The 144,040-nt window shown below is 46.0% G+C and overlaps 2 protein-coding genes across 2 annotated transcripts; one reads left to right on the top strand and one right to left on the bottom strand.

The window, feature by feature from the left end:
* The first annotated feature begins 10,054 nt into the window (after positions 1 to 10,054).
* On the top strand, positions 10,055 to 13,557 carry gphb5 (glycoprotein hormone subunit beta 5). The gene is made up of 3 exons (XM_076748011.1): positions 10,055 to 10,100; positions 11,513 to 11,705; positions 13,366 to 13,557. The coding sequence occupies exons 1-3, from the start codon at positions 10,072 to 10,074 to the stop codon at positions 13,555 to 13,557; spliced, it is 414 nt and encodes a 137-aa protein (XP_076604126.1). The 5' UTR covers positions 10,055 to 10,071.
* Positions 13,558 to 23,277: 9,720 nt separating this feature from the next.
* Positions 23,278 to 139,037, bottom strand: kcnh5b (potassium voltage-gated channel, subfamily H (eag-related), member 5b). The gene is made up of 13 exons (XM_076748010.1): positions 138,821 to 139,037; positions 128,865 to 128,988; positions 125,905 to 126,011; positions 122,597 to 122,725; positions 114,540 to 114,655; positions 108,019 to 108,411; positions 96,018 to 96,175; positions 94,773 to 95,044; positions 69,664 to 69,863; positions 65,874 to 65,933; positions 63,360 to 63,552; positions 50,204 to 50,400; positions 23,278 to 30,379 (listed from the first exon to the last, which is right to left on the bottom strand). The coding sequence occupies exons 1-13, from the start codon at positions 138,891 to 138,893 to the stop codon at positions 29,279 to 29,281; spliced, it is 3,123 nt and encodes a 1,040-aa protein (XP_076604125.1). The 5' UTR covers positions 138,894 to 139,037; the 3' UTR covers positions 23,278 to 29,278.
* Between the last annotated feature and the right edge of the window lie 5,003 nt (positions 139,038 to 144,040).

The raw sequence follows: 144,040 nt of genomic DNA, 5'->3' as shown, positions 1-144,040 counted from the left end.
CAAAGACAAGTATGGAGCACTGTGACAGCTAAAATGCTGAAGATTTCTCTAAATCTGGTTTTATTCTAGTCATCACACAATTTTGATCTGCATCTGGATTCAGAAGTGCATAAAAATAAAGTAAAAGTCATGATAGACAATTTACAGGTGCAGAAGTAAAAATGTTAAAAAATGTTCTGTTTGCAAATTTAGGGCTGAGAGATATGGATTAAAATCATTATTCATATTTATCTTTGTGTAAACTGTGAGCAAGCATTAGGAGATCCTGCTGGCCACAACCTCCTTGGCAGAGGTAATGAGGTACGGCCAGTCTGCACTGTTTAAGACTTACGACACTGCAGGCGTAACGTCAGTCTTTCAGTTTCAGACTCAGTCCTCGTCTATGACACACCTGATGTCTACAGAAAGGCTTCTGCAAAACCTGAGGTTACAACAGCAAAAGCTCAGAGCCTCTTAACCCGGGTTTTGACTGTCTGTAAGATGTCCAGTGATCTTCAGAGTCCTGCCTTCGTAATATGGTGTCAATAGTTCAAAAATAGATGTATATTATAAAGAGCCTGCTGAGTCATCAACAAAACCTTGAATTCTGTTTGAATGAAGAGGAAATGTCACTTAACTCATTAATGAGAACACTCAGGTCAACATACAGAAAGGAGAAAAGCTACTGCATAACTCCCACTACCGTTGTAATTTCAACTATAGACAATTATTCTGGTTGATTATAAGTGCAGTGAGCTACAAGTACAATATATATCACTGTAACTTCCTCAGCATCATTAGATTTCTGAAAGAGTAGTCTGCAACTGTCTGTCTAAATAACTAGAAATTCAATAAGTCAAATTACCAGCAAAAAAATTTAACGACTTACTAATGTTAAATTAAATAATTTGGTGAGCCCACAGGTGAAAATGCACTAAAACAAAACTGTGACGTTGTGGAGTGTTTCCAAACACTGAGGTCAGTCAGTAATTAACACATGCAATGTCTAAAAACACAACTATAGATGTGGACCAATGGGGGGGCAGGATGGGGGCACCACTATAGCACGGCATTTGAGCTATCCCAAGGCTTCATGTCAGCTGCAGAGCGAGTGACCAGGGGGAGGTGAGAGAAAGAGAGGGAGGGAGGTGAAAAGAGGAGGAACAGCAGGCATAAGACAGGAGGAGGAAGAGAGAAAGTGCAATAAATGAAAAGCAAAAAGAGAAAAGGGAGTCCAAGTAAGACTCATACAGACAATAACAAGGACTACAGATTTTATTACTTCATATTTTTCATTGTGTGTAACTAATAAAAACAAACTGTATAAGGGTATTAATATGTCTCATAAGACTGCAGGCCAACAGCAATATAGTGTAACACTGCTGTATGAGTCACAGCAGTTTGATCAACGATATGTCACGTCCTTTTTAGTGAATTTCAGCTGTTGCAAACATGCCAAAGACCTTTTTGGCAAAATGTATGAAAAAAAAACAAAAAGAGGAAGAGGCACAAAAAGAATTAAGGAAGGAGAAATGCAGGAGCCTAAAGGAGAAAAGATAAGAGTCAGTCAGAAAAAGATTATGTGTAAGAGACAGAGGAGAGCCCATGACAGAGTTTCTCTGAGCCAAAGTCACAAGTCGCTCCTGTCAGCTCTAATTCTAGCAACAAGGCAGAAGGCAGTGAAACACATAACAGTGCTGTGGAAAAAGCACAGGGAGGGGGGACGTCATGAGGCCACTACACCAGCTTCAGATGCTTTTTCAGAGTATTTCTGTATGTATTCATCCAGCTGAGGTGCACACGTTACTATTATTTACAGCACTGGGGAGGCTGATGAGGAGAAGGGCAGGGATGCATTCACATCTCAGAGATCCACACGCCAGCTGATTTAACAGTCCACATCACTTAACAGCAGGTATGTTTGACAGGAGTAATTTTAGGTCATTTATTTTTTGTTGTTCTTTACAGCATGACCCAAAGAAACCTTCCAGTCCATCCAATTCATCTACAGCTCATGTACTATAAAAATAAGAAGGATGGAAAAGGTACCTCGATGTAGCTACGCAACCATTTTACCACAGGGTGATAATTCCTTCACTTAGTAAAAACTAGTAACCCTAACCTGTCCACTTTACACTGATGGATCGAGATGCTGCACTGGCCGTCGAGTTCATAACTTTCAATGTTAGAAATTTGTGGAGTGGAGCTGAAGAGGCACCTTCACAACAACAAAACAAAAAACCCTAAAAGATGCAAACATGCCAACAAAAATCGTCCAAATTTTGAGTGTGGTGTCATTTTTTACAGTTAGATTACTGTCACTATACTCTTCAATTGTACAGATGTTGTGACAAAACTACTTCACCGATGTACTACTGTAACATACTTCCAATCCTTCTCCTACAGCTACAGAATAAGGGATCATCCAGCAATGACATGGTTTGATCATTAAGAGAGAAGTGACATACTTAATCCACCATTATTCAACTCATCTTAGACTGGACAAAAACATACAGTCAGGTCAGGGACTAATTTCTCCTTCTACCGTACTTCAGTCACTGTGAAATGAAATGTGAAATCACAATTGTGCAGAATTTGTTTCACTGTTTAAATAAACTGGTTCTTTGGAAATATTGATAGCACACCGTGCAATGTAGAAGACTGATGAACTCTTTTTTTATACACACAGTTTTCCTTTTGGAACAGGAAGGAATTAAATGGAAATAGGCTGAATTGACTGAAGTGGATTGAACAAAACTAAACTAAGTTGAACTGAAGTATCGAAATGAAACCAACACAGACCAGATGTGAACTGAACTGAACTGATCTGACGTCCTGACACAAACCCTCTGACATCCACAGTTTGTACAGTAGTTAAACATAACCACGTCTAATGCATTCTCTTGAGGTCTGACAACAACAACTTCTTTCCTGATTCTTTCTTCTCATCATCAATTCTGTGACGCCTTCCACAACAACACACTCTGATTAGTCCTTTTCCAGCATGTCTTTGTGCTCTTTGTGTAAGCCCGGACAATAAATCAATGGAGTCAGTGTTGCTGAACCTGTCACACAGAACATTCACAGACACACCCTGGATAATATGATAATAAAAGGAGGGAGAGGCAATCTCTGCTTTCATCTGACTGAAAACACAACACAGAGGTAAACTGGGGACAAATGTCCTGCAGGTAGAATCTCAGTGTCATTCCTAACACACAGCTGGACATCTTGGACATGTAAAGGTCACTGCCGTGACTCCTTTATTACTTTGAGTCACTTGCAGTAAGGCAGGTGTAAGTCACAGTCTCTATCCAGCATTTCCTGGATGCTCCAGATTATAACCTTCTGGTCGGCAGCCTGCTGCTCTAATCATCGGGTAACCACCAATCAAAACAGATCATACTATCATGCCTACCATGATGTGCTTTTCTAATCCACTGTGCTTACCAGAATGATTCTCAGTGCACTTAAATTATCGTCTACATCAATGGATTTTGTCACTGTTGTTCATCAGCATTAGCAGCTGGGGAGTGTAGAATTACATGTCAGAAATGTTTTAATATGGTCTCAGGTCAATTTCTCTGTGTTATCAAAAGGGTACAGTCACACATGTGGGGACACAGGCTGAGGAGAAATCTGCATGAAAGTTTACTAAAATTTAACTCCACAAGCAACACAGATGCAAATTCGCTCACGCGCTTTTCTAAATTCGCATGTGTGACCTGAACAAACATCTTATAGCGAGCCTTTGGCAAAACTATTCCACCAGAAAGCAATGGTTACCTAAACACTGACCCTTAAAAATCAAGATAAGAATACAAAGAAGAAAAAACGAGTAAGTGCAGATGTCTGTCAGGCTTACAGTCAAGATGTCGGAAAAGAACTTTAGTGGATCACAACACATTGGCTATTCAATCTGCAGATACAGACACAGAGGTCAAAATAGTATATAGTATAGAAAAAATTACAGCACATATGAAGTTTCAACAAGGACGTTTATCTATTTAAGTATTCTCCACGCACCCCTCTATCTTACACTGTGACAACACTGAACTGAAACGCAGTGAGATGGAGGAGCCACAGCAACACAACTACTAACTCATCCTAATGTGATTATTCTCTCATGAGATGAAGATTAAAAAGCATGCTGCCCCCTACAGAGCCACTGATGTAATGGCCAATAAACTGATGGGTAAACCTCAAGGATCACAGGTGAGACAAGCTATATGCAAATTCATGTTAATCATACATTCTGAAAAGCTATTTTGTCTTTAAGGGACTGAATCACTTGGTAATGTGGTTCTCAATTTCTCAAGCAATAAAACCTTGTTTTTTCCAGTCGTTTTACCCATCACTATATTCCTGTCAAAGAAACCAATTGTGTGTTAAATGAAGGGTTATGCAATAAAATAGATTGATAGATAGATTGAAAGTGTAAATAAAATAGATTAATAATGCTTAAACTTGGTGTTATGCTATGAGGAACACATTTTAAAAGGTGTGCAATCATTCCGTGTGCACTTAAATGTTACACCACAATCACCCATTAATACATCATTCTGAATATGTATGACATTAATTCCTTTTATTTCATTTTCAAACCATTTAGATGAGGATGTTTTTGTATTATTGCTAAATTTGGCCAGTTTTGATATCACTGCTTGTATCTGCGCTCCCCTTTGACTGCAGGAATGTGAGATAGTGTCTCTGTTATGAAGCTGTCAGGGCCTAAAAATAGCAGCAGGGAACACGTGTGTACCTCTGCTCTCAGATCGGTTCATATAATGAGTCCTTGAGGAGGACCAGAGGACTTTTAATAAAGCAGATAACAAGCGGTTTCCCTGCAGCGTTAACAGGACTGTAATGAGAAATCATCCTTTGAAAAACACACATCGCACAGGAAACCCGTGGCATGAAAAACACCGCTGATGATTCCTGGGATCAATTACAGCTGGATTAAGGAAACCTCACCACCAAACAACGCTGTCAAGAGCCAGTGCGTGCTTTACAAGTGCAGACACTATTCCCTATTTAAAGTTTCAAGCATATGAGCACACTGAAAAAGTTTCTTGTACTTACATGCAGCAAAAGAGGTTTTGGTGAAGATGCTGGATGCTGTGCAGATGCAGGTCCAACCACTAATGATCTCCAATGTGGAAGAGCGGATCCTGCTCTGTAGTCCTCGGTGGGGACGAAACCCGAAGCGCAGTGTGACAGAAATGCAGTCCGCAGAGCTCCAGGACGGCCGGACTGACACCGGAGAAGCCAAAGCCATACCGGGCCGAGCAAAAAACTCACTGGGAGACTAAAAATAGAAACCAGTGAGGGTTCAACACACACCCGCTCCAGGAGTTGGCAGTTGGTCGCTGTCACCTGGGTTAAAGGTCCCGCATGTAAGCTTAATGTCAGCTCACTTTGGAACACGTCCAAAACCTGGGAGCCTCCGTGCAACTCTGGTTTCCTCTCCATCATTCATAAAACGGTGGGACGATTACAAACTGGCCTAACGTTACTACAAGAGACAGAATGACTTGGAATAAAAGCGACAGGCAAGCAACTCAATGTTATCCTCCACCGGTACCACGGCCATTTCATAAAATAGCTAAAATCACAAAAATATGCATTCCCATTTACCTGTCAACTACGCCATTTTTATTTTGCCGTAATTTACGTTAGCTACATGCCAAATTATTAGTCCTTAACCTTCACGCTGACACTCAAACGGAAACTTAACGTTAGCCGTTACTGCTGTGGCACATCAGCAGCTAGCTTAACTCGAAATCAAATTTTCCACACAAATGAAAAAAACAAAATGACCATATCATGACCAGTCATTTTATCTGACAGATAAATCACGTCGTCTTAATAGATTATATGGACAATTCTGCGCATTTACGGCCGAAAAGAGGCTAAACGTCGTTTGCTACATTGTTAGCTAGCTAGATTAGCGCACATTCGCTAGCTGACTGAAGTTAGTAGCTCGCTAAAACAGGTTTGCTACCTTGTACCGTCCACATATAACCTACTGAAAGACGTTAACAGACATAGCCAGAACAAAGAAAAGTCATTATATCATGATGAACAACCTTCCGCCAAAATTTGTTTGCTGCATAGATGTTTTCGTTGAAGCGCTAAATTCAAGCGTCACGACCAGTTGGAGGAAGGGCTGCGCATGCGCACTTCTTTCTTAAAATAACTCGGTAATTCAGGCAAGTAGGCTACGGTACAATTTAGAGGTACTTGTACTTTACTTTAGTATTTTATATGATTCCCTACTTTTTACATGTTTTACTTTTCAGATTCTAATTTTTCATACCTTTCCTGTCCAGTGTAAACCATATATTTCTAAATGTGTTTAAGGATGAAGTGTTTCTTTATCGCTTGAGATTTCTCCTCCTTCTTCAGCGAAATAAACTCTCTAAAAAGCCTCTTGGATCAGTTGGAAAATGCATCGTCACAAAGCTGAAAACAGAGAGTTTTTTCTGAGCTCATCAAACTTCTTGGAGATACGTGGTTCTCACAGGACGGCCGTGCTGCAAACATATGATGATCTTATTGAATATGATGCATTGCTGTAGCTTTAAGCAGATCACTGGATATAAAGTAGTTGAAATGAGCTCAGACTGAAACATCTACAGCAGTAAAATGCAGCAAACATATGAATGCAGCAGGAATATTAATCGTCAGATATAAACTTGGCGTGATTTATTATTTTAATTGATCCATTAAAAGCAGCTCCACCCTGATATGAAAAGGCCTTTGTGTTTCAAGGTGACAGGTATGTTTATGTTGGAGCCCATCTGTGAACCACAAAGCAAGTTCAAACATCATGCAGCGCTTGAAGCAGATGCTGTACCTACAGTATAATCCATATGCTTCCTGGGGTGCCCTAGATTGCAGAGGCGCTGACACAGAGGTCAAAGTTCGCACAGGCTGACTCAGCAGTTCAGAGAAGCAGCTAAACTCTGCATGGAGCTCCAGTGTCCTGACAGATTCTGTTTGCAAAATGTCAAACTAGAGATTTTTCCTCAGAGGCTTTTGAGAAATGCAAGAATTGTTAATAAAAACAATTACAGTGAAGAAATGGTGACAAAGAAGAGTACCAGGCCTCTAAAGGAAAGAATAAAGGTAAAAGTTCTGTGGACTTGAATGGATAACCAGCATTCAAAGTATTTGTGACATGAAGTCATCATCAGAGAGAGCAGCACATGTACACATGTTAGTGTAGTAGTCATCTTTCATTTCAGGCAGTAATGTAAACATAAAATTATAGCTGTGTTGTTTAATCTGCCACAAATAAACTATCCACATTAGGTGTTTTCATGGCCTCCACACAGTAAACACTAAACATTTATATGAAATTAGGTGAAAAACAGGAAAGAAAGTTCCAGCAAAACTCAAACACAAAACTCTCATTCAGGAGAACAGTGATAACAAGCACACAAAAAAGCCAAAAAGGCATCAAAAGAAGAGCTGAACCCATGAGAGTCTCACATGGTGCACACTCAGGCCTTTGATACGTGTCAATGCTTCAGCTGAGCAGCAGAGGTCAGCACCACACCGTGTTACTGCTCCGCTGACTCTGCAGGATTATTCGGTATATCACTGTCCTCTGCTGCTGTGCGCCTCTGCCCGGCGGTAGAGAGAGGAGTGCTTTGCTCAAGGGCCCCTGAGTGGCTGTGACTTTTCATTATTTAACTGGAAAAACTTGGTGTTTCAACCTGGTGACCTTCTCCTTCTCCTTGCTGCTTTTAAGAAAGAATCAAAACCAAAACGCTTGCTATTGCATATGAATTTCTCAGAGCTAAACTATACTTTAAAATGAAATAATGACTTTCAGCTTGTTTTGAACTTTACTGTGAGCTCATAATTTGTGTATATAAACAGTTTAGGAAAAAATCCTGGTTGGTCTCTTGTTTTCTTCAGTGCTTGAATCCACCGCATGTGTTTTTAACCTGGAAATGTGTTGAAGACATATTCTGATTTATAGATGTATACAAATTTTTAAAGCAGGTCCATCTAAACATCCACAGAGCAAAAACACCAAGGAAAGTCTATTTTACAGCCTTATGTTGTGGGGTTGGGGTAGCGTCGTGTGACCCCTCCTGCCTTCTTTGATAACTGTGTGTTTTTCCTGGAAATAATATCCTTGAATACAAACAATACGGTTGTTTTAATGTGATTATATTTCTTAACAAAGTTAATAAATTATTTCTGAACCTCCCTTCAGCCTCCAGCATTTTATCTCTGCTTGCTCTGATTTAACTGTGGAGTGTTAATCCTGCTGCTCTGCTCTGCACTAAGTGAAGCCTTTTCAGCTCTTTTATGGCAGCACTTGACCAGATTATTGAGCACTTAAACAATACTATGGCTTGTATTAGCTGCAAGGTGCAATTTGGACTGAGACTTGAGGAGCTTATGACAGTTTTTGCAGCTGCTTTATGTGACTGATTAAGAGACATAATTGATTCTCTCGTCTTCGTGTGTAGCTTGAGCCGAAGACCGTGCTTTTATTCTTTCAATGTAAAATCAAATGCAGTTCATTCAGCGTTTATTAAGATCATCAGCATTAACTGACAATGTGTACACAGCCACTGGTCAACTTGATGTATGTACCATGAATGTAATTGCAACACCTGACCAGAACACTTAATGTTGTTTTTTGCTTTAATTCGCCGCACGTCTGTAGATTGTTCAGGATTAGTTGCTGCTTTGTCGACCTCGTTTCCTCACATCAGCGAGCTCCAGAGGTCAGACTTCAGTTCTCTCCTTGTGGAGCTCTACACACTCACAGTATTTTAAAAGGAACAATAAACACTAAAACACATGCATGAATCCTGTCATTGCTCTTATGAAAGGCCTCAGAGCTGGAGCTGAGTTGAGCCGAGGAATTTCCCCATAGACATTAATGAAGTATGACAAAAAATGAAGCTAAAACTTAAAAAGAATCTTTCATTTTCAATCTGCGAGTAATTGCACAAAAGCCGGATTGTGGAAATCCAGGCTTACTGCCTTTGTACTGAATTACAATTAACCTCGTTGTAATCACCACTGTTATCCAATTACATGCACTCTGTTATTCCACACCCTGCACAGTGTTCAATAATAGCCTCCAGATGGGTAATTCTTCCTGATGGAGAGGAGGACAGGGTGTCTGAGTAGATTGTGAACCTGTCCCTGACTCATCCTCCTCAATATTTTCTCTAATCTAACTTTAATTGCTTGGCCTCAACTTTCAACTTTACTTTTAAAAGATTCATTTCCTGAACTACTTGAGAGCAGTTCTGCTCCACTGGCTCCATGCGCTGCCTGCAGGGCCTCTGACGATGGTAATTTCTTGATGAGGTGCTTACTCACCCAAATCAATTCTTCTTACTTCTTCTCCCCGTCTCCTCCTCCTGTCATTGTCTCATGCGAGGGCTGACGCACCCTCCCTCACGCATCCTCTCGGCCTTAAGAGAGCGATCCACGCGGCACGGCCTGCAAGACACACTGAGTAATGGCCAGCTTTCTCTGCGTGTGAGGGGAAATGTCACTGGCAACCAAAAAAAGTAAAAGAATGAAATGAGACAAAGTGGCAGAACGAGGCGGAGAGCCGTGTTGGAGCTCAGGGGTGAAGTCATCACAGTCGGCATGTGAGAACAGGAGCAGGGTCTGCCTCTGGAGCCAGCTAATTGAGCTCGGATGAGTGAGAGCAGACACAGGTAGGCGCTGTGTTTGACTGTGTTGTTCCCCCTCTTCCGTGTGAATGACTCTGAACAAAAGGGCAGACTCTTTCCCTAATCAAGCTAATGGAGTGGGAACGAGCTGGTGGTTGAACTGGATGGGCAGCGACAGGTAGAAGGGCCTCCGGGGGATTGGGGGAGTCTGAGGTGAGGACTTCAGCCTCTGATTGGCAGGACACAAGGCATAAAAAGCCCCGGCTCGTTCAGGTCTGAGGAGCATATGGTGGCAAGTACTGTGGTTCATGTTAGCTGTCCACAGAGTAACTCCAGAGCTGATAGATGAACCACGAGCCTGCGCGCCTGCTGACAGCAACAACCTGCGTCAGTGTATTTCAGTGCGTATTCAATAGTGAGCACATCTGAGATGACGGCGCGAAGGAAGAAGTCGCAATGGTGAGTGAATTCAGAAAAGACTCTTTCAGCCTGACTAATTTCACCAGGATCATCTCTTTATCATGAGCGCTGCTTTCTATGGAGGCCTGGGCTCAAAGATTAAAAACAAAGAATAAAAGAGCTCAGGTCCAAAGTTCTTACTGACCTCACAAACAGAAGCTGAGAAGAAAATCTCGCCACGAGGTCGGTTTAGTAGTTTTTCTACACTTTTGATCATATCACCTCCTCTTCATCAGCACATGGAGTTTTCCCAGTTGTCGTGAAATCGTACCGTGATGTAAAAATGTGTTTTTCCTGAGAAATGTGGTGTGATGAGAAGCTCCAGAAAGCTACTGAAAGGCATCAAAGTTCACTTATGTGTCATTTTACAGCACAGGGCGGCACAGCGAAGTGTTCAGCTGCATAGAACAAATCCACGAATATTTAAACTACATAATACATCCACGAATACACCCAGAGGGTATGTACAGTATATACAGTACAGTACAGTATAAAGCAACATGGAAAGAAAGTCTCTAAAGTCTTCAGAAAGAAATGGAAATTTGAGCATTTACGAGTCAACGACAATGACAAACTCCATGTGCCGATTGAGATTCATGTGTTGATATGACTGAGAGCTTGCAGTGAGACTGTTTTCTCAAACACAATAAAGAAACCAGCTGATCAGTACTGACAGCAAAGCACTGCAGGCTTCCCTTGAACGCAGCATTTAGGCCTGCAGGATTGCAGAATGTGACGCATGGGTGTGAAGACCACTACGAATACAATTACTTTAATTGTGTCTAATAAGGCGCCAACACCAGCCTTGTTAACATCATGATGGATATTAGAAGCAGGCAAAGTCAGAGTCCTCTTAGCAAACAGCATCAGGTGCAGTCTGGCTTCAGAGGAAGGAACCAAAAAAGATCAGTCGAGTCCAACAATGGAATCTAATTGACAAGATCTACACTTAACATCTTATATTTCACACAAAAGTGGAGTAAATGTGCTGTTCTTGTCATGTGAAGCGTTTAAAATGATTTTTTTAGAAGCTTGAATAATAATTGACAGCCAAGAGAAAAAGTGGTTCAGTAGGACTGTCTGAGCGTGTTGAACAAGACAGTTTCACAGTGACACAACACGCGTCAGAACGCGTTCGCTGAGAACATCTGAATTATGTGTTAAAGGAAGGCATGAAATATGAAATATTACAGATTCCTGCAAGAAAATATTGCTTCTCCTTTATGTCGCAGACGCAGAGCAAAACGGGGAGTTTTGGGGCCCTAAAGCACATCGCTGACACCTTTCCAGCTTCTTCTGCACCTGTTCTTCTAACCTGTAACCTTATATATGTATATATATATCTTTCCTTCAACACACAAGCCGTTAAAAGGTGCTGATGTTTTGTTGAATCTCTTCTTCTCACCCTCCAGGCCTGGACTGCTGCTGATGCTTCTGCTCTGGGTCTCTCTGCAACCAGACTCCCTCCACCAGGTGTCAGCCGTCAACCTACGGCGCTTCATTGGCTGTGCCGTCCGGGAGTTCACCTTCCTGGCCAAGAAGCCTGGCTGCGGGGGCCTGCACATCACCACCGACGCCTGCTGGGGGCGCTGTGAGACCTGGGAGGTGAGCAGCTGGGAGGCAGCCTCTGTACTGTACACACCGAGGAGAGGAGAGGAGTGTAACTATGATCATACAGAGAGGTGACATAAGCAAACGTGACAACTTCACACAAGAGAAACAAGTCGGCTGTTTGCATCATGACGAGAAGAAGAAGGATTAGATGCACATTCAGCCAATCAGACACAGAGACAGACAGGCAGACAGACAGCGAGACAGATACTGTAGATGCACAGATGAGGAGGTGGTGATCCCCATGGAGAACATTTGTTTTCGCTTTCCTCCCTCAGCAGGGAGGTCAGAGCAAGGGCGGCTGCAAGTGCAGGGATTCGGTTGCTCGGCAGATACAGTGGATAGATGGGCGGATGTGGAACTGCCAGAGAGGCTGATATACGTGTCAAAAGTCTGAGAAAAACATATTCTGTGTTTATAATCACCTGCTGAGATCTAATTTGTGTCTCCCAGTAATGAGAGGTTGTCTGAAATGTAAATCCTGCTCAGAATGGAGGAGGACAGGAGGCTTTTGGAGCCGTGTGAAGTGAAATTGAGTTAACGTTCTGCACGAATGGAAAGCAGCGTGGAATCCAGAGATTGAAACGACAGCAGTGGCTTCCTTAACAATGCCTCAAGTGCACAAAAGACACAATTGGATTTCATAAGTCGGCGGGAACCGAATACAAAAAAATGCTGTGAAATCTCAAGTTTCATCTGGTACATCGTATTCAGTGACAGGAGGCATTAGGAAGCTCATGACTCTCCCTGCTTTGTTATTGCAGTGGAGCTGGAGTGTGCGCCGGAGAGCCGAGCTTTGTTTTGTGATACTCTGTGGATCCCCTCAGGGAGGACACTCATCTCACTGTCTGCTCTACCCCACAGGGAGGTCGCAGCTCAGCGGAGGGAGTCCATGTCTTGCTTGAGGGACAGTCTGTAGGACAGACAGTTAAGGGGTCAGGGGTCACATCTGTGGACATCAGGTCATAGGACAGTCTCTATTTACAGTGACCCAGCTTCAGGATTTCCAGTGTTACCTTCAGTGCATTCAGCTGAGGTTATGATAGAGAAATTTTTAATTACTGCAGACCAACAGCAGAATAAGATTAAAATCCTGGAACACCAACACGAGAAGTAATTAATAGAGGCTTTGCAGATGTGGCACAAATCTCCCTTCAGAGGCAGCTTGAGAGCCAAATGGAGGTTCTCTGGCAAATTTGTTGTGTGCTAATAATGACTAGATGAAGCAAAGGATTTACTAAAAATGAAAAGTCTCTTTAGGTGGATTTGTTCCCACATCAGGTTGCTGCGATGAGAGAAACTGTTCCATCTGCAGGTTTTCTGCTTGAGTTGTTAAAGTTACCAACGGTGGCGCCGGAGAGCGATGTTTTGATGAATGGGCCAAATTCATGAACGAGCTTGTTTCATTTGATAATTAGCCACCAAAGAATTATTGACCAAAACTAAGATGTCAGCAGTGACGGCTGGCGAACCAGAGCGAACAAGCTGACGTCACAAAGCTGAAGAGCTGAAATGAGCTCAAAGATGATCACTCAGAAAAAGGACGTGTTGACGCAGCCGGAGGCCTCTAAAGCAAACATCGACAGACATCTTCAATTAACCAGCTTAAAGAAAATAAGGAGAAAAGTCATTAAGATTATGTTTGTGTTTCCAGAAGCCCATCCTGGACCCTCCTTTCATCGAGTCCTACCAGCGGGTTTGTACCTACAACGAGACCCGTCTGGTCACGGTGAAACTGCCCAACTGCCAGCCGAACGTCGACCCGACGTACACCTACCCGGTGGCCCTGAGGTGTGACTGCAGCGTCTGCCTGACCAGCACCACTGAGTGCATAACGTCTGTGTAACACGTCTGAACGGCCATTTTTAAATACATGCTCCTGCTTTTGATCGGCGCACAGATATTTCACGCCTTTGGTTGAGCGAAGCGTTTGTGGACGGAGCCGACGACACAAACAGGACGAGGGTGAAAGAGAAGGTCGCTGCCTGTCCGTCCGCTCTGCTGACAAACTGTGACCAACGCTATGTTATCCAAATTCGCTAGTTAGCACAGCTGTCCTAAAAAAACATGTCGCCTACTTAGACTTCACCAGTTTACCAGTTACCAGTAAAAATCTCGACTTTAACCAGTGAGAGGATCCGCCTTAGAAGAATTAATCAGCACAGATGCAGGAAAGATTTGTTTGTGTTTTTAACTCATAATCACTGACTTTTCTTTGCTTTAACCTCCAAAATGCCTGTTTGTCCTCACTGGTGTGAGCTGGACTCAAACCCACAGCTCATATGAATAAATGGACACATGCTGATCTGCTTTACTTGTTCTACTGATTTTATTTTGATTTGTTCTTTTAACCCAAACTCTTAATTAAGGAGCGCACTCAAAAAAATCACCATGTTCAATGAGACGTCTCCACCTGATTTTAACTGGAGTGGCTAAAATGTTAATGACTAACTTTCAAGTTCGTTGAGACTGAGCCAATGCCGTCACTGTCAGAGGGGCTCAGACCTGCACTCACGCTTCTAAACCTCCTTTGATATGATGCGAAATCAATATTATTCTTGTCACTAGAGGGACTTCATGTGTTCTTTAATCAAAATCAGCGAAAGTGTCGTGATTGCTGTAATTGACATAATTGATCATTTGCTCGTCAAAGATTAATCAGGCCTGACGCGACCGCTCGTTAGCACTTCATGAACTGACCTGAGCTCTGAGGCCAAACTACCTGCTGGTTAGTCATCAGCGGCAGAGCATAAAAACAGGCCTTGCTGAGTGTTGTTATTCATATGATTCCCAAGGAGAACTGGCTTTATGTAATCCCTGAGTGCTGACATGTCGCTGAGGAGCTGCAGGGCTGCGTTCGAGCCCCAGCGCTCCGAGCTAAACAGAACACACCCCGCCCACCACGCTAACCCTCCCTGCTCCTCTGTTTTCATTCGCTCACACCACAAGTCTGTTTCAGGCCCGGACTCAGATCAGATGTTATTCACGGTGAGCGACTGATGAGTCTGTGCTTTCCAGACACATCCGAGCACTTTGGTGCGCGACGAGCAGCTTCTTTGAGTTTCCCCACGTTTCTGTTCGTCTTCTATCATTGGAGTCATTGTCTGAGCTGCTCTCATCACACCCTATTTACTACAGCGTGCTGTGATAAATATCAAAGCAACCTTTGGATAAAAGATGCCATAAAAACCAAAAACCTGAGTGAACCTTCAGTTTTCTGTCTCGTTTCCTCTGTGACTGACTGTCAGGTGAGAGAAAGACATCAAATGTGATTTTCTGTAAGAGCTCGATAAAACAATGAGGATGAGATCTGAAGAAAATAGTTTCCTGAAATATTCATTCTAATAAAATATTAATATTTAATTTCAAATTCATCTCTGCATTAATACATTTATATCATATTTTCAGTCTTTCACAAAGTTAATGGCCTCAAGTTTCACTTTGACTAAACAAATATTATCATAGGACGAAAACAATGACCTTCAAACACCTGATGTCTTCTGACCAATCAGGTCACCTGAGTGACACTGAGTGAGAGGGTTTTATCATCATGACCGACACCGAGTCGATTCTGTGCAGAGATAATCATTAGCTGTTATTGATTCTGCTCCAGCTTTAGAGCCTAAATCGGTGCGATACGCGCGGTCAAGTAAAAGCTGGAGCGCATCAATCAATCAATCAATCAATCAGCAGTGATTGACAGGAAGTGAAACAGAGCCTCCATTGTACAGAACATTGCTGAGTTTCGGCTCTTTTCTACAAGTCAAAAGTTCGCCTAAAGGAACACGTTAATGCTGAAACCTGTCACACAGGGCTGCCTCACACCAAGAAGCTAAAGTCACAGCTTCTGACTGTAGCATCGAGGCAACATGCGGCTGCATGTCTGAGCTGATGAAGGCGCTGCAACGGCTGAGCCTGAGACCCTCCAATCACAGAGCGCTCTGCAGGTATCTAAGTGAAAATGTCCTTTTTCTCCATAATGAATTCAGTCACGACAAAACAGTCCTGAGGCAAATATAAGCCGCTCACAGCTTGATTTTCAGAAGCCCTGCTTGTTCATTTATGGGTTTTACATTTGAATCTTTTATTTTGCAGGTAAATTACTGCTGTTAAGTTTAATTTTTTGACTTAAATGCAGTTTGAATTCTAACAAGCTTAAGATAGAAATTCAATCATGTTAGAATTTTAAATTCAGCAGCTTTGCAGCAGCCTTTAAAGTGGTTAATCGCAGATCAAACAGCTGATCGATATGTTGGATTTTTGAACTTCAGAGGACAAAAAACATGACGTGACTCACACTGGACCATCAGCCATCATGGACGGAAAAACACACACATAAATGATCTTATTACTGATTAACTTTGATTCGTCTGCAGTCGACTGCCGTTTCTACATCTTACTAAGAGAAGCGTCAGTTACGTCGTTCAGTGTGGCTGATCGCTGAACGCTCTATGAAAATACTTTTTGCTCCTTTATAAAACAGGTCGTATTGCTGGATTCTCTTCCACAGTGTGCAGCTGATAAAATGACAGTTACTATGTTACGAAAAGACGCTTCTTTGCAGCCGTCAGCTATGCAGAATCCTGTCTGCAGACGCCCAGAACAGAACCAGCCGTCTGTGAGCGCTGACGAGGCTTTTAAGGCTGAGGAGGAAATGCAGAGGTTAAAGGAGAAACAGAGGAGAAGTTAGCTGTCTGGACTGTTGGCTCTCCTGAGACCACTGATATCTTCAACAGCCCTGACAGGAGAGTCGCTCCAACGACCCCCGCTGTCCTAATCACTCCTGACATTACCACTTCCTCCTTGGGCTGCAGGGAGGAGGGTGGGAGGTGGGGTGGGGCTGAAAAAGCTCTTGGCAGGGGGAGGATAACGCAGAAGCAGAGCGGAAGGAAGAGGAGGAGGAGGCTCTAAGTGAAACCATCGACGGAGGTTCCTAACCTGGGCTCGATGACCTCCTCTGGGAGCTCCGGGGGAGACACAGTGACTCATGTCAGAGACCTTTTATTCAGGGTGAAATGAGCCATCTCTCTTTTAAAGGGGTAATTCTGGGTCGCAGGGAATGTTGAGGAATTCCAGATTTCCAGATTTCCACAACGAGCTGTGACTCTGGTCTTTAAGACCATCCTGATGTTTGAACTCTGTTTCATTATCATGGAAACTGCTTTATTCTTAAATTTGCGTGCTTGTGTACTCGTCTTTTGGTTGCACACTGTGAGGTCAGAGTTGAAAGTGAACTTCGAGCGAAGCGACGAGGCCATGAGATTCAGCATCTTCGCTCTCTCTGCAGGAAAACAATGATTCTGTCGAGGATCACAAATAAAGAGTTCCTCCACTTGAAACCTCTTTCCTGTTGTTGATCATGAGACATGCTTACATACAGCTGAACATGCAGAACTGTCGACAGAGACTGAAATTTGAGTGGACATCAAATACTGTCTGTTATGCTGGAGTAAACACATCTTTCAGGCCAATCAGAAAAGAGTATTCTCCCAGACCACTTGTGTAGGTCCAGGTCACTGAAGCAGGGTCAGCCTCCCTCGGTCCTTCTCTCACTGCAGGTGGAGGTTAAGGGCAGGTGAAGCGATTCTGCAGTCGAGCCTGAAGGGCAGCTTTTCCTCCACTGCCTCTGAAACAGCCTGACAGGGAGCGACCGGGCATGAAGGATACAGTCGCTCCTTCAGGTACGTGGAGACGAGAGGAGGATCTGGAAGTTCGATGAGGCTCAGAGGAGAGAAGGGCAGAGCGGCTCTGCAGGGGGAGATGAACCCTGCCTGAGACCCCTCTCACCTCTGAAGGCTGATTGATGAACTCGCCTCTGCTGGCTGAAGAGTTTGCACACAGCAGTGGAATCATGGGAAGAATCCCGGGAAGCTGATTCGGACAGAAGAGATCACTTTCTTTGTAGGATAACCGTGTTGCGGTGAAGGTCAGAGGAAAATCACTGTTACAGTGAATAAAAAGGCAAAGTAATCTCAGATGTGTGACAGAACACAAACACTGCTCCATATGCATCCACCACGCCGACCCGTCTCACATTTACTTTTCCTCTCATTACAGAAAGGTCACACCAGTTCTGCCAGTGCGGCTGAACGCTGGTCTGAAATTAGCCTGTAAAGAAAATCTGTAATATCTTTTTTTATTCCTTCCTAAAGATGAAAATCAGATCATATGTTGGATGTGACTCTTACGTACGTTTGGTACTCGATAAAAACCCCTCGTGGTTTCTTGGTTTGATCCGTCTGAGCAACCATAAGCAATGAAAAACATGCAGAAGATCACTTCCTGCCCTCCATCTGCGTTTCACGCCACAACAGAACAGTGATGTGACGTCATCTGCAAACAGTTGAGCCCCTGATTTAGTAAGAGACATAAAAGTAGAGAAGAGAAGCTGAATCGATCAGAGACGAAGGGAAAAGGGGAGTTTTAAACATCACTATGAGCCCTTCTCCTCAGTTTTTGCTCACCGTCCTCCTCGCTGTATCACAGCAGATCGCCCGCTGGATACAGTCTGTCAGCCTATCAGCCTTAAATACCACTGACGTATAATATAACCATGAGGGGTGACGGTGGGGTCACAGCATGCCCACTTCCTCTGCAGGAGATAAAACAATAATGCCACTACAACACCGGGAGGTCACACTGCTGCCGCTACACCGCTGTGTCAGGCGTTACACAATCCCATTCAGACAGGAAGCAGCAGCCGAAGCGCTTTCATCTACACAGAGACGCACTTTACATTCACATTTTAGGAAGTTTAGCTCGACTCATCCAGAGGCGCAACAGTAGTCACAGATGCACAAAATTAAGAAATACCAAGCTGACAATGATGCGGTCACCACGGCAGGAAGTCGAAGGAACGCGGTCGAGGAGGGATTAGAAATATTAATCCAGAAAGACATAAAAGGCAAATCTTTTCTCTCAGGTCGATTTGGTCATTGAATTGATTTAATCGTGTGGATTGAGAGGCGCTGCTCTGAATCTGGTGCTCACTAATCATAATTAAACTGAGCTAATGAACCACAGGTTGTTCAGTCCAGATGAGATCACCCTCACGTGACCATGATCGTGTCCCCCTTCTCTAAACAAACATTTTCTTCCTCATAAACATCTGCAAAACTGATTTTCCTCATAAGTTCAAAATTCTGCTTCGCTTAACTTCTTCTTCTCTGCCTTTGTTGTGCATCACCTCCACCTGTAGATCAGCGTCACCTGTGTGCACACAGAGCAGATATCCACATGTGCAGGGAATATTTCACCGTAATTAGCCTAGCTTAGCATAAAGACTGGAAGTGGGGGGAAACGGCTAGCATGCCTCTCTCCAAAGTTTTTCACCTCTAAAGCTTTGTGGTGAATGCACCTTGTTTGTTTGATCTGTGCAAACATACTGAAAACGTCACGTGTCATGTTCATCGGCGTAGAGCAGGCAGGTGTGACTTCCTGGAGTCAACCTGCACAGATCCACAAATTGTCCTTCATTGTTTCTATACTCACATGTGCTGCAGGCCAACAGACTCCCCTCATAGTGTGGTGGGAGTGATGAAGGCTCAGTGGAGTGATGGACTTCAGATCCTGGATCCTGGAGAAACACAGTCCACACACTCAAACGACCATAATGACAACAAGCATTGGAATTAGTGAAAAGGGAAAAGTTTGACTTAAGGAATAAAATGCTGGACGACAAACAAGCACAGGCGTTAGTGAGCCTGTGAGAAGGCTGAATTCATTAGCTTACAACCGCTAATAACCTCATTAACTCACATCCCTCAGAAACAGGAGACGTTCAAGTCAAGATTATCATTACTGTTTATCCAAACCGACATCTTTTCCCAAACCTGACGAACAAGTCGTTCTTGTGCCGAAACCGAACCAAACGTTTTTTGTTTTTTTTTTCAGTTATTTCTTTATTTAACAGTTTGTGAAGGGAAAGAGGAACAAGGTCGACCTGTAGCATCATGCACCTGTTCTGACGGCCCATCACTCCACACTTATTCTGCAGAAACCCACCTGCTCTGCCTCTGATTGGCTCTGTTGGGTTTTGGAGCGATGGACAGCCTCCCTGCACACCTGCAGCATCAGGTAAGACAACAGGAAGTGCTGATCTGGCCCTGTGGTGCATGATGGGTACTGCACGATGAGCTGGCCATCAGCAGGCTCGCTCCCAGCGGTTTGGAGCCTTCAAATGCCTCCTCGACAGATTCTGTGTGTCTGCACCTCGACTGTTTCTCGTTCTGTGGAAAAGAGCGTGAGGATTTACTGTTGACGACACGTAGATCAGATTTACAGACTCACACAGGATTCATTATTTTCTTCTCGACTCTCCACCAGTCTTTTCACAGCTGTGCCAGCACTTCTGAAGCCGCTCGAATCGATGACCAGATTCAATTTCGGATGTTGGGAGGTTCGGTCACTGGGGAACGGTCCAATTTTCCAATTTCTCACAAAGACTTCAAACATCCAGCTGATCTTTCACAGGATAATTAAGAGCTATCAGATAAGCAGTACTCGAGTATTTCCAGTGATATCGACAGCAGCAGGGGATGAGTGGATGTGTGACTGCAGCCTCATGAAGCTCTGAGGGCAAACTGCCGTCTGATACCACAGAAGCTGTTTCAGCGGCTGATAACTGACTTTCAAAGACAAAAAATAAAAAAAATACTGTTTGAAGGCAGACGGCACTAAACCAACGATTTCAAGATCAGATGAGGCATTTCACGCCCACAGATCTCAGTTCAGTTCAGATCAGTTCTGTCAGGTTTTACTGTGATTACAGTTACATCTGGAAACAAAACTTCTTTATATTTCATGAGTGATGTCTGTGTCTTTACTGAGGTCTCGTAAAAAGCTGAGTAACTGTCTCCTTTTACCTGTCAGGTGGCTCCTCTGTGAAAGACGTCCCAGCTCGGCTGTGATGAAGAGGAACATCGACAGCAGCACATCATATTGATGGCTTTGTTTTGTTTTGCATGTTTGATGTTTGGCAGTAAATTTGGTATTTAATATGATTTGAAAACCATCATTTCACCGGCTCACATCAGGTTTTGATGGCTTCATCTCTGCAGTTTTCTCTGGATGTTGTTTGATCTTCATCACATTGGTTTACTGCTGTGGATCAGTGCAAATATCATGATGGATTTCTACACTGATTGAACCACAAAATCTGTGTAAACCTCTGAAGTCCGGCCAGAACTTCTGCCCCAGACACTGATTTTGGTGCTTCGACTGTGTGAGTATCAGGTAAAATGGGGGTTCAAGGTAACACAGAATCCAGCAGGCCTGGTGTTAACCTGAAGAGTCAACTGAGTGCTTTCAATTACTGCTCAAAACCTGCAAATACAAAATGTCTGTTCTGCAAACAGACTATATTTGCCGTCTATGTTTAAATACTGAGAGAAGTTTTCATGCGATGCCGTCATTCAGTAGCTGTGGAAGTGAGAGCGGTTCAAAACACACGACCCTAACGTGACTTTGCTTCCATCAAAATACGAAATGTTTTCCAAAGCTGAGACACTGTAACACCAAAACTTTATTCCTGGCGTCTTCCATCACAGGTGAAAGTCTTCATCAGTGAAGTTTGTTTGCTCAGTTCAGATCAGGAAAAAAGCTCCTGAGCGGTCCTTAAGTTCAGGTTTTCTTTCCCACGATGCATCACTGAAAAGAAAAAACTGGGAGGAAATGAGCCTCAGAGGCAGTGAGAGGAAACCTTTCTCACTTTTCACCAGCAGCAATTAAACCTGTTTTCCAGGAGAATGTGCAGGTACGAGCAGGTCGAGCTGACGGCTGTCAGTGTGAGTGAGTGCGGCTCCTCCTCGCTGTTTGAGGAGACGCTGATGGGGATAATCATGAGCTTCGTCTCGGCACCGAAACGAGGCTCAGCTCTAACTTCTGCAGCCGTTTGAGGCTTCGTGTGTCCGGGCAGGCTGCAGGTGTTCAGGCTGGAGCTGCAGCAGTCCTGACAGGCTCATTTCTCCTCTGTGTTTCCTTCAGCTCGCCGTCAGCTCTCGCCATCCGCAGGGAAACTAAGCGTGATAATTCTGCTGTCTGCTGGTAATTGGCCTGCAGGATTCAGAGCCTTTCACACCACAAATGTGGTGTCAGAGAAATGCCTGATTGGATTAGCTGGACAGATTAATGGATAGAAAGGCAGACGGATAAATAGCTCCAGCGATAAGAAAACAACCTTTTTGAGCGCTGAAACAACACAAACTATGACTGAAACACTCAAAGTCTGTAAACACATCTCAGCTGTCAAAGCAGCTTAATGAGATTCTGCAGCGTTAAACTGAGACTAAAGATTATTTCACATTACACTGATCCTCTTAGAAAGCGGCGGGCAGGAGCCACTAATATAAATTCTGGTCACAAAGACAGAAAGAAACAGAAAAAGTCAGATTGAGGGAGGAAGAGCCTGAGGAGAGAGATGAAGAGGTGGAGCTGCAGGATGGATAAAAACTGAAAGTCTGCGTCCTCCTGTGAAGGAGCAGCAGGTGTAATGAGGAGTGAAACCTGAAAATCAAACTGTTCCACTTCAGAAAGCAGTGAACAAACTGGACCTCTCACCTTGGTTTCTATCTGTTTTACAGGAGCTGAGGTGTCGTGCAGCGTCTGCTCGATGCTCTCCTCTGACCTGAGTGTCAGCTTTTCACAAGCAGCAGCAGCAGCATCATGTTCACAAGCAGCTATTCTGCATTAACCACTAACACGGCTGGATCATGTGACCTATTCCAGGGACTCGTCTGTTGGAGGACTGAAGGTTCACTTCAGCTTCTAAAGGCAGAACCACAGCACTGCTGCAGCAGGCAGAACATCACAGACAGATACGGAAGATTAGTTTAGAAATGTGTTTTGTTTTATATCTTAGCTTGATTGTGATTGGAGGACATGTTGTTCAACGTCTGAAATGCAGATTTCAAAAATTAGCATCATGTGTCAAAAGTTGATGGTTTAAGTTCGAGTTACATAAATTCAGTTTGCTGAGAATAAAAAGCCTCAGTGAATAAATCAAATGCTAAAATCAAACAACAGTTGATTGAGGTATAAACTCAGTGGCCAGTTTATTAGGTACAGCGGGCTAAAACTGATGCAGCCTAATCCAACAGTCAGCAAATCCTCCCTTCATAAAGGTCATAATGGGAAATATCTGAGCTGCTGATTCAACTTAATGGTCATTTTGGAGGCTGGCAGGTGTTTCTATTATTCTGTCCACCGGGGGAGGCTAAATATTAGAAAGCAGCATGAATTAGATCCTCCAAAAGTTGAATCAGAAACCGAACACTCAAACCTTCATGAGGGAGGATTCTTTGTTTTATCAGCCAGGTGTTCCTAATAAAGTGGCCGCTGAGTGTTTGTCCCGACTGTTCTCAGCACAGCGTTTCTCCTCAGCGTTTCTTTTTGTTTGTTTGTGACTTCCAGCAGGACTGCAGCAGAGACACCTCTGTCTGTTGTTTCAGCTCCTGCTGGGTGCCAATACAGATCAATGAAGGCCATCGATCCCTTCATGCCCCTTTTGGAAAGCGAAGAGGAGGAGGACTCTAAAAGGAGACAGACAGACAGGAGGCCCACAGAGAGTATCCCAGACGGCTGTTTATTATTCTCACACTACAGTTCAGGTGTGCGACTGTAAAACAATACATGAGTCAGTGTTGCTGCTCTCCACCGTTCTTTAACAAAACAGTAGAAATTGATCACATTCCAGTAGAAAAGAGAGAAGCTTCTCCTAAAGGGCCTCGTTTATTCAACCATCCAGAGCTTCACGCCGGAGGGAAAACTAATCCTGGTGAGAAAATTCTGCAGGTTGCGTCAATTTTCTGAGATAAGTGAAACCATAAAAAATTCTATCGCGAGCCGGGAAATGACTTCCATTTCTTTTAGCGTCGTCCTCGATGCAATATGCACAATCGAATCAAGGCGGAGGATAATTCTAATAAATGAGGCCCCTCGGTCGCGCCCGCCCGTCCCCAGAGGGGGGGGGGGGTCACGGTGCGCGTCACCGGCATGCGGAGGAGGCCGAAGAGGAGGGAGGGTCAGAGGGTGAAGACCAAAGAGGAGCAAAAACAAGAGGAGCGGGGACAGAGGAGGACAAGACAGGACGGAGGAAAGGAGGGAGAGAGGAGGGAAAGAAAACTCCTCCCAGGGAAAAGCGAGGGGGGGTAACCGAGGGAGGGGGTGTTGTACATTCAAGTGGCAAAGCTGAAAGATCCTGTGCTGAAGGTGTGTGTGTGTGTGTGTGTGTGTGTGTGTGTGTGTGTGTGTGTGTGTGTGTGTGTGTGCGTGCGTGCGTGCAGGGCTCAGATCACAGCAGCTGTCCTTCATTGTCTCGTCAAACAGACAGAGAGGAGGACGAGCTGTCTCCGTCTCCTCCCCGGCTGACTGACGGGGACACCGGACGCCGTGGGAGGAGTCCGGTCCTGCTCCTCATCGCGTCCTTTGACTGCTGAACGAGCGTTTTCCTTCAGGGTTCAACCTCAAAACAGATGAACTGTCTCAAGTCTTCCTCAGCGGTGAGGTTGAGGAAGACGAGCAGCAGGATGAAGAGACAAACATGCTGCAGAGACGCGGAGCCTGGAGTTCACCGCTGGAGCAGATCCAGACTTTGATCAAAGATCCATCAATTCAATCTGCTGTTCAGTAAAAAAGTGTAAACTAAGCAGGAAATGATGTAATGATGTTAATGGATTCGTTAAATCTAACATTTAAAAGCACTAAAATTTAAAACTAATATTAAAATTCAACTTTAATATTCAGATATTGATGTTTTATTGGAATGAAAAGGGGAACAGAATTAATAATCCAATTAAATTATAAAGATTTTTTACTTTGAGTTTTGCATCAACAGAGCAGCTTTAAACTCTATTTACTCTCAATTCTAATGATTTAAATTGAGCTTTAATTAATGAACATGATCAGAAAACCCTGTGAACGTGTGAACTCCAGTGAACTCCAGTGAAGTCCAGTGAACTCCAGTGAAGTCCAGTGAAGTCCAGCCTCCACACGCTGAACGTGCTCAGATGATCTCTCCTCAGGGATTTTTTTTTTTGTGGTCATCTTGTTTAGATATGGAGATGCTTCTCTGCCTGAGCGCCTCGTTCAGCGCTGATCTGAGGTCAGTGCAGGCTGCTGGAGGACATTGTCTGTGCTCTGCTGGAAGCCTCTTTGCTGCTCAGTTTCTGACATTTATTCAGACTCATTTTTGCACCACAGGTGATTTTTCTATCGTTGAGAATAAGCAAATGTGAAAGTTTAATGGCAGGATTTAATAAATTTTACCCAACAGTGGATTCTGAAGTCACTCAGGGTTCCTTCTGAAGGCCTCTGAGACTGAACTCAGGTCAGATTTTGGTGTTTAACTTTCAGAAATACTTATTAGATATGGTGAAATACATATTTAAAATAGTAAAACTGAAGCTGATCCTGTATATTTCCTGGTGCCCTGAGGAGCTGACCAACAGAGTCTCACATGCAGTCTTTTTGGTCCAGCTGTTCGAGATGCAGGAGACATTTTCTGGGACACTTTGCTGTAAGTTAAGGATTTTACTCTAATTTACATTAATTTGAGGGATGTTTTGATGGAGCCACGTGTTGAAAAGACAGTTTCCGTCTTTCTTTTTCTAACTTTTTCCCCACATAGTAGAAAAATAAATCACAGGCTGAGAATCGGAGCCTACTGCAGCACTGCGAGAGCCTGATTTTAAGGTAGGACTTTCATGTCCTCTGTCTTTCTGGCGAGAGTCCCAGAATAAAGGTTCTGGTCCTGGCTTCAACCCGAGTCTTATATAATACAGAAGAATAATATATGTACATAACTGTATTGATCGCACTGATCTCGGAGAAACATCAACAAAGGTTTCAGGAAAGATTGAAGGGAAACTTTGACATGTGATATGTTCAAGAGCAGGACTCCCACACGGGCTGAAAATGATAAAATCAATTTTCTTTTTTGAGCTGAAGCTGTTGTAGAATCACAGAAAGAAGAAGAAGAAAAGTGTTCCAGCAGATGGAGAACAAACTGGGATCAGCTCTGTCATGATGTGATCTCAGCGGCAGCTCTGCTGTCAGGCGACATGAAGCCGACTGAAGGAAACATCCGTCTCAGACCTTCCTGATCCGCATACGATAAATCTGTTTGCTGCTTTCTGGGAGTTTTTCTGTCGTTGCTGCTGCAAACATTATCCCTCCAGTCAGGAAGCGATCTGCTGCTTTCACACAAAGCCTCTAACGTGTCCCAGAGAAGTCAAAAACCTCATCAAACGGGACAAAACCTCACACACTCGAGCCCCGCAGGTCCGTAAAGACACAAGCTGAGACTGCAATGCATTATGGTCCGTTTTCTGGTACTGCGGGCACTCGAGCTGGTCTAAAAAACACAAGGACAAAACCTGATGTTAGATGTAAAAGATGGGAAGGTTTGTTAAACTGTGCTGGAAACACACTCTCCCAGTTTGATATGATGGTGTCCAGTTAAGGAGGCAGCATGTTTGTCCAGCAGTTTGGTCAAAAAGAGCAGCAGTAAATGTCTTTTTTCCTGCCTGAATGTCCCCAGAAACATGCTTGGGTGTTGGACAGATTGACTCACAGCAGCAGAATGGGACGCTCCCCGACCCTGTTACTGAATACAGAAGGTAGACGGGGCCTGACTGAGGTGGGCTTAAGCTATGAGGACCACAGTGGCCCGGTGAAGACCTCCACTGAGGGCCATTCAGGTTCATGCAGGTTAACTGAGACAACTGGGGACCGACTGACGTTTGGAGCCAAACTCAAGAAGCCATTCAAGGAAATGCAGTTTTTGGCAAGTTTACGTAACGTCTGAGTCTACGTTGGCTTCATTTTGCAGCCCCGCTGAGCCGCTTCATGTTATGTTTTAGTCAATTAGCACGTTGGCGTTAACCTAAGATGCTAACGGGAGTCATTTGTTTTAAAGGTTGGACCAGTGGGAGATTTGGGCCTGTTGGTGGCGCTACATGAAAACTCATCAAACTCATTGTGATTGAGCCTCTGAGGAGGAAAGTGTTGAACCGACAACCTCGCTGTCGTTCATTTGGTGAGTTCAGGAGTCACGTTTGGTCGGTGGATTTAAATATCTGGATTTCTTGTTTTCTACACACACAAACAAATCCTCCACCCCTCATACGGATATATCTGCAGTAATTACCCTTCTCCTGCCTTGCCCATTGACACTGTACACTGCAGGACGATAAAGGTCCATCAGAATCAGCCTCTTCACGACTGCAAGAGCATCAAATGTTGCATAGCTTTGCATGATATTCGATAAGTGACGTGTCAGTAAGATAAGCGATATGAAGCATGCTGGAATGTGCTGCTCTACAAGGTGCCGTGATAGCCATCATCGAAATCCTCCAGGTAACTACACCTGCACTCACGCTGGGGGCCTGAACTGCTGCTGAGGAGCCCCTGAGCAAGGCACTTGCCCCCTGACCATTGCAGGGGATCTGCTCAGTGGCCCCCAGCAGAGAGAACGAGGGCGGCGACAGGAAGCGAGCTCCTGCCGACGCCGTGAAGCTCACGCTGAAACGAAGCGTGTGCACAACAGAAGCCGTTAAAACCCGAATCGTCCCAGAGCAAAAGCCGACGAGCGCACCGGGTCCAGGCCTCAAACAAACTCCTCCTCCTCCGTTGACTGACAGGTCTGCAAACACACTTCACCTTCCTTTCTCTTTAAAATACGATGCATGTTCCATCACTGCTTTGCAGCGGCATCGCAAATCTAGAAACCAGGTCCAACAGTGATCTGATCTGCCGCTCTGGTCACATCCCGTCTTTAGAGGTCCAACCAGCAGAAAACCCTCGAGGTTTCAGGTGCAGACCGGGAACCATCAGCTTCACTTTGGGTCTGATCAGGGACCTTTCTGTCATCCGCCTACTGTGGACTAAAGGCAGGAAAAGGCCCCACATGTGGTCCAACCAGTTCTCAGCTCAGTATCACCTCCGGTATGGCCACCAGAAGGTGTGTTAAATGACCTGAACCCTCTGATTGACATCTGTCTGCCACCTGTCCGTCCACTCACACACAGGAGAGACGTCAATCAAGTCATTTAAAACTATGTGAGACTTCCACGATGGCTACCACACATCTATGTTCTGCCTTATTAAATATGACCGTGTGTGTGTGTGTGTGTGTGTGTGTGTGTGTGTGTCGTGGTTGGGTGCTGTGGCACTGCGGGGTGAGGGAGTGGGGGTGGGGGGTCGGGGGGGGGCGGCGTCGGAATCTCACAAGACCTGAAAAACCTCGACTTCTGACAAAAATCGGCCGATCTGCCTCCCGTGAAGAAAAAGCTTCTCGGCCGTCAGAGTTCACATCAAGAGACGCCGCCACACCGTGCATGTGTGTGTGTGTGTGTGTCAGCTCTCACACACTCACACACACACACACACACACACGCACACACATATATATATATGTACAGTATGTACGCACTCTGGAGCATAAAACTACTCCTTTGCATGCAGATTTAGAAAACTGATATCATAAAAAGTAGAGTATTCCATTTTTTATTACTCGAGCTTTTTGCGGCGAAGCTGCTGCCGTTAATGGAATTCAGAGCGAGCTGCAGCGAGACGCTCGCCCGTTAAGACTGCCGTGTGTGGCGCTGGGCCCGTGGGATTACATGTCACTGTGCTGAGTGGACTTTTATGTGAACTAAACTCTGTGTTATTTCCCCAAAGCCTTCTTGTCATCCCAGCTTTACCCAAAGTGCATTCTGCCATCCCTGATTCATGCAGAGGAATGGAACAAAAAAAACCTCCCTTCATTCACCGACATGATAACAAAAGTATAACACTCAGAATATTCTAGCGGCGTACCCGAGCGATGCATAGACACGAGGAGGATCCTAACAAAATAACCATTTGAGGGTTTACTGGACGTCAAACAGAGGCCAAGGACGTTTCTGTAATCAAAAATAGAAATTATTATAAGAAGCAAAATCAATAATCGATATAAAAACACACCAGAAAACCCTCCCTGTGTTAAGGAATGCTGCTTCATCACGTCTGTGTTCTCTTCATCTCACAGGCAAAGAAAAAACCCTCCATCCCTTAACGTTTCTCTGTCTCTGAACGATCCATGCACGTCCCTCAGCCAGTAAACCCTTTGTTTCTCAGTGTTGATAGTGCTACCAGTATGCAAACCCTGAATGTCCACATAGTAAATCATCAATGAAAAATAGTCATATGTACAGTGTAGCTCAATAAAATGTCAGTCCTCTTTAAATTCGGTTTGCATGCAGTCAACTGCATAATATACAGGCAATAAGTACGCTCAGTTGTTTCTTTGGCAGGCCAGAATCCAGCTGGACATGCATAGAGAGGTATGTACAATCAAAAACCAGGACCCGGGTCGGCGCGGGGCGAGGCCTCCGCCGTGACCCGGGGGGAAAAGTCAGTGTGCAAACGTTAAAGAAGAAGCCAGAGTTTATCTCGGAGGGTCGAGACCAGTGGCGCAGCTGGATCTGAAAAGCGAGTGTAGCCGTGAACTGATGACGGCGATCGCAGCGTTGTGTCATGTGATCAGAGCACAGCCCGGTACACTCTCTACACCACTGGCTGAGCTCGCTTCAGAGCCCCTCGTCCTTCTCCGAGTCTGGAGAAACAGGCCTGGAAACGGTGAAAATGTCCTGACGTTGTATTTTGGTTTTGGGCGTGGTGGAGGCGGACGGCGCCCCCGCGGGCGGCGGCTTCTTGTCCGACAGCAGTTTGATAATTTCGGCTACCTGACTCTCCAGGGCGCCCAGACGGCCTCCCAGAGTCTGGATGTCCCCCCGGAGCTCCAGCCGGGTCTCGTGCAGCGCGGCCTGCAGGGCCTGCTCAGGGATGGGGCAGAAGGGGTGAGGGGACCCCGCTCCTCCGGGGAGAGGGCTGTGGAGGAGGGGGGTGACCGCGGCGGGGGTCCGCGCCTCCCCCGCCCGGTCGATGCGCAGCTCGCTCTTGGTGATGCCGCTGTCGCAGGAGTCTGTCTTGCGTAGCGGATTGTTGCTGGACACCCCCCCCTCCTCCACATCCCCGCTCCTTCCTGCTTCCTGACCTTTGCCCTCCTGAGAGAGCATCTCCACGGACACAGCCTTGACGTTGTTGTTCAGCCCCTCCTTCCTGGCCTCCACCGGAGCCATGTTGTTTTTCAGCCGCATCCAGCCGCTGGCCTTGGCGGCCGGCTTCCCCAGCGCGGGGCTGGTGCTGACTTTGAGCCTGACAGTCTGCTCGGCCCCCCCTCCGGCGGAGCTGGGCTGCAGCTCCATGATATCACAGTTGTTCTGCTTGGCGGGAGGCTCGCCGGGATGGCTGTAGGCCAGCGAGCTGTGCATGGGCGTGACCTGAGACACGGTCAGCACGCTGCTGCTGGGCGGAGCCCCGTTCTGCATGGAGCAGGGGGGGCGCTGCAGGCTGAGCGGCAGGGAGTGCTGCAGGCTGGAGTGGCCCAGCTGCAGGCTGTGGGGGTGCAGGTGCTGGTGGTGGTGCTGCTCCACCTGCAGCTGGTTCTTCTCCAGGTCCAGCTGGGAGGCGGCCGCGGCCCCCTGGTTGCGGAGCTCCTTCTGCTGCTTGAACTTCTGGAAAAGCTTCCGAACAGGATGGTCCTGCGGGATGGTGAGCTGCACCTCGTTCTTCGCTCGCTGCCTCTCTTCTTCCTCCTTCTTCACCTCACTGATCTTGCGGAAAATTATCTGAAGGGGAAACACACACAGAAAAGAACACATGGTGCTTATCAGGACACTCATCATTTCATATGAATACCATGAATAATAATTGTCTCTCTGGCGTTTCGCTGAGTGTTGCACATTAATCATCGGAGACAACAGTGAGAAATAAAAGAGGAAGATTTATTATTATGGAAATCTGTCAGTCTGCCTCAGCTTCTTCACTTCGGCTCATTCACACGTCACGTTCTCCCTGCAGAGCACTCAGGTGCTGCAAAGTGAAGCTGCCTTCTGGAGATCCGTGCTAAATTATCCATCAGCGCTCCTGCACCTCCCCCTGTATTATTCAACCCGAGTCTGGCGCCACTCTCTCCTGGCTCCCCTTACACGCTAATTACATTGGGAATGACAGAAATCCCTGCCAGGCAGGCAGCCAGCCATCCGACCGGCGATTTAAGTGTTATTCTTGGTGAAAATGATAAAGCTCCTGATAGATGTTGAGCTGAGTCAATCTTTGAGTTAAAGATGGGAGGGAGGGGAGGGGAGCGCCCACCAGAATCTACCCAACTGACCACCTTCACCTCCTAAACTCGCTCCTTTCATCCATCTACACCTCCTGCTGAGCCGAACCGAGCAAAGTCTGCTCCGAGCTAAAAGAGGAGACATGAGGAGGGGGAGATGAGCCGGAGACGCCTGCCAGTCATTTCAAGTCTCCAGCCACCTCCAGGCACAACCTGGAAGATCAACACTTTTAATTAAATTACCGATGACAAGGAGAGTTTGATTAAAAGCAATCTGAAAAGTGAGCACCGGTGGGTTTTGTGTTTTTACTCGTTTCTTTCTGAGAGGAACAATGAGTCCACTGTCTCTGTGAGACATCGAGACAAGAATCTGCCAAAACTGAGCAGATGATGCTGATGTGACGGGACCAAACACGATGAACCTCCATTAACTCACAATCACTTCGTATTAACTTCAGCGACCACAGTCTCTTCCTGTTATCATGTTAAGACCCAAAATACATCAGAAATGTTGCACAAAGTGCTTCCAGCAGAGCGAAAAGTACTTCAGCGCATGAATCTGAAAACTTGAACAATTACTAATGAATATCAGTCCAAGTTTGAGGCCTTCTGCAGATCATTCAGTGAATAAAGTTCAGCACTAAATCAATCTGATATGACTGAAAATGCTGAAAGGGGCTGAAGTGTTGAGAGTCCGCTGAGGTGAAAGCGATGAAAGGAGTTGAAGTATCAGCTGAATTAAAGCTGCTAAAAGGAGCTGAAGTGTCAGATGAAGTAAAAAAGGTTTTTTTCCATCAAAGCTCTTTTATGTTTAAACCAACTGAACTGATCGTTTATTCGACTTGAACGTATTATCGACGCCTCGCATCTGTTCAGTCACTGTATAGGTGGAGGTTAGCAGGTCGGACTCTGGGCTCCATTGATACGCCTGTTACATCACAGCGTCCTGAAGCTTTGTCACATGTCAATCAAACGAATCCTCAGCCGAGCAGGAGCAGCGATTCTGTCCCTTTTACAAGCAATCAGGGCAGCGACTGGCCGGTGGACAGCACATCATCCTGCACATCTGGTTTCAACATGCGAGCAGCTGGGCAGCACTTTCATCACTTTCATGAGCTTCTTCCCAAAACTTCTCCCTCATCTCGGCTTAAAACATGAACTTGACAGGTTATTCTTCTGCTTCGAAACAGCGGTTGACAAAATATTCTCCATTCAAGCTGGGACTTGTTAGCTTACGAGCTAACAACTCAAGATAAAAAAGCACGTTTAGTGTTGAGCACATTATTTACATCCTCAGCTCTGATTGGACAATCAGTGCTAAACACCAGGTTGTATTCTGGATGAAAGTGGATACAGACCTGCAAGACCAGGCCAGCGTAGAGGTTAATCCAGACTGAGTGAAAATGATTAGCCAGACATGAACAGACGCTAGCAGATGTAGGTGAGTTAGCTAAGCTTCATCTATGTAGCACTTTTTAAAATGCACACGAAGGCAGTTGTTTTGCACTCATACTGGATGAAGGCCTGTGCAGCTTTAGAAGGTTGAGTTTTGTCTGGACTGAGGCGGGTGGTGCCACGCCAAACATCCCACAAAACTTCAATCCCAGAAAAAACACATTAGCATCACAGTGGAAGCAGCAGTTATATAAGAGACGCTTCCCAGCAGCTCATACACACCTGCGTCCTCTGAGGTTTGTTTATGAAATACAGCCAATGAACAGCGACGCGCTCGTGCCTTTTATAAAGGCTGGTTTGTCTAAAAGATACCAGACAGCATGTGACAGCAGGCCAGACGGTCACACGAGGTCACAGGCAGGAACCCGCCAACAGTTTCTGTTGTTTAACGAAATAATTAAGGACGTCCAGATACTGATACCAGTATCAGGCCAATACTCAGAATCATTGGCTGTTGTGTATCAGTACAGCCGATCGACTTCCCATAATCCTCCAGTTTGAGCTCTGCTGTGGTGGTTTTCTAGGAGCTCGTGTATGAAGTCAGTGCAGTCCTTTCATACTTCACCCCTCAGTCCCCTGAGAGCCCTGCAGTGTCCTCCTGAGAGCTCCATATGCAGATTTGAGCATGCGTATGCTAATAGAAGGGAAATCAGCAGGCAGAGCCTGCGGGGGATTGGCTACCCCCTGACAGGAAGATCACCACAAATAACACAAACACCAAATGAACCATCGTAGAGTTCAATTCAAAACGTTTAAGAGAGCGACGTCTTCGTCTTACAGTAAACGCCGTCACACTTCACACACTGTCGTCGTGTGTGTGCATCAGTAGAATAACTCTGTGCCTCGTTATGGATCATCAACGTGTCCTTTAAGTTAATTAGATTTGGACCTGCCCTTTAGAAGGAGACAGAGGCGTTTTCTGATCTGACGCTGCTGTAAGCCGCTCGACATGATGGTCTGTGCCCGTCAAAGCATCACAAATCCCCGGTGAAAAGTCCGTTTTATCATGTTTGTGTGTTTGGTTTGGATTAGAAACAAACAACGAAGCTTCAGGAAAGTTCATTTTTGGGTTGAAATGAGCATTTCTTAAAGGTTTGGGGACCTTTGTCATCGTGGCAGCCGTCAGCTCAGAAGACTCAGGTCGTCTTGTGGATGAGGTGCGAGAGTTTCAGACAGTCTCCATTGTTTCCACTGACACTCCTGATACCAGTAACCACTGGTGACCAGTTTCAAGCTGCTTCCTGTGCAGTGATGAAGGAGGTCACGCTGGAGGTGAGCAGCATTGCTCCTCTAACATAATATCCAGCAACGAGTAAACAATTAATTACTTGTGCTTGTGTGTGAACTTCACGTCCACGTTCAAAGCTGCTCATGACCTTTTCATCATTTATTGACAAACATCACTGGTACGACGAAGGTTTTCCCCGCCGCCATCGCTCAGCCGCTGGGTCTCTGTGGATTATGGACTTGACCTGTTCTACATGGAAAGTATTATGAGATGTGGCAAGAAACTGAATATAGCAGTTAAACACGTCACACACTCGAGCTGCTGGCATATGTTCATCATTTCTTTATGCCTGGGAGAGACATAACAACACGACTAACGGCCAAACATATGAGAGAAGAGGCAGAATGATTCCACATCAAAGTCACTTTGATCTCTTCCTTTAAAGACTTCGAGTGTTTCTGCGTCTGCTGACCTGAGAGCCTCAACACTAATACATCTGAACCGCAGCACTTCGACATCATTGGTGTTAAATTTATTAATTTAATTAACATCTAATCAGATTAGCATAAAATTTCCATGAACATCACCACAAAAGGCAAAGAAACCAAAACCCCAAACGTCTAATTAAGGGCTGATTTACATTTGAGATCGCAGGAGAAATGAACGAATCGCTGAAAGGACTCAAACCTGTGGCTCTCTGGGTGCGTGAGCAGTTTGGGCTGCTGAAATTATTCCTGGACTTGTCGGTTTGTGTGATTGCAGCAGGAGCAGGTGTGATCTGGAGGCAGTAAAGGGACTCGGTTCCCTCCTGCTGAGCCAGCTGCAGACCAACTGCTTCCTTCCCAACAGCTGTTGCACCATTTTGCAATTTTTAGAAATTTGCTTACAACTTGGAAAACTCTGGATGCATCTGACTGTATGTAGTTTGTTCTGTTAAATGAACTTTAGGACGGCACATCCACCTTCAGCACGTGTGACGAATAAATGAACTTTTATGTGAGTGCGGAGGTGAGACAGATTATTCAGGCACAGATCCAGAGTGTCCTCCTCCTCACATCTGGAGCCAAATCCACACTTGAACCTAATAAAACATTTCAGGACAGACGTCTGTTCGAATCATCATCAGTAAGAAGTGATTCTACTCTTGTGACTCTTGAAATGCTCGGCTGGTGTCGTCCATTAACGTCAGAGGAGCCATTTTAACGTACAACATTTTGATGTTTCAGCCATGATCTGATTTCACGCTGCACAGGGCCGAGCCTGCAGACAGCAGCGCTCGGTGTCAGCAGCTGGTTCGGAGTTTCAGGTGCGCAGCCTCTCGCCTGCAGCTCTTCCTCCAACAGCTCAGAGTAGCTGCTCCTTCCTGATCCATTAACGCTGAAATATTTCAACCTGATCTGTGGTCAGTAATACTTAAAGTGACTGCTGTCTTGTCCTCTTGATGCATTTCCAATGAATGACAGCAGGAAGCTCACTAACAAACACAGAGCACTTCCTCATAACTGAAGCCGATTCATGACGACTTTATTGGGAAAATGAGTCAAAAACATTTTCTGAACGAGCGTTCAGCACTGAAATCCACTGGCTCCCGTCACAGCACGCCTCTGTAGGACAGCCGTCACAGTACGTTACTGAGTATCTCCAAATCACTTCCATCAGTGCCAACGTTTGCTCCATCGCTCACAAAAACAGCAATATCAAAGACATCCGACCAATCAAATCACTTCAACTGCACTGACCAATAGGGGTGAATATGCAGTAACATCATCACCACACCAGCGTCATTTATGATAACAAAGCAGAATAAGTGTCGAGTCAGCAGCTTTCAGGCCTTTCCTTCTGCCTCACGGTGAGAAATATTCGTCCTCACTAACGATCTAATGAGACAACTGGTTCAATCACTCCCCTTAAACAGAACTAAAGCCAGCAGGTTTTAGTGGAACAGACGCAGCAGACGCTTGTGTTTCTGCTCGCTCAGCTTCAGACAGCTGTGAGCGCAGAGGCCGAACAACGAGGCACCAAAAGTCTATTTTTATCCCAGACTTCAAAGCTCTGCTGATGAAGATAGCTCCAACATGAACCGGATTTCAGCGTCGATAAACGCCCGAACGGGAGACAGAGCGAACGCAGCATTATGTTTACGAGCGGCTGAACGAACGTCAGACCTGTTCGAACGCCGACGAGCAGAAGAGGAGCGTCAGACGCTGGTCGGCCTCGGCAGCCTCTTCATTTCAGCCAGGCTGTGATGCTCTGACTGGAGGGGAGGAATAAATTAGAAAAGACTACACGCTGTAATCTGAGCAGAGAGGAAGAAGAGGAGGAGGAGGAGGAGGAAACATTATGTAATATTAAACACAAGACAGGCAGACAGTACATGCATGTATGCAGAGTGTAGTATCTGCTGACAGTGATTTGTTTTGTCTGCTGAACGCGTACCTGTGCGCTGCTTCAGCAATATTTGAATTATATTAATGCTAATAAAGCAAAGCTGATTAAAGAGAAAGACAATACAGACAGTAAAAAAGGTAAAAGACGGGGGACAGACGAGGAGAAGAGGGAGAAAAACTGCAGCAGAGGAGCGAAAGACTGGAGACAGAAAGACAGGAAGTCTGAAACGCTGAAAGAGGAAGTGCTGTGATTAATAAGAGCAGAACAAGAGAGAAGAGTGAAGTGGAGACGAGCTGGATGAGGAAGAAAAAGACAAAAACAAGAAGAAGAACCTGGTCCAGCTCCAGGTCCAGGTCCAGCTCCAGGTCCAGCTCCAGGTCCAGCTCCACCCTCTGACCTGCAGGTCCAGAGAGGAGCAGACCGACCACCTCTTCAGACAAAGAGCCGTCTTTGGACGAGTTAATTTAAAAGCTTCAGTGTTTCCAAACAGAGGAAACGTGTTGGCCTGAAGAAACAGAGCAGCATGACGGATGGAAGAGAGAAACCAGAGAACCACAGAGGAAGAGTTCTGCCTCCTCATCCACCAAACTCAGCATGCAAAGCATCATGGGTCCTGATCACCCCCAGCCTCTTTCTCGTCGAGCGCTGTCACTCTCCTCCATCACTCCCGCCGAGCCGTCGAGGAGCAAATCAGCCTCTTCTTTACTGCCGACGGTTTGTGTTCCACGCTGAGCCGCCGGCGGGCGCGCGGCGCTCCGCCTCGCTCGTTCATCACCGTAATCGTCGGGCAGGAAGCGGCTGTGCGCGGATGTGGAGAGAGAGCGGCGTGGAGGAATGACGGAGGAGCCCATTAGAGAGGAGCGTGACTTGTTTGTGTAACAGGTCGTGTTCAGATAAAGCGGCAGACACGACGCAGAGCGGCGAGGCAGAGGAAACCAGACGTGACGAAGCTGCTGAGGAAACTTTCTTCAAAGCAACATGAAGGACACGTTTAAGATCGGCGGCGGTCAACACAAAGACGCCATTTTAACTCTGAGCTGAGGCTGAAGCTGCCACTGTGTGCTGAACGACGACCATGTGCTCAACCTACGGCGTCCTCCCTCAGAGAGGAATCCAATAACATTTGACTGAAGTTCAGGTCTGAAGAAATGAATCAGCAGAAAGAAACGACGCGATGGCAGAAAGCCGAGAGCGTCGTGGAGACGGAGGCCGTGACTGGAGGGTCACGAAGCTTTAGATCGGAGGCAGATGAGGGAGTAAACCGTCTCTCACAGTCAGGAGTCATTACACGCTTCTGAGTACAGAAAATCGATAAGCAGAAACTTTAAATGGACTCGTTTGATGAATTTAATACTCACTGCAGTTTCTCACTTTTCATTTGCACTTTAGTGTCACGTTAAATGAGTTATTGAGCTAAAAGTCTGAGTCGACTCACCGTGTTTGTGGGTTTAAACACAGTAAATTACATTAAGCAACACAGAATCTAATGTTCAGCTTTAATCAAATGCTAAGTAATGACTGCAGGAGAAAGGAGGAAAAGCTCACTTCTCCCTCTGAGCTGATGTTAGAGCGAGTGGAGGAGGAAGAACGGGGGCGCTGAGGAGGTCCACACCTCATGAACTGAGGTCTGAGTGCTGAGGACAACAAGGAACTGACTGAGGTGGGATTAAAGGAGACGTCTGCAGGTCTGAAGTTCGATTCATTTAAAATGAGAAACCTGAAGATGAAATCAAACCTCTGTTTTAGATGTTCTGCCGTTTGTCAGCTACGGCCGTTCAGAGTCTTTACATCCAGTAAATACCGCTCGGTACGATGGTAGCGGCTTTTAAACTGCGCTTGCTTAAAACCAGAAGCCACAGGTGCAACCAGACCAACCAGGACGAAACTCAAGGATTCTGACTTTAAAGCAGCTGAAATCAGTATTTCTATAACATGTGGAAAGAACTCGTCTGCAGTGATGAACCTACAGAGAATCTGGAATCCGGTTCGGCCACAACTTTGGCCCTTTGGTTCACTCTCTCCTCTCTCCAAGCATCGTTTCTTGGGCCCCAGCAGGCAGCTGTTTTCAATGAAAACGCCATAAAAAGCCACAGCACACGACCTGCTCAGCAGCAAACAGCAGACAGACGCAGCTCGAGGCTAGCTGCTGAGCATTTAGAGGAGACCAGAGACAGAGCTAACACAGAGGATTCTGGACATTCAGCATGTGGACACAAACACTTCATAACCAAAACGAGGATCACATGGCGATGTTGTGTTCACGACTTGTTTCTGCTGCCAAAAGATCAGTTGAAAACAGGTGAAACAGGTGCTGTCAGACCTCCACATGCTCGTCTAGCAGATGCATTTCCCCTCCAGTTATGTAAATGAGATGTCGCTGCAGTGCATGCTGGGTGTAATGAAGGCCAGGTGTGTGTTCGTCTTGTCCCATTCAGGCTCCTTATGGCAAAGATGAGAATGCAGAGCTGTGTTAACCCACGCACTCCGCAGGCTGATGGAAAAAGGAGTCAAAGCCAGCTCAGCACATGAAACACATCCAGACGCTCCATCTGCAGCCGGCAGTCGGTCAAACTCTGGAAATTACACAAAGTACTCAGAGTAATAAAACATGATCCCACTGCAGTGGAGGCATTTTTGCTTTTAGCCCACATTAGCTGCAGCAACACAATAATAAAGTAAAAAAAGGTTTGCAGCAGCAGCAGGAGCTTTAAAAAAGGATCCAAACGCAGACACAGCTGGTTGAGTTACACGTCTGTGTGATTCACAAATCAATGAACGGGCTCACAGGTTCGCCAGAGGAGGCTGGGGGGGGGGGGGGGGGGCAGTTACAGGGCTGATTCTGGGTCTGATCTGAGCGTCACAGCTGGTTGGAGGAGGGTAACAGGTGGTGTAGGTGGATGGTAATGGACTTCTCTAGACTGAGCACTCAGAGCACTTCACAACAGGAGCCGGCATTCACCTGTTCATTCGCCTGTTCATTCGCCTGTTCATTCACCTGTTCATTCGCCTGTTCATTCACCTGTTCATTCACCCGTTCACACACACTCTCACACACCGACGGCACTGCTACCAGGAGGATTTTAGGGTTCGGTCTCACAGCTGAGGATCTGTCCACACGCAGACTGCAGACAGACGTTTGAACAGTCTGCTGAAGGAGTCTGACTGCTTCAGCTCGTGTTCACCTGTCAGGTGACACCATGAATGTTTACTGTCGTCTGTGACAAACAAAAGCAGGAGGAGCTTCAGCAGGAGGAGGAGGTGAGCAGAGCAAGTGACCGACCAGGACTGGAACATGAAACCAGAATCAGTCAGTGTCTCTGAGTTCATGTGTTCATCTCCTTCATCCATTCATGTGTTCACAAAGTGGTGAACTCGCTCCATCCTCTGTGATCAACTGAGCCTTTCCAGGACGCCCCTTTCATACCCAATCATGATCCTCTCACCTGTCACCAATCAGCCTGTTCACCTGTGGAGCGTTCCACATCTTTCAGTCTGTGAAACGTGTTGCTGCTTCAGATTCACATCAAGAGATATTTACAGAAATCCAAGCAGCAGCAGCGCCGGTCTGTCCGTGACGGGAGGAAGGTGAGTGAAACCTCAGAGTCGAGTTGGTGTGGAGGTTTAATCCTGAATGCTGAGGGGAAAGAGTGTGTGTGTGTGTGTGTGTGTGTGTGGGGGGGGGGGGGCTTGCTCAAACCTGCATTTCATTAAATTCCTTTTGTCGAGTTGTAGTTCTTTTTCTCTCTCTCACACACACACACACACACACACACACACACACACACACACAGTCAGAGTGATGGATGGGTGCTCAGTTGGCTCACACAACAATAGCTGGACTGAATAAAAGGATCTAAACTGGACCGCAGGCTCGCGTTGGATCCGACTACTGACTGCGATCCCACATGAGCGAGAAAATGAAATTACAATAAGAGCAAGCGAGCGGCGGGAAGCGGCGGCGAGGGAGGACCGTTGTGGCTCCGTTCTGGCAGACGTCGAAGGAGCTCGTATCATAAAGCTCCTAAAAATAGAAACGGCGAGAGAGAGAGAGAGAGAGAGAGACTGCTGGGCAGGAAACGAGTGTGAGGAGAGATAAAGTACAGAGAGTAAAGAGAGACTTCATGAGCTTATTCTGAGACACTGCCAGCCTCTAATGAACGAGAAGGACACACACACACACACACACACACACACACACACACACACACAGTCACATGACTGAAGCTACTTGCAGCATCCTTAAATATCCTGAAACAACATTAAGTGAGGGGTGTTTAAAGTGATCTCAGGCTCAGAGTTTGATGCTGCTGAACACGAGCAGAGCTTTGAGAAGATTCAGGTCCAGGTTTTAAATAAAACTGCACATCAGCTCTCACTGATAAATAATGGGACCACGTACGTGAAGCTCCGTCTACTGGAAATTAAATGCAAACACAATCAATACATGGTCATATTCAGTGTCCGGGCTTCACTCTGCCAAAGCACATCTGCTGACCCATTTCAGCACTTTTTATTTTTTCATCCATCAGGGAGAGCGACGCCTCGCACGATCGATGGAGCCGAGCACAATCTCCCCTCGCCCCCCCGCCATCAGACAGAAAGTGAGAGGAGACACAGCCGGAGTGAACGCAGGTGAAGGTGTGCACGAAGACCTGGACCTGCTGGAAACAGGCTTCACTCATTTCAATGGACAAACATCCAGAAAACATCACATGTGCTGCTGAATGGTTACATATGATCTGCTTCAATACTGAGAGAATCTGCATATTGGAGACACACACACACACACACACACACACACACACACACACACACACACTGTGCATGAACTGTGTGTACTTGTAGCTTGTTTTCACAGATCTTTGCCTCTCAGCCTCAAAGCATCACAAATGGGCCTGAGGGACCGAGGCCTCCCCAGGAGACCCCGCCTGTCATCTCCCACACACATGGAGAAACCCAGGCAGGCAGGCAGGCAGGCAGGCACGCACGCACGCATGCATGCATGCACACACAGTGACTACGAATGACATCCAAATGCAAACACACACGTGAGAGCAAACACGTGTGTTAGTGATGTGTTTACTGTGTGTGAGGACGTGCAGAAGCAGTAAAATCATTATCAGGACTTTAAAAATATTTTCCTGACACTGATGACTATAAACTGTTAATATGTATATTATGAAATCTGTAAATGATGAGAAATTGCTGAATCAGTGACCAGATGCTGAAGCGAAGTCGTAAAAATGCTAAAAATTCAACTAAATGAACTGAAAGGAAGGAATTGCTCCTATTTCAGAGGCTGCACTCTGAATTTTTCACGTTTTACTGGATCGATGGACGAATTCGTTAATCGGCTGATCATCCTGACATCTGACAGCAGCTCGCGGTCCTGCTGCAGCCTCGTGAACACACCGTGGACTCGGCTCCATGTCGGCTCCTCTTTTCTGGCCGCCGGTCCGCAGAGAAAATCCTCCCTCGTCTTTCTTTAACGTCGTCTTCTCCACGGAGACGAACTCACGAGGAAGATCTGGGTTAGTCTTCCTCTGAACGTCGGACATTCATTATTCACCAGACGTGCAGACAGGAGGAGAAAATGAGCCGTGTGCACGGATGACTCCTCTCTGCTGCACCTCCTCGTGCTCCTGCTGACTCCCTGCAGTGTTCCTGTACGTACTGTGTGTACAGTGAGAGTACGACACGAAGTATCGAAAAGTACTTTTACATTTTGTTCTTAATTTAAAGTATGTTTGGAATGAACTTTTAAAAAGTGTACTTCTACTTCTGGAATACTTACAGTGGTATTTCAAAGTACTGATAAAAAGTGTACTTTATTATGAGTGAACTATAAAATGTACTTTTAAAAAGTGCACTAAATTTCAAATACTTTAATAGTAATAAAGTGTACTTCAGAAAGGTAAACATGTTCGAGTCCTTTGTAGCAAGTGGTAAGTCTGTGACAAGTGGTACTCAGGGCCCACTTGAGTACACTGAAGTATACTCGAACAAAAATAGAGCAAAGTGTACTTAGTGTATTCTTCAAAAAGTAGAAGTACAGTGTTTTTCATGTACCTTTCAGCTACTCACCGTCCTCTGTGTAACACTGCTGCACTGAGACACACCCACCATGACCTCATCCTTCATCCTTCAAAGATTCTCACACACACACACACACACACACACACACACAGCGACCCCCCCCTCTCTTCAGCACACACTCCTGTGCACACACACTCGTGTTTCGTTCATTATTAAAACTCCGACCTCGTCGGAGACACTCAGCATCGACGCTGCTCCGCGGGCTGAAACGTGCTGAGCTCTCTTCACATTCAGTCGTGTTAATCTCACGGTTTGTTCTCGTCTTTTAGGGTTTAAAGGGCTGAAAATGAAGAAGCAGAACAAACAGTCGGTTTGCTCGTTTGACGGCGCGCTCTGATCAGGTCACGACTCATCTGACGCCTGCTGCTTCTCTGTCTGCGCTCTGCAGAGGCTGCAGGTGATCGCAGAGCTTCAGTTTGGACTCAAAGGAAAGTTCCTCGTGCCTCTGAGGTGGAGAGATGAGAGAAACATGAAACTCAGAGCTCGTTTGCCTTTACAGGATCAGGACCAGTTTTTCTTTCCTTTCAAGTCTGCAGGTGACGACAAAACTCCACCTCGTGACGAAGCAGCTGAACATCTGCTGTCGCTGCATGTTCTTTGTGCTGTTAGAAGAAAATCTGATGTGTTTGTCTGCATGTAAATAAAGAAACAGCTCAAGATTTCAACAGCTGGCTGAGTTGTCATCAGCGCGCTAACTGTGCTCATGTTTACAAGAGGACATGAGCTGAAACAACAGTATTTCTGAATGCCGAGGTTTAGCACGTAGCATGCTAACACACTGACTTTATTACGCTAACAGGCACAAGTGTGCTAAATGATGAATATGTTAGCAGGCTAACATTAAGCATGCTAACTTTAGAGTCAATAGATAAATCAGCAGGTGAACATTAGCAGATAATATATTAGCTTTTGACAGATATATCGGTATCAGCATATATGCTAGCAGATAAGGTACAGAAATGCTAATATGTGATTACTTTTCCATTGTAAAATATAAAAACAATTCATTGAAGGGATGTTCTCAAACATGTTTACATTCTGTGCTAATGTCACAAAAACTGATCTTATTTCAGATATCTTCATTTCTGGCTTTAGTTTGCAAACTTTAACTAGCATGTCTGTTAGCATGCTATGTTAGCATTTGACTCTTAACAGAAAGTCCAGCTTCGACTGATGGAAGTTAAGGTCAAAGCCTTTTCATTGACTTTTGTTTGTTAGGACAAACTGGTGCAGATGTGAGGAGAGTGAAATTATCTCCACATCTTCAACCATCCAACGGTTTTGTCCTCCGGTGTGTAATCAGATTTACCTCCTCGTGAGGCTACGAGCGCGGCGTTGAGCATTTAGTGAAATCATTTGCAAAGGTCACGTTTGACTGCAGTGGACAAACAGGAGAAGGTGACGGCGGATGAGGTTTAACCTCCAATGACTGTGATCATGTGAACAGTTTCCACGGCCTGTGGACGTCCTGCTCCGCGAGCAAAGATCTGGCCTGCGGCTTTAGTTCAACCTTCTTTTACGATAAGCCAGCTAGCCCGAGGTGATGTTTTACATGTCTATTTTTAGCGTTGGAAAGTTGGGACTAACCCCGCTGCCAAGCAAGGCTTTAGCCTACTTTAGATTGTATCACAGGGAAGTGATAGCCGCAGACTACACGGCCCTCAGGCCTTGGATTAATGTAATGTCCCAGAATGCTTTTAGCCCGGGGTTAAATGTAAGAGATACAAATATAGAAACAAGAGCTGAGAGAGTCAAGACGACTGTGAGCCTTCATTATCTGTCTGTTAGCACATCGTGACGGTCAGGACGGACACTCGTTAAATGTTCTGAATGAGAGCACACCTGTGTGCAGGTGAGAGGTCATGAAACAGACTTAAACTTGAACGGAGACAGCTCGTGTGTTTTTGGTGTGTGATGCTTATTTAAGAGCACACATCAGCAGCTCTGATGACCCAAAGACCTCAACTGCTCTCTGTGTTGTTTCAATCCCAGATGTGAACAAACAGAAAGTGAAGAATCCACCAAAACCTCGCTGGACTCGGTGCTTCACAGCGACTCGTTCAGCAGCAGAGCTTCCATCACGCTGCCTCGCTGTCAATAGTTACTGAATATCCAGAAAGTCCAAAATAGAAATCTCCAGCAGAAAGCCTCTGGCCTGCTGGAGCGTGACCAGGTGCAGAGGCTGCAGCAGATCTGACCTCTGACCCTGAAAAATAACTGGGTTCCGGGCTCGACTGGCTTTTTGCAAACATGCTGAAAAAAGCGGTGAAATCCAGAGCGGAGAAAGATCCTCTGCACACATCGACTGTGGAAAAAGAACTATCAATAGATCGATGAAGGCCATGAAGACCCACAGACCTAAACCTGGGCCGAATAAATGTGAACAGCCCAGATCAGAGGAGCTTTTCTACAGGACGGGGCGAAAGCAGAAGCAGCTTCCTCTCAGCGATCCATTAATTATCACGTCCCCTTTGTTCCGCTGTGAGTGAGCAGAGCGAGGCCGAAGCTTTGGGGATGCTTCGCCCTGAGTGAGCTGCTGGTCCACCGCCTGTTATGAAGAGCTTCTGACAACTCTGCTGGCTGCTCGCTGATTACAGCATCATCATCATCATCATCATCATCATCAGCTGCTGTGAGAGAGACGTGCACACAGACGAAGCAGCTGTGAATCCTCATGTTTAAAATGTGAGCAGAGAGAAAGCAGCCTGGTCCCAGACCTCTGAACCCACAGCTAGCACTCTGTCAGCCGGGTCATGTGACCACCGAGCCAATCAGAGCTTTGCAGCTGGTGTTTAGAGACGTCACGTGCGAGTGAGGTTGATGCAGCTGATGCGTATGTTGTTCCAAGTTGACTGAGACGTTTAACATCTGCAATTTTGTGGATTTTCCTGCACTCAGATCAGTTTTAATTAACGCATTTTCCTTAAAACCGGATGTGTCCTCCAGCTGAAACGAGCTTGCACATAAAAAATTTCCACCTGGCAGCCGAATTTTCTGATCTCGTCTCTTGTTTTGAGTGTAAATCTGCAAAGTAACCAACAAAAACAGAGTGTTTCTCTCGCTGTGAGAGCTCCGCACACCCAAAATACGACCTCCTTCCTGTCGGCTTGCTTTTAAAAAATATGCCCTGAACAGTCACTGTACACACATTTTCACTGAGACAACACACACACACACACACACACACACACACACACACACACACACACACACACACACACATGCGCCTTTACCGTCCGTCACATGAATAATCCAACAGGGGGCTGGTAAAAGCCTCCTGGTCTGCAGGCTTTAGCCCTGAAGTCTGTCCCCCGGCACACAAGCTGTGCTGAGAGAGCCGGTGCAGCATGTGACGCCTCTAACGGCCGAACCTCATCCAAAAGGCACAGTTACGAGCCCCGTTTGCTCGTTTATTTAGGTTTCTGAAACTCTGCAGAACAAGGACGGACGCTCCACAGACGACGGTCAGCCAGTGAAGTGAGGCCAGGATCGCCCCGGTGTGGATCCAGATCTGTTCAGGTCTGCAGTCCTCTCTGCTGGCTCTGCAGGTTGGCTCGCATCAGGAAATCAATTAAGTCGCCAAGCAGAAAAATATTCAGCGTTTCATCAGGGTGACAGTGAGGCAGAGGTTCGCTGACGACTGAGGGCAAGAAAACAGGAGGTTTGAACTCTTCCTCATTAGTTTAGTTCCTTTTTTTACATTTCTAATATTAAACAGGCTTCAGTCTGCATGAAAACCAATGGATATGAATGCAAACTGAGGGAGGAACATGAGAAACGCTGATTCTTGATGGTGCCTGAGGTGAACTCTCACCTGATCTTCAGAACACGCTGCGTCGGGCTCGTCGGCGGTTCAGTAAATCCTCTCGAGCCTCCGTCATGTCAGAAAATGCAGCGATTGTGTAAAAGCAGATTTGTTTTCACGGATTCTGTCGCTCCTTTTGTCTCTCTTTGTCTTGTGGGATGAATGACTTCTCGAGAGCTTTGCCTCAGGGCTCCCATCGCGTTTGGGTTGATCAGACTGTAACTGCATCGCTCTGATACTGAAGGAACAGCAAATATGATGATTATGAGCAGCTTTTTTTTCTGTTTCTAATCAGATTTATGGACGGTTATCCAAAATGTCCACATTGGCAGCATGTGCATGACGTCCACATCCACAGAGTCCCCTGAGAAACGTCTCTGAGAAGACGGAGACTGAGTGGACCCGGTTCAAAGGGCGTCCATGAGAGAAAGAGTCTTTTAATAACACGAGCACAGGAAGCCAGCTCTGATGACGTTTTTAAAAATGTTCACGTCCTTCAGTTTGATCTCTTTTCTAATTCTCTGCCTCTCTATTTGATCTTTTATTGTATTTTTGTTTTAGTATTCCTGTCAGATGAACAGTCGTCAGCGTTTCTCCAGCGGTGAGAGGGAAGTTTCCACCAACAAAGACAAAGCTGCAGCGTCTGAGGCAACATGTCCCGCAGACACCTTTAAGAGACAAGAGGTCGTTTTAATTTAAAATAACTGTGGCACCAAAATGCAAAAAGGAAGCTGTTCTGTAATTCAGGACGCATTTGGTTTCAGCACTGATACTTCCTGTTCATGGCGCCCGGACAGAAGAGCCTGGCGTCACGGCCAATGACTACGAGGCGTGGAGGACCTGTAAATATCAGCAAATATTTACTATCTGGCTTTGCTTCCCCGCCGTTCTGCATCCAAACGCGTCCTCTGAGAGCTGAAGTGCAGACTTGGCTGCAGTCGCTCAGCAGTATCGAGCTGCTGGCTGAATGTCTAGACCGAACTGCTGTGAGTGACATAAACAACCACGGCGAGCTGCTGCAGTTTCATCTGTGAGAGCAACTGAAGCAGAAACCTGCAGCAGTCACACATCTGAACATGTCAGAGCACTGCGCTGCTCTGCTCCCCCACGGAGGCTTTTATTTTGAAAGGGAGGAAGAGAGAGTCTTCATCAACATGTGCACACTTTGTATGCTCTGGTAATTTTTCACTATGAGCTCGACGGTGAAGGAAAGCTGAGCTGGTACAAAGAATACATTAAAAACATTGTGCAGCCGCTCTGGACGACCGTTCGGTACTTTTCTTCACGTCAGTGTGAGAAATGTTTGCCCTTTAATGAAGTCATTCATTAAAAAATCCAGGGAAACCAGTTTTACCTCTTTGATCTGGATGACGAATCACAAATAGAGTTGGGATCTGACATTTACAGATTTGGTGATCATTTGTATACCTGTAAGACTCAGCGAACAGCTTAAAGCTCGCATCTACCGCTGATTTGGGCATTAAAGTCAAAGTTAATGTTTGAGTTATTGTCAAGTTAACGTCAGAGCTACTGCAGATCTTTTCATGGGTTCACTCCTAAATAACTGGACTGTTTCCCATCAACAGCAGCAACAATCCCAGTCTGAATTGGCTTTATTGTCCGAGCATGTGAGCACACACAAAGAGTTTGACTCTGGTTTGAACACTGCACTCAATGCACGTCTGTTGAAAACGATGAAGAGGAGCGTGAGCCTTTGAACACTGCACGCAGAGGTTAGGAACCAGCAGCCAGCCGGCCGCCTGATAGGCCTGATCAGTGAACGCTCTTCCTCCAACACAAGCAGGCGTTTTACCACAGAGTCAGAGCAGGATGCAGAGGAAGAGGCTCCTGAGGAGGAAGAGGCACCGACGGCGAGCTGGACGACAGAAAGCAAAGTGCTGATGAGGCGGATCGCCGGCCAACGTGAGTGACGGGCCGAGTTAGCGCTGACACACATTCTGGCGTCCTCAGAGTCCCACAGGCCACGTCGGAGCTCCCGCTACAAGTTGTTTATCTTCATCATGGCGGCGCTCTAGCAGCTGTCACGCATCCTGGGAACGAAAGAGCTCACAGAGGAGAGAGCGCTCTGCCCACGTCTCAGCGTCTGTGCTGTGTTTACACGAGGCGACCGCCGGGTCACGTTCCTGCTGCGCGCAGCCAAAAAAGCCTCCGTCTCAACAATTAACTCCGTTCAGAGGCTGTTTCTCGTTCCCCGCACGGCGAAGCTTGTTTGGAGGCGCGCTCGTGAATCCAGACGCAGGTGGAAGCTGTGAACTCATGATGGAGGAAGACACAGGAGCCGTCGCCTCATCCAAACGGCGGCTTCACTTTTTAACTCATTTTGAAGCTTCGCTCGGCAGATTTGTATGCAAACTGCAGCAGTGTAATCAGTCTGAGGGAGCGTCCTGTGACCTCACTGAACCTCACCTCAGCTGGTGATGAGGCCGAACAGTCGAACCGTACCTCAGCCAGGCAGAGGAAGAACCATCCACCTGCTCTAAAGAGCAGAAATGAAGCCAGATGTGTCAAAACTGTTTCTCCCTTCTTCACTAAACTGTAATAATTAGACAGGAAGTATGATTCAGAAGCTGCTGATGCTTTATTCTATGTGACATGTGACTGTAAACTCACAGGAAGGTGAGCAGCAGGTTGGTCAGTGCAAAGCAGGTCAGCTGCAGCGAAGAATAAAGTTTCCTGGAATTGAAGCAACGCTCAGAGACTCTTTGAAACATGACTAAACCCACACAGAGAGCCTTTCAGGAGCTTTTTGGACGTCCATCAGTCGCCTGACTCATGGAACGGATCCACTTCTATTTTATCAAAGGCATCGATCCACGCCGACTCGGATCCTCTGTTTCTGGCCTCTTCACAGAAACATCTCCTGTGTATGAGTCCGTCCGTCCGTCTGTCCGTCTGTCCGTCTGTCCGTCCGCTGTCCTCTCACCTCTCTGCTCACAGACGCCTGAATGGAGCGCACAGCTGATCAGGTGTGGACTGAACAAACTGAAGCTTTGACAGCTGCGTCCTGGTCCGGCAGTGAGGCTCAAACTGCAGCGTCATTGTGCTTCTTTAGCGTCTTAACATGTAAAACATTTAATTGATGACAAACCATCAAACAGCTGCTGGAACACATCAATGAAAACCTCAGAAATCTATAAAGAAATCCAGTTTCCGGCAGTGACAAACAGCAACAAGGGCAGAAGTCTGGACTAAAGCAGATGAAGAGCATGAAAAGCAGACGGCCGGATCGATGTGCAGCCATCACCTCCTTCAGGTGTGGACAGATACCTGCAGCCTGCGTGTGGATAACGTCCTCCAGTGATCAATGTGTTTTATTTAAATGAATATCCTCTGTTTTCAGGGGGGAGCCAGGGTCAAATCAATGTCCACGCTGAAGCTCACACAAGCCTGAAGCACCTCTGATACTCTGCAGGTGTGCAGACGCCTCACATCACGGTCACACACAGGGCCAGGTAGATAACACACACACACACACACACACACACACACACACACACACACACACACACACACACACCCCCACCCACCCACCCACCCACACACACACACACACACACACACACACACACACACACACACACACACACACACACAAACAGCCATCCATAAATCATAATGCATAAACTACCAACTTAAAACACACAAACAAGCACAGAGAGTGAAAACAGCCGCTCGGAGTGAAGCGACGTCAGTGAGAGGCGGTTAAAGGGCGCAGGACGTAATGAGGCCGCCGGCGTCGTATGTATAATTTATTGTGTTTGAGGCACGCTGAGAAAGACAAAGACCTCCTGAGCTGAGGGAAGATGAAGTATGAAAAACAAGTTAAGGACAAGTAAACAACAACAGACTTATTAAGAGAGGAAGAAGAAGAAGAAGAGAGGATGTGTGAAGGACAGAAAACAGGAGGGAGTGTCGGGTCAGAAGGCCTGGACGTGAGCTCCAGTCTCTGCTTCACTCCAAACCCTCGATAAAGGAGAGAACGAGCTTCTCCTCAGTCCCTGATTCCCCGTCAAACGTCTCCGTCCTGTCTCATAAATCTGGTTCATTTTCTCATGAACACTGACAGCTGGAGCACTTCAAGGTTTGGACGGACGTGAATCAGCGGGACAAAAGACGACATCAGAGATAACACGTCAAGAAGGCCGTGGACATGAAAACTGAAGGATCCGACAGCGAACTGCATCAACGAGGCGCTCTGAACGCACCACAGCTCGGATTTACCGCTCTGAGCGGGGATGTTGTCCCACAGAGAGCCGAGCCAAACCAAACCAGGAGAAAACACCTGAAAACAAAGCTGAAATAATCAAACTGACTGATGGAACAGAAATATTTCTTACCCGCTTGCGCAGGTTGCAGGTGAGGATGAGGTTTCGGGAGAAGGAGTTGGCGAAGGCGGTGTAAAACTCGAGCACTTTGAGCAGAGCCTCCCTCTTGATGACGTGCAGGTCGCAGTATGTCAGCGCTCGGACGTTAGCGCACGCGTGCGCCAGCGTGGTTTCCTTCCAGAAGACGTCGCCGAACACGTCGCCTTTACCTGAGGACGAACGGGAGGAGGACGCAGAGTTAGAGAAGAGTTTTAATAACTGATACGTCGAATGACTGATGAAGGCGACGCCTCAGCTGAGTCTGAAAGAATTCAGCAGTAATGACACATTTCCACAGATGTGACCAGGTTTCAGCCTCTGGGCCGGCGTCCAATCATGACCTGAGCTGCTTTAAACTGACCTGAGGTGCACAACATTCATTTCAGGTATAATCTCAGGTATGTAAAGCTGACATGAACACTCCATTAACAAACAGAAAATGACACAGCAACTTTATGATAGTTGATAAACTGTAATTTTTTCAGTAGAAATGTTGAACATTACCCACTTTCATCCCTTCAGCAGTGAGGATTTGCTGCTTTTCTTTGTCTTATACAACAGTAAACTGAACATATCTGAGTTTTGGACTGTCGGTCGGACAAAACTGGACATTTGAGGATGTCGTTTGTGGTTTTTGATGGATATTTTCAGCGTTTTCTGACATTTCATTGACCAAACTGTCAATGGATTAATCGTTAAAACAACAGACAGATTAATCAATGGTGAAAACTGCAGTTGTAGCTCCACAGATATAAGACACAGTTTAAAATATCAACCACCTGACCGTGCCCTCTGAAGCGGGCTTGATTCTGCCATCAGGAGGTGCGTTTAGGTGCTGTGAGACGACACGTTGAGCAGAACACTGAGGCTCCAACACAAACTGGTCCTCTGCAGTCTGACAGGAGGCGTCATAAAAGTATATCAAGTCAACACAGAGAGCTGTCTTGGACATCAGGGCTGTCTGTGTGCACTGCACAGCCAATCTCTCGGCGTCAGCTCGCGACGGATGTGTTTTTAATATTATCTCCATAAAGCCATATTTTCATACCTTAATAACATGTTTGTTCTCATCTACTGTGACAGCAACAAGACGACAGGAGGAGTGGAGCTAACTGAGACAGGAAGTCTGAGAAAAAAGGCTGAAAATTAAATCATTTTTAGAAGCTGTGATGGCAGAAGAAAAAAGGATCACTTCATACTGACAGCTGAGAACACGAGAGGCTGAGAGCAGGCAGCTCATTAATGAATTACAGGACGGTGCTGATGAGCTGCGCAGACATACGTTCACTGTAAATCATTAAAAATAAACCACCTGCATCTCCGCATAAGCCGCGCACTTTTTCTCCCCTTAGCAACAGCTTTACCTGGCCAAGTCCTTAGCAACCAGAGCTGCTGATTTCACCGTGTGCACCGCGAGCCGCTGCAGCCATTTCATCAGATTCAGATCCAACGTGATCCGAGTGGAACGAAAGGGAGGAAACACGCAGAGACACCGAAAAATACCCAAACAGATCTGACTCACAGCGGAGAGACGTCTCACTCTCCTCTGTCAATCAGTCACTGCTGGAAGTCTGGCTCACCGCTGTGAGGTAGAAACTACAGAGCACCAAAGATAAGATAAGATACGATAAGATAAGATACGATAAGATACGATAAGATACGATAAGATACGATAAGATACGATAAGATACGATAAGATAAGATAAGATAAGATAAGATAAGATAAGATAAGATAAGATAAGAGTCCATTTTTCTCTCATGAGCATAATCCATTATGTCATAAATACAGGTGTGCTCACACCTTCACCTGGTCCAGTCCATGTAGAACATAGAAGCAATAGTGTGTGCGTGTGCGTGTGTGTGTGTGCGTGTGTGTGTGTGTGTGTGTGTGTGTGTTACAGGGACACGGTCTAAAGAAAGCACAGTTTAAATAAAATACAGTTTTTACATGAGGATGTTTATTTTCTTGCAAAAACAGACAAAGTGAGGCGGTGCAGAGCTGAAAGCGCTGACCCCCCTCCTGCTGACCCCCTCCTGCTGACCCCCTCCTGCTAACCCCCTCCTGCTGACCCCCCTCCTGCTGACCCCCTCCTGCTGACCCCCCTCCTGCTGACCCCCTCCTGCTGACCCCCCTCCTGCTGACCCTCTCTCTCCTTCTGCAGCTTCAAACCCGCTGCAGCCACCTGGACACTTGACTTATCAACTGCCAGCATAAATTGTTGTTGTTAATGTTAATCGTGCGAGCAGATGAATGCATGTTTACAATGTGAGCGTCAGCAACAGTTGTTCTGATAATAATGAGAGGACGAACACTCATCATGAGAGTCAGATGTGTCCTGTGCCGTGAGAAGCTGCAGGAGGAGGTGATTTGAACAGGAAATAAAGGATTAACAGACTCCAAAAAGGCTTCATGAGCAGCGTGTCAGGCGGTGGTTCTGGACCACTCCTCCCTGCAGAGACCCAGTCGCACTCTGGCTGTGAGAGACACAAAAAGCCAAATCTGGGCTAATCAGGACTCGAATCTGTGTCAAACCTGCCACAAACATCAGCTCAGCATTTTTGTGACAGCTGACCCCGATAAGACGTGACGAAAAGCAGCGCACGCCGTCCACAGGCTGTCACAACACCCTGAGTAATGGACGGATGACGCTGCCAGCGCTCCGGCACAAAGTGCCCACAGAGAGCGTGAGCGAGTGGAGCTCGTCTCCACAGTCCCTCCTCTGCGCCCCGAGGGCCCCTTCCTCTCCGAACGCCCGACAGCGACTCAGGCAGCGGGACTCGCCTGGAATGAGCTCCCCAGAGATCCGCAGCTTCTCGCCAATTAGCCGAGTGAATGTGGACACGGTCACGCGGGCCAGGGGTTGGTGGAGGTGGCGGTTGAGTGCGACACTTACGGTGGGGTTAAAAACGACGGCGAGGACTGATTCGATTGGGTGGGTGGAGACGGACACATTAGCGCCGTGGCCCCTGTCGCCCGGCTTTGCGACGCTGCTGATTATTCACCCACAGCCGAAACCATGGCTGCTATTATTCTGCCCGACTGCTCGCAGGGACGAAGCGTTTGATGTCACACCACCACCGTCAGGAACACAACCCATCCTCCCACCCAAAAAACACGGATCAACAAACTGATTTCTAATCCTCTCACTAAACCTTTGGAGGGCACTGCAATGAGACACTCGTGAGGAATTAAAGTCCTATTGAAGAGATATTGAGGAAACCGCTCCAGCTCAGCCACGGATCCACTTTGAACATGATGAAAGGTCCATGTACTCACATGACACGCATGTACGAGCAGGTCCTGCTCTACTGTGTGGAGGCGGTTTGGTAGTGTAAAGATGAATTTCTCCTGAGGAAGATTAATAAAGGAATAATTCTTCTTCCAGAGCCCAGCTTCAACATATTCATAAACAGGTTATCAATAAGGTCCGATCAGTCCGAGCGCTCATGATCGGCCTGTTTGACCTTCAGTGTGTCGCCACGTTCTGCAGCCATGAACACGGTTGATGTATTATGCAGACATCAGGCCTCGTATTGCTCATTATTTGGCTTCGTCTTCCACTTTTCTTTCCATGTTTTGTATCCTGAATTCTCATATTTCCCACTGTTTTCATGTTAAAACACCGTCAGTGCTGCATTCAGCAGCAGGTCTGCTAAAGGTCTGATGACTGAAACATCGTCCGTGGACTTCTGACCTGACGTGTGAGGGAACGGATTCTTCATGTGTGTGCAGTTGAATGTGCACACATGTGAGTGTCTTTGTCTTTTTTCTGTGGATGTTTAGATCATCTTCACTCTTTAACGCACATTTATCCATCAGATTTACCATTTCATACTTGAAGCACGACGGCGTAACGCACCCTGGAGAGCATCGTGTGCACCAGAGCTTTGTGTCACCTCTGGGTTGGCGGTGGAAATGTCAGCGCCCATGCAGCGAATGTGGAAATAAATGTCGTGTCAACTCACAGGTGGGACCAGACGGAAGCGGTCAATATTTCTCAACTGCAAGCAATGACACTACTTAAAGCTCATTGTGTTCCATTTGTAATATACCTGCAGATGAAATGAATATTAATGGAGAGATGGAAGTGGTCCGTGGTGACAGCAGAGCACAGAGAGGCCGGAGAGACGCCCTGAGGAGGTGCATCAGTCGGGTTCGGGTACAGGTTTCAGCTCACGCTCCCACGCTCGTCTTCTCTAACAGAACCTGGTCTAGTTGTCTCACCACGTCGCGCCCTGCGTCCCTTTCAGTCCTCATGTGGACTACAGCGTGAAGGGCCGAGCTTTAAGTGTGTTTTTCTCATCTTTCAGTGTTTATCGTGACCTTGTGCTAACAGCTGCTGCAGATACAACAACAGATGTAAATTCCTCTTTACTTCATTTACTGCAGAGGTTTGTTTTTCCCATAATGCCCCGGTCCCCGGTGACACGATGCCACGCTCCTCTGATCCCACTGGAATCACACTGTGGTGCCATGTGGAGTCTTCGCAGCACACGAGCCGTTTAATGGGATGTTCGATGCCCGGAGAGACCCCTGTTTAAATCGATGGGTGTTATTCATACGTGCGTCGGTTTGAATGGACTCAGCTGGATGTTTCGTTTGTCGACATGAGGTCGGACTCGCAGTGAACATCCTGACGCATGTGGTGGTGACGCTGAAGGCGCTGCAGCCTGTATCCACCCATCAGCAGGAAAACAAATTGCCCGTGGGCGGCTGCGGACCCTCGCCTTTCTTTATCTCGCTCTGCAGCTCTGCAGACGTCGGCCCAGTCAGAGGCATCTCAGGCTGCTGCTTTCAGCTGCTGTGCTGATGCTGCTGTTACCAGTCAGACCATTATCCTGGGAAACTGGGTGGGTGGAGGTGCACAGCTGCTGTGACACTGCTGTCCACCGACAGCAGCATTAATGGTCCTTACTGTACTGTAAGTGCTCCCACTATTAACATCTGAAGCACCCTTTAGTGCTTTCAGTCTCTAGACAAATGTTGTTCCTGCCACAGATAAATGGTTACGGAGCAATATGCCAGAAACACTTTTAATATTTCCAGTTTTAGACACGATCAATGATTCATGAGTTCTGCTCAATATGTTCACTGAAGAAAAAGCAATAAAGAAGTTTAATGAGGCTCATTCTGTTCTCAACAAGAGGAACTCGATCTGCCGAAAAATCCCAACATGATCGGCGTGATATTAATCAGAAGCACTCGTGCTGATGAGGCCATCAATTAAGGTAATTGACGTATTAATTATGCTGCTCTGTCTAGTCTTCACAACATATGGGCAGTGTTTAGATGAGCTTAGAGCACGGAGGAGTTGTTTCCTAAACGAATGCAGCGCGGTCGGTCAGAACGTGGTCGCAGCACTAATTCGTGTCAATGAAGTGACAAATGACACGAGGACGGCGAGAAAAGAACAAAAGCCCTGAAAAATAACAGGAAGCTGCGTTCTTTCTTTCAAGATAAAATAAATAAAAAATAAAATAAGAAAATAAAACGGACCACAAACGGCTCCCGTCCTCAAACACAACTTCAGTCTTCTACTCATCCAGCCGGCAGACGACGTCTCAGCACATGAAGAGCGCTGAAATCCAGCTGCCTCTGTATCACATGACCCTCTCTGCGTCGACACTGAGTCCAAACAGGACGAAATCTAATTTTCCTTTAAACAACATCGAACAGCCGCCTCCTCCTGTTCAGACCTGAGCTCCGCTTTCAGCACAGCACGTCAGCTTCAACACGCTCCGTCTTCACAAAGTCACGCTCAAATCCATTTCAAGACGTGTTATCATCCATCATAGAGCCACTTATCCTTCAGAGGGGGGGCTGGGGCCAATCCCAGCTCAAACTGGGTGAGAACTGGAGTACACTGTGCGCAGGTCAGCGGTTCATCACAGAGCCAGACGTGTTAATGCCCAGATAATACATCCGCTGGTCATCCACATCCATGGCTTCCTAACAACTCTTGTTTTAACCTCTGAGGCTGTTAAAGGCTCCGGTTTCATTTGCACCCCCCCCCCCCCTCCCCCACAACGCTCATGAAAAGCAGCTCTGCCTTTAGAAATCTGACAAGTTTTAAGTCAGTTTTAATGTATTGTCTTCTAATGTTTTCCACGTGGACACCGGCCGGCCCTGACTCTCGTTGCGGATGTTGTAATGCGTCCCGATCGTCTGTGGTCTGAGGCTCATCTCCTCCTGCTCACTGCTGACGTATTGCTTGCTGGGCCAGAACATATTGCTGTGTGAATAGAAGGCCAGGCTACAATCCCTCCTCATAACCAAGCATGAATAATGGATTAAGAAATTAATCAGCTCATCATTTTGGCAAAACAAAAAAAAAAAGAGGGTGAGTGAATTTTCCCAGAGCTCCGGCAGAAATCATCAATAGATAATTCAGGCTAAAGGGCTGATGGGTAATCTGTTCCTCTCCTGCAAACAGAGCCGCAATTCAGCCACGTTCTGATAGAAGCAGGCGGCGACGTCGAGACAAAAGATATCAACTTTCAACAGATTAGACACGAGTGAAAGTGACTGGACGGTCTTCAGTTAACATGTTCTGGGCACTCAGGATGTTGGAGCTCCATGATCTCTAAACGGGGGTGCACACAGCTGATGTGCATGAGCTGCGCCGGCCTTAATGGAAGAAACCACGATGCCGGCGGGGACGACGGAGCTGTTCACCGTGTGCACGGATGAGGCTGCTGCCACACACCAAAATCTGAATGGAGATCAGACTTTTTTTATAGCTTTGGTACTTTCAATACAATCGAACGTATAATTAACAGAGATTTTATAGTTTTAAACACGGAGTATCGATACTTTTGGAACCTTAACATGTACCAAACGCAGTGCGGCTAAAAATGAACACTGGAAGTAAGTTTGTTCTGAGATTGGTGCTACAGCAAAGATCAAGGAGTCAGCAAAATAATCCCAGGTTTATCCTCTACAGACCATAACGATCTGTACGGAGGCCGTGAAGATGCAGGTCACAGTGTGGGAGAGATGGACTGATTCAGTTCATCTGAGGAAAATCTCTGTGATCAGTTTTTACTGAAGGCAGAGAAACAAATCAGAAGCAGAAGATTCACCTCAATCCACCACAAGCTGAGGAGGCTAACAGCTAAGCTAACGCTGCTCCACAGGCTGGATGAAAGATGCAGCTGTGCTACGTGATGAAGTCGATGTGCTTCGGTCTTACTTGCCGAGGTGGCCCAGGTGGCCCAGGTGGCCCAGGTGGCCGCGTGGTGCACAGCTGCCCACGGCTGGGAAATGTACACTTGAACCATCCCGAGCAGCATTTGGCAGATGGAGCAAACTCCATCCACTTGGTTTTAACTGGAGCTGAAAAACTCCATCTGTTTGTTTCTTCCAGAGATTTCAGCCAAAAAAAAAAAAAAATCCCCAATGATAGGACATTTTCACTGCTTTCCATTTCCAGTTTTAACATTCTCAGCCATTTGGTATCAGCAAAGTTTTGGTTTACAGTCCAGCCCTCAGAAAGTTTCACCAGCTGAGCCTCAAACCACATACTGGTCTGGTCTGCAGTGCGTCTACAGGAGGTCTGTGGTAAACCTGCAGCAGGTCTGCAGACCCGCTGTAGACCTGCAGCAGGTCTGCAGCAGGTCTGCGTTGGGTCTGCAGTGGGTCTGCAGCAGGGCTGTCTTGGTCTGTCGTCCGTCTGTCGTTGGTCTGTCGTTGGTCTGCAGCAGGTCTGCAGCGGGTCTGTCGTCGGTCTGTCGTCGATCTGTCGTTGGTCTGTCGTTGGTCTGTCGTTGGTCTGTCGTCCGTCTGTCGTCCGTCTGTCGTTGGTCTGTCGTCCGTCTGTCGTCCGTCTGTCGTTGGTCTGTCGTCCGTCTGTCGTCGGTCTGTCGTTGGTCTGTCGTCCGTCTGTCTCGCTGCATTAACGGCGTCCTGACTGTTTTCCAGCCTCCAGAATCAGGATCTTTTTAATCAAGCCTCATCTCCTGACATCTACATCACTGACTGAGATCTACTCTCACGGTTAGACCTCAGAGCTGCCGCTGAACGAGTTTGGTTCAGGACACTGTAAGCCTGGTGCATGATGGGAAATGAGAGGGTTATTACTTCTGAGTATTTACTGGAGCTGCCATAGTATTGCCTTGTTACTGTGGGAGAAATATTGTTTTTCTGTGTTCACGTGTATGTGCTCGCTCATCTGCACTTGTATGAGATGTTATGTTTGTGTGTGTGTGTGTGTGTGTGTGTGTGTGTGTGCATTTAGATATATTATTGTCTCCCAAGAGGAAACTCATTTTCACAGCCTGTACATGGAGACATTAAAGAACCATAATAAAAAAAATACACACTGGCATTCGTATATGTGCCTCTGCTGCTCGAGTGTGTGTGTGTGTGTGTGTGTGTGTGTGTGTGTGTGTGTGTGTGTGTGTGTGTGTGTGTGTGTGTGTGTGTGTCCACCTGATGACATTGGACACTAATGAGAGCAGAGTGTGTTACAGCCTCAGGGAGCAGCCTGGGGAAATCAGTGGCTTTCAAACCGCAGCCAGCACGCGCTGCATCCTCCTCCTCCTCCTCCTCCTCCTCCTCCTCTCTTCCTCCATTCTCGGCTTACTTTCCTTCTTTTCTCTCATCTTTGATTCTCTCTGAAATTCTCTCGATGTGTTCCTCCATCAAAGCTCCATCTTTCTAACCTCTCCCTTCTTTGCATCCCTCTTTTTTTCATCCTCCCATCTTGGTCATCACTTCCACTCCTCCTTCCTCTTTGTCCTTCTTCTAATCCTCTGCTCCTTCATCCTCATGTCCTTGTCTCCTTCCCACACTTCACTCCTCTGTCCATTCTCCTCTTCCTCTCTTTCTCCATCTATTCTCTCTCAGACACCAGACTAAGATGAAAATAAAAAATATAACTATAAACCACAGTGTAGAAATCGTCTTCGTCGTCCTGATCGCTGCACGTTCTGATGAAAACCAAGATGAACTGCATGTTCATCTCCAGAAAATCCTCTTCTTTATGGTTTCAATCAGACATGTTCTGGAAACTGCAGCAGCTCTGCTCCATGTCGTTCCTCCAGATCAGTGGTTCTAAAAGGGGTCTTTGGGGGTTCCGAGGGGTCCCCGGCAGAAAGGGGATCATTTATTTGTGACTGCTCCTGCAGGTAAACATCTAAAGCAGAATTCTTACCTGATGGACCCTGGAACAAAACCTGAATCGGCGTCTTTGATGTGAAACAGCAGCTCATCACAAACTCCAGCATGAACCGCGGTGACGTGATCAACGTGGTTCTACCTCTCATCGGTCTTTTTCTGTCTTTTCCTGCTTTCTGTGTCTCAACGTGAGCTCTGCCGCCGGCAGAACTTCCTCTTATTCTCAGCACAGGAGAAAGAGAAGGTGGAAGAAAAGAAAACGTGGCGGCTGTTGCAGGAAAAGGAAAGTTTACAGAGGAGTGATTTTTAGAACGAAGCCTCCTTTTCATGCTGCGAACAGACGAACCTCGAACCTGCCTGCTCCTCACCTCCGTCCCTCTCTCCCTCCCCCCTCTCTCCCTCCGTCCCTCCAAACTGCAGCTGTAAACATTGTTGTTAAGCACTGGAACATGTTTCTGGTTGCTATGCAACATAAAGTTTAACAACAACTCGCCAGCTATCCAATTAGCGTCATCGTCGTTACCGAAAATGGAGCCTGTGGACCCAAAGAGTCCTTGAGAGCTTTTCGAGGGTTCACAGAGAACAAGCGGCCGTGTCGCTGACGACTGCTGGCTCACAGACTTTGCTCTTCGCTCTGTCAGCCGGCCTGTCTCTCAGCCAGCTGAGGAAAAACCTTTTAACTTTCAATGAATTCTCCAATAAGATCTGCAGCGTGAATGACGGATGAACGCCACATCATCCAGAGGTGAGTTTAAACAACACAGAGAGTCTACAGACATGCGAGCGTCGCTGCGAGGCTGCACTCACACACAGCAGCACTTTGAGCTAAATGCTAACATTAGCGTGCTAGCACTCACGGCTCGGTCTCCGTCTTAGTTTAGCTTTTCAGCATGACAACATTTGTTAAATCCCACAGACGAAGCGCAAAGTGCAGCTGAGGCTGATGGGAGTGTGATTGAGTCAGTGTGCCGACGGAGGGATTGATAAGAACTGATGGTGTTTTAATGAAATAAATGAAGCCTGTGCTCTAATACAGACACACTTGAGCAGGTTGATGGTAAAAAAAAAAAAAACAACACTTGGACGTGAAAAAGTGTTTTTGTGAAGCTCAAATTTCCCTCTGAAGACCAGATGTGGCCTCTGGTGCTTTAGCTAAACACTCCTCACCAGGAGCCTCCTCCTCCTCCTCCTCCTGCAGGAGGTGATGAGTTTCTCTGTGGGACACTGACATCGAGCCCTGAACAAGCCCAATGAAGTCAAAGTGGATGAAACACATCAGTTATGTGGCGAAAACGAGCAGAAATGTTGACGAAGCTTTGCTGGTTGCCGTCCTCAGCGTGATGAAGGGATTCATCAAACATCTAATATGCTCTTTATGAACCTCTGACTGCAGCCTCATCTGCCTCAGTGTCCTAATGAAGTTAAGGAAATGAGGAAGCAGCACAAATGGAGAGGCTGCTGAGGCGGCAGAGACGCTCCGTCATGCTTTTGCTCTGCATCACCTCCACTCGTCCGTCCTCTCGTCCACACCGTGTCTCCCACTTCTGCCTCGTCCACCAGCATTTCTTCTGTTCTGACGTGTTTCCTTCCTTCTCTTCCTCTCCACGTTCTCCCATGTTGTGCGTTCTTACTTTGTTCAGCATGAACTGCAGCTGCAACACATTCCCACTATCTGCTGCAGAGGGCACGCAGCTCTAACGTAATGGATCACTATCTGGCATGCCTGCAGCAGGATCACAGATCATAATCTGGCTCCAGTCCGGGGCTGCAGCAGCGTCTGTGCCTGCAAACCTGGATCCCAATCTTCCATAATAATGTAAACTTGATTTATTATTGATGATACTGCCTATCTACAATGAAAAAGAAAGAAAAATCTTTGCAATTTATTTTTTTTTTTTTTACCAGTAATCTACTTCAAAAATAAATGGGTTTGTCATTTTTTTGAAATCAGATGAACTAAAACCTTTATTTCAGTGAAGTGCAGGAGGCAGCAGTGCTGTGATGAAGAGGAGAGGAAGACCACGAGCTCATGGAGACAAAGCACGTCTGTTTGTTCTTCAGCTGCAAACATTTTGGGACCTATGGGGACATTTTTTATTTTATATAAACATTCTAATAACATTGAAATCACTGCCTTCAGTATGATGTCAAAGCGGCTGCTTTGCTGACGGCCTTTTATTGTCTGATCTTTCTTTCATTATGAATTAGGGACTTTTTGGCTCATTGCCGGCAGTTGGTGGACTAATCTACAACCATCCTCAGGACGGACTGGACCTCTTCCACTGCTGAGTGATGTTAGGTGCATGAATTCCTTCATATTCAGAAGTCCGGATGGGAATCTTTGGACGATCGCTGTGTATGATATGATTCACTGAGAGCAAACAGCAGACAGACGCAGCTCAAGACCAGCTGGTGAAGCACTGAGCAGCTAAAGAGCAGACATGTTTCTCAGGAGCTGGTGGAGACCAAACCAGAGCTCACAGGGGAGTGAAGCTGAGCAAACACCAGTGTAAGACAGTACTGCATCAGGGCCAGAAACAGACGAAGGCAGCTCTGAGGAGGCAGAGAAACACTGATGCAAACAAAAGTTTGAACGCTGCCCGTATTTTAGATCCAAGGAAAATGCCAGCTTTCTCCAGATGAGGATCTATTTTTTTCACCTCTCCTCCTGCTTTAAGGGATCCTGTCGTCAGGGGCCGTCAGACTGACTGACTCTGTTGTGGGTAAGTGAAGTGTGTTTGTGTGAGTAACAGTGAAACCTCCACATCAAATGATCTCAACAATTCACTCTGCGTTGGCTTTGCGCTGTAATAATCCTTCCTGCTCGTTATTGGCTGTCAGTGCACGCTCAGCTGGGGTCTGCTGATGGTTATGAGAATGTGTACTCCCCCGGCTGCTGCAGCCATTTCCACCATCAGCCTATCTGTGCTCGTCTCAATGAAAAGCACCTCCCCGACATCATCTCTGTTAGCATCTTACTCTTCGTTTGCGGTCCCCTCTTTCTTCTCCTTCTCATGAATATTACAGTGCGAGGCTGCAGACAGCGATACGCGCAGCAGCGGTTAAGAGTCTGACAGATTGTGTTGAACCCTTGAAAGTCAGAGACGACGTCAGTTTTTAATGCGACGATCGAAGTGACTCAGCCTTCGAGTGTTGGTTCCTTCGCTTTCTGTTTGAACGGCGTTTACGTTTTCAGAGAAACAGAGAGCATAAAAACGTGTGAGTGACTTCACTTCAGGTGAAGCGTTACGTGTCTTTCTGTATGCGCACAAAGTTTTCTGACCTGCTGAAATTATCAAAACACTTCAAAATTGGAAAAGGTCAGAAATGCGTCACCATCAAGCAGAGCCAAAAGCCCATAAACACGGCAGCTTTTCTCGCTTTGTGGAGCTAAAACGCATTAGAGTGTCGGCTGGATGAGCTCCTCTCGGACAGCTGAAACCCAGAGGATGATGGAACCCAAGTCTTTGTTTGACTGTTCGGCTGTTTCTCTGCGGCTTCACTGCGACAGGTTTCATTCGTCCGACGCTCTCCTCTCCTCCCTCTGACATGAAGCTCTTCACCAGCTGCTGCGACACATGTACATCATGTTTTTATGATTCTTTGATTCCAGTATGAATCAGTGATTTATGTGATGTTATTGTGTGCTTTTACAGCAACACTTCAACTTACCAGACTTTATGTTTTTTATCTTTCTCTTATTTTCCACTGTAGATGTTTTGATTCTGCGTATTAACCAGTGATGAAGAGGAGGCTGACTCTTCCTCCACAGCGTGAAATTCACACTAGGGCTGCAGTGAACTAATTTTATCTTTAAAAGGTCAGAAAATGGTGGGAAAAAAAATCCAGCATCAAATGTCTTGTTTTGTCCAACCAGGAGTCAAAAACTCAAAGTTATTAACACATAAAAGGGAGAAAAGGCTGCAAATCCTCACATCTGAGAGGAGTTTTCACGTGAACGAGGACAAACGCTGCTTTGATTGGAAACGGCTCTTTCTCCTGACCACATACCTAAGATGGCGATGACCTCATCGTCCTGGATGACCTCCAGTGACCCCGACACAACGAAACACAGGGTGTCGACGCTTTCCCCGGCGTGGAAGATGAGGTCTCCGGGGGCGCAGTGGGTGGTCTGAAACTCCACCGCCAGCGAGCGCAGGCAGCCGTCACTGGCCAATCGGAACGCAGGATGTTCGTTGAACACCTGAGCAAGAAGGCAGGAAGTCGATGGTGATGATTTGTTGTTTTTTAGTTGTTGTTTTTAAACTTAAAACCATCAACTTTAAAACACAGAGAGCGTCTTTCCAGAAATATATCAGAAGAAGAAAAGCTTGAAAGCTCCTGAACAAGTTAGCAGGTGGAGCTTTAGTGAGACAGTTATGTTGTTGTTTTACCTGTAGAGAGTTCAGTGGTCCGGTTTAGAAGTGATTTTGGTGCACAGATACCTCAACAACTACCAAACCTGTTCGTGCTCTCCAGAGGGTGAAGCCTTTCGGGTTTGGAACAGGACACCTTATTCTTTAGTGCTGCTTGCCTGATAAACTTTTCAGTTGCTCCTGTGAGCCTCTAAATTGTCAGTATGAAATTGTTATTCCGAGTATGAGCTGAAGTATATTGTCTTTTCTTCACACTGCTTCATTTTAAATTTGTGACAGCAGTCCAGATTCTTATTTTCCTCTCTGCAGAAGAAATTATTTGCTGGTATCCATTCATATGTGCAAAATGAAAAACAGCTTCCACACAATGAGATAATCCATCACAGTAACAGTGAAGCCTTTATTTGGTTTGCTCCTTATTTCACTGAGATGAGTTCAGTGTTTTCATATCAGCGTTTTGTGTCAATCAAGTGAAGCTCTCAGGAAATAATCATCAGGAAATAATCCTTCCAAACCATGTTGCCTCACCACGTCACTGTCGCTGTTTTCAGTGTTTGTGTGTGTGTGTGTGTGTGTGTGTGTGTGTTGGGGGGGGGGGGGGGGGGCAGTTGGCTCTCTGTCAGCAGGCCTAAACTGCAGCATGACGTGACTCAAGTCTTTGAAGTTTGGGGTCTGCAAACCCCGAAATCTCCGGTGTGACACTGACTGCCTGTTTGTATTAACAGCATAATGCAGTAACTTTAACAGGAGAGAAGACCAAAACTAGGATTCAGATGTATAATATGAGTAATTATGATTCCTAATATTATTTATCAAAAAGATGGAATTTGAAATACAGACCTGCGTGTGATACAAGCCTGCTTCAAATAAAGGCCTGGTACCTTCTGCTGTTCAGGTAAATAAAGTCTTCCACTCCACAGTATTTGAGGAAATATGATGCTTAAAGGGTGAAAATCGGATTTAGTTTTACCAATTATGGACAAAGTGTCTTTTTTTAATTACATAGGGGAACTATGGTACTTTGTGAACACTGCATTTTCATTTTTTTGCTCCATTTTTCCCTCACCTTTGAATCGTATGCAGTCATTTATGGTAGATTTTGCCTTCTGGCAAAAGATGTACAATCAGAAAAATCAGGTTGCAGAACCAAACCAAATCCCTACAATCTGCTTCTTTTGAAACATCAACTTATTTTAGGGGATATTTTTCAAAACAGGAGAGCCTGGAGCGCCGTCGCCTCGGCCTCGACCCCCTGAAAGGATCTACCTCGACGGTCTTGTTCTAACTTTGAAAACAGGTCCGGTCTAAACGCCCTTGTTGAAATGCACTTTATTTACCTTCTAGAAAGGGAGATACTTGAAGCATCATAAGAGCCACCTGCTCTGAATGACAAGATTAATTCTCATAACTCTGAGAATTTGTCATTGGAGACGGTTGTTAGAGCACAGTTACACAAGCGAAGGTGTCCTTTATTCACTGCCAGTTCAGTCATTAGAGTCTGCCAAAGTTTTGGGACCCGTATCAGTCGTGTCAAGTGATGCCCAGGAGCTTCGCACTGAGCCCACCTAGCCTGCATTTGGTTATGTAATACGTGCACCAAGGACTGGTGCTCAGAGTATTCAGTGCAGAGAAATGAATGTCCTAGTCCTGAAATCTAAAAATCAGTCTGTGTGGGTTTTTTGGCCAATTCAGGTGTTTGGAGAATGTTCTTGCAGCCAAGGGCAGACATTTTTGTCTTCATGAGGACATTGTCGGGTTGAGTGTTATGTTGGTAAGTAAGTACTTACATTCTGCTATTAAAAACACGTTAGAAAGGAGGAATGATGAAAGGTGCAGTTTTTGGATATTTTTCAGATTTTCTTTCAGTTTTTGCTCCATCTTTGTTAAAAGCCGTACAGCAAATCCATTAAAAAAGCCACGGCGAGCTTGTCCTGGTAATGTCCTTTTTACTTTTCTTTTTCTTTCGTCTCATCTTTTGCAGTCAAAAAAAACCTTATGCCATCAGAGGAATGACGTGAAGGTCTACACACAGAGTGTCAGAGTGTGAGCCGACAGCATTATGACTCCAACACACAGAAATCACAGTGTTTCATTTTTATACAGTAAACAATATTTTGCTGCTGCGATACAACAAACCATCAAAACATACCTTCCTGTTGAGGTGGACACAGATGTCGGCTCGCATGTCCTTGGGACAGATTGATAAGACCTGGAAGACACAGAGACACGGTCACGCTGCCGTTTACAGAAAGTTTGGCATCGCGAAGGCAAAAACTGACAACTGCTAAAGAGGAGAGCATTAATTCATTTTCCTCTCCCTGCCCAGGTTTCCCTCTGAGGATTCAACCCAGCAAACACATTCACAAACAGTGTTTGATGGTGGTCTGTTGGCAGGTTTGAGGGAAGGGAATGAGGATGTATTTCACTCTATTCGATTCTCTTTGTCAAGTTGTTTTGGACTTTGGCAATCCTTCACATCCCCCAAAAGTCTCCTTTCTGTGGTTCTGTCTACAGTACAGGGAGGTCAGAGTCGGCCACAGCGCAGCCTTGACCCGTCATAATGCCTATCGAAGTCCTGGAAGGTGAAATATCTCATGGAAGTTTGAGCTTTCAGTCGTTCAAACTCGTTACTGACAGAATGTTGGAAGTACAAGCTGACGGATGGAAAGCCGTCTTTGTGGTGACCTTAAAGGCAGAACAAACTTCACCAGGCTGGTGTACAATGACAAAAAACTGAATGTACTTTGAAAAGGGGAGGGGTGACCTGTACTATAATCAATGCAAACCTTGTAAAATCAAAGCCTTGGAGCATCAACTGGTATGCAGAGATACCAAACATAAGACAGTATCGCCTCCGACCACTGAGTGCCTTTGGCTGAGGAAGATGAGTAAGAAATTGTGTAAAAGGAAATCAAGTTTTTTGTCACTTTACACTGGTCTGACCCACCAATCATCTCCTCTGTCAGCAAACATTCATCCTGTATATACCTGCAGGAGTTGCCGTTGCGCTCCAACACTGTAGTGGGCGCTGTGGAGCGTCCTGCAGCCAGCACAGTGCAGGGTCAGCAGGAAAAGTGTGTTTGTGTTGCTCGTCAGAATTCTGGCTACCTGAATGCTGGTGTTTGGAAGACGAGGCGACGACGCTAACACTTAATTAACGCTTTTATCCAAACACTTTACACGCGTTCGCGCACACGCCCATGCTGGCTGACCATCGGGAACAATTTGGCGTTCAGTGTCTCGCCAAGGACACTTTGGCAATGTGGATGTGGACAAGAGGAGGTGAGGACTGAACCACCCACCATGTGATGAGTGGACGACCTGGTGCAGAGCCAGAGTCCCTCCAACCAACACAACAAGCCTCATCGAGGGTCCAACAACCATCCAATGGGCCTTAGTCACCAAACAACTACCTCCAATTTGTTAAATGTTAAATTTGTAAATTAATTATGGTGGAGTGTCATCACAGGGGAGGGGACGTCTGCCTCCTCAGTTACCCACCCAGCTTTCCCGCATGTTACTATCTGTGTATCACTGCAGTTTACAAATTCAAGCTTATTTAGTTGGTGCATTCGTTAACACCCTCTGGATCCCTCTGGAGTCTGCCGAAAAGCCTAAACTGTGAATTGTAAGCGCTTTGTCCAGCTCATTACACAGATTCTGAAATCGAGCCTAATTAACTGAAGCATTTAGGTAAAACAACATATCTCATCCTCAACAATCGTGCTGTGTTAAATATTAACAACATCGACAGAGGGGAAGACAAATAAACCATCTGAAAGCTCTGCAACATCAAAACACAACAGCCTCTGAAAGCATCTCTGCTCTGTTTAAAGTGGGAGATATTAGTGGTGCTGAGACGCCTTTGGGAGCCTCCGGTCTTTTTTGGGTGTGTGCTCGTATAAACAGCTGACTGTGTACCGTGTAACGGCTCCCAAAGTGACAAAACACATCCACTAATTGGCCCCAGCTCTGACTGTGAGGTATTTATAGTGAGGGCAGACTCGCCTTATGTCTCTTCAGGAGTGTACAATTATCTCAGCAGAAACTTGGACAATGGGATTGATGAGGACGAGGAGGAAGATGATCGGAAGAGATAAAAAGAAAGAGAGCATGAAGGTCAAACAGAAAATGCTGATAAATTAAATTAAGGGAGACAAAGAGGGGCGAGTCCCATCCAAACAGGGAAAATAAGAGGAGATTATATGAAATAATGGATTAACCCGGTGACCTCGCCAGCTCCACGCGGTGCCTTTCTGTTGGAGGACAAAATGAGTAAAACCATCAAACACCTTTCAGCCATCTGAGGTCATGATTTGTCAGTTCAGCAAAGAAAACCTTGACATCTGCACTGAAATTGAAATCACATTACTAATGTTCCTCCAGAGGAAACCGAGCCAGAAATCAAAGAGAATTTAAGGCTGCACGAACCGCCTTTGATTTGGAGGAGTGCGATCAAGTCTGCCTTCGCCAAACTGCGAGAGATGATTTGTGACAGACTCTTAACTTTACGTGGCAGATTAACGTTTGATTACAATAATCAGTGTTTAACACAGTTATTACAGCCCGCCCCATGTCCCCAGGTGATCTCAGACCTGCCTGATAAAGAAGGTCCAAAGGGAGAAAGAAAAGATGCCGAAGCTGTTTTTAATCTGACATAAAAAAGAAAAAAAAACACATTTTGATGCGTTTGCTTCCTTGAATTCTTGACTGCGGCTCAGCCCTGAAGGCTGCTGCTGCTGCAGGTGATGCATGGCTTCATAAGTGGCTCCGCACTTCACACGTGAGGAGTCTGTGGTGTGTTTGGGTGCAGATCAGAGCTCAGGAAACAGATTGTGAAGAGATAAATCCTCTCAGTGGATTGATAAACACACAGCACGGAGGCATAAACTGTGCACGTTGTTCAATATTCATTTTGAGCAATAATTCAACAGTTGAGAAACGGACGTGCTGGGCCGCGCTGCACGGCTTTATCGGCCTCATTAACGCTGCATTAAATCAAACTACATGTTTAAATGATCAGATCCATCCTCTGACAATTCCAATAAAGTTTTAATTCAAACAAGATGGCTTCGACCTCAGTGGGACGGGCGTTGTTTCTGCCAACCTGCTTGATCAGGTTTTAACAGAAGTGAACTTCATTTTCTGAGCTGTGATGTGAACTTGATGTTTTCTTTTACTGGTGACTGATGCAGGCCTGATGCAGAGGGGACGGCGCCTCTCATCTGATTCTGATTTCATTCTAGCCATGGTGGTTCGTCTATGATAAAAAACGACGACTTTTCTGTGGACAGAATGATTAAAATGACCGTAATTAGTTAACTAAATGTAATTTAAAGGCATCAAAGCTGCCCAGTGATACAGCAGCAGCGTTAGAGCTCGGAGCACTTCAGTTCACTCACTCGAAACGCGACCATCAGTCACACTAACCCTTCTTCATCATAACAGAACACAACACAGGAGTCCAAACTGTGCGTGTGAGCGGCTTGATGTGTTCGGGTACAGTGGGTCAGAAGTTCACCACCCAGCATGTGTTTGGCTAAATGAGGCTGTAACAGTGTGTGACTGCTGACTGCCTCTCAGGCATCGTGTGGGTCTCCTTCTTTTTTCTCTTTCTTTTCACTGGTTTTGCTGTGTGTGATGATTTGTTTAAGGCTTCTTTGTGTCTTTGTGACACGGCCGTCTTGTTAAGTGTGCTGAACAGATTTAGTATTTTGTACAGTTGAATGTGTAGCTACAGCGTCCAGAAGTGTCTCCTTTTAGATTCTGTGACTTGATGGTTGTTTGGTCTGTTTTTATTGTTTCACTGCAGCCCAAATTCAGATGAATCAAAGGACATTATGTCCAGAACACTGTGATGGTGAACAAATCCTCAGATATCACGTCAGGCACTGACACCCTACCTCGCCTCGACCTGACCTTTGACCTCTCGGTCTCACCTTCTCCGTGTCGATGCCTTTGGACATGGACCAGGTGGAGACGATGTAGTCCATCACCCGCTCGCTCAGCCCCTTGGGAACCTGGTAGAGCTTCAGGAAGTCCCTGACGTTGTTGAGCATCTCGTGGTAGCGGTTGGTGTTGGCGTACATCTGCTGGAAGATGGTGGTCACGTTTCCAAAGATGGTGGCGTAGAGCAGCGCTAGAGAGGAAGACAGAGGAAGAGGAGAGGGATGAAGTACATCAAACCCAACGCGCACACGCACACACACGCACGCACGCACGCACACACACACACACACACACACACTTGTCCTCATGTCTTTCTTTGTGTGAGGTTCTCAATAACACACAGTTCATTAAAACATGTCATGAAAGCAATTATTTTTGACTGGAGTAGAATATCCACTTACACTCTGTAACACTCTCACACACTCACACACAAACTCTCTCACACACACACACACACACACACACACACACACACACCCTAAAACTGGCAGTCTAACTTTCATTTTTCTCCAGTAAATTTCTTCTTTGTGAAGAGTAAATTTGTGAAGCACTTAACACGAGTCTGCCTCGTGATCAGTCGATAACTGAGCTCCTGAAGACCTTTAATGTGAGTGAGTGAGAAACTAATCACAAGCTGGAGAAACCCTGCAGGCACCAATCACACAGACAGATAGAGCCTGTATTTACACTGCAGAGTGCAGACAGTACACGATGAAGAGGAGCAGAACATCGTAGCTCAACATATCGACCATCTTCAACACCCTCACAATAACCATGCAGCATGTATGTATCAATATCAGTATCAATCACCCAGTACATTGAAGTTTGAAGCTCCACTTTCTGTAAACTTCTCATGAAGGTCACACGATGTGGCTGAAAGCTTCAGTAAATGTCCACTGAGTTGGACCTCATAGTCAAAATCCAAACAGCTGCCTACAAACACCTTCGCGATGATCCCAAACGCCATCACAATCACCTGGAAACACCCGAACAATCACCCGGAAACACCCGAACAATCACCCGGAAACACCCGAACAATCACCCGGAAACACCCGAACAATCACCCGGAAACACCCGAACAATCACCCGGAAACACCCGAACAATCACCCGGTAACCACCAAAGTCCCGTCGGTCTCCAAGAAAACCACCTACGGTCTACACGGACGCCTTGGCAGCACACCCAAAAACAAGACACACCATCAATATATCAGCAAACAACCGACACCTGTTCAGAAAGTCACGTTCATGCAACCAGCTTCAGAAAACTTTTCTCCTTCACTTCAACCAATCACCCAGCAGATCAGGCTCTTTCTTCTCAACATGCGTCATTTCTTTCGCTAAAGGTCCAAGATCTGACGCATTTAAAACGACAAACCTTAGACGAGGAGGAGGAGGGAGGCTGTGAGAGTGGCAGCTGTGATGTAATTAACACCTGATAAGCTGAGGTGAAGCAGGAAAAAGATGGCGGTTATAAAACAAACACGCGTGACGTCTCCCGCTGGATGACAGGCCGTCTTAATGGTGGCTTTTAATCCTGAGGAGGCGTTCGACGCAGGAGTTTTACCGCTTTCCAACTCGAAGCCATTGAGCTGTCGGCCTGCTCTGTACCCTGCTGCTGCCACTCCACTGTTTCCATAGAGACCTCACTCGAAATAGTTCTTCCTCTCCTTTCCCCTTCGCCTCCTCCTCCTCCCAGCCAATAAAAATGACAAAAGAAAGAGAAGAAATGACAAGTTTAAAGACTTTCTGTGTCGAAAATGGGGATGGGTGGGAGGTGAAGGGCTCCGGTGATGGAGAGGCGGGGATAAGAGAAAGTGTTGTACAAGTGGGCTGCGTGAGGAAGAGGAAGAGCCGGAAAGAAAGCAAGACGGGAACGTTGGACGAGCTTTGAAAGTGACTGTGTGTTTGAGATAAGGTGAGTACATGGAAAAAAGGAAGGAAACAAAAGAAAGACGACCAAGACGACACCGAACGCCGACAGACGAGTGTGTTCTCAACCCACAGAAGCAACGAGAGTCAGAAACAAAGACGACCAGGATTCAAAGACACAGAGAAAGAGAGAGTGTTTGGATGAGAGACAAACGGAAAGTGTAGGGTGTCATCGTTCCAGGACCCTCCAGGACCCTCCAGGACCCCGTCAGCTGATAAAGACAGACTCTAGTTCTGAGCTGGGACTGAAAGACCACAGACACAGCTCTCACTTCCACCGAACACAAGAAGCCTAATTGGGCGCCTTTGTGGCTCAGCGGTTGGCCAACGTCACCTCAGCTCAAAGAACGGCCGAGGTTTGACCCCCTGGAAGTTCCAGACCCTTTGACAAATCATCCTCCGGTTTGGTTCATTTATCCAGGTGAGAGGGAGGTGAATGTTGGTGGCAAAAACCACACGGTCCTCTAACGAGGGAAGTCTGGAGTTATCTCAAAACAAAAGGTTTTCTCTCGAATCCGAGCATGCTGGGTTCAAATTAAAGCTGTGGGAAAGAATGGGGAGCAAATTAAGTACAAACTCAGAACTGCAGAGGTGGGCCAGATTAGGTGGAAAGCTAATTAGCAGCATGAGACGAGTGACAGAGCTCACCCACCGTTTCAGAGGCAGCATAAACAGGAGGAATATTTAAGGCAAGCGTCTCCTCTTGTAGTCTCCACTGAGCGCGCGTCACATGTCCAAGGACAGAGCTCACCTGAGGCTCGTTTCACCTCCTCCTTTGCATTTCTAATGCAGCACAACGACAGCTAACTGAGTTTCTGTTGATTCAGCATTGATTTACTTTGCTCACGTGCGCTGGGAGCCTGAATAAATCAAAATCAACGCGTAAAAGTTTCCACAGTCGATGGAGATTGATGATGTTTGTCTTGTATCACGTGTGTTGAAGCCGTGATGCTTCATATTTATGATGAAGACGTGGATGTGAAGTCCAAACAGAGCTATGGAGGAAAGACTACAGCTACTGAGCTCGCATGTAAACACACTGACACGACATACTGTTTACTTATTTATCATTTCTTGTTTTTTCACCTGTGCTTCTCACTGTTAGACTATCCATTATGCTGCTGCAACACTGCGGATTCACTGTGGGACAAATCCAGGATTATCTTATCTTAAATCCATTGGGATTGGGCAACTATAAAAACTTTTAAACCAGATTGATTTTAAGACAAATATCAGATCAAAGCGGTCATATACATAGGAGAACCTACACTAGTCGCAAAACTGACGAATCCGTGAGCCATGAACGCCACACAGCCGAGGCCAAAGCAGCAGAAAGAACATGTCCTGAGGTGTAAATGGAAACCTCATCCAATCACACGTACAGGTGTGATTCTGAGCACGGTGCACATGTTGAACGGTTCTCAAAGGTTATATCTAGAACTGCTGCCACCGATGGGATCCCGATGGTACCGACTTCACTCTGCATCAGTGTACAAACTGTTTCGACGGGTCAATCAAAGAACTCGGGCGACAGTTGATAGCTGTCATTTCAATACTATATCTGAGACGTGATGCGTCCCCCGTGGCTCCATGACTCTACTTATTTAAATCTGTCTCTGTTTTCCCCCTCTGGTGGCCAGAGAGATGGACTGTTGGGAGGTTTTTTTTTTTTTGGACAGGATGGGGAGACGATGAGGAGTTTTATTTCCTCATATTTATTAGCTGATGGAGCAGCCTGGGGGAGCGAAGACCAGACGCTGTCAAACTGAGGCTCTGATCAACTGGAGGGAATCTTTGCACAAAGTTTGCCTCCAAATTGACTGCGACACTGAAAAGGAAGTATATCAAAACGATCATTTGGTGGCATTCGGTGGGTCTATTTCGGCCTCCCGGCGCTGCACTGATCTCATTGTTGCTAAGCACTCATTAGCGCAGTGTTCCTGCGCATCCCAGAGACCACCTGTGAACAGTGTGGGCGGGTCTGTGACGTCTCTGTTTGGATCATTACTGTGTTTCTTTTCTGTGTTCAGCCTCAGAGTTTCCTGCTAACTACCTCAATGTGAGCACAATTTAATCCATGAGCTCGTTCATCATCATAAGACACATAAAGTACGTTCCTGCATGTTGCATTTAAACAAAAGGAACTTAAACTTACACATTCTGCAACACAATCACATGATTTATGTACATCTTCTGTGACTCACTGATTTCTGTGACATCACCTCTGCGGAGGTCTGCAGACCACTGATTGGTCAGAGAATCTGCACTAGAATCATCACTCTCGTCTTTAAAGTCTTTAAATATCAAGCAATTTGAAGGGAAACAGAAAGACATAAATAATCTGATAAGATCCTTTTAAATTAGCCAATTAGGGACGTTTTACCTCAACTCACAGGACTCTTCTCTTGTCATTTCTTTCCCCTGAGGGCGAATTGTCAAAGTGAGACAGTGCTGGATGAAGAAAAACTTATTATTTATCACCTGGTAACACCTGGTAACATATTTACAAAGCAGGGTTTATTTTTCTAAGAAAACGGGAGAGACCAGAGGCCGCCTCCCTTTGTGTCATGTGTGTTTTCCTTTTCCGGATTTTGAACCATCTGCCGGAGGAGTTCAGGATGATTTGTCAGAGAGAATGAGTGTGTGTGATAGAAATCTGTCTGTCCGGGAGGAGATACGGAGACATAATGTCAGCGCCCGAAGCCCAGACACCAAGAAAGTATCCATCACAGCAGTCCTACACGAGGAGACAGCAGCACACACACACACACGCTCTCACCTACAGTACAGCTGTACACACACACACACACACACACACACACACACACACACACACACAGAACACAATGACAAACACAAGTGAACAGTTAGCTTATTTGCCGTCTCATCGACATGCGATCAGCACTCACCCATTCACACACTCATTCATTCACTGAGGCAGAGGCTACGACGCCAGCTTCCACCTGCTCGTCAGGAGCGATAACCACTCACACTGATGCCACAGCATCCAGAGCAATCCATGTTATCTGGACCAAGGACTCGTCAATATGTGGAGCGCAGGAGGCAGCGATCGAACCTTCTGATTAGTGGATCACAGCTCTACCTCCTGATACTGGTCCTGAAGAGAGCCGAAGAGAAGCTCATGAAACCTGTAATGAGCACTTTATCACTATTTTGTTATTTTATTGACTACATTTACTGCAAATAAAATAATCAATAAATGAGTAAATAATGAGAGGAACAGCTGAAGCACCTAACCCTGCACGTGCTGCTTTACATCCACTTCCTTGACCTGAAGCCCCCGATTACAGGTTGTTAGTCAGTGAGTGGAGCTCACAGACCATGGAGAAGGCGTCCTCTGTGTGTGGTGTCTTATGTTTTCCTCATGCTTTAACGAGGAACTCTCATTCTCTTATTCCACCATTCGTCATTTTCTGATGCGTCAGTGACACTCTGCTCCCTCGCAGGCTGACGTGCAGATGTGCGACCACGCAGAATAAGACAGAGCTCAGCTTTTGATGTGGACTCAGCAGATGGATTCAACAGCGGACCCTCCTCGGACTTGTTTTTGAGCTAAGCTAACAGGTGAGCCACGAGCGGCCTGTCCGTCTGCGTCTGTTCAGAAGATGGAGCTGCCCACGTCAAAGCTTTTGTTCCAACATCTGCAGATAAAAACCCGACCAGCCCTCTGAGACTCGGACAAACCGAAATAGCAAACGGAAAACAAAGCAGCCGTGGCCTTTAGAGTAGCCACCTCCATCACGAGCCATTGAGCCCAGTCCATTTGCTGCTCAGTGAGCCGAGCCGGCGTCCAGGCTGCATCACAACACATTACACACTGACAGGACGCTGCACTCCGCCAGCCAAACACAGAGAGAGCCAGTCAGCCGCATCCGAGTCCACGGCCCGAAAAAAAGCTCCTGTATAAATCTGTTTTGACAAGCAGTAATTGTGCATCAAGCGCTTTCTGGGTGAGTAAAACATTCAGCCTGATTGTCTCCAAATAAATATTGACTGAAAAATCTGCAGCGGCATCCAGTGTTAGTCACAGCCCTGCCCCCCCTCAAGCCTCAGCCATCACTCCTGTAATTGTAACTCTCACTCAGTAAATAAGCTGCTTTCGGGCCCTTTTCTCCAGCACTGCATTGTTTACTCCTCATTAGGTCAACCTAATCGTCTACTTATTGCCGTGCAGAAATGAAAGTGGGTTTTGGAGTGAGTGGGCTGGGCTGCAGGTGGGGGTCGATGTGTGGTAAATGTTGGCGTCACCTAAGCCCAGACACCGGTAAGTGATATTACACTGCAGACATTAGGGAGGTTTAAGGCCACGAGGAGAAGATTCTGTGAAACAATCCTTGTTACGGTTCTCAGCAGTGGAGGAAAAAACGCTCAAAGCCTTGATGTACAGCTACACTGCAGCTCCAAAGCAGAAACAAGACCTTCCTCCTCTGAGGAAGTGATTTCTGCAGAGGAAACGCTAACACACACTCAAAATGTAGATGTTTTTGACTCACGAGGAAACTATTAGAGACTCTCATCTTTATGCTAAGCTAAGCTAAAGGGCTACAGATTCATATTTAGCATACATAGTTTATCCACCTCGAAGCATGAAAGAGAATAAGTGTTTATTTTGTCCAAAATGATGAATTATTCCTGTAAAGTAGCACCAGCAGAGAGATGCTTCCAGTTCTGAAAAATGTCAAATATCCATTTTGTGTTTTCAGAAGGAGGAAGTTAAAGGACATGAAGACACTTTTTAACCCAAAGGACCCCAGTTTTACACTGTGGGTCAAGATGTTATTTCACTTCAAATCATCAAATCCACGCTTAGTGAGTGAGAACAAATAAGAGGAAGAAGGAGAAAGGAACAAAGGAAGGAAGAAAAGCTTCACAGCACATAAACTCCTTCAATCAGTCTCTCATATTGAACATCAGCTGCAGAGGAACGGTTAACCTCAGCCGTCACATTCATGTTAAAACGAAGCCGAGGAGAGTTTCCAAAAACTGCCTAAATGAAACACTGAGCCACGTCTCACACCGGGAGAGTAAAGAGACACAGAGAGACATCAGGGACACACTGAACACCTGCTGATGGCAGAGACTCGGCGCTCAGAGACGAATCGCCACCCTCCGTCTTTTAATCACACTCATGAATCTTGATTAAAATAATAAGTTAAGGACGGTCCAGAGCGTGGCGGGGCGACTTCACCGAACATGGAGCTCATTAAGTAGCAAAGTGTACCGTCAGTGTCAGGGACAAAGAAATCTCACGTCTCCGTCCAGATAAATATGTCTTCTGCTGCCCGTTACGTCTCTTGTGTTGAACATTTTGATCTACGAGCATCACGACAGCAGATTGTTTTTATTATTCAATCATAAAAAAGGTCTTTGGCTGCCTTTGGAAGAGTTGATGACACTAGAAAATTCATTTTGTACCTCTGCTTATGTGTACTGTAGTAATTATACACAGTATACTCCACGGTCAATACTTTGAATTGGATTCTGTTGCTGTGCCTCGATATTTATAGTCCAACAGTCTCACTGATGCACCAGCTCTCTGTTCACTGATCAACTCTGCTCTTCTGCATTTGGACCAAATGACCTGCAGACGATTCGTGACACAGTGAAATATAGAAAATAACACATTACAGTCGTGAGCTTCAAGCCTCTTTTTTAAGGAAAATGTTCTATGCAATGAAAATATATCAAATCAGATTTTAGATTTCCATTTGCTCAACATGTTTATCAAACCTTGCTTGTCAATAACTGCTGCACTGAGTAGTCTGCTGTCTGGTCAGTGAGATATAAAGCAGCATTCATAAGAAGAATCTCAAAGCTTGTCCTTAAAGACCTCAGCAGGGCAGCGCTGGATGCACAGATCAATGCCGTGATGAACAGAGACATATCTGTACACTGCAATGAAAGTTCCCCTGTGACATCAACCAATCACGACCTCCTCAGGCGGTTTGTTTGGTCAAAAAGTCATCGATGACGCCCTTTTCTCCAGGGAGCTTTAACTCGTGCGAGCAGATAACCTCCAGCTTTTCACAGCGCTGACACGAAAACTCACCTTGGACCAGATGAAACAGGATAAAACAGAAAGAGTCGAACTGATTGGAGCTCTCTTTCTGAACGCTGAGGCGGCGTCGCAGCTGTTTTTCATACGCTAATAATGAGTGACAGCGAGAGGCTTTTCTGAAGGTACGAATGGAAACTGATTGCTGCAGCTCTGCCAACTGCAGACAAACCAGGAATAATGAGAGCGAGAGGGTAACCTTGATTATTGGCAGACTTGAAAACAGAAGGGATTATCCTTCCTATTATTCTACTGTGTCACTGAGTGTAAATCCCTCTGAATACGAACAAAAATAAGAACCAATGAATTCCTGCCTTGTTTTCACCGTCTGTGCACAAATGTTTTTCATCTGATGTTTTGAAGTCAGGAAGACAGAGAGCTGCAGTTTCTCAAATGGGATCGACACAACACAAATAATCCGGAGCTGAGGATTCACTGCCGAAGGTAACAAGGCCATCGGGGCCGAGCCGGGCTCCCCGTGGACCGGGGCCGGGCCTCAGCAGGAGTAATGAAGTCATGGAGGACCACTCGTATTGAACTGCGAGCGCCTGGTAAACAATGGGATGCTTTTTACGAGGAGGGACGAGCGAGGCGGAGCCGGGCCCGGCTTCACCTCAGCGCTGATTGTTCTCTCCGCTGTACTAATGTCGATTCGTGGGGAAAGCGACGTTGTCATACGGCGGCGGCGTGTGCTGGGTCAGAAGGTCACGCTCACATGTGGACAAATGAGATGAGGACCAGAGCGCAGCGTAGGTTAGCATGCAGCCAGGGATTAAAGGGTCAGCTCACCCAATTTTCAGAAACAAATATCTTCTCCTTCACCTCCGTGGGGATGTAGCTCTGCAGTCGCTTCTGGTGTCATCAGCCCAGATGTTGGTACATCATGAGATCAGTGATGTTCCCATGACACCACGACAGACAGCCGCATGTTTTATAGCGCGACCTGTGCCGACGACGGCGTGTAAAACATCAGTAACACAGAATGTGATCACCTGCTAACCCATCCATTCAAATGACTCTTCCACAGCAGTCAATATAAAAAATGCTCCTGACTGACTTCTTGTAAACCTTCGAGTGCACCTGGATGACTTTCAACTGCTAACGTGCCCTCGATCCTTTCCAGGTGTTCAGCTGAATTCTGATCTCAGGGTCTTTTCACTGGTTTCCTCCTTACTGTGGCCATATGCATGTTGATGTCACATGTTCACTGTGATTCTGATGAAGGTCAAGACGTTGTACGAACGGAGCATACGGGTGCATAGAGATGAATTCTGCTGCAGAGATCACTGACACTTGCTTCTGGTCCTTTGCTCTGTTTTGGAAAACGAGACCACAGGAAGTCGTTCAGTGAAAGTTTACCTTTAAAACAGAGTGCGTGACCTGCTGTCTTGCACTAACAGTGTGTTACTGTGAAGCGCTGCTGCTCTCTGATTAGTCCTTGATGGTTCGTCAGTAGACCCCAGTCTGCCCCGTACAGCGTGTCAGCATCAGGTGACACCTGCGGCAGACATTGATTGACCTTCCAGCTCCTGGTTTCGTCTGACTTTGGCTCAGGCGTTCGGGTTTTTCAGCTCAGGGAGGATCGGAGGGCGCGCTGACACCGGTTAGAGGACTGTATGTCAGGGGATCTAACATCTGAGGGCATTATTCACAGTCTGTGCTCCTTGAAGTGGCTTTTTAACCGCAGCGACTCGGATCAGCAGGTGAGACAGGTACCGAGTGACTATCAAAGCTCACGTGCTCTGGGACTCGTGATGCTCACAGCTTGGCCCAATTTTCCCCACTGTCAGCAATTATACTTGAGGAGGGCCGATCTATCACGCCTGGCACCTGCTTGATTCAATTATCCCCATGCTATCTGCCTGACTGCAGGCTCCACACGTTCGGCTCTGGCATAAATTACAAGAGAAGAAATTAAAAAATTATAATAAAAATGGGAGTGATTGCCTCCTTTAGAGGCTTTTCACTGTGGGAACGATTGGGAGATTGGGTTCATAAATGAATGAGCGGGGAAAAGATTCACCACGAGGACGATTACAACTGGCGATAATTATGGAAATGGTGTGTGAATCACTACACACCCAAGCCCCCGGGTGATTTACACAGCACACATAAAATAGATGAAGCTGATATTAATTATTTATGGCTGAGTGTAATGCTGTGAAATTCATCGCTGGTTATTTTTTTAGTATTTTTTTGTTTTTCAGAGTCTGTGCTAACAGCAAACTGACACCCTCTCAAACACATGCTGATGGATGTGCTTTAAGTATTCACGCATGCTGTACATCCACAAGCACTCAGACACACACACACACACACTCACACACACACATATACAGATACACTAATCCATATATGGACACATACTGTGCACTAATCTGCAATATGCATATGCAGTTAAAAAAAGCACAGCAGCACAAACAAGCAGTGGCACACAAACAGGCAGCATCACATACGACCTGCAGAGCCTCCAGACGACCACTTTCACCGCACTGCTGCACCAGTTCTCCCAATCTCTGGAGCTCTACTGGAGGTAGAGCAAAAGATATTCCTTCATGTGATCCTGTGATGGCGATGGTGGACGGAGCTATTTAACAAGTCAGTCTAACTGAGAACTAACGGTTGAGATCTTGAGGCTGTGAAGGTCAGATCATGTGATTTAGATCATTTTAACGTTTCCCAGTGTTTCGTGGATGGAGGCGTTGTCATTCTGGGGGGTATAACTAACTACAGACCTACCTACGTGTCCAGAGAGACAACAGCGTCACATCAGTAAACAACTCATTCATTTCAATGAGATCACTGTTTGGCCAGTCAGATGTATGCAAGCATACGTTCCTGGTAGATTAAACCCAATCTCATGAATCAAAATGTATCCCTCAAACTGGACTTCCTAGACCACATTTGACTGTTTCATGCTGACTTCACGCTGCAGCACTGCAGCCCTGATTTTCAATCATCAGATGATCCAGATCAAAGCAAACCGGCGCTGTGCTCGATGACTGTGTGTGAACTGTGCAGAGACGTGAATCTGAGAGCAGGCTAAACATGTGGTCGTGTCAGGGACGGGTCGGGGAGCCATGCAACGAGCTGCAGCCAATGAAAGAAGACAAGGGCTGGAGGAGGGGAGGAGTCAGGAGGAGGAACAGCCAGAAACCACATGCAACACAACAACAACAACAACAACAACAACACGGCTGCAACTCTGCATCCAACCAGCTTCGACCACTCGTTTAAAGAAACCTTGTGTCTCGCTCGTGGTGTTGCATCATTTCCTGCGTCAGTTCTTGTGTGTTTTCACAACAAAACACAGTTTGGAAACCAGACAGACCCATCAGGGACTCCTCTAATTTACAGCTTTGCTTTCATTCACTTCATTTTCAGCTGACAGAGAAGCTTTGATGTGTGGATGCAGTTAACATTTTGACATATGGATCAAAGAAACATACCACTTCTTGATCCCACCTACAAAGCTCTGATTGGCTCGGCCGTTCAGCTCAGAGGAACACCTTTCATTTGTCACCTGTCACCTGCCTCCACGCAGCCCACTTTTCAGCCTTGTTTTGATGAGTGTTCCACTCCACAAAGGTGTGATGATGTTCCAAAAGGCCAACAGGTGTAAAGAAGCACATGCTCTTTCAACAGAAGTAATAACGAACTCCTCAAAATAGGAGTCATGAGGTTTTCAGGGGGGCAATAAACTCACAGCGGGCGCTCTCGCTCTTTCCTCGGCTGCCATGTCAACAAGTTAAATGAGGCAGGTCAGGGTGAAAGAGGACCTGGTTTCCCTTCTCTCTGCTGTTAAACGTCTGGAGAACAGACGATGCTGACAGCCTTTACTCTGTCTGAGGAGGCTGAGCAGACATCCATGAGTCCATCCATCCATCCACCTGATAGCTGATATCTTTCCTCCTGTCTGATCACAGTATTTGACAGGTAAAAGAGTGAAAGCAGAGTTTGATCTGTGGCCAGTGGGTGTAAGGGTTCAGATCAGCCTGTCACGGTTAAAGAGAGCTGTGGGTGCAGCTGGAGAGGTTTATTAATGGCCGAGTCAGTCGATCCCTCCAGGTAATGCTTTTTGAGAAACAAAAAGGGTCTTACATGTTGTCTGAAGCCAACAACAAGAACATCTATTCACCAATGATCGTCTTCAGTTGGGCTTTAAATGCCTTCACAAACCCACTTTAGAGGCAACTGAAGCTGTTATGCAGGTTTTAGTGGTCTTAAAGGATCTTCACTGATGGTACATGTCAAAGTCAATTGTTGAGCAGGTGAAAATAGCTGTATTTATTATGTACAGCAGCTTTTATGGCTCTGGTGGAGCTCTGTGAAGCAATTACTTTGGAGACATCACGAGAATCTGTTAGAGTTTGAAAGGTGTGGACTTTTACCAGGCAGGGAATCTAACAAAGACTAGCAATTGCATAATGGGAAGTGTAGGACCCAGGGTTTCTGAAGCTTGACCCGTGTTAGGGATTAAAGTTGGGGAAGTTGTGCTCTGATCCACTGATTTTTAACAGAGAACATGAATAAATCGAACCAAGATTTCATGCTTTAACTTAACAATTGAGGCAACCACACATCAAGGATAAACAAGGGCTGATCGGCATCGTCAAACGAGAAAGTCCAACTCACAGAGATCCCTCTAAACCCATTTAATCCAAAATCTTTAAGTTTATGGTAAGGAAGTCGCCCTGGGACAAATTTCATGATAACCAGCAGTTATCACAGCATGTAGTGACATCATGATGGATTAGCCAGTGACTGATGACCACCTGAACAGAAATACGTTATAAATGCGATGTGGGAACGTACCATATCCTGCCTTTCCAAGTCAACCAGCATGGCCTGAACGCTCCGTTGAACAGCTGCTCATTATACAGTGGACTGTTGGATACTGAGTGCTGAGAGCCAGAGCACTGGCTGTGTCCCCTGAACTCAAGCAAAACACATTTAAAGGAGCTTTTAAAAACAGGAACAGGCCTTGTTAGCCTGCTTCCACACATTCGGCCTTCAGATATTGGAACAAGTCATTATATGCTTCCAAATGCACAGCTTTCACACAGTACGGAGGCAAATGAACACGACAACAAGACACCCAAAAAGGTTTTTTCTACGAATCTCTCAGTTTCAAGCGATCGATGCCTTGGAAGCATTCACACAGACATAATGAGCCACATCGGCTTATATCCAGACACAACCAGAGCCCGCTGGCTTGTCAGGGTGTCTAACCTTTCTGACACATAAGCACGTCATTAGACTGGTTCGATTTGATTTCTAAGGTTTTTCTCGAGGCGATACGAATGCCACTTCTTTTCCACAATTGCGTCAGCCGCACATGTAGCAGGACAGAAAAGCAGATTTTCAGGGTGAATAAATATCCAAACACCTCAGAGGGTGTCCTTTGCTTTGCTTGCAGCATCTCAGTGACAAAATCCATGTTTGGCGAGCCACTTTGCTCGAAGACCTTGTGGTGAAAACACTGCAAGGAAAGCAAGAAAATTATACTCCTCCCTTTGCATTTATTATTCAGTGTCCCAAGGTGCCCAGTGTGCCCTCACCGCCATGTTTAGCATTCTGTTACAAGTCACACCGTGACTTTCTAAAGCTGCTGAGGAGAGGATGGCATTGTGATCAAACACAATAAGACCACGAGAGTGGGAATGGTAACGCAACCTCCAGAGGACAGAGGAATGAAAGCTCGCACAGGGAAGAGACTCACAACCAAACACGCGCTTCCAGTATCAAGGCACAAAGGAGACCGACAAAGTCCAAAGAGTACCAACGGTAACAGAAGGTCGCTGCAGCTAATCCCAAGATGGAGACATGTGGGTGGATGAAGTGAACAAGCAACACTCTGCTCAACCTCTGAAGCTCGTGCTGGGCTGTCCAAGGTAAGCAACCGTACAGTACTTAAAGCCAGAGGAGCTGCCAAGTGTCCAACAACAGAAGACTGCAGTTGTAGCTCCCAGGAGTAAAAGTGAGGAGCTGCATGAATATAAAGCAGGGAACTGCTGAAACCCTGAAAACACACTCAGAACATTTCTGATAGAAAGTTTGAGGAGAGACTCGCTCCATGCAGACGAGATATGCTGGAACGAAACTCTGAGCTGGAAAGAACACAAGTTACTAAAGTTTTGCAGGCACATATGTCCGAATGCATCACGCAGGGTAATTTCACATCTGCTCTGAATGGCGCTCTGCTACCGTCAAGAAGGAAATCACAAGCACCAAGTGAGCGCCTCACAGAGCAAATTATGAACGTGAAGTAAGACTGAGGTAAGAATGAAGATAAAGCATCAAAAATGGTTCACATAGATTACAAAGAACGCATAAAAACAAGCACAACACAACGTTTTGATGTTTTGACACCACGATGTGTCCGTCTTCACCTCAACTCACGACTGAACCTTCCACTGAAATCTGTCTGATTGGTCGTTCATCCTGCAAACTGACAAACCACCAACGGGACAGAAAACCTGACCTCCTCGGAGGAGATGTGGAAGTAATGGATCTGATTTCAGGGGCAGACTGGCTCCAGAATTGGGCTACTTGATGTCCACAGACTAATCCTGACCCTGGTGAGTCAGAGGAGAGAGAGGCCGGGCGGATATAATGAGGAAATGCCTCGGAAAAAGGGCGGGAGGAGCAGCGAGAGAGCATCAGAAAGTGAGAGGAGGGAGAAGATAATGAGACAGAGAGGAAGAGGAGACAAAAAGAGAAAGAGCAAGATGGCTCTTTATGGATTAGTGGACTAATCGCCTCTCTATTGCTGCTGTCGGAGAGCGAGAGAGGCCACACACAGAACAGCCTCCCACAGGATCAGCCAACACATTGTGGAGCTCGCTCATCCTCCCTCTCTCTCTTTCCACTATGTGAGATATGTCTCTCTCTCTCTCTCTCTCTCTCTCTCTCTCTCTCTCTCTCTTTCCAAACTAATCAGGGCATCTCAGCTGAGAAGCTAGAGGGGAGGCCGACACTCCGAGCTGCTTCCTCCTCTCTCTGTCTCTCCATCCTTTTCCTTCCTCCTCCTCCTGCTCCTCTTCTTCTTTTCCTGTCTCCTTTTTTCATCCTCTCAAACCCCATTTCTGTTGTCCTTTCTTTATATCTTCGCCCACTTCTCCTTCCCTGCAGCTCCATCATCTTCTCCCCTTCCTCCTCCATCTCCCGGCATCATTTTCATCAACCCGCCTTCTCCCCTCCAAGCCTCCGTGTCCTCCACCTCCCCCTTCCCTTCCCTCCCCCTCAGGCCTCCGTGGAGAGTTGGATAAGTGGGCTGGAGTGGATGGGTGGGGGTGGGGGGGTCAGGAGGACTTCCAATCCACTCAGTGAAACCCAAACTCGTCTTGGGATTGTGTGAGAGTCCTCGTTGGAGCGCTTTTCGCGTCAGGTGGGGTTTTAAGTCGGATAAATACTTGGCCAAGGGCGAGAGCGTCAAAGAGGAGATCTCTCCTCCGTGCTTTCCTTCCCCGCTCGCCTCCTTCTTTCCTTTCATCTCCTCTTTCCTCTCCTGCTGAGGCTGGTAAGTCTCTTCCGTTTAGGATGCACAGCCATCAAGCCGGGTTCCTCGGGCCAAATCGGGCGCATCCTTCCGCCCGGCTGCGCGCATCACTGGCACCGCCAAACCACTTTGAGCCCAGGTAATTCCCATAATTCCCTGCGAGCTGGAGCCTGTCAAGTGAGCCTCGTCTTCCTGATCCCCATCCCCCGACTCGGACCGCCTCGGCTCGCCTTCCTCTTCGCGCCGCGCATAAATACTCCTCTGAACAAGTCACTTCATCCGGTGTCGCGTCTCAAACTTGTATGAAACACAGATCTGCCATCAGGGTGAGATCATCACTTCAGCCGCAGCTTAATTGATTCCCGCTATGAGAATCTACTCGTGTACAGCTACAATCTCTGGAAATCATCTTCATTAGCGGAGCAAAACGGATTTTCTGATTAACTCAGACGAAGGTGTTCAGACTTCAGATGGATAAAAGCCTTTGGGGAGATTTTGCAAAAGGCTAATTTGCATTGAAACTTTTTTTCTCGTTTCATTAAGAAATGAGACACGGAAACACGCTAACGTGGACGTCGGCTCTGCAGAGCTTCACCCGCAGCCCACTGAGAGCGCCGGCTCTTTCCCATCGCCTCGTGGTTTTAACCTGCCTCACCTCTGTGATCCAGCTGTCCTATCAAATCACTTTCACACCTCTCTGTTATATATCATGAAACACAGGCAGTGTGGCCCTAACAGCAGGGCTGACCACTCGTCTTCTCTCTGCTAATATCAGTAATGACTTGGTTTTCACCCTAACAAAGAGAAAATAAAAAGAAAAAACATGGTCATGAGGTTCAGGGAGGAAAAGGACTCGTCTCTCTCAGCCAATTAATCTGTGCTAAGGTTAACGCTGAGGAGGCTTGACTCCTCTGGAAATATTCTAGAGTTTATACCTGGAGGCAGAGCTGCTTTCTCCGTAACCTTTTCGGTTTGCCGATGAAGTGTCAAGAACAAGAATGCACCTCACGGCAGCATCAGCTGGAGTGGGAAGATTACAGGACTCAGCCTGTAATCTTCCCACAGGAATCAGGTGGGAATCAGAGTTTCAGTGTAATGGATTGTCTTTAACCAGACTTGTGTAATCCTTTTCAGACTGTCATCACTCTGTGTGCTCGGAAATCACCGCTATTCCTTAAGTGCACGTTACGTCCGTTAAGACGACAAACTATCACGACGCTCTTTTCTCCGCTCAAATCCAATAAATAGACATTTCAAAGGGCTTTAGCATGTCGTTGTTGTTGAATGAAACTTTTGTCAGTTCAATAAAAGTGACGGATATCGAGGAAGATGCTGCTCCACCTCAGGAAACTCAGACTCCACTGAACAATGACAAATACATGGCTGTCAAGATAACGTGAAGGCGGAGGGAGCTTTTTATTCAATGACAGCTTCCATAGAAAAACTTCCTGCTGATCCTAAACCACGCACCTACAAATAAAACGTCATACAAAAATGATTTCTTCATTCAGCCCCTTTGTGTTCAGTGTATAAATTCTGTTCCAGGGTCTCCTCGAACTCCTCGAACCCCTGCAGCAGTGCACCAATCAGCCTGTCCACCTCGCACTCTGAGATCACGCCACATGATAGTTTTGCCTTTTGAGACGGTCACTGTGTCAGACGAGGCGTTCACAGAGTAATTAACTCTTTCCACATGATTTGGCCTTTCGTGACTTTTGTGATGTGCACAGGTGACTGGAAAGGAAGGAAGCACCAGGGACCAAGTTCACTGTTCCACCCGATGGCACCGACAAATTCAAATTCAGGTTGATGAATTCAAGCTCAGTCTTGGGTGTGATACAGATGGTACGATGCTCCTCACCCGAGGACGGATGGATGGATGGACGAAATGAGCTCAAGTATCGAGCAAGCGATGAATCTGCATCAGGGTGTCTATTCCTGGGCAGTGTGAGGGGCTGCGACCACACACTCAGCACAGAATCCTTAGCAGCTCAAGCAGCATTAATGCAAAATAGATGCTGTAATCTCCCATGACTACCTACTGTATTATTGCATGCCACAGTGCAGTGCAGCTGTGTGCTTCAGCAGTGCTGCATGAGCCGGAGCATAAGGCCCGAACGAGTGCTTCCATGAGCCTTTGGCATTTGTGTTGCTGACTTTACAGCACCACAGAAATATTAAAAAGAACCGTGTCCCTTCACATTAAATCACTCCTGCTGCTCAATGAATGTTTTAGAGACTGTGTGCATCCTGTGTGTACTCGAAAAAAGGAAGTCAAAGAGTCTATCCTTTAACTGTAGTTACTTTGCTCAGAAGAGGATCTGCTGATGAATAAAAAACGTCTGTCTTCATATTAAAGTTGCTGTACAGACACTTAACGGTGAGACAGCAGTTATTCTGTTCAATATGAGAGAAACAGTCACTTTACTGTCTGAGGGGAAACTCTGAACTCTAAATATTACTGATCATTTGGAGAAAGGTGTTTTTTAACCTCCATCATGTGAGCAGGGTGGGATGAGATGGTGAGAGTCTTTACATCCTTCTGCACCACGCTAATGATATTAGGTAATTACTGCACTGCAATGATATGAAAATTATTATGGCTGATTATGCTAATCGCTCTCTAATGGTGCTGATGAATGTTTCATGGTCCTATACATTTACTGCTGCATGTCTGTGCACAGTGCTGTGTGTTCGTGTGCGTGTGTGTGTTCTGTTTGTGAGTCGAAGGCGATCACATGCCCTCTAACACGGAGGTGTGCGTCGGTTCAGAGAAGCCATTCAGGTCTCCGCCGACGGCTGCAGGCACAGTTAAGTGGTCCATTAATTGTGAAGAGTCTTGTGACAAACAGGGTGTAAGACATGTGGGAGGACAGCTGGGAGAGACAGACAGAGGGAGGGACGGAGGAGGAGTCCTACAGATCGGCCTCTGTCACGCTAAGAGTCACTCAGATGTCAGTGGACACTCGGTCCAGGTCGATTAGATGAGGCGACACACAGACAGACTGGAGGACAGGAGGACAGAGGGACGGATTATCAGATGGGAAGCAGCAGAATATCCTGCTTGAAAAGAGCTCAGGAACAGAGACGAACTGAAAGTGCACTTAAAGACCATAACAAGCTCGTCAGCTCGCTTTGATAGATAAAATAATCAATTCAGGAGCGTCACTTTGTCCAACAAAGCAGGATGAGACAAAGTCCAAAAGCCTTCAGCAAAGCAGAGGGAAGGTTTTTAATGAGGAAACTGGGGACACTAAAAAGACACCACGAGTCGTCTGAATCCCACAAACCAAACGATGAGCGGATACGAGAAAAGGTGGTCTGGTCCAAACTGTCCACGTCAGTCAGTCGACGGAGTATCGACACGTCAGGTGTGCTGACGGATGGAGACCAGCAGGGGTGAGGTGACGACGGCGGTGCAGCAGCTCCGACATTCATCCACGATCCGTTTCTTTAGAGGGAAAACAACGAACCTCAGGCTGCTCCTGTGTCCTCCTGGTCTGCTGTGGTCTCACTCTGCTCGTATCATTAACAACATCAAACGTCACTGCGTTACGATCTTTAACGAGACACAATCGTCTTGTATTTGTTTTAAGAGACGTCCTCACACCTAAAGCATCAACTGATGAACTCGTCCAGCTCCACTTCACGCTGCCAAGCCAAGTCAATGCTTCACCGCGATCAAGCACAGGGCCAATCAGGGCTCACCAGGGCCGAGCCGTCTGCCATTTTCCCCCAAGACAAGACATCTGTGCTGCTCGGCCTTGTCGCCAACAGAGAGCATTTGTCAAGAGAGATTAACTTTGAATTAAAGGAGGCGGGTCAGAGAGGAGCGTGAACAGGCAGCGGACCTGATGTGCAGCACTTGACCCAGACTTCGACTTTGGCTTTCATCAGTTTCTCTCCGTCCTTGTGTTTCACTTTCCTTCACGCTCGGTTTGTTTGGGCAGAACATCTTTGTTGATCTGAAGCTACGGTACGTTTTCATGCAACCTTCAAGAAAATCTGAGGCCCACACTTGACATCTCACCAAAAAAATTAATTAAATAAATAAATAAATAAATAAATACCAGCCAAACACCCCAAAATACATGCTTGATAATGGCTTTTAATTGATCTGGGAGGCAGCAGTAGATGATTTATCAAACATCAACTCAGCTGTAATATTTCCAGCTCATGAACCCTTCTCACACGGTGCCTTTTTAGAAACGGGAATCAAATCATTTGTTCCTCTCCAGCAGCTCGACAACGTTCGGATCAAACGGATCATTCATATTGAAACGCTCATAGAAAAGTCTGGAAACCAAAATGTGTCCCAGCATCAGCTCTCAGTTGCTGAGGTCAGGAAAGCGCCCACGCAGCCTGTGCGATGGTTTTCCACGCCAAGAAGACTATCAGTCACAGCCATGCAGAAGTGACACATCATTCGTCTGGATTGTTTACCCCTGAGCTGAGGCCGTTTACTGTCCAGCTGCCAGGAACAAACAATATGGAGAGGAGCCCAGGGAGGCTCTGGCTCGGCCCTGATACTAAACTCCGGGGCAGAAACAAACAAAAACGCTGTTGTTCCAAGATGAGATTTGGCTATTTTAAAATGTGTGCTCTCACCAAGTGACTGATATTGCAAAAGGCTTCACGGAGCCTTTAAAGTGGCTAAATCACAACACTTAGCGCAGGCAGGAGCGTCTGGAGTCGTGGTGGAGTGAAAATTGGCCTAAGGTTTGTTCGACATGAGGAACGCTGGAGTCTGCTGCCACACACTTCAAGGAAAGGCATGAAAACACTTGAAGACTTTTAAAAATAAGCTCTGGATACGCTCCTTCTGTTTCTGAAGACGTTTGGTTCAGATGTCCTCTTCCTGTGGACAACTGGACAAATGAAGGCGACACGGTGGATTTCCAGCAGCTACAGGTTTTTACCCTGGTCAGAAAGTGTTTTCCGATGGACAGACTGAGGATATCGAGCCTTCAGAAACACTACACTTCACGCCTCGCTGCGACCTCATTTCAGCCACAGAAACAAACAGCTCAGTAACAGTGAAAAAATTCAGGTTCTGCTGGACGCATGCATAAATATGATTGGATGTTACTTGTCAGCTGGCACCCAGACAGCTGCTGAACGAGCCTGTGGTGGTGGACCACGGATTTGAGCGTGACTTCAGCACTTTGAACTGTGGCTGTACATCATTCAGATGTTCAACCTGTGAGAGAACAGCTGCACGAAAGCGGCCTGTAATACAACAAACACCTGTGTTTTCTGTGTCCCACAGATCCAGAACTGTACAACAACACCTTACAATCATAGTCTCAGTAAAACAGCTTTAGCATAGAATGAGGCAGTCCAACAGACCACCAGGTGAGTGGGCAGATGGTACACGACGGCACATCCTCGCTGCCTGGCACGGACTCTGCACTGTGCTCTGCATCCAACCCACTGGCCTCTATAAAACTCCAGATTATATTCAACGTCTTTAATGTCTTTAAATTCTTGCTTTCTATAATATCTGCACATAGCAACCACAGTATGGTTGGAAATAAACTGCGGTTAAGGTACGGTCAGGGCCGGACCACCAAACACCAGGCTGAGGTTAGATGAAGAAGGCTGGTCTGCGACAGGACTCTGCAGGTGTGGAAGAATCATATCCACCACTTCTCTCTGCTGTCTGCCTCCCGGGGATACCGGTCTGCTGCCCCCGACCTTGTGATGCACACAGGTTGTACTGCTGCTCGTGTCTGGAGGGCCTCAGGAGCAACAAATAGACCAGAATGCAATGCACCAGACAGTTTAAATGTTGAGTGTTTTCAGGAAATGTGGGAATAAACTAAGCTGAAATAGAAACGAGAAAGGCACTAAATGTATTACCTGCAAACGTCTGAGGGAATCTTTTCTCTTCACCCGTGAGCCACTAATAGACTTCTTCTAAAATATGCTGCTCCCTCCTGAAAATAAACACTACTCCAGTTCCCTTTGTGTAACAGCTTTCTAGGAATCATTTCCATGTTTATTGAACGGAAAGCAAGAAATCTAAAATGGTTCCGTATCAGCAGGCTCACATGTGTGCGGCTTATTTGCATGATGAGATAAAGCGAACCATTCTTGTGACTGTTCAAGCATTCAAAATGTGTTGAATAATGTACAGCGGCTGTGGCTCAAAGGAAGGGAGCTCGTAGGGGAAAAAAAACGCAACTGAGACAGAATCTGTCAGCAGGTCGAACAGTCGCAAGATACAAGACAGGTACAAGAGTGCAGGCGCAGGTGTGTCTGAAATGGTTAACAGTCAGAGGGCAGAGAACAAACACACCACAGAACCTGCGTGCACAGGTTTGAACAAAGACCTGCCAGCTGCACGAGAAATTTCACTTAAAAATGTCGTTTTTGATGGAGTCTGGAGCACTGCAGCGTGACCGTCCACCGTGGACGACACGGCTGTCTGTCTCCTGCTATTTAACACAAAGGTCACAGCTGCTGCATTTGTCTAACCTAAACACCAACAGATTAACACAACTGTTGGGCTTATTACGCCTGTCAAAGCCTCCGGGGGGGCACTCGGGATATAAAAAAAGCACTAAATGTAAGAATCTGTACTCTCGGTTTTGCAGACTGTGCATACAGTTTAATAATTGATGGCCTGAAAGTAACTTTTCCTCCAGGATGTAGACATTGTTACACAAGCTGCATCAGGCCAGCGCAGACGGCGAGAACACCACAAAGAAAGGCTCTTGTAATAAATTTGCCACTTTTGGAAAAACAAATTGCCCAAAACAGAGTGGAAGGACGTAATCCTTAAAGGTTTTTAGACATGAAAGGGCACGGACGCTGTTAAAACCATGAACGTATTGATCGCCACCCGTCTCCACTGGACACTGTTTAACATCCCAACATGTTCAACCATGAAAACCTGAGAAACACTGACTGAAGCTTTGATGTGAACCGACCAGCCAACAGTAACAGAAACACTCTCCGACTCGCTCACAGACGTGCGCGACTCTCGCCCGTAGCCTGAAAATCTGACGCCATCTTCATGCCTCTGCACTGCGCTGTTCTTCTTCTCTTTCGTCATGTTTCACCTGAAACGTGATGCTGGTCCAGATGTCCTGTGATCCTCTACCAAATGTCTGCTGCCGGCCTGCAGAGTATATCTGTATGTCAGTGATGCAACACATGGCTGTTGGATGTATTTGCAAAGTAAGGACTGATGAATTTCAACATCCTGCAAAACCCTGGTTTATGTTTAATGACAAGGTTTTTAAAAATCCTTTGTCTGCAACTGAGATGTGCTTAAAGAGAGTGTGGTTATGGCAAATAAAGTATGGTTAAGGTCGGCAACTTGAACACAATGATCAGGGAGAGGCTACGGGGATGGAAAGAACAGATTCAGTGTCGGTCTTTGGGCATGAAGCTGTGCAACAAGCTGAAAGGTGTGATGAAGCCTGGTGAGGTGACTCTTTTCTCTTAAAATGCAAAATATTGAAGGGTTTTGATTTAAAGTCGATTTTTCACACAAGACAAAGACCTTTGTGGAAATAGGAGGATAATCCATATCTTTTATGGCTATAAACAGTAATAACAAGATGTGTTTCAGCCTCGCTGGTAACTGCTAATATCTGATTGCTCCCTCATTTCTTCAGATGATTGCTTAGATTAACCACAGGGAGTACAGTTTGCCATTAATCATGTGTGTCACATGCTCGCTTCTGTTATTCTGTTCAGTTTACTGCTGCTTTCATCATCAGCGTGGTGTTGCCTGCTGTGCTGATCTGTGCGCAGCCTCCAAATCAGCTGAGACTGTGAACAAATCCCAGTTCACAATCTCCATTAAATCCACTGGAATCTTTCCATGAAGTCAGATCAATAACTAAAAAGTTTCTGGTGTCACACCTGCAGACTTTCTGCTGACATGTTGATTTTCTAGGGGACCTAACAGATGCTAGACCGGAGTGAACGTAACCGGTTACGCAAGCACAACAAAGCGCACCAGCCAGCAACTGTCATCAGTCATCAATGCACATTTCCCGCCTACACGTGTCTTCAACACATTTGACCCCTCAGTGAAGTCACCTGCTGTGAGACACGTGAAAAGACAACAAGCGTGAAGAAGCTACTTTGGTGTTCGCCCACGACAAAGAAACGTCAAACTGAAGGGAGCAGAAGAAGAAAAGACCCTGAAAAGCCGCTCAAAGTGTCGTGGTTTGAAGAAACGATCAGCGCAACCAAATGCGTTCAAGATCTGTTGTTCACATCCACATCCAGACACAAGCAGGCGTGTTTACGCAGGCTGGAAGATCTTCAATCATCCATTATTTCAGAAACACAGAAAAGCATGAGGGGCACAAGCTAACGCTAACAAATAAACAGTTGGCGACAAGCGTTCCACGACGCTGAACCCAACAGAAGATGATGAAATGAACCGCTGCCAGCCGCCCTCAGTGGTTTGACTGTTCATTAAACTCCACAGAACCAAAGTGCCGAAGAGAAAAAACAACATGCTGCTGATTATCCTGCTAATCTTAGGACACGAACATACTCCAGAACAAACACATGGTCTGCTCATGTGCATGGGGACATTTATACTCTACAGGAAACACTGCGACTGCTGTGCATTCTGGTGCGTTCAGCTCCATCATTAGTTTTGGCTCACAAATGTCTTTTCAGACCTTTGTCATTGTGGCAAAATGATTTATATTACAGGGACGAGTTTTCGAGCCTTTTGGGAATAAGACTGTGAACGTGAGCTTCAGTGTAAAGCTTAAATGTTGGCTCTGAAATGCACAGTCTGGTAAAAAATGGAAAATCACAATAGGTTAGTTATTCTTGTGCTATCCACGTTTGCAGGCAGTCAGCGGCTCAGCGAGAGAAGGACTCAAAAAGGCTCTGTTACAGAAGACGTCCTGACATATCGCAGTAGAAAAAGCACAGGTGTAAATAATAAAATGGCTGAACGCCGTCATGACCGACTGAGACACTGGAACACAACAGAGCCATCTGATTTTCCTTCTGTAAGAAGTCCAAAATCTGCTTTATGCACCTAAAACTGCAAAAACCCAAAGACCTTTTCAGCGTATCGCCTGCTCAGCAACTCCCATTTGAACGCCTGACCGTCTTCACACACTGTATGCAGCTGTGATCATCCTCTGGGGAGCGTGAATGTCAGCTTTACATTCTGCTTCAGCCTGATTTCAGCTCAGGATGAAAGCTCTCACAGTCACCACAATCATTAGAAATCATCTACTTGTGATTGGACTGCATGCGGTGGGTTTCAGCAGCGTCATGCTGGACTGACCGGCCCGCATCACCGTCATCAGGCTGTACCGAACATGACAAAAACACCAGCACTGGAGCTTTCACACAGCGCTTCACACTGCTTCAGACGTCAATACATCATAAAAACTCCACCACTCTCAGCAGAGCAGCTGGCTCGGGGGAATTTCTATCCATATATATAACACATCGCAAGGCAGCAGAGAGATATCCACTGAATGAAAATGGCCCGCTGTGCCCTCCGAATTACAGCAGAACCACAACAGATACCGAACGGCTCGCAGCTCAGAGCCGGCACAGCCCAGTCACAGCAAAGAGCAGGTCTGGTACTTACATCCCACCATCATCATGGCCACAGAGAAGATCTTCTCTCCGTCGGTGGTCGGGGCGATGTTGCCGAAGCCGATGGTGGTCAGGCTGGTCATGGTGAAATACAGGGAGGTGATGTACAGAGAGTCCTTGCCTGGGCCGCCCTCCCATTGGCCAGAACCACTGGTGTTGTAGCGGTAAGGTGACCCGATGCTGATGGCCAGCTGGTAGAGCCAGCTGTCCATCTTGATGGTGTTGGTGGCCTCATCGATGACCTCATAGTCCCCGATGCTGTACCTGTTGAATTTCAGCATGTTAGCAGAGCTAAAACTGAACTGGATGAAGGTTTTAGTGGAAGAAGCATTAAGATACTGAAGATGCTGAAGAACCACAGAGTTTCACTGCCTGAACTTCCAGGAGTGATGAAGTATCCTCCCTCTTAATTCTGTTCAATTACAATCGTTTTACTTTAGCTTTTTGAAAGATACCACAAATACATGATCCTTTGCTGTCTTTAATACTCAATGGGTTTCTCTGCAAAAGGCCAATATAATATTATTCATGTAGTAACGAAACCATAATCTTAAGGCAAACATTTCCCACTGAACCTAATAGAAGCAGCAAATAAGCTTCCCCATCAAAATGTAGTTAGCAAATTAAATTAGCATTACATAAATGGAGCGAAACAGGTTCCCTGTCGAGTGATATAAAGTGCTTTTAGGTAGTTCACAAATGTAATCTCAGACCAGAGGAAAAAAGTCCCCCTGAAACCTTTAAAAAGCTTCATCTTTCCATTATTTATACCCACGTCCCTGAACATATACTCAGGGTCCTTTAAATCTCTGAATCTAATGCCTCGAACAGTTTTAAGAATATATGACGGACCACTTAAGCAAACCTTAAATATGGTTATTAAAACCATTAATCATTCATGTAAGAGCAGACTGAGGACCATAAACAACATTCGGGGCTTCAGTTTGGTCCGTCGAGGCTCATATTCACTTATTAGGGTAACTTACTTAATGCACTTTTCCAAATGAAAAGTTAATGCAGCTTTGGAGGTTTAACATTAAGATGTTCTGTCTGGTAAACCTGCAAATACGAGCTCAGATTCCACTGAAGACACAGAGCAGCGACGGATTAAAACACTGCTTTGTGTTTATGTTAGTGAGTTTCTGCAGTTAAAGTGGGGTCAGCCCTCCCTTCAGTGCTCCCAAATTCAACAGCTGAGCAGGCCAGAGGTGGTCGACATGAAGGTGTGGAAGTTTACCAGATGCAAGCGAGCCAGTGAGCCACCAGTCCGAACACACAGACCAGCAGGACCAGAACAGCGGCGCCGTACTCCAGGTAGTGGTCCAGCTTCCTGGCCACCCGGCCCAGACGCAGCAGGCGGACCACCTTCAGAGAGCTGAACAGACTGCTGATGCCCTGAGGGGGAGGAAGAGGAGGAGGAGGAGGGAGAAACTGGGATTATTCCAGGTAGATGTCTGGATTCTGCAGAGTAAGAAGTGGATGCATTTATGAAGCCCGACCCCCCCGAGATGCTGTTGCTATGCTTCCCGTTCTATATTTGAACATACAGTTACCATCATGATGACGGCAGACTTAAGACCAAAGTCTGAGGAGTGTTTGATTCAAGCAGAGACAAACAGTTTCCCTTTTTCACCAGACGACAGTCGATCGATAGTTTGCTAGCAAAAATGACGACTGTTGCCATCAGATTTTAAACCTCATAAATTGTTGAAAAACGCCCTTTATTGTTTCTGCTGACCTGCTTCTGACAACAGGAACCCTGTAAAGAGAAGTAAATGTTTAATCGTACGGCTACATACATGACATGATGCTCCAACACTGAGGATGAAGCCACAGGTCCCAGACCAAATGTCCAGAAAACATCAGTCTAGCGTAGCGGGGACTTAGTTAGCGCTGGTGTTAGCATACGGTCGTATAATGAGGAATGTAAGAGAAAACACATTGAAGTTAAATGTTATTGGTTCTAACGTCCTGTTTGGATGCTTCTCTCCTCTTCTTGTCTGAATTTCCATCGTAGTTTTAAGACCTGCAAAGATTAGGATTATGATTCCGCTGACAGCTGAAAAAGTGATGTCTGCTTTTCTATTTTTGATGTTCAGAAAAGTTCCTGTAAACTAACAGTAATTTGGAGACTCATCACCTTCTTGCGTCTCATGTAAAAGCAGCCGCTCTTCTCTGTAAACAGAGCGCTTTAATGGCTGCAGGAAGTGGAAAGTAAAACTTTTTTTAAAGATGTGAGAGTTACACAAGAGAGGAATATAAACGACAGAACAAAGGTGAACAACCACAACAACAAGGTGCCTGTGAAGAGCCTCAGTCATTCAGCTCACGCTTGATTCAGCCCTGGGCAGATAACAACAAGGTGCTGAGCCTGTTTTCAGTCCACCCACAAACCAAGAGCTCCATTTTAAAAACCACACATACTTGAAATAAACAAATGAGGCTCTCTGAAAAAACACTTGATAAGAAAAAGGTGTTCAGATGCTCGTATCTTTACCAGGAGCTTCATTCTGCTTTCCTCTGCTGTCACTGAGTAGATTTCCTCATTACTGGTGAGCACTTTGAACAAAAGCAGAGCTGGCACTGCTGCGTTCAGAGCCGCACTTCAGCATCCATCAAAATTATTCCTAAATGGCATTTCGTCCATGTTGTGCAGCTCTAAGCTCAAGGGCAAACCAGACAGGTTTCAGCAAAGACACAGAAAACAAACAGCAGTTTCCATAATCCATAAATATTTTCCAGTGAAATATGAGGAACTTAAACTGCCGCTGACAAAGCCGGAGCATGTGAACAGGTTGTTTTACCTGTGAGCATTAACGAGCACACAAAGCTCTGTTCCGACCATCCAACATCATCATAACACAAAGTGAGACCAGGTGAATCTCCACGCACACATCCACAGCTCACAGAGTGTTTAGGGTGCACCTACATTTACCAGGAAACGTTAAGGAAACAGATTTCCTCTGGCTGAACGCCGAGGGCCAAACCAAAAACACTGCAGGCGACATAAAGCTGATCCTAAACCACATCCCAGCTCCAAACTCCAGAAGGGTCACAGTCTCCAGCCTGGCCGTCACTGGCTCAGTCTGGGTTCAGCGCAGACTCCTGATAAACACGCTGATGCTGAGCCTCAGTCATGGCAGTCACAGTTTAGGCAGAGTACAGTGAGCAGAAAGGCCCGGAGCGTCAACAACACGCCGCATTTTCAGCCTTATTTTACACGTCAGTGCGTATGAATGGGACACAGTCAGTAAACAGCACTACGACGCTTTTCAGCGCTACTGTACAAAACACATCAGAGGTGGAGCGTCTGAAAGGCCCATGTGAAACGAACACAAAGAAACACGAGGCCTGGAGCCCCTTTGTGCTACTTTAGCTTCACAAACTCCCACTTCTGGAGCAGTATAGAAAACCCCTGTCCTCTATTTAAACGTCAATGTTTGCATGAGTCACATCATCACATGTGACAGGATGAGTCCTGAAGGCAAAACTGAACTCTTAACATTCAAATCAACAATCTTGATGTGTTGTCCATCATTTTATGACCCTTTCCCTGTAATTAAACCAGACCTTGACGAGAAAAGCTGGAAGCTTAACCAGAGTTTGCACATTTATCCATGTGCCAAAAATAAAAATCAACACAAAGCATCAAAAATAAGAGCCACAGTTTAATCAGGATGAACTGCTGCAAACGCTGCTTTCAAACACAAGCAAACGATGTCATTGATATTACGTCTCAGTATTCATATTCCTCACTGGATATCACAGTAATGTATATATCTGCCCCAGTAACAAGCAGTCTGTCCACCGAAGGAGACGGACGAGCTGATTTATCGACCTTAAACTCGTCACATATTTCGGTCACGGTTCTTTAATAAACAAACCGACAGAGTCCAGAGTCAGAAATCCAATACAGGCCAAGCTCTAGAGCTCAAAACACAAGCAGAATTTAATGCACAGCACCCCAGAGCCTCCCCACACAGCCTGTGGCCCCTGAGACAGTTCCAGGGGCCTGTGTCTTTACACCCTTTCTACTTCACAAACTTCCCCAGAACACCGTTGGCTGACAGAGAGACTGAAAATAAGCAGAAGTGATTGTTTCCAACCACGGGAGCAGCAGCCAGGACCCCGAGGCGTCGGCACGCTCTGCACGATCCCTTTTAACACAATTAACAGGGCCGAGCGTGTGGAGCAGCAGGGGCCCCACGCTGCACAACCTGAAGCTAAATATTTACCAGCGCTGAAAGAAAAATGAAGACTTTTCTCGTTTTGGAGCGAGGAGAGAAAACGAGTGCATGAAAGTCAGCGGGGTTATCTAACGATGTAGGCGATGATGTTATGTAATGAAGCGGGAGGCCGCTGAGCACGAGCTGCTCTCCGCAGCTTCCTTCAAGCTCCTCACCCTCGGCTCAGCCTTCACCTCCACCCTGACGCTCATTTTCAGCCTCGGCTGCTCCACCTTCAGCAGCTCAGTCAGCCTGCCTCCTCTTTAGACACCATTTCAACCACAGCGACCAGAATGCTCTGACAGCAGGCCGATGGCTAACTTACACAGAATATGTTGAGTTTTAAATGCCAGTTTGATAATGGTTTTGGTGGTTTTCACTGAAATTACAGAAGGTTACATTTTTACCATAAACTACAGTAGTTTACCCATTGACTTCCAGATGCTCGTGGAACCAGAGCAGTGAACTATGCTGCAGCAGTTTGAGAAGTGTCGTCGACAGGTGTGTGAAACTTAAGAAAAACATTCTTGACATGAGCGCCACTTTAGACACAAGCTGAGATGAAAGAAGACGTGGAAGCAGCCGTCAGCACACCATGAATTTATTTTTGTGCACTAAAAAGTCTCTAAAGGTGATGATAAAGCCAACAATCCACTGAGACGGACTTGTTGCTGTTTGAGTGTTTCCACTGAGGTTTTTGGGTCAAATGCTTTAAATCTGCCTGATTGGAAGTCATTTAGGATCCAGTCACTGAGGGAGACTAATCAAGACCAGTTCTGCTGGGAACTGAAGTTACTCTGCCTGAACAAAAGCGTCCAATCACTCAACCATTCAAACTAAATCATGTCAGTTATCATGTTTATGTCGCTAATTCAACCTTGAGCCTGAGCTGCATCTCGAGTCTGAGCCTCCTCTCCTGTCCCAGTCCCAGGTTTAGATCCAGATCTGGTCACAACTGCAGTCCTGGTGTCAGCTTTTACATGGAGTACCTGCAGTCCTGCAACTAAAGTCCCAAAACACAGAAAACACTGAGGATCAAACGTGTCAAACATAAGAAGAGATTTTCTACAGATGGATCTGCCGTCTCTCTTCACTTGATCTTAACCCTGACTTTACCAGGCCTGGTTCTAACCTCCAGAGGCCTTCCTGCTCCGGCTGCAGTTCCTTATATTTCCCCCTCTCTGATGCCACAAACCCAGCCAGCCCTCGCTGCCTCTCCCCAACCACAGCTTCAAAGGCCTCCCCTGGGACTCAGACGGTTCCCAGCTCGTATGTAAATGCCTCTAAATTAAGTAGCCACAGGACAGAGCAGCACAGATGAAAAGAGCATGAGTCAAGAGCACGCAACGCATGTAAAATCACGGCTCATAAGCACCTGTTTATCCAAACAGAGCCCGGCCAAGTGCGACAGCGTATAGACGGAGATTATGCGTCCACCGGGAAGCTCTCCTCAGCGCCGGCTCTTTCTCTCATTATTTTCAAAGCAGACGACGCACTGTTGCATATTCCTGACAGCGCTGGGAGCTTAGCGTGTTTTCAGTGCTCAATCTAGCAAGCATTAAAAATTCTAAATGTCTCAGCTTTTAGCAAAAGAGCGCCATGCTTCGACTGAGTTTTCAATTGTCAGTCCACGGCAGCAGGAGCCAGAAGCTGAACCTTCCCCGAGCAGCAGAAGAAAAAGCACCCAAGCTTTTTGTGCAGCTTTTAATCCTCCCATCGTTTCGAACGTGAGGATAAATGTCAACCTGAGCATGTTTTTCATCATTTAGGACTACAGAATACATTTGGTTTAATAGCTTTTGAGATTGTTTTCCTCCCTTTGATGCGTGACAGACATAAAATCTAAACTATGTGTGGGGATTAGTAGAATTAGACATTTGAACCAAATCAAATTAGACCACCAGCATTCCTCCATTCGCACACACTCTCCTCCATCCTTCGCCCACCTCCTCACAGCAGGCATTTTGACTTGTCATAGCAGGAAAAGCACAGGTGGAGCTAATAGCACCAACAAAGACCGTTCTATTCATAACATAACATAACACCAGGGCCCTGAAATCTGCACACGTAAATGGAATGCAGCCATGATTAATATCACTGATTCCTCCTTTTCCTGCTTGGACCAAAAGGTCTGTTTCCTCTGGTTTATGCTGCATTTGCACAACGTGGGTAACAAAGAAAGAACAATAAAAAACGATTCCAACATGGTCACCGACAGCTGTGATGAGCACTGTTTGTGATGGTCGTGTTGATACCACGTTTTCATCTCAGCTTAGCAGCCATTGACTTGTTTATACGACTGAAGTCCATTTTGCCGAGCATGAGGGATCATAGCTGTCAGGACACACACATCTCCTGCTCGTAACTGCAGCTGGGAGGCTGAGTGAACGGCTCTGTCCCACTCAGCTGGGCTCGTATCACCATCCCTATAACACCAGATGAACGCAGCATCATTGTGTCACCTCACCTCTCCATTTTCCACTCATCTTCCATCACACACTCAGAGAAATAAAAACAAATCACACGAAAATGAAACACTTTGATGTGCTGTCGATGGTGCACACTGCAACACTCACAGCCCATTATACCACAGAAAGGACTCTATTTCTGACCAGCCACACGGCAGCTCTTTAGGAACACACAGCCCAAAACAAAAGCACAGCAGGGTCGGGTTGGAAAACACTGCATCAACTCAGTATCAAAACTCTAAAACATGAACATAAAGAGCTGCTGTGGCAGCAGGGAGGAGATACAACAAGTCACATCCACAGGACGACCCTGCAGTACCAAACCCCGGCAGACCAGCAGCCGACCAGCAGCAGACCAGCAGCAGACCAGCAGCAGACCAGCAGCCGACCAGCAGCCGACCAGCAGCCGACCAGCAGCAGCAGAAGGCTAACAGACACAAAGACGTCACTCATGTTGCTCTTTCACTGCTAGACATATTGTCTTGATTCACGTCGTGACATTCTGTTCGTGGACTCTCGTCTCCCTCCATCCTCCATTCTTCCCTCGAGTACTCACTCATCAAACACTTCCAGCTCCACCTTTCCTTCCTCCCCTTCCTTCCCTCTCAGTGTTAACATGCAGTGTTAATATCGCGCCCCCAACTGCACGGCGTACAGCTTCCTCCCGGCTCTGTCAGCCCGGCCGGCCGCGGCGGTGGCAGCATGCACGCCACGCAGGCTCCTCCGTGTCAGCAGGTGGCTTCAGGACCCGCGGGGGTTCCTCCCTGCTTGACTCCAACACAAACCCCCCCGTCACAACACACACACACACACACACACACACACACACACACACACACACACACACACACACACACACACACACACACACACACACACACCCCCTGACTCCTCACAACACCTCTGCTGCAACCTGAGGCAGCATCAGCACAACGCCGCATGAGAACCACCTGACCTGTATGTGTCGAGAGACATGGAAAAACCTCGTATCTCCAAAATGTCAACAGGGAGAAACAGAGAGAAAAGTCCTGCTTTTGTGTAGCTTCTTCCTCTTTCTCTTCTCTTGTCTTTGGATAACATTTCACCATCTTAATTGCTGAGATCTGGAATGTGTCAGCATCACCAGAATGAAGTCTAACAGTCAGACAGCTTGTAAACAAACCCCACGGCCAAACATCACATTAAAGCCCAACGTGCATCCTCATCTTCAATACACTTTGTTGAATCTGAACATGCACCAGCGCCAAAAACCTACAACCAGCCCGATTCTTCAGGCCGACTCAGGCTCTGAATATCCAACCACAGAGACTCGATGAGGATTCCTCCCTTCAGTCTGTTCGTAGAGATGTTAAAGCTCTGCTTCCAGTTTGTTAAAGACGTAAACAGACTGCATGAAAAGCTGCTGTGCTGTCTTATATTTTAGATTCAAAAGTGATTAAGTAGCACATTAAACTGTTTTGGTGAGCTCAGACTGGACATCACCTGCATGGGTTCCTCATCATCATCTCACCCTCCAAACAATCTCACTGTCAGCGGGAGGAGGCTGGTGCACACTGCGATGTTAAAGTCTGCTCAGCTGCTCTGACGCCACGCCGTCGCCCTGGATTTGACGTCAGCATCGCTGTTGTTCGAACACTTTGAAATCCGGCCAGAATCCAGGAATCACATTTCAAAGCTTCTCCAAATGTGGCTTGGATCTGATTAGCAAGAATGGCATTTCACTTGTTTTTTTGTCCAGTAAAATCAATGTGGTCCGTGTGATATTTGGGCGGCAGTCAGAACAAGGTCTGACATCCTGTTAAAGGCTCCCTGTTGACACCTGAGGATGACGCTTTAATCACTGCAGAAGAAGAACTTTTTAACGAGGGCTTGTTTGCTGAAAAGTGTCATCCTGCTGGGTAAAAATGGTAAACCGGGAGTTTCCTCGTTATTAAAAGATGTTCTTGTGTTTTTTGAAAGTGTCTCTGCCCCAGAGTGTGAGATAAACAAACGACCAGCTTCGTCTACGGTCGAGAGCTGCAGAACAAACCAGCGAGCAGCAACGAAAGAACACGTTTTCAGCAGTTTAAAGTTTAAATGATTTATTCAGAAATTAATGGATCAGCTGTCTGATGGCTCACAATGTGCTCAAACACCTACTGCTGCTGATTAACTTAGAAATTTCCTCTGTTGTAAATTTAAATTTTATGACATCCGTCGCTTCATTCTGCTAAACTGCTTTTTAACATCTTGGATTTCAGACAGAAATGAGCTCTTAAGGCGACTCATGGCTCATTTACAGATCTGTTTGTGGTGATTAATGCACAATGTTCCCCACCGATTGACTATAAATAATCAAAAACTAATATGATAAGTGATTAACTGTTTAAGCCACAATTTAAGCAAAAAACAAATGTTGGAATGTGAGAAATCTTATTTTTATTTTATAGCTTTGCAAAGTGAATATCTTCAGTTTTTGGGCTGTTCAACAGACAAACAAGCACGTTAATTAAACAAATAATGAACAGATCCATTGATAAATAAGATAATCGTTGAAGTCCTAGCTGTCGTCCACGGCTGTGTTTAAAAAGATTAAAGGGGTGTTCTTACGTTCAAATGAGGCTGAAAACGTGCATTAAGAGACGAGGACACTGGTCCACTGGACAGAGGTTACAGTAGGGACTTGGCATTGACTTGTAAGGTCCTCACAGCTCATGAATAAGTATGTATTTATGTGCATGTGTGTGTGCATGCAGGTGAGCTGGCAGCACCTGCACGTCACCGGCTTGGCACAGCTTGAAACCTGCATTAAAACACTACTAAAAATATTTCCTGCCCGCTTCAGCCATCAGAGACGGCAGCAGGGGACTTCAGTCTGCAATGAGTCTATAATAATCACGGCTATTTTCCTCCACGCTGCACCTTACGCCTCCCACACACTGTCCTCAGTCAGCATCCGTCTATTCTTCCAGTCCGCTAATACGGGAAAGCAGCAACAAAAACGTCAATTTGGCAAAGCGGGGAGGAGACGTGCGCTCTGTGGCGGCTGGAGATTTACGTGCCATTGATTTCCTCTCAGCCTGTCGTCCCCGCTGTCTGCCCACAGAAAGCTCCACCCAGCGGGACCTCATCGAGTCCATCAGCGACCGGCAGCGAGAGGCCGGAGGCCGAGAGCCTCCTGCACCAGGAGGCCAGACGCCTGCTGGAGTACCCCCAGCGCAGCCCGCCGTCGGCCTGACGGAAGGCGTCGTCGGCCAGCAGCAGGCGGGTGGACGCAAACGCAAACACGCTGGAGAGGAGGTTTAACACGCAGGCATGGAGGCCGAGGCTGCTCACGCCAGGTTACAGCTGCTTAAAACATATTCTTGGGGGGGCGGCAGTACACACACACTCTGTTTATCCGCTCGATGATGATCCCTTTAACTTTAAAGAATAATGATTCCCAGGAGGGCCATTAAAGTCCTTTCCGGCCGGTTAGACGGCGTTCCAGGTTGTAATCTACCTGATTTAACATCATAACAGGGCCATGGGAAATGCTCCTTTCTGACTGGCTGGAAGTTGCTAAAAAGCTACATCAGAACAAAAAAAAAAAAAAAAAAAAACAGTTCTGGGCAGCAGTGAAGTGCTTTTCTACATCCTCGCTCGAGGTATATTAAACTGCAGGGAACCATAGCAACAACACTCCTATATTTCACACAAGCCCACTGGTTTCTTCTCCCCGGAGAAACGAGAGGTTAAACCTAAACTCTGCGTCTTACAGGGAGACGCCTGCTTCCTGTGTTACTGTGCATGAAGAAAAACACCTGCGGCAAACGAACGTTAGCTTAGCATTTTTAGCCAAACACATGCACAGACTGGAATCTTGGACAGACATCCTGAAGACTTTGGTTATGATCTTAATTTTCCTCGTCACCTCTATCAGGTTGAATCTTCTATTTGTCCAAATTGACTGCTGCACTCTGGGTTTAATGCTATTTTGCCAATGCTAGCATGCTAACAAACGGAACTATGATGATAAACCTAGAGCTCAAAGCACTGCAGTTCATCACAGAGCTGCTAACACTGCTGCCTTGCTTTTATTAGCATTTGATTTGTGGAATATTTTTAGGATTGTTTCATCAATAAAAGCTAATCTTGAAAAATCGTACCCAACAATATGCAAACTATAATAAAAAAAATGGCTGGAACCAGCAGATGTTTGCCATCAATCATTAAGATTTTCTGATGACTTGATGCATCCACTAACAATTTCAGTACAAACCAGCAGCTTACTGGTCTTAATGGCTCCTGGTGTGTGCAGCAGAGTTTTCCTGTGCTGTTGCTCTTCGTGTTGTTCAGGACGAGAATAAAAAGCTGAGGGAGGTGTGCAAAGACTCGCTGGCATGAGAAATGAATAGATGTTAAAAATTCAGCTGCTGGCAGCTTAAATACTGGTATTACCATTATTATTATTATTATTATTACTGGCATTCAGGCACTCATGTGATTAAGCCCTCACTTGGCAGACACACGTGTACACACACATACAATAATGGATGTCTATGCACAAACACACACCCACAAGCATGCGCACGCAGATACACAAACAAAATACACACACCCACTCAAGATTAAATGTTCAAACATTCGAAACTGAGAAATGCCCAAGTACGACATGGGTGGAAATCATCTGTTCTTCTTCCATTTCACATTCAGTAGATTCTCCTCGTCAGGCCGAGGTCTAATTAATTCAGCGGGAAATCAAGTGGAAAATCACCGTTAATGGACTTCAGGCCGTATTGATATAACTCCTCGATATCTGACGGGTGTAAATGGCCGTGAAGAATCCTCAGAGCAGGCCCGGCCCCTCGCCGAGCATCATCCGGAGCTCCACCAACAGGTTCGGCATGTAAAAGCTCTGATTCCCCGCAGCGGATCTGTTCACCAGCAGCTGTTTCTCAAACTAATTAGACAGTAAAACCGCTCAGGATCAATGTGCTCCGTGAAAGCAGGAGAAACAGCAGCGACAGAAGCTCCGGTCTGGGGATGGTCCTCTGATCTGAACATTTCTGAGAGCAGGTTTAAGTCCAGAACGCCATCCTCAACATCGTGTCTCATGAAACTCGCCTCAGTCGCCCTGGACAATCGCAGCAGTAATCTAATCATCATTAAGCTCGGCCTGAATTTAATTCTACGTGCTAGCAGGTTTAAATACCCACAGGAGACCTCGCAATCATGATGTATTGACTTCAAAGGATTTCAATAAGGCCTGCTGAAAGACTACGAGAAAGGAAGAAATTACAATTATTCTCCACTTTCAGGAGCAAACCGCCATCCATTATCTCAGCCAGAGCAACAAACAGCACGCCATCAATTACTAATCAATAAGCTTCATGAGCTTATTAATGAAAAATGACGCCTGCTGTTGTGTCGCGTATGCAAGCAAACCAGCAGCTGCTCAAAGCTACATGACCACGAGCCGATGTTTGCTAAGTTTGACTGTGCGTTAGCATGCTAACATTTACTAATTAGCACAAAGCACACCTGAGGCTGATGGGAGTTCTGCAGGTGTTTAGACATAAAGCAAACTCAAAGTTTAAGTTTCAGACCAATCTGTCCACCAGCCGAGGACGGGAACAGTCTGACGATCCTCCTTTCAGCCAACAAACTCCACCTCAAACCAGGATGCTTTCACTTCCAAAACACAGTCCCAGAAGCAAACCTCCTGAATCTGAGCTCAGACTTTGCTTCACACCTGCTATCACCATGTGACCTGTTATCCACACCTGGTATTACTGACCATCCTCGCTGTCTCTGCTCAGGCGACCCCTCTGAGTGGATCTTTTTTAGTGTCTGATTGCATTCTGCTGCATTTAAACCTGCATTAAATGAGTTTTCCTGATCCAGATAAGATATCCAGACACAATAACATGTTGACACCAGCTCTAAATGAGGCCACAGAGACCCAGCTGAGTCCAGCAGCCGGAAAGCTGGAGCAATCAGCAGACTGCAGGACACACGGTGACATGATGAGTCATCACTTCTTCAGACTACTTACAGTAATAAAGGCACTCTGCGTATAACACGAAGCTTAATTCTGAAGTGTTGTGACCTATTTCTCATCCCGGACTCGATCAGAAGCCGACTGCGATAGATCATTCAATTTAATTGATAACAGAAACAGTTACAGAACTGTTGTCGTGCTTTCTCAGGTGATCGTCTCAAGGAGAAGTGATGCGTTTGTCCAGTCACATGCAGGTCAAATCATCTGTAATTGGTTGCATCACATTTCTACTCAGGGGCACATCCCTCACGCTGAAGCTGATTCCAAACCAGCAAAGGAGCATTTGTGACTGAGAGCCTGAGATCTGAACAACCAGCATGGTTTTGCTCAGCAGGTAACGTTACTGACAGCGTGCCGCTACGACAGAAAGCAGATCCAGCTAGAAAAAAAACACCCTTGATGTTATTTATTAGAATAAAGTCAAAACATCTACGGTGAGAAGGTCGATTACGTCATTTTTCTACGTAGTAACAGCAGTAAAAGTAGGCGGCGCCCCTGAGAAATCAAAAATCCAAACTGTACCTCATCCACGTTCTCGAAGGCGTTGATGATGTCATAGGGCAGGCAGGACAGCAGGTCGATGACGAACCAGGTCTTCAGGTAGTTCATGCGGATGAGCTTGGGGTCGGAGATGACCTCTCCGCCGGGCCCCACGAAGGTGGTGTGGAAGTTGAGGACGATGTCCACCAGGAAGATGACGTCCACCACGCTGTCCAGCACCAGCCACACGATGTTGTTCTGCTTGGTCTTGAAGGAGACGTTGTAGGGCACCATGATGGCGGTGTAGAAGGTGAGGATGAGGATGACCCAGTCCCAGGTGGTCTTGAAGGTGCAGTAGTGAAGGATAATGTGGGGCGGCGTCTTGGGGGCCTCCTGCTTGTACTGCGGCAGGATGTCGGAGTTCAGCTGCAAAACCTGGAGGTGTGACAAAGATCAGCGTCCGTAAAAAAAAACAAAACACGAAACATGAAATGAAATTTTAACGAGGTAAACACCGAGTATGGATTGTTTTTGTTCCATTCATGCTTTTTATATTTCTATTGTTTCTATTTCTATTGTTGGGACTTTATGCTTATATTTAGTAACAACACGAATGCATCTTTCTACATCATCTGTACAAACACATGCAGCAGACACGCAGCGCAGTCACATCGTATCAGACGTACGTACAGGTTACTGTATGTTATTTGTAATTCTTAACACTGTAAGCAGTAACATTTACAACTCCAACATCCATCTTTATTTAGTCTTTTTAATTTCACTTTCATTTTAATGTCATTTTACAATGTATCAATAAGAAGATATTTATACAATGTATACATATATATAAATATATATACACACATTCTGATACATTGTTCTCAAGACATTCTGTATACTGTAAGTTGAATCATGAATAGAAAATAATAAATAATAAAATCCCTCGCTGCCTTTTTTTTTTTAACTTCATACATTTCACATATTCAAAAATGTACAAAAAGAAATGAAACTTATATATTTTTAAACACAGTTCACCTCCAACTAGTTCACACATCTTCAAGACTCAACAAATTAAAACTTCATCTATTTGATCTCATTCTACTCGTCGTGAGTTCGGCCCAGTTTTCAGACCACTAAGATAACGAACGTGATTAATTCACATGAAATTCACTGCTGTGTACTCAGAAACGCTCGGTTTATTCTGTCTATTATATCTGTAATAGTCTGTTTTATTTGTGCCAGAAGCCAAAACATTCCAGTCCTGTTTCACCACGTAAACACACTGAAGAGAGAAAGGAGAGAGGCGAGAGCAGAGAGAGAAGAAGAAGAAGGAAGAGAAGAAATGAAGTCAGATGAAGGCGTTCAGACGAAAGACGTTAAGAGGGAAAAATAAGCAAAACCCCGAAAACAGCTTTGTTTTTAGTCTAATCATGATGACCCCCTGCTGCTAGGTGTGTGTGTGTGTGTGTGTGTGTGTGTGTGTGTGTGTGTGTGTGTGTGCGTGTGTGTGCGTGCGTGCATGTGTGTGTGTAGAGGGGAAAATGGTGGTTTCCGTCCGCGTTCTTCTCTTTCGTCGCTCCGTGAAGCTTTCTGTGTCTAAACTGCAGGATGAACGAATGCGGCTCGAAATGAGGATGAAGACGAAGACAATAAGACAAAGGACATCAGACGAGAGACGAGCCAACCAAACGCAGCCGTGTGTTCCAGCGTGTTGACGATCACCCCTGCTGAGCCCGGCCTCCTCTGCACGGCTCACACATCCAACACACAGCAGTTTGATGTGTCTGCAGATCCCAGATCAGCCATTCATTCATTTTAAACTCTGTTATTATTCTGCTTCTGTTCATGCACATGAACTGTGACATCATCGACAGCCCAAATACAACATACAGGACTCTACTCCTGAAAAACACCTCCCACAGTCCTGCAAAATAACTGGTAGACTAAACTATACTAAGTAGTACTTGTAGTAGTACTACTTCTAGTCATAATATTGCTGGTTGACAACTACTACAAATCCAAATAATAATGTAAAATACATGATAATAATATTGGTGATACAGTAATACTTTAAATGTTAATATTTAACTACCATTGCTGCAGTACCATTTGTAGTACTGAGCTACTACTCATACTACAAGTTCTACTGATGATGAAAGTATTGAAGGTATTACTGTTACTGTAGTCAGTATACCTGCTACATGTACAACTACAACTAATGCTGTAATAACTACCATTATTTCTACTACTTACAGTACTGCTACCATGAAAGTGGTGTGACTATGTCAAGGGCCACTACTACCACTAATACTACGACTCAGCATCTATGACTTATGGTATTGTTACTACTAGCACCTTTACACTTGTACTATGACTGCTACTACTCATACTAATACCATTGTTACTAATTACCTATCAATACTGTTACTACTAGCATTTCATGATATAACTACAACTGATGGTGATGTTCGGAGGAGTTAGCCTCGGTTAGCCTCTGTTAGCCTCGGTTAGCTTCGGTTAGCTTCGGTTAGCCTCGGTCAGCCTCTCTTGCCCTCACAGTGGGACTCAGTCTGATGTTAAGTAACAAGGCGGGCCGACAGAGTCGAGGATCAACAGCAGGCTTCATCACGCCGGAGCTGCATCTCATCTAATCCTCATCATCAGAGCTGCCAATCAAACAGCCCCTGGTCAAGAGCAGCGCCGACGCTCAAAAAAGAGACTGCCAATGAGGAGCACAGATGCATTGTGGGGGGAAAAAAAGGAAAAAAAAACTGTGCTTATGTGACACTTGACAGCGTCCTCGAAAGAAGACGCCAGCTGTGCCTTTCAGGCTGCGGAGCAGATGGATCACCTGCGATATCTATTGAGCGCGCTCAGGACATTATGCAACCCTCTGCCATCCGACGCCAGGCTGGGAAGATGGGAAAGAGGGTGTATGAGCTTCCATCTGATCACGCCCTTTTCCCCTTCCTACGTCCCTGCCAACACTACATGCTCCGTGCCTTTACATTCTTCTCTTCCTTCCCTCTGCATCTCTTCCCTTCTGCCTTCACAACATCTTTATTTCCCTCCAGCCCAACATGCCCTCCTCATAAAGACCCCCAGCAAAGGCAGAACTTTAGGTTAAGGAAAACCTCATTTAACTGTGGAACATGCCGACTGCTGCTAACGCAGACGCTTCCACTCAGGTGCACTGCACGGTACAATTAAGAAATTAGCCTCCGATCAGGCTCTGACAGGTGTATAAACACTGAGCAGAGCCAGCTGATTCTGATTTTACATCAAGGTGGGAAGAGGAAAAGATCGAAGCCACTTTGAAAGAGGGTTCACTGTTGGGGGCGCTGATGGCAGGAGGTCCAGTCTCAAAGACTCGACTGGCTCGTGTTCCCAGAAGTGACTGAAGTGACTTCAGCATTCAGATATGAGTGAAAAAACGTCAGTAAATATGATTGGAGAAAAAAAGGAGGAGCAACTCCTCCTCAGGTGTCTGATCAGACCGCATCAGCAGGAACAGACACCACATTTGCACAGATATCACAGCAGGGTCGCAGTGCGCTAACCCCTCATTACAAAGACAAATGCACATTTGAGAGGTCAGTGGTGCAAAAAGCAAAGCCAGGTCTGCAGAGATGTGGAAAAACAGTGATCCGGTGAGATGAGTCACCCTTCACCATATTGTCGACGAGTAGGCGAGTGTGTGGCGCACACACAGAGAACAGTACAGGCCTGGAGGCTTGACCCCGACAGGGAGGGGATCGCAGGGAAGGGTCCCTGCAAACCACTGCAAAGTTGTTCTGAGTGATCACCTTCATTCTCGTCCCTGATTGGACGAGGGATCACTGGTTTGATTAATATGAAAATGATGTGAATCATTAGTTTTGGCCTTCGTGGTCGGCAGTCGGTTGAACACCTATGGGAGAATTTGTGTTCAACGTGTTCGACAGCGCTCTCCGCCACCATCATCCCTCCATCCCTCCATCCCTCCATCCCTCCATCCCTCCATCACGGCTCCAGAGACACGCAGAATCAATGCTAAGCTAAGCTAATGCTCCAACACCTCAACACGACACTTAATGATGGCTGTTCCTTTAATTTGTCATCTGTCTGTTTCTTACTCAGAGGCATGTTGTGTGCTTCACTTCTAGTTAAAGAGGATGTTATTAAAAAAACATAATTATGTTTCTGACTTGTAAATAGCTTTGACATCAATATTCAACAGTTTTCTCTCAGAGCTCCATCTTCACCTCAGTGCCTGAAAACACTTCAGTTGTTAGCAGACTATAGACTATAAACAGACTATGACAATTTAACAAAATGGTCATAATTTTGTAAAACACATCTTCACAGCAGAAGAAATAATGCTGAAAAACCTAAAAATGTCCTTCATTATCATGTTATAAACCATTTATTACACGTGTTGATGTGGAAGCACTGAAGCGTTAAACAGACATGAGGACTGATCGTTTTAAGACAGCAGAGAAACCAAGTTACAACCACTTAGTCCCTAAATCCTCACTGGAGCAGAGGCTTTGCTTGTTTGCTCCCTTTAACGTTTGCATGAAATTAATGAATTTCAGTGATTTGAAAGGAGCAGAAAGTCGATGAACTTGCAAAACACACATTTAAATTCATTAGAAAAAATGTAAATTGAAGCAGCAAAGGCCAAAGAAATCCTGACTTTTCGACCTGAGCATGGGTCAAAGCTTTCCCTGCTCCCATAATGCAACACACACACACACACACACACACACACACACACACACACACACACACACACACACACACACACACACACACACACACACACACACACACACACACACACACACACACACACTTCTTTGGGCTTGCCTCCCTCGTGTCCTCCTTCTCTTCCTTCCTCCCATACATAATTCCTTGTTTCCTCCTTCTTCCTCACTTAATTCATCACTTCCCCCTCCTCTCTTCTTCAGCTACCTACCACTGCTCTTTTCATCTTTCCTCCTTTCCCATTCAATCTTCTCCTTCCTCCACCTTCCTCTCCCCTCTTTCATCCCCCTGCCCTCATCACCTTTAAACCGCCCTGGAAGTAACACTTTCGCTAAAACCCACAACGCTTCCTCTCACACGCTAAGCAGGGATGAAACTCAAAGAAATTCTGATTAGAGGCGATACACCTCACTCAAACCTTCATGAATAAAACAGGTGGGCGAGCTCCAGCAATAGAGGACGTGAGCCATCTTCTTCCGCCCCGAAATCCATTTTCTAAATTTCGAGCAGCAGTCACAATCGTTCAGAGTGCCCAAAGCACCCTGCTTCTGTCTCTGCACCCAACATGAAATATTAATAACAGCCGCAGTCCACAGGAGCGCGGCGTTCCCGGGAAGAGAGAGCACCGCTCGCTGTGTCAAACAACTGCAGCTCCAGGGAAACTGGCATGTGAGTAAGTGGAGGGGGTCGGGGGTGGGGGGGTGTATTGAGGGTGTGATTGTGGGGTGACAAACTACAGCATGCTCGCACGCCGGCGTCCGTCTATTAATGCGTGCGTCTGTTTGAGTGGGTGCGTTCAGCGTGAGTAAAATGTGGCGTTTAATGTTTAATATGAGGATTTAGCTGTGCAGAAGTGATGTTAAGAGCGGAGCTACGGTGGCGTGTGTGTAGCGTGTGTGTGCACAGGCGTGACCAACGAGACGCCTGCACTAACATCCAGGTGAGAGGTTAGCTACTGATAACTGCTGTCGGTACCTTGTTCACTGAATGACGCCGGAAGCTCAGGATGTTATTTTTTGATGTTGCAGCGAAGGCTGGTGATTGGACGAATGCATCAGCTGTTGTCTGAGTTGGGATGATGCGTTTGAGTAAACCCAAAAAACAGATCTCACCTTTTCAGGAGGACTAATGGCAGATGAGAGATTGAGTTTTAGGAGCTAATAAAACAGCAGCCAGGCAGGAAGTGACATCAGGAGTTCAGCTTTCAGCAGCAATAACTGAAATTCATTGTCGAAAAGGTTTAAGACATATTAGCTAGCTCAATAGCCGCTAACTGAATGTGGTACTAGCTGATGTTGTCTTGATGTTAGCCGTGTTGTGTTCAAGTTGAGCCCTTTTAACTGCTGCTGGATGGCTGGTGGTTGATTCAGATGGGGTTTTGTGATCTTTGCACCCTGTGGGCGACCAGTAGGCTCATCTGCTCAAAGCTCTGGTCCATTAAGAAGTTACACTGCACAGATCAATGAAGAGGATGACGAAGACCAAGAGAAACACTGGACAAAGCGAGCAAGTGGACCTTGAGTTAAAGTTGTTCTGTCACGCAACATCACAAATGAACTTAAAAGCTCAGAAAGTTTGCTTTCAGCCAGTTTAACTCCAGGTTTGTTTCACCAGTGAGGACAAACTGGGAACTGGGCATGAGGCAGTAGTACTGGGTTTACTCCGGAGTTTTATGGTTACCTGCAGTGTGATATATCTTACAAACTGCTTTGGAGCAACACTTAAAAAGAGAGTGTGTGTGTGTGTGTGTGTGTGTGTGTGTGTGTGTGTGTGTGTATGTGTGTGTGTGTGTGTGTGTGTGTGTGCGCGCTCACCTCGGCCAGCCTGGACTGCTTGTGGCTGACTTCGTGTTTGCTGATGGGTGCCAGCTGCTGCAGTGTGTTGCGGTTGTTGGTGAGCGCCCGTGTCAGCCGAGCAAACTTGGTCCATCCTGCAGGAACGACACATTAAACACATCTTACATCACATTCATCACGAGCTAAGCGGCTTTGAGAGACCGCGTCGGCCGGCACCTCAGGACAAACACAACCAGGCCCCCGTCGGCTCTCAGCCTCCAGTGTCGATACAGTTCCCCAGTTGGTGACTCCGGGGACGTACTGGAGTTACAAAATAATCCCACAGCTTTCACTTGCCATTGGAGGGCTGGCAGGAGCGGTTTTCCCAGTTGGAAGTCCATACTTACAACAAACCCAGCGCATGTGAACGCAGCACAAGCCCAGCTTTCGTGGCAAGCAGCCACCCTGCAGAAGGTGTCCTTGGACAGAGCTGGATCTCCGGCAGCTGCAGGGCTTCTGCTCGGCAGCTGTCCGATGTGCTCTGACCTCCGTGTGGAAGCTCAGGCCGAAGGAGAGTTCCTCCTTCAGGGGATCAATACCACAGGAATCACTGGAAGTTTAGCATATGTGCGCCCTGTCGATAAGAAAGCGTCGGAGGCAAAGCTCTGGTTCATTTTGAAGTTTCAACCTTTTTTTTTTTTTTTTTCAACCATATACACGTATACATACATACATATTTCAGTGGTTTTAGTAGTAGTCAGGTGAGATCTGTACGCTACAACGATCCTCTTTTTGGCTGCTGAGCTTATCTGTCCCAATTGAAACGATGACCTGAAAACATTGAAGCGATGTGCTCAAAAGCATAACTGATAAACTGATATTGATCTGCGATCCCCCAGTGTGAGCTGTCCGTCAAACTCAAACATACGTGGCAGGCAGCTAACTCCGATTCGTTAATGAACGACCAAAAATGTCAAAAAAAAAAAAAAAACGGAATCAAAGTTGCCATTAATTTGCATATCAAACTAATTTTTATTGATTAATGTTGCCGACTGCCTGCTTGTCGTTGCAGAGACGCTGAGGGACACTTCCTGATCAGCATTCCTCTATTTCCTGTTTTCTTTAACTTTAAAATTTTCTTGAAAGTTTAACTTGCATGTGACCTTTTTACTTTCCAACACAAGGCCAGTGATTAATACACTCTAAGCATTTTATCACACTGGTCTGAAAGGTGCTGCATACCTGAAGCTAATTATAAATGCAGCAGAAACGCATCGCAAGCATCATGAAAAATGATGGTGCTGCTTGGGGCGCCCTCGCGCTTCCTCTTTTTATTCAGTCCTGTTTTGGGTCCCAGCTTTTATTATTACATTAAAATGCTGACTGCTGAAAATGAAGCCTGTGCTGAGTCTGTGTTTGGGTCGAAGTCCAGCTGGATGACACAGGCCGTCCAGCAGTGGTCATTTTCTTGCCATGGCGCCGTCTCGACGCAGCTGAACGACGGCGAGCGCAGTGTCGAGGACGGGTGCTCCTACTGTAGCTCTAAAAATAAAATCAAATGTTTGAAAGGGCAGCACAACAGAGGCACACCACGTACAGTAGCCCCACATCGAGCCGACCCTTTGAAGAGACCATTACCAATAAAAAGTGGACTCTGAAATAGCTTTTAACCCTCAGGCCTCCAGCTGGCTGAAAACCCCCCTTTCATTCTCCGTTCAAATGGGGGCGAATTCACTTCTCTGTGCAGCGGTGTGAAAGAGTCCAAACACAACACTGTGCTGAGACCCATACAGGATGAAAATCAACACAATATCTGGTTCACTGTGAGTCCGAATCACCTCGACTGCCCTCGAGGACACGCTGCTGTTGTGAAGCTCACTGCACATCTCCGGCTGCAGAGCGCCTTCTTTTGTGCGATTTTCTATATGCTAATACCTTAAATTGGCTCCGGATCACCATAAATAATAAGCGTGGGTGCTCTTAGCCAGAATGGAGATTTTTCAATATCTTCCCTGAAGGGAAACTGCTGCAGTAATGCTTGTGTAACTCTATATTGTACAGTTTATTGTTGGCTGCTGCAAAAAGCCCAGAGTCATCTAAGTTTAGTGCTACACTTAAGAACAGAAGTGTTGTGGCTTCGCGTTTCCACTGTGGGAGGCTTTTTCACACTTTCCCAAACTACATTTTACATGAAAATGCTCATTTATCTAAAAAAAAAAAAAAAGTGTGCTTCTTACTCTTTAAGTTAGCCTAAGTTTCCTCCGACCAGTGAAAACTTAAATTAATGAGCAGTAAACATATGGTGGCTGAGCATCGACACTCCGCTGAGGGCTGCTGCTTCGGTCTGCTCTGACCAGCAGCTTGAGCTCGCTAATAAAAACAAATCGTGGGTCCAGCGTCGAGCCCACAGCTGTATGCAGAACATCACTGTCAGTTTGCTGACCTCTTGAGTCTTTTGTACTTGTGCAACTGTTGAATTTTAGCTATTGCCATTTTCCTGTAATTGGGACTTATTGCCACGGTTCAGTCTTTAAGTGACTCTGCGTGACAATCTGCCAAGATTGTGTTCAGCTGCTCACTTTAATGACTTCTTTATGAAAACTGAGAGGATGGGAAGCAGGAAAACAAGCTAACAAGAGGCTCAGAGGTCTGATCGAGATCCGACGCTTTGACTCTCACCTGAGTGAACGTTATCGTCCAGTTAGTCCTCTGCTGGACATCCCGCTCTGTTTGACGAGACTGATGAATGCACACACACAGGACATGTTTACGTACAGGATGCTGAACATTACATGTGCTCCATCAGTGTATGAGAGAGCTGCATGTCTAACTGAACATCTGATATGAGCGTTTGACCCGTGTACACAGGACCATGTTTTTGTTGTCTCTTGTCTCTGAAATGTCATGAAAAGTTATGTTTTACATTTGCCTGTATGACACCACAGCAACGACAGAAGCCAATAAAGTGACTCAGGAGCAGCTAGCTACAGTTAGCAACATTAGCCGCCAGCTGTGCGAGTGCGCTGAGCTGAGGATGGATCCATTTTTCTTTCCATCTTTTCGATTATGTGATGAAGATGCAGGACTTCATCATTTTAAAGGCTCACTGCCTGTTTGCTTTCACTGAAGCAGAAGTTTGAATGCAGCACTTTAATAGCACAGTTTTCTTTGTGGTTTTACTCGTTTACTTACGCAAAGGGTCTTAAGTGCCTTTTCTATCCTGTCCATTCAGTAGCTGTGGTTGCATAATTCACTGTATAGCGTGCATGCATTAGAGCAGCACTGTGCCCTAATACGCTCAAAAATAAAAGCGAACCACTGGCACGCAGAGCAGGCCTGTGTGTGCTTTTCAAACCCAGAACCACTTTCATTATGAAGTGAAATGGAGGAATTTGTCTTGGTGGCACTCATGTGAACACACACTGACAGCTCACAGGCGTCCGCTGTACCTGCTGACACATGAGGACGAAAGGGCCTCACACCAGCAGTAAATAACAGGTCTGTTCATGGTTAACAGCGACGCTCCCCTCAAGAATGCAACGCTGCTCGTGTACCAGACTGGAGCACAATGGAAGAGGAAATAAAAAAAGTAAAGGCCTGTGCTAAAAATAACAGGGTGGCAGAGCTGGCGCATGCACCACCAAAGTGAATTCTGAAATGAGATTTTGATCAGCAGCTCTGCGCCGAGACAGCTCGCCCCTCCAGTCGACTGAATGCAGAGACGACAGGGCGTCTGCTGAAGGACGACACATGTAGGACACCTGATCAGCAACCACTGGCCATATTTAACACCTTTCTCCAGCACTTCTATTGTGGTTTCCTTTGTGCTGTTCAGGGTGGAACCGTGCTTACAAATCAGGGTTTGCTGCTAAAGGAGGAGAGTTCAGGTACTGAGTGTCACTGAGGTTATCGCACAGGCACGTTTGGTTGAATTAACTCCACAGCACCTCTGAGCCCAGGGATGTTCAGGCAGGACGCAAAATGCTAATTTACACGTTTGTTGCTAACAGATAAGAGAAAAAAGACAACAAAGCTGATGATGTAAAGCTACGCTCACATGCACCACAGGATGTTTGTGTCCAAGTCCAGTGGGAATAGTAGTAGTAGATGTTTGGATTATCTGTAGACTGACGAGACAAAAGGTACTTAAAGGTACTTTGTATTGTATACACAGTAACATTTTGACAATTAAGTACAAAGACAAAAATGTGCAGAAAATTTACTTAAACATTCAAATAAATAAACAAAATGTAAATATTGGTCGGTGTCAAAACCTTCTAAGGTGGATGAGGTTGTACTGACCTCATTATTTCTAAAATCCAGCCCATAACCCTGCTCACGATCATCAGAGACTACACTGGACACAGTGAAGTGCAGTGGCTCACTGTCACTGGACTGAACCTGGTTTGGATTTTCCCTGCAGGCTCGTGTGATGCAGACGATGTGGATGGATGAGTTCCCCGTCAGTCCACGTGCTGTATGTTTGCATCCTTTGGTTTGTGTGTAGAAAGTCACAGTGAGCCTGAATGAAACTAAACTGGAAACAGTGTGTTTTTTGTGGAGGTTTGGACCAAAGAAAATGAACCTTTGCTCTCTGATGCTGCTGTTTGACGGTCATGTTCTCACACAAGCTGCCAAAGACGTCCAGGCTAAATGCAGGGACCCATTTCAGACGCTCCGCTACAGAAAGTCGTAGCATCAGGTTTCTAAAATGCAGATCGGTCCCACGTGCTCACAAAAGGGCTGCAAGCATTGGCATTAGTTTTGATGAGTGATATTGGTCAAACCTGTGTCTTGTTGCTTCAGCAGCTTGCAAATTCAGTGAAATGGGCTCCTGGCTGGAGGACTAATGATCTATGATCAAGTGCCAAGACTGGCCCCAGTGTTGGTCCAAATCTGGGGGCCAACGCTGGGCCAAAGCTGGCTCAAATGTAGCTACCTGGTGTGAATTCTGAGCCCAATCAATTAAATCTTGTCTAATCGAATAGTCTAATCTAGTTTTACAAGAAGACCGAAGGCCAATTCACAGGGCGATTAATTTAACGGATTTCAAAAGCTGAAATATTTCGGCTTGACGCCTGTGGCTCCCGTGTTGTTGCCTCAGCACGCGTCTTTCATTCTGATCAGCTGTCTGCCTGAGATGATGTCTCGCCTGAGGCTGAGGTAACTGCCATCTGTGAAGCTTTTACAGGTGCTGACAAAGCGAACGCTGAACACTGCGCCTCTGCTGTGAAACAGCAACAAGATGCTCAGCGCTTGCAGCAGTGCTGCTCTGCCTCATGTTCAGCTGTGCTCTGCTTTCTTTTCTCACTGCTTTCCTACACTGATGATGCTGTCGTTACTTAGTGTACCTGTTCTGTTGCCGGTGGCCTAACAGTAATAACCACAGCCGGCGGCCACACACGCAACAGATGTCATCCCTGAATAGACACCTGGGAATGGGGGAAAGGTGCTAATACAAACCTCAATGTTCTTTCTACAGTATGTTCCCCTCATGAGTCACTATGACCTGAACAAAACTGCCTGCTCACCAATAACTGTGTTGGCAACACTGCAAAATGTAGTGTACTTTAAAAATAGCAGACGCAGGAGGAGGAAAAATAGAAAAACTGGTAAATTTTAGGTTCAATGGGGGCATGAGGACACGCGTCTCATGCTGCAGATAACACATTTACAATCGAATCTGCTATCGTAAGCTGAGGATGGACATCTTTAGCAGCCCGGGATCTCTCTCCCGCTCAGCTGATGCTGACATGTTGTGGCGTGCTGAGCCGCCGGAGCAGCCAGAGACGGAGCTGAGAGCAAGTTTTGGTCTGCAGCACGAGCGAACTCGGCTGCCAACGCCTGCAGCGGCGAATCTCCCCTCCTCACAAACGGCCCTCCCTCCCCTGCGCTCGCCAGGCGGGTTAAACTGCGGCCCTCAGTGACACAGCAGGCTAACGCTGCATCCTCACATGAGCCACACTCGACCGAAACACGCCGTAATGTGCTGGCCGGCTTCACCCTGACTGCAGCTCGTCAGTCAAACCACAGATGGGAAAGTACAGCTGATGTTGCTGATGTGATTTTGTTTGAAGGGGTCTCTGCATTACTTCAATCCAAATATCAACAAAAGATATCCCATGACACTCTGCATCAAGAGCAGGTCAAGACCACGTTCTTCAATGTGCAGAGATTCAACAATGAGCAAGGAAAAGCTTCCTTTTAACAGGTAGAAACGTCAAACAGAACCAGGCTCAGGGCGGATGGATTCAATAAAGCAGAACTGAAACTACAGGATCCAACAGCCGTCAGATGTGTTTTAAGATTTGTGTCTCAAAGTAAGCTCATTTTCAACGGTTTTATTTAATTTCTAAATGTCTGAGAAACACTATAAAGGAATCAGAAGCGACACTGATCTGACCAGTATCTTCCCTTTATTTACTGGTTTGAAGAGGAAGGCTGGTGCAGGTGAATTCGACCTGCAGGACGTTTTCAGCTCTCTGGTGCTTCTGTTCCTCTGACTGAACCGTGGTCAATGCGGCTGTCAGACCTTCCAAATCGAACATGATTACAGACCTCAGCCTGAAGTTTGTCTTCAAACATCAGCGGCAGGAACTAACTGGCAAAGACGTCACCACATTGATGTGACAGTATTAGTTCCACTCAAGCACTGATTGCATGTTCAACCCGTGTTATTCATATGTCGCTGAGCACGCATGGATGAGCAAAGAAAAGACACGACAGCGAGGGGGGGGGGGCACCTCTCTGCATGTGTGTGCACACGTGTTCGCTGTATATGTACATATACATTAAGAAGGGGGGGGCGGGGGGATCCTTGTCAAAGGGCAAACACACCCGCTCAGTGTCACCATGAGCGACACCCAGGGCGGGAAGCTGACATCAGCCGGGGCGCAGAGGACAACACCGCCACCCACATCTCCTGTGACTCCTGACAGCATCACGACGTCCTCGAACGCAACCTGACAGCTCGAGACGCACCCGCACCGCAGGAAACAAGCCTCGACTGGTTCTTTCTCATCCAGGGATGAAATAAAGAGGGTGGGAAAAGATTCACAGCAAGCAAAAAATGTCTGAGTCAGTGGGAGAGAAAGGACGAAGGAGGAGACAGCAGGAGAGGAGAGGAAGGAGCACAAGGATGAGGAGCAAGGGACAGGAAGGAGGAGGACAGCTGGATGTGATAAAGGGGACGAAGGAGAAGGGTGAAAACAAGAAGAAGGCATTAAAAAGGAGGAGAGTGCAAAACTATCAGGAAGGAGGAAGACGAGTGAGAAGAGGAGAAAGACAAAACGGGGGGGGGGGTTTCTGGACAAATGAAAAGGAAAACAAGATGAAGGAGAAAAAAGAGGAAGATGAGGCAAGAGTTTGAGAAGACAAGAAAGAGCTGTTCCTTAGCTAGATGCTATCATCAGCACGCTAACATGCTCACAATGACACTGCTAACCATCTGAGGTTAACAGGTGCATGTTTACTCTGTTAGATTAGCACGTTAGCATTCTAACATTTACTAATTAGCGTTAAACAGGAAGTAAAGCTGAGGCTGACGGGAACACAAAAGAGGAGGAGGAGAGGAATAAACAGAGAGGGACAACATCAGCGTGGAGGATGATGATGATGATGAGGAAGAAAAAGAGGAGGGACAAGAAGTTGAGGGAGGAGGATGAAGAAACGTAATTATATGTCCTATCAGAAGCCAGCTGCCGTCACATTACACACCGGGGCATCCAGCCATGTACTGAGCCTCCCACTCACAAACGCTGTCACATGTCCTCCTCGTTCTGCTGCCTCCCTCCTGTAACTCTTCACTGTGCGCTATCTAACAAAACAGAGGCGCCATTAAACGATCTGCTGTGGCGTCTCGGCACACTAAGCTGCACATCATGTCCTCCAAGCACCAGGTTTTCAAACCCATCAAAGACTTTTGGTTGCACATCACTCTCCGTGTGTCTTTTCAACTTCTACTGTGAATTATCTAATAATAAAACAGCCCTCCCTAAAAATAATCTTCAAAAAAACAGGCTTTGTTGTTTGTGCAAAGACGTTTTCGGGAGGCTTCTGGCAGCCGCAGCACCTGCCTGCTGCAGTCGAACGCTCACCTTTTGTGGTTTCGTCTTCGATGGGCTGCTTGAAGAGGGTGATGTCCTTAAAGGTGCAGAGGAACAGAACCACCTTGTCGTTCTCGTTTCTGATGGGAGCCACTTGCATGTAGAACCACACCGGACTTCCTGCAGAGACGTCAAAAAGGCCTAGCTTAGCGCAGATGTTAAAAGTGCTGGACAACATTACCACAGTGCCAGGAGCATCTCTAAAAACTACAAATCAAACTGAGTGCTGATTCCATACTACATGATCTTAACTACACGGGCTTTGTAGAGGTCTGGTCAGATAAGAAAAAAAAAAAGTCTGAAAAGGAGGATCCAGGTGTGCTTCCACCTGAGCTCTGATGCAGTTTGCTTGTGAATGAGGATTTTATGATGTTGATGTTCTTTGTAACTAATTCACACCACTGTGCTGTTAAATCCATCCTCTAATCATGAACTGACATGAAAACGATCCATATGAGCAAACATGCGATCATGTATGTTATACACAATCAAATTTTCTAATCAGCTTCAGAACAGTGCAGCACGAGCGGCTCCCAGACCTTCATCTTCATCAGACTGAGACCTTCATCTGTGGGTTCACGCAGTGCTGCTGACGGTCATGTCCTGTCCGTCCATATGACCTCATGTTCAGAGCGTCTGGCCTGTTAGAAATCAGACTGCACACCCAAAACTAAAAGACAACTATAACCTCTATGAAGAGCACGTGCATGACTGAACACCTGCTCGTATGTGGGCTGGAACTGGGTCACAGCTGAAGAGTCCTGTGGGCGTCAAGGTGGGCACCACTGCATCGCCCACCATCGCCCACCATCGCCCACCATCGCCCACCATCGCCTCCATCACCACCATCACTGGAAGGCTGTGGTCTGCGTTCTGAGCTCCACAGTAATCAGTCTCAGCCCCTCACCCAGTACACAGTACTCCAGTTATTCAGATCAGTCACGGCCTATCAGCGCTCCATCTCCCACTCTCTCCCGCCAACACTGAGGAGCTCCTCGTTGAAACCAGTAAAGCCAGCACCTCCCACTGCCACATCTCCATCAGCAGTGAGCCGGTTCAGCTGGTGGAGAGCTTCAAGGACTCTGGAATCATCCTCGACAATAAACTCAGCTTTGATCATCACACATAAACGCTGCCACCAGAGGCTCTCCATCACACTCCACCTCCTGCTGCTCCTGCCCCGTGGCATCATAGAACTCCTCCTCCTCTACTGCTCCACATGCTCCTTCAGCACGCTCACACTCGCCAGCAGGAGCAAACTCCTCAAAATCACACACAATGCCTCTAAAATCATTGGTCTCCCTTCTCCCAGCCTCCCAGCCCTCACTGACCGCCATCACACGCCACAGCACATGACCTCAGCCGCCCCCCGAGCTCAGGCTTCACTCTGCTCCCGTCCGGCTGCAGATACAGATCTCTGATCTGCAAAGAGCAGGACACAGTGAGCGCTCCGTGCCCTCCACAAACTGCAGCAGGAGCGCTCGTACTGTGACTGCGCTGCGCTCCTCCTGGATCTACCTTTCTGTCTGAATTCACTCATGGAGGAGAAGTCACAGCGAGGAGCTGATTCTGTCTGCGGAGCACATCCCAGATGTCCCAGTAATCTTCATAAGAACAACCTGATCCTTCTACTGTCCTCACTGTCCATGCACGCCTTGATTATGTGTGAGCTGCTGTTTAAATCACTCGAACAGGACGTGGTTTGAACAGCTTCACTTTAACAGAACTCACTGTTCTTTCTGTTCAGACGAACCTCCATCCAGCAGAGGTTTTCCTGACTTCATCACATCCTCTCGGTCGTTCAGGAGAGCCAAAGTTCAACAAAAGTCACACACACCTTAATCTCATACTTTCTGTGGACACACGCCGTTTGCAGTCATCATCCATCTCATTTATATCAGCCTCTGTAAGGCCTCGCTCTCCTGATCTGTCAGCAAATTTGAGCCATTTTGAAATTGATCTTTTCATCTTTTACTGTTTCTCCCTCCCTCCCTCGCGCTCCTCCACCTCGCATTTTGCTCTGGTGGGTCATCACTCTTGGGAGACAGGAACATTTGGAACTATTTTTGTCTACACACTTTGTCCATTGTGCTTCTTACCAACGCTGCTGATCCAGGATTTACGGCTCACTCTGCTGCTGCTCCATCACACAGCACAGGACAATTACTGCTTCACCCAGACTGACCTATTGGAGTTATATTTATCCATATTTACATTGAGACTCGTCCATCCATCCATCCATCCGTCCATCATCTGGCACATAATACTAGCAGTGTCTTAAATCAGTGTACTACTAGTTTAACCTTGCTTTTTTTTAATACTTGCTGGCTCTAACGACTTAATTTCCCTCGTGTGGGATCAATAACGTCTTATCTTATCTTATCTTATTCACACTGTGATTGATAAAAAATTATAGAATTTGAATGAGGTGCACAAACAAAATACGACGAAGGAAATGGCATGAAAATGGAAATTTGCTCATTTAAAATAACACTGAGAGAAGTTAATTCAAGAACTGCTCCGAAACTTCAGATGGAAACAAAGCAGAAATAATAAAACACCTGGGATCTGTTTTTTTTTTTTTTTTTTTTTTTAGTTTTTTTTAACTGATTTTTGGACACTTGCAGGCAGGAAACTGACCACAACACCTTCATATCATCGCCTTTTAAGGTAATATGTTAGCAAACAGATGCTCAACTACACGTCCAGCAGCTCTGGAACAACATGATGATCCCAGCGGAGCCATGTTTGTGTCCATCTGATGAGAGTAAGACCAACATTCACCCTCCTTTTAGCTCTGTTCTGAAACGGTTTGTAGAGCCAAGAGGAGCAGTCATGTGATCCACTGCGAACAGAAAATTGATTTTGGCCACTTTCAGGAAAGAAAGCAGTGCAGCGGAGCCAGATTCAAAGTGATGAAGACAAAACGTGAAGCGAACTCTGAGCCACAGCTGAAGAGTTACGGTTCACTCGTCATCAGTGGTGAAAATGGTGAAGCCGTCTGCTGGTTGAAGCTTCTCAAAGTGACAAATTGCTGCTTTTCTGTCTTTTAAATTGACAAACTGATCATATTTGGGTTTTGCTGGACAAAGCAAGAAACAAGACGTCACCTCGGGCTGTGGGAAGTTTGGACGGCCATTTTTGAACATTGTCTAGATCAAATGCTGAATTAGAGACAGATCATGTGATAATGAAAGCGACGGTCAGCTGCAGCACTGCTGAGCAGAACAACAGTCCATGTGATGACACAGATGACACAAGAGACATGATGTCAAGTAACGATGGAAGCCAGCACTCACTGTTCTTTCTGTACAGCAGGATTTCGAAGCAGTTGGACTCATAGTTGTCGAACGTCTGCCTGACTTTGTCGATGGTCTTCTTGTCCGTCAGCTCTCCGTACATAAAACTAGAAAGGAAACAGACGACATGAGAAACAGCGGCGATCGATGCCCTCCTGACCCTTCAGCCTTTGCCCCCTGCGTTACAGTATATCACATCTGTTTGAAACGGCACTGTCGATCTGTTATCGTCCCATAAAGTGTCCATTAACTTCAGCGTTTGTTTTATGGATTCAACTGACGCAGCAGCAGCATAAATTTCCCTCCCGCTGAAGGATTGTGGATTGGTTTGGGATTGTTGCAGTCTGCTTTTCCCGGCATGGTTGTAATTATTCCTTAAAGGGCTGAGGACATTTTAATCTGTGCTAATATAATTTGCCTGAGTGATTACTTTCTGTCCTGACAGACGCAGCCTTTTCTAATACACACAGAAACATATCAGCACTTTAGTACAAAATACATGTTTTCTCCTTGTAGATCACAGAAAAAAAGGTTTTCAGGGTATTTTCTTGTGCTTTATCACCAAAGAGCATCAGTGAACTCATGATGTTGCTATCAGTACTCTTCCTGCTAATGTAAGCATCCTCACATGTTTGCAGCTGGCACGGCGGTTTTAAAAATGGCGGCTCATCGACTGCACTCCAGGTACATCAACTCAACTCAACCGGTTTACACTGAAAGTCTCAGGAAACAGTGGTTATAATCTTGAATCTTCGGCACTGAATGACTCGATTAAACGTCCGGCTGGGTCTCAGGCCGTCGTGTCGACTGCAACCACAACAGCAAAGATCACCACGCGGCCGAGCGCTCTTCCTGGAGGCGTGATATCCACTCAGAGCGCATTAATCAGAATCCAGGCTGATTGACAGGTGGATGCTCAGAGCAGACACACCAAAGCGCTGAGTGCTTTAAATAAACAAACAGCAAAACTCTCATCTGAAGATGGACACTTAAAATGAGAAGGAATCACTGCCAGCTTCACCAGTGGACGGTTTCAAGCATTGATGAAGTTCAATCAGCAAAGACGGAGTCAGAGAAGAAGAACGCTGACGCTTCGTTTAAGAGCCTTTGGCATTAACCTTGTTGAGGAGTAGATTGATTCACAGCAGCAGAGACAGAGAGCAAAAACAATCAGCTAACGTGTTCATGGGCTGGGAGGAAAGCTCGTTAACAGATCCCAGTGAAATAACTGGATGACAGTTGAGAGGTGGAGCCCCAGAGAGCTGATAAAATTAGAATGATAATTGCTTCCTGCCTGAACTTGCACTTAAAGTTTAATTCCACATCTAAATTTCAAACTTATTAACAGCACTCAGGATGGAAATCTGGACACTTTGGGAGACTATAACAAAGTAAGAGGGGCTCGGCTTTAACTGCCCTGCAGAAGACGTCGTTCTTCATCACAAGTTGAACACGTCGGTGAGGTGTGAGAGACTCATTTTCCTTCAGCACTTCAGTTTATGTACATAACACCGAATCATAACAGAAGTTATCTCAGGGCACAGTTCATACTGAGAAGGTCCAGACTGGACTCTGGACTCTGGACTCTATCATGTGCAGAGACTCAACAGTTCCACCAGAGCAGAACCAGCTCTGGGTGGGCGGCCATCTGCCTCCACCACATTGGAATAAAACCACTGAAAAAGCAAAGATTAGAGCAAAATCATCCTGTGACCCATCAGAGGGTCCAGACTCTCAAACTGGGAGCACTGGTTAACAGCATTCCCTTGCTGAACTGACCTGTTGGTACATCTGCACCAACGTCCCAAAGCCATGACCTTGTACTGCAGTCAAAAGATCAACACTCTCCCATAATGGCGCTGGGCTCCATTAACGAGCCGCCATCCTCCATCACTTTGGCAGCCGGCTGGAAGTTTCAGCTCCTGGTGGGCTCTTCTGTCCTCTCAGTGTCACGTCTGAGTGGATTGTTGGTCTCAGCGTCCCCCTTCGCTCAGAGCAGCAGGGAGAGGACGGAGGAGTCTCAGCGCTCTTATTCTCTCTCAGCTCGGTGTCCGAGGGAGGCTTTTTAGCCGCCGGCTAGTCGAGGCCAACGCCCCCGGTTTGATCTGTGAGGGGCCTGAGGACAGGAGTCGTCCTTTGGAGTCAAGTTTTAAAACGTCTTGACTGACAGGCGAGCAGGACACGTCCTCGAGCTGGACCGGGCTGAGCTCCCCTGGCAGCTCTAAATTGGATTCATTTCAGGGTCTCTCTGAGCGGCGTGCCATCTCTTCCTCCCTCTCTCATCTTTGGAGCCCGTGGAAATGCCAGATGCTGATTTTTCTTTGGCAGCGTTGCTCTGCTGAGCTCCACACTTTGGTCGCGTGATACCAGAGCAGCTCTCAAGTTGTAAACTAAGTCGGTATCATGTAAACAGCTGCGCAGAGCGGCGCTGTGGCGTTTTAAGGATCTCTGCTGAGGGACGGAAGCAGGAAGGTACAAAAAATGTCACTGTTTAATCTTTTCTCCCTTTCACTGGCCTTAAATAATGGATGAAACTGAAAACGACAGAGATTTCTGCAGGATAACTGCAGCGCTTTGAAAAGGACATGGTTTGAGTTTTAAAAACAGTGACTCGTGGCTGCTCTGGTTCTAACTCAGAGAGGAGCTGGTGTTAAAAATATACCGTGGGTCCACTTAAAGTCAAGCATGAAACTGCATAAACCCGGGGCTCAATAACACATACTGTACGCCTACTATGGACTCAACAGGCCACTGCACGCAAATGTAAAGGGGATCGTAGATGAAGACTGCATATTTAGTCACGCTGTGAGTGCAATTACAATAAAGCAACAACACTGAAGAGTCATTAACACTATTAACACTGCTCTAAACTTACATTTAACAACAATAATTGTGCACATTTGCATTGCTTAAATGTTCAGTAATTATACAAAATATAAGCAGCAAAATGTGACCTTTACCTGCATGTGCTGCTCTTCTGCATGACCTCAGCCCTGTGGAAGCCAGACAGCTTGCAGAATCCGTCATTGCTGTAAACTACAGGCCACTCCACGATCTGGGCGTTTCCCAGGAGGAAGCTGGTCTCTGACGGGGGACAGGACAGAGAGGACATCAGGCCCGGTAACATCAGCAAACATGAAAGACAGATAAAAGCCTGCAAAGCTTCTCAGCCTCTGGAGGAAACACGTTAAACCGTCCTGGTCAGCTTTAGTTTTACTCTTCGACGACTCAAAACATCAACGAATGAGAGAATAAATATGAGAATAAAGACGACACACTTTGGGCCTGACAGGTAAAATGGACGACACCAATTTAACTGATGTTCAACTGTCAGCATTTCTTTGAATCTTGGTTTAGTCATGTCAAACTCTAAAGTAACATCAGCCCTTTAATCTCCACTTCATGACTGTACAAACTGGAGGTCGAGGTGGTTTAACGTTGATCTATGTCCATTAATTCTGTCCTATACTCATTTTAAACTAACACTCAACTTTGATTTAACTCATTAAACTCACTTTTATTAACCCCAGATTGAACCAAAACTGTGCAACACATTTAAACCTGGTTTCATCATTTTTAGTTAAACAATGATTAACCTAATCCCAGTTTAATTAATCTACACTCCGCTGTCGTACCAAAGAGAATCACTTCAAACCAGCTCAGTAATCAAACAGTGGAGAAGGAAGACAAAGAAAAAGTCTTCAGTGGAATATTTCATCACTGATAAAAAGGTCTTATTCAAGCAAACCACCAAAAACTGACCAAATAATCACACATATGTACAAAACAGGCCTCACAGGGCAGCTAACATGCTAACAAACACTGCTCAACAAGCTAGCAAGCAATGTAACCTTATGTTACAGTAACTAGTGTTTACCTAGCTAGCTAGCTAGCTAGCTAGCTTAAAGCACCAAGGCTAATGTAACCACAAACTAAGATAAGCACAAATGAATCTAAACAAACACACAGATTACACTATTAAAACACACAAACACAGCTAGTTCATATTTGTGCTAGCTAAGCTAACAAATGTCATCACAATCGAACAGTAACATTAGCCAACAGTACAAACACTAGTTAGCTTAGCCTAGCTAAAACAAACAAGCTACCTGTGCTGTAACACCAGCAGGTCAGGCCAGCAGCCAGCTTCCTCCTCAGACCTCACTGCAGTGTCAGCCATGTTTGTTTCAACCTGTTTAAAGCTCCACCTGCTCCTCCCTACGCCCCGCCCCTCTTCTTGCTCTAGTGTGATATGTTTGAGGCCCCCAGAAAAGCTGGGAAATTTGACCTAACATTGATTGCTTTGAGGATCTACTACTTCAAAAGTCATTCACATGAGCCAGAAGAGTATTTGAGGTTCGAGGTAACCCAACTTTACTCCGTTTAAAACCATATCCACATTTTCCTTCTATTTATTTATTTACTCTGTATTTGTGTTTGACTGATGTCTGTTTTCAGTGAGCTTTAGCTTTCAGCTAAAAGTGTCGTTCTTGCCACACTAATCTGATCCTTAACCAATTGCACTAATTATCCATAATAATGAATTCACACAGTAAAACAGCCTGCAGGCTCCGGGTGAAGGGCTCGTTTGTTTAACGATGACGGGGATAGTTGGCATCTCCCTATTAGCAACGATGAACACCATCCCCCCAGTGCTCAGCGATGAAATCTATGGGATATGAGAGTGAAAATAATTTCCCAATGTGTCAATCCCCCTGACAGACCTGAACAAGCTGCCCAGCAGCTGCACAAGCTGCATCCATGGGAAAAAGCAGCACTGTAGAAACATCTGCAGAGGAAAAATCACCACCAGAAGCGTGTTCCTCTCTGCCTTCACAACCACACAGATATTAATTATTAATGTTCTATATTCTACATGCTGAAGGCTTTGCTCACCAGGGAGAACAATAAAAGTGGTTTTGACTGTTTAAGAATTTACTACAAACCACTTACATACATCATGCTGTCAACCATTCCTCATCGCATATCATGTTTTTAAATGGATGAAAATCAGCTCACAGAGGATTTTCATTTGCTTCCATCACAGTGAACCCTTGGTCATCTTTATATTGCTTTATATATGTTATCTAGATTATCTCAAAATTACTATTTGGAGGTAAAACTGAAAGTGAACATGCTCAAAACGTTCCAGTTGATGGATGTTTACAACAATCAGTTCAGGAAGTAATTTTAGTCGACCATCTCTTTGTGTTTCTTCTTGACTGGTCGGGTCATAGCAAAGATTTTAGAAACACTAGCATCACAGGTGTAGAACAGGTGGATCAGGTATGAAGTTCTTTAATTTATTCTATTAATTCATGCCTAAAAATGCTGTCACATTTTAAGATATTTTGCCTAAAACACACACAAAGCAGCCTTGAAAATCCAACATGTGGAATAATATAAACTCAGTGAAAGCACCAATTTCCAGTGTCCTCAATGGGAACCACAGGCCTGACTTCAGTGCTACTGAACCCAATAATTAACCAAACGTACAAAAATAGGATCCAGGTCGTGATAAACCAAAACTATCCGTTAAAATAAGTTTTTTTTTGTTTTGTTTTGTTTTGTTTTGTTTTTTTTGTCATCGACAAAGTCAGCGACACTCAAACATTCACCTGTTGACAGTCAGCTGCTCTACAGTGAAACCCCAGAAGACTTCAGACGTTGGCTTGTCCTGAAAATCACCACCAAGGAGACCCAAAGAAAAACTACACACAAACACGGTGGCTTCAATTACTTTTCTGAGGGTGACTCTCAAATCATGGGTGATGGAGTTTCCCACAAGCACTGAACACACCAACAAAGAAGAGTTTCCAAAGCAGTTCGTACAGCAGCTGCAGCATCACACTACAAGGTATTTTTTAAAGCAATCAGCAATCAGTGGCTCCTTGAAAGGTCAGAAAAACCATCACCTGCGTTAAGAGATGGTCAGCAGTATGTGCAAAGTATATGCAATTTGTAATTAATGGTTTAAAACTGCAGCTAATGTCCCTCAGAAGCTGCCAGATCTGCCGCAGCATGAACTGTGTAGTACCAGCCTCCTCTTTTCTAAAAGCAGCTGACTGGTAAAAGATTGAATTTTGGGATGAAAAGATGACGGAACAGCTCTTTAAATTTGTACATGCTCAAAACATCACAAGCTCTCAGTGTGTCCCACAGTTTGCATTTACAGCGGGGAGGGAAACCCTGAGAAACAGCTTTCAAACTATGAAAATACACTCAAATCCTGCAGTGAAACACAGACGGATGACTGTCGAAGCAGCTCTTTCAGCCAGGTTTCACTGCAGGTTTTACAGGCTGCTGAGTTACAGCCAGCCAACACTCCACTGACTTCAATGGGCGGTCGTCTGATGACATAAAAAAATAGTAACTATAATAAAACTGTTCTAGCTGAAGTCAGGGGAAAGCCAGCAGTGGACATCAGACCCAGTGATATGTGATTCTTAATAAAACCTTTCAGTAGTCATGTGACCACACAAATACTGAGGAAGACTCACATGGCATTTGACATGAAGCCAGTATGTTCTCAGCTTGTACACTGACCTTTAATTTAATGTTAATGATCTGCAGGAGGTGTAACAGGAGGCGACATGACGGCTCTGAAAAGCTACAGAGGGAGAGGCTGCTGGAGCAATTTAAGCCTGAAACCATCTGGATTATTTTTCAAAGAAAGAGTTTTTAATGCTTTAATGTCGCCACACATTCACACGTTTCTGACTCTTCTGCCACAGGAAAACACTCGTCATCAGTTCACAGCGAGCAGGCCCTGAAAGTGCTTCCAGTGATGAAGAGCGTGGAGAAAAATGAGAAAAAACTGCAAACGACCTGCTGATTATGCTCCAGTGATGAAATTTTGTTTGAAAAAACTCAACAGAAATGTGCATAATCTCCATTACTACAAGATGAACTACAGTCCAGGCAAAGGAAACCTTATTATTGGGTAGAAAATCCCAGTAATTACTGCTGACAGCGGAGTCTTCAGGCACAACAGCAGCCAATTATTGATGGACAGAAAGTGTATCAGCAGCTATTCTGATAATCAGTTCACTGTTTCTGAAGTTTTTAAGCAGACGTGCCAAACATAAGCTTAGTGTAGCCTCTCGGTCGTGGCGAGAACGTTTGGACTGTTGGTCAGACAGAGCGAGCGATTTTAAAACGTAGCTATGAACGATTGATTATTGATTATCTTCACCTCTGTGCAGCCCAGATGGTCAAAGAAAATCCAGCTTGGTCTGATGGAAGTTAGCTGAACCTGACAAGCTGTGTCTGAGATGTCCCAGAAAGGCCACCGTACAGAGGACAGACGCTGACGGTGACGCAGCCACAGTGGAAAGAACAGCTCAAATCAAACCTCGCTGCAGTTGCTGTGAAGCGTTTGAGGCTTTCAGGCTGCTGGTGGCTCACCTTTCTCATCCAGCGGTCAGAACAAATCACCAAATCACCATCAAACAGACTGCAGTGCATTGTGGGTAAGCTGCGAGAGGCACAACAATCCAGAACAATATCGGCCTCATCTGTTCTCTGCCTCTCTTTCCAAACAATTACTGGAGTGATTCTTCAGCACAGAAAGCAAACTGCAGTCCCTTAACGTCGTCGCCTTCTTGTTTGAAGGCTGAACCTTCCGGCTGCAGCCTCCTGCGTGCCCTTTGGAATTAAAGAGCTGACTAAGACTTAATGCAACACAAAAAAACCCAGATTCATCTCGACCTTTTCTGCTCTCCTCTTTCATCACAATCAATTACTTAGCCGGACCCGAGTTGGACCAGCAGGGCCGCCTGAGGGCCGCTCGGAGGACAGAAGCCTCTGGAACGGCAGCCAGAGCGCCGGACACTCAAAGGCTCTCTGGAAATCCACTGATGAGATTATTTTAGTTTGAACAGCTCTGATTCAGATGTCAGGGACGTTCTGGAACAGGCTGCGTGAGACCTTTTAATTTTAGATCTAATTTACAGTTAAGACGAAGGAGCTGAGTGAAACAAAGGATGCATTTATGCAGAGAAAACACGACGCTCCTGCAGGTTTGTCAGCCTGTCGTGAGTCCCTTTAACCCTCCGACCATCCTCAGGAGACACTGACCAAAGGAGCTGAGTACGTGTACTCAAGTACTGCCCTTCAGAACTAAAATCTGAGACACTGGCACTTTACCTGAGTATTTTATTTTCACGCAACTTTCTACTTCTACTCCACATCTCAGCAGGAAATATTGTTCTTTTAACCTCTTTTATCTCTAAATTAAAGTACCCAACAGTTTGCACAAGTACAGCTGAAACGGTGAGTCCATTAATCAACTAGAGAATTGACAGGAAACGATTGATCATCTATGGTTGTAATGGTTTCAGTGATTTTTGCTGTGGAATCATCAGATGTTTGATGGACTGTTGGTTGGACCAAACAAACATGGTGAAGGCGTCACTTTGGGCTCATTGTGACCACATTTCTCACTATTTTCACAACGTTTCCAAAGCAAACGATCAATTGATCAATCGATGGAGGAAATGATCAGCAGATTGATCCAGAATGAAAAGAATCATTAGTTTGAGTTAAAATGAGCTCCACCTCAACCAACTCCAACAGGAACATCCTGCTGAGACATGAACGAGGAGACACACTGATCTAAAGACCAGAGACAAGAGGACAACAGACACAGAGACACAATGATCTAAAGACCAGAGACAAGAGGACAACAGACACAGAGACACACTGATCTAAAGACCAGAGACAAGAGGACAACAGACACAGAGACACACTGATCTAAAGACCAGAGACAAGAGGACAACAGACACAGAGACACAATGATCTAAAGACCAGAGACAAGAGGACAACAGACACAGAGACACAATGATCTAAAGACCAGAGACAAGAGGACAACAGACACAGAGACACACTGATCTACAGACCAGAGACAAGAGGACAACAGACACAGAGACACAATGATCTAAAGACCAGAGACAAGAGGACAACAGACACAGAGACACACTGATCTAAAGACCAGAGACAAGAGGACAACAGACACAGAGACACACTGATCTAAAGAGACCAGAGACACGAGGACAACAGACACAGAGACACACTGATCTAAAGACCAGAGACAAGAGGACAACAGACACAGAGACACACTGATCTAAAGACCAGAGACAAGAGGACAACAGACACAGAGACACACTGATCTAAAGACCAGAGACAAGAGGACAACAGACACAGAGACACACTGATCTAAAGACCAGAGACAAGAGGACAACAGACACAGAGACACACTGATCTAAAGACCAGAGACTAGAGGACAACAGACACAGAGACACAATGATCTAAAGACCAGAGACAAGAGGACAACAGACACAGAGACACAATGATCTAAAGAGACCAGAGACAAGAGGACAACAGACACAGAGACACAATGATCTAAAGACCAGAGACAAGAGGACAACAGACACAGAGACACAATGATCTAAAGACCAGAGACAAGAGGACAACAGACACAGAGACACACTGATCTACAGACCAGAGACAAGAGGACAACAGACACAGAGACACAATGATCTAAAGACCAGAGACAAGAGGACAACAGACACAGAGACACACTGATCTAAAGACCAGAGACAAGAGGACAACAGACACAGAGACACACTGATCTAAAGAGACCAGAGACACGAGGACAACAGACACAGAGACACACTGATCTAAAGACCAGAGACAAGAGGACAACAGACACAGAGACACACTGATCTAAAGACCAGAGACAAGAGGACAACAGACACAGAGACACACTGATCTAAAGACCAGAGACAAGAGGACAACAGACACAGAGACACACTGATCTACAGAGACCAGAGACAAGAGGACAACAGACACAGAGACACAATGATCTAAAGACCAGAGACAAGAGGACAACAGACACAGAGACACACTGATCTAAAGACCAGAGACAAGAGGACAACAGACACAGAGACACAATGATCTAAAGACCAGAGACAAGAGGACAACAGACACAGAGACACACTGATCTAAAGACCAGAGACAAGAGGACAACAGACACAGAGACACAATGATCTAAAGACCAGAGACAAGAGGACAACAGACACAGAGGACACTTTACTACACTGAGTACTTTAAGTACATCTTCCTGATTATACTTAGACACTTTTACTGAGGTAAGATTCTCCAGGCAGGACTTTCACGGGTATTTTACAGTGTAGTATTACTATTTTTACTCAGTAAATCTGAATACTTCCTCCACTGCTCCTGTACTACATGCAGCTGAGCCCTGTATTATTACCTATGATGCGGTTACAGTGATGCTCTCGTGCAGTGAACACCGGAAAGGCGTGTGAGCAGGTTGACTGGCAGCATTTATCGTCAGTGATGGATCACTTGGGTTTCAGGAAGGGATTCATTAGTATGATTAAAAGTCTTCATAGCGATCCCTCCGGTGGGCAGCAGACTGGCAGCACTTCGCTCTTGAACCGACGGCTCAGACCGGAGGGACAGACGTATTTCAACCCGTCCTCATGAATAAACAACGGAGCAGGTCGTTATCCATTGACTCCCAAAACAACATACGTGCAGTTTCCTGAAGTGTCTCTGAGTCCATGTGTTCATCTCCTTCATCCAATCATGTGTTCACAAAGTGGTGAACCTCACTTCATCCTCTATGATCACCTGAGCCTTTCCAGGATGCCCCTTTCATACCCAATCATGATGCTCTCACCTGTTACAATCAGCCTGTTTACCTGTGGAGCGTTCCAAACAGGTGTTTTTGGAGCGTTCCACATCTTTCCCAAAAATCAATGAAGCTGATGAGGACAAACATTAAATATATTGACTTTGAGCTGTTTTCAGGTCAGTTTACGTCTGAAAGAATTAGTAAAGTGGTGGAGGACGGCCTGAGTCTTTAGACATCGACCTTTTCTCTACTGCTAATTTCTCGTTACTCATCAGCCCACCAGCACTGACCAGTGATGAGCTTTACCATCTTATTACAGCATTAAATTAGAAAACAGCTCAGATTTAACGTGCTGCTTACATACAGACAGAGAGCGTCTGATGATTTGACTGGACGCAGGGTAAAAGCTAGTTTGCATGATGGAACTCTTCATAAAAGAAAATCACTTTAGATTTTAATTTAATTTAGCAGGAATTTCATTTTGTTTGTGCAAATATATGTCCAATATATATTCTTATTGATTTATTTACCGCTGCACTAAAATATTTTGGACCAATTTAATAAAGAAGTTTCACTGTTGAGGATCTGAATTAATGTTATATTTTAAATGTTGTTAACCTGGTTTTGATTTTTGTGAAGTATCACATCCATTCCAGCAAGTTTTCAAACTCAAAACAAAACTTAACTGTAATTTATGCCCTGAAATATAGTCAGAGTGATAAGGCCCTTAAATCTGTGAGTGGAACATTGTCTATGATCTAAACCCTCAAACACTATTATCTTTCTTACTCTCTCATCTCTCTCCTATTTGTTCTGATATCCTGTTTTTCTATTCATTAGATTTTGCCTTAAAACTGAAAGAGTCAGAACGTTTAAAAAGTCTAAATAACAGAAGTCCTTTGAGGCAAACTGTGAATCTGGTCCTCAGAGATCAAACTGACTTCATTTGATCCATTTTTCAGGTTTCGTCCCGGTTTCCCCAAACGTAAAGGCTGCAGCATCTGATCTGAGGCTCTCACAACAATCTCGACTCTCTTCTCATCAGTAAAGTTAATTGCTTGTGTGACTTCTCAAGCAGAAATACAAAAAACCCAAAACACTAACCAACTCCAACCAGCAGCTCTCCAATTAGCGCTGAAAGCCCTCAGGAGAGCCGCGCAGCAGCCCGCGGCTGCACCGGAGGCGCAAACACCGCGATGACAGACAGACACACATTTCTGGAACAGTCTTCTTGACCTTATCTCCACCACACACACACACACACACACACACACACACACACACACACACACACACACCCCACCCACAGCCCCGGCTTTCATTCCGGCCAATTACTCCTCTGACTTCTCTGGGAAGACAAAGGAAAGCAATCAGTCTAATCAGAGAGGAGCGCGCGCAGCGGAATTTCTCCGGCCGGTGCCAAGTCCGGCGCAGTCCACAGCGCAGATGGAGGCACATGAGCAGCACCCCGATAAAACAACCAGCAACGCAGCTGAGTGATGCTGAACACATTCAGATGATGAATAACTGAGCAGCTGCTTATGATTTAACCCGCAGATCGCTCATGTGACTTCGAAATGAGGCATTTTGTCCCCAAAGGCGACTGTTCGGGATTACATAAGGACAGAGAACACATCAGAACTACAGCAGGTTAATCACCGGCCTCAAATAAATCATCACTAAGAATAAAAATAATATTTATGACCAAAGTCAGGTGTTAATAACCAAAAATAAACTTTTAATCTTCTGTTTAAACGCAGGAACTCGCTGTTTGCTCATGTCGGTCTCTCAAACTGATCTGAGATCATCTGGAAAGATAATCTACATCATTTAATGTGGAAAAGTCAAACGCAGACTCGTGGAGTGGCGAATAAATCGGTGCGTAATTGTGACTCCCAGCGAGCATCTTGAGACAAACAAACCGATTTGAACAAAAATTCAATACTATTTTCCTCAAAACTGCAACGCACGTTTCTCCCAGAGAAAATGGTCCCTCGTACATTTAACTTAGATCAGTTTAATCTTACTTATGATGATGTATTACAACATAAACACTCGTGGAGCCTGAGAGGGGGTTGAACTCCATCACTGCGAAATAAATGCCGGTGCACAGAGAGCTCGTGTGGGTCTATCCTCCGCCGAACCTCCGTGGTTGCACTGTTATAAAAACACACTGTATTCCAGCTGAGTCCGGGTCCGAGCCGCCTGGTGAAAGCGAACCCAAACAAGCATCTCTCCGACGCGCGGACTCACCACTTGAACGCCGGACGATGTTCTCCAGAAAAGTGTTCTGCGGTGCCACAAGCCCTCTCTTTCCCCCGGGCATCCTGCTGCGGGCGGGCAGAGCTGGTGTCGGTCAGGGTCTGCGGCGGTGTGTCTGCTGCTCGGAGGTCGGTACTGACGCTGGCTCTCAGTCGGACCGATGGAGAAGCTCATTGTAACCGTGCGCTCTGGCTGCTCGGGGCGCACTGAGCCACGGCGGCGGCGCTGCATCGCGCTGCCTGACCGGAGCGCCAGGACGCATGCGTGTCTGCTGCTGTGGACTCGGTCCTCAAAATAATGATGCGGGCCTACTGTAAGATGAACGCGATAAAAATAAAAGGGGGTTAAAAGACCCTGAAGCGAGAAAATGTATAAACTCAAAACAGAAGTAATGATTGGAGGACGAAAGTGGCACAAAGCGCAGGGCTTACCGAACCTTCACGTTTCATAAAACTATACTCACGTGCTCATATGTTTATTGAGAGTCAAACCAAGTATCTTCCAAAGGCACTAAGGTCTAACCAAACACCCATGTAGATCCTGACTTCCTCATTTTACTGCAGCTGAACTTCAGAATGTTTTTTTTTTTTACACAAAACAACATTTTGTCCGACATTTTGTGAACTGAAATCATTTTATGAAGGGGTCCCTTTGCCTCCAGTGTGGACAGAATGATGACCGCAGCCAACAAGCTTCAGGTGTCCACATGGACACGTGACTCATGAGAACCTGAAGGAAGCAGTGGTTCCATATGTCTGTGGGTTCAGACCTTTTCTTCCCCTGTTTAATGCAAACAATGCAGAGGCCTGAAGGAGTCAAATTATTAGAGAGAAATCTGTAAAAACTTTAAATTTTGTGTTGAATAAATGTAGATTTTCTGTTTTTCTCTGACGACCCCTCAGAGCCCCAAAGCCGCCAAAACACACTTTACATAATGAGGGGGCACAAAAAAAAAAAAAAAAAAAGACCTGAACATGAATATTATATGAGAGCTGCAGCAGCTCGCTGTTCCAGCTGACACACTTCTCTAATGTTGGACCGTGTGTCAAAGTCTTATTTACAAATCTCTCATCTCATTCTGCACTTGTTAACGCCCGCTGATTCCCATCTCAGAGAACATATTACAGCAGTGTGTGTGTGTGTGTGTGTGTGTGTGTGTGTGTGTGTGTGTTGTCAGGGAACGTGCACACTTCCAAATGCTCCTATGGGACGCTCTTAATTGGCCCACTTGCATCATGGGGTATCAAACATATGTGACAGCGCAGGTCAGACAGCTGCTGTCTGCTGAGGGAGGCAAAGCTCTCTCTCTCTCTCTCTCCCTCTGTCTCTCTCTCTCTCTCTCTCTCTCTCTCTCTCATGTTCAGTGAATGTCTCTCGTTCGTCTTCGCATTGCACGCACATCTGTATGGAGGCTCACTGATGCCAAACCTGCTGTTTCAGAGGACTCAGTGAATCACGGGAGCTGCCTTTGATGACGTGTTTCCTCCTGCTCTTCGACCGGCGCGCTCACCGTCACATCCTCACCTGATTAGTGCTGATGTTTTGTATTAATAACAGTTTTGTCATCGATAAGCTTCCGTACACCGTGTTCAGAGTGATGTCAGGGAGGGAAAACGATGAGTCAGGGTTTGTGTTAGTGTGTGTCTGTATTCTCTGCACCACCGATCTGCTTCATTCAGATCAGCTGAGTGTGTGTGTGTGTGTGTGTGTGTGTGTGTGTGTGTTATTTCTTATTTTATTGAGAATCAATCTTTCTTGCAGTGGTGTTAATTCTGGTGGCGTTTGCACTTCCACTTCCTGTCATTCACCAGCCAGTCAGAGCCTGAGACTTTCTCAGGAGTCGGTGGAGACTGAAGCAGAGCTAAAAGACGAGTGAACGTGGGATTCAGTTCCAGTTGGATGGTCGTGTTGTGTGTCGATAAGAAACTGTTCGCCAACACAGAGGCCATAACGACTTTAAAAGCAGTGTCAGTTCTGTGTGTCTGCTGGAGTTTTCTGCAAACTAGCTGTCAAAAACATGATTCATGCAGCTGCTTCAAGTGTGCTGAAATAAGGAACAAAGAATCGAAAATCACAAAAGAGTCGAGCTCATGGAGCTTTTAAATGTCTTGAATCTGTGTTGTGACGTATTTCATAAAATGAACAAGCAGCATGGAGAAACTCTGTTTTGGAAGTCGGGAAAAAGTGGAAAACAAAATATGTGCAGGAGACGATGAGACTGAGGCGGACTGACAGACGTCCAGCCGCACACAGACAGCTGATACAGATTGATTGACAGCTCGGTTTAAGAGCACGTCAAACACATCAGAGAGGAAAACACCAGCAGCAGGCAGGAAGACAGGAAGGCCCCATGAAAACAGAGCAAATTAACTGACTGTAAAGGGTTTTTAACATCAAATAAGACTCTCTTGTTTTTGAGAGCTGCCAGAGCTGCTCTGAATTCACTTCATGAAAATGTGACATAAAAAGTCAGATTTACATTTTTTTTATACATTTCAACCTTTTAGGACAAACTGTCTGTCCCTCCTGAGATGCTGACAACAACAACGACTTTCATGGACTCCTGCTGAGATGAAACTTTAGAATAAAATGAACATGTCACGTCTGTATTGATGTTAGAAAAACAAATACTTTACATTTAAAACATGTGAGAAATCTGCTTTACTCACCTCAGAGGGAGTTAACTCATAACACCGGCTAAAACAGCCCCGTTAATCAATATTCATTCTGCCACAGGTTGATAGATGTGCGGATGAGACTCAGATTCAAGATTCATCTCAGAGCTTCAGTTTGACCTGATAAATAACTGTTTGGTTGTGGAATGTGTCTCTATGGAAGCCCAGAGCGGCCATGTTGAGTTCAATGATCTGACATTTTGAGCTCATATTGTTTGTTGTCAAGATGATCTCTGATAAACTTTCTTAATAATGAGAGAACTTAAACAAGCTTTGTTATCTCAAGATAACAAACTCATCAACTCCTGATCTCAAGATGACGTTATTAAAAATAACTTCTGAGGTTCTGCAGCGTTTATTTTACAATAAATGAGCGTAAGCGTCCGACAGCGAGGAGAGCCTCCACGGGCTCTGATGACTGTAATCACTCTAATTACACCGCACCAGTAACCTCCCATTCTGCCCAATCAGCATTCAGCAGGCGGGCCGGCTTTGCTCATGTGGAACAGGCGCTCGTGGCCACCAGCCTCGGAGCGAGGCGCACGCCGGCCGATGAGTGTGACGAATGTATTTCTAGACGTAAAGCTCCAGAGAGAGGCGTGCACATCGACTGGCTGCCTGAAGAAAAACACCGCAGCAGGAGGAGGAAGCAGAGTTTCTGTGGCTGCAGCTCTAAACCTGAGCGTCGGCTATTTCTAGCACTGCTCACCGAGGAGAAACGAGGACGTGTCACACGGTGGAGATCAAAGGTACGACGCTGACGCCTCATTTGGGGAGGGAAAGTGGGAAGATACGGGGATGGAGGTATCGAACCCCCCAGTGCCGATCAATGCACCGCCTCCACATCTGGAGGGAGACGTAGCTGCATCCATCCTTATTGATCTCAGAATTCATTAGTCCGGCCTTCAGTCTCTGACCCGCAAAAAGGGAAAGCGATCGAATATCAAAGCGCTGGGCTAACTAACCACCATCGACGCTGCCCCCCCACCGCCAGACCTCCAACACCACGCCAGACTTCTGCTGTCCTGCCATGCCGGGAACTCCATCAAAGGAAAGGTGGTGTTAAGGTCTGATGCTGAAGCAGCAGGTGTGAGGTGAGGCTGGTAAAAGGGTTTAGTGTCTCAGGTGTGTGTGTGCGTGTGTGTGTGTGGGGGGATCAATAGGTTCATTAAGTACAGGTTCACTCCCAGAGCCGGACTCACCTGTCAGGGCAGAAATGTGCTGTTGGGCCCCCGTTGACCCCAACCACCATTCTCAGAGCAGTCAGTCCAGACTGCACAGCAGAGTCCAGTCCTCCTCCGGTGGAGGAGTCCTCCTGGCGTTCTTTGTGTCCGTGGTTTCAGGTGATTTCATTAAACACAACTTTATTCGTGGATGTGCACCATGTAAGCGAAACATCCAGCAGTGTTTTGGTGTTGAGGCGCTTACGTGTGTTCACGTCGTCTTTCCTGCTTTGCTGGAGATAAAAACGAGTGGTTTAACTTGCAGGTGAAGGTGCAGCTGATGTTTCTGTGCTCCTCTTCCTCATAACTGTGTTTTCTGGCACGACACATTTGCATGACTGTCCCTGGTCTGCAGTCACGAAGGAGGTTTGTTAATTCGAACAACAAAGTTTTATTAAATCCTGCTGGCAGCACGCTCGCAGCTCACCAGCAGATATTCTCTCCATGCTGTAAATCAGAGAATCAGCACGAGCTCAACACGTCTCCAGGATGGTCAACAAGCAGACTAATCTACAGCAGCGTGTTTCCAGAGAAGTGTTGGCTGGTTTTACCTTTTCTTCAAACGTCTTTGATGAACACATTTACCAGGTTACAAAATGCTGACGCTGAAAACTGAAGCATAGGAAGCTGTTTTGTCTTCAGGCGCTCACACAGCTCTTAAAACCAGGGACAGATCATCGTCGTGGTGAAGAATTAAATAAAGTTTACAGTGATTTGAATGACGATGATTTTATTAACAGATTACAATACAAACAAAAAGTTGCTTGCTCAGCGAATCTGATGAAGCAGCACACTTGGTTTAGTGAAATCATCGATCTTTCTTCCCACCTGACCTTCCCTGCCCACCTGCTCGCCTGCTCACCTGCTCTCCTTTTCCCTCATTGGTCTCATAGCATACACACACCTGTCCATTTCCGTCTGCCTGTCTGATCCACGGATTGATGATCCTCTGCCTCACCTCAGCCTGGATCGGTTGGATGACCCTTATTCGAGTGAAATAAACATGAGCTTTCATCTCAACTTGTCCTGTTCTGTGTGGTTAGTTCACTGGTCGTGGGACTTCCTGCCTCTCTGTTTTGCTGCTGAGGGACACTGTGCTGCCGGTGGTGTCACCTGGTGGGCGAATGAACGGCTTGCTGTCTCATTTCGTAAAGCCTCTTCCTCTTAAATTGCAGCCTACTCTCTGAATCACAGATGTAAATGTTTTTTGTCTCCCGGGCGGACAGCGTGGAAGCGTTCAGAGGAGGCGCCTGAGGTAACCTGCCTGCGATCACTTTGTCTCGCTGTTATTGATAATTACAACCGTGATGCTC

The sequence above is a fragment of the Chaetodon auriga genome, chromosome 14 (genome assembly GCF_051107435.1).
Source record: "Chaetodon auriga isolate fChaAug3 chromosome 14, fChaAug3.hap1, whole genome shotgun sequence".
In the NCBI taxonomy this organism is placed as follows: domain Eukaryota; kingdom Metazoa; phylum Chordata; class Actinopteri; order Chaetodontiformes; family Chaetodontidae; genus Chaetodon; species Chaetodon auriga.
The sequence above is the reverse complement of the archived record's forward strand: the minus strand, read 5'-3'. Positions and strand labels throughout refer to the sequence as shown.

Coding starts and splice junctions, on each gene's coding strand:
- kcnh5b (XM_076748010.1), bottom strand. CDS start 138,893: ATGCCCGGGGGAAAGAGAGGGCTTGTGGCACCGCAGAACACTTTTCTG. Junction 128,989..138,820: donor CATCGTCCGGCGTTCAAGTG/GTGAGTCCGCGC, acceptor GTCCCCCGTCAG/AGACCAGCTTCCTCCTGGGA. Junction 50,401..63,359: donor TGAGGTCATCGCCATCTTAG/GTATGTGGTCAG, acceptor GTTCGTCCTCAG/GTAAAGGCGACGTGTTCGGC.
- gphb5 (XM_076748011.1), top strand. CDS start 10,072: ATGACGGCGCGAAGGAAGAAGTCGCAATG. Junction 10,101..11,512: donor CGAAGGAAGAAGTCGCAATG/GTGAGTGAATTC, acceptor CTCACCCTCCAG/GCCTGGACTGCTGCTGATGC. Junction 11,706..13,365: donor GGCGCTGTGAGACCTGGGAG/GTGAGCAGCTGG, acceptor TTGTGTTTCCAG/AAGCCCATCCTGGACCCTCC.